The following is a 144179-nucleotide window of genomic DNA, read 5'->3' on the forward strand; positions in this document are numbered from 1 at the left end:
TACATTTGGTAGTGTATATATGTCCATGCCACTCTCTCACTTCGCCCCAGCTTACCCTTCCCCCTCCCTGTGTCCTCAAGCCCATTCTCTACATCTGTGTCTTTATTCCTGTCCTGCACCTTAGGTTCTTCAGAACCGTTTTTTTTTTTTTTTTTTTTAGATTCCATATATATGTGTTAGCATAACAAGAATGTTTGTTGCACTCTTTAGGTTAACTACGAAAAGACTAATATAAGAAGTATAGTTAACTATAAAATGAAATAATGCAGAAGATCTGATTAGCCCAAAGAAGTCAATAAAGAATAGAAAAAGGAAAATTGGTCAAAGAGAAAAGATTAATAAGATAGTAGATATCAACACAATTATACATTAAATACGAACAAGCTAAATATTGCAAGTAAAAGATCACAATTGCCAGACCAGATTTTTAAAATTCAACAATACACTTACTTAAAAGAAATAAACCTTAAATATAAGGACACGAAAAGGTTGGAATTTAAATGATGGGAAAAGATATACAAGGCAAATATTAACCAAAAGAAATTTGGTCTAGCTATACAAATGTCAGATACAGGAGAATTAGAGGCAAGAAGAATTAGTAAAGGTAAAAAGAGACATCATATAATGTCTTGGTCCATTCAGGTAGCTATAACAAAATATCATAGACTAGGTAGCTTGTAAACAGCAGAAATTTATTGCTTACAGTTCTGGAGGCAGGGAAGTCCTAGATCAAGGTACCAGTGTGGTCTCCTTCTGGTGACACCCCTCTTCCTGGTTCATAGTTGGTACCTTCTCACTATGTCCCCACATAGTGGAAGGGGCAAGGGATCCTTTTTTTTTTTTTTTTTAATTTATTTATTTATTTATTTTTGGCTGTGTTGGGTCTTCGTTTCTGTGCGAGGGCTTTCTCTAGTTGTGGCAAGCGGGGGCCACTCTTCATCACGGTGCATGGGCCTCTCACTATCGCGGCCTCTCTTTTTGCGGAGCACAGGCTCCAGACATGCAGGCTCAGTAGTTGTGGCTCACGGGCCTAGTTGCTCCACGGCATATGGGATCTTCCCAGACCAGGGCCCGAACCCGTGTCCCCTGCATTAGCAGGCAGATTCTCAACCACTGCACCACCACCAGGGAAGCCCAGCAAAGGATCCTTTTGGAGACTTTTTTTTTTTTTTTTTTTTTGGTAAGGCACTAATCCTACACATGAGGGCTCTACCCTCCTGACCTACATACCTCTCAAAGGCCCCACCTCTTAATACCATCATCTTTGGGTATTAGGATTTCAACATATGAATTTTGAGGGAATTGAGGGAATACAAACATTCAAGCCATAGCATATAATGATAAATAACTCAATTCAGCAGTAAGACAACACAATTCTAAATCTGTATGGACTCAACAACATAGCTTCAAATACATAAAACAAAATTTAAAAGAACTGAAAAGAGAAATCCAAAGTTGTAGAGGGAGACTTTAACATACCTCTCTCAACAGTTGACAAATACATATATAAACTTGCAAGAAAGTAAGAGAAGTCACACTTACCCAACCCTTAGATGAGTGCCTTCTTAGATTTTGCTCCTAAGGTATACCATCCCCTTATTACTTGGGCAAATAAAGAGTTCTTAGAAATAGAAAAGAATAAAACCAAACAACGTAATAGAAAGATAGGCAAAAAATGAACAAATAATTCATACACACACACACACACAAAGAAATGAGAGGTCCTTAAATATATGAAACAGTGCATGTTCTCACCAATAACAGAGAATTGCAAATTAAAATTACACCAGCTTATTTTTTTCACCCATAATATTGACAACACACTCTTGACAACTTGTCAAGTTTGTGGGAAAATGGGTCTGCTCAGGCTGCCATAACAAAATACCATAGACTGGGTGGGTTAAATAATAGAATTCATTTTCTCACAGTTCTGGAAGCTGAGAAGTCCAAGATCAAGGTGCCAGTTGATTTAGTTCCTGGTGGGAGCTCTGTTCTTGGCTTGTCGGCACATACCTGCCATCTGGCTATGTGCTCACATGACCTCTTCTTTGTGCACATGTGGAAAGACAGAGAGAAAGCAAGCTCTCTGGTGTCCCTTCTTAAAAGGGAGCTATGGGACTTCCCTTGTGGTGCAGTGGTTAGGAATCTGCCTGCCAAAGCAGGGGACACGGGTTCGAGCCCTGGTCCGGGAAGAGCCAACATGCCGTGGAGCAACTAAGCCCGTGTGCCACAACAACTGAGCTTGTGCTCTAGAGCCCACAAGCCACAACTACTGAGCCCGTGTGCCACAACTACTGAAGCCTGTGCTCCTAGAACCCATGTTCTGCAACAAGAGAAGCCACCGCAATGAGAAGCCCGTGCACCACAATGAAGAGTAGCTCCTGCTCGACACAACTAGAGAAAGCTCACACGCAGCAGTGAAGACCCAATGCAGCCAAAAATAAATTTATTTTTAATAAATAAATAAATAAATAAATAAATAAAAGGGCGCTAATCTCATCAGACCAGGGCCCCACCCTCAAGACCTTATCTAACCCTAATTACCACTCCAAAGCCCCATCTCCAAATACCATCACATTCAAGGGGACACAAACATTCGGTCCATTATAGCATCCCATGAAGGGCAATTTGGTAATGGCTATCAAAATTACATTACATTTATCCTTTGACCCAGCTATCCTGCTACCAACCAATATAGCAGTTGTTATGGATTGAATTGTATGTCCCTGCCCCCAGATTCACATGTTGAAATCCTAACCCCAAGTAACTCAGAATGTGACTATATTTGGAGATAGGACCTTTAAAGAAACAGTTAAGGTAAAATGAGGTCATATTGGTGGACTCTAATTCAATATGACTGGTGTCCATATAAGAAGATTAGATTAGGACACAGACACACATGGAGGGAAGACCACATGAAAATATATGAAGGCCATGTACAAGCCAAGGAGAGAGGCCTCAGAATTAAATCAACATTGCTGGCACCTTGATCTTGGATTTCTAGCCTCCAGAATTGTGAGAAGATAAATTCCTGTTGTTTAAGCCACCACATCTGTGGTATTTGTTATGGCAGCCCTAGCAAACTAATACAGTAGCACACAAGCAAAATTCCTTACTTTACTCATTATTTATGACAGGAAAGATTGGTAACACTCTAAGTGTTCATCTAGAGGGTGCCCACAGTTAACAGATGGTGCTGATTAAAATTACTGTGGGCCACCTAAGTGACAGAATGCTAGGGAGCTGTGTAAAAAATGGCAGAAACTGTGTACTAAAAAAGACATGATGTTAAGTTTATAAAAAAACAAATTGCAGAACAGTATAGTATATATATTTAATATTTAATATATTTAATGGGTAAATATATTCATTTTACCCATGTTGAGAGAGGGGATAAGATATACGAGCCTTTATTTGTATTTGCATAAAGAAATATGAAAAATGGAAGTTTACACAGAAACCAATAAAAGTGCTTATCTGTTTGGTGGGGAGGACTGCTTGATCTCTGAAACATTTGACTATATCCCAGTGATAGTATCCCATGTGAATGTATTACATGTGAATATATCCCACATGAATGTCCCATTCTGATAGTCATTAGTGCTGTTCACTGATCCTTCTGGTTTTCCTCCTCCTAGACCCATGATCAGACTGCACTTCTGCATCCCCTGGAAGTTAGATGCAGTCATGTGACTTGCTTTCGTCAATGGAGTGTGTGCAGAAGTGACAGGTGCTATGCATTTCCTCTCGCTCCAGAGATCAGTAGTGTCCAAGCAGTGAGATCTCTGCCAGCCAAAGTCCTTGAGTAAGAAGTCCATGCAGTGAAGCTGCCAACAACTCAGGATGAACATGGAGCCCAAACAAGGTTGGAAAGTCAATGGAACTTTCGCATTGTTTGTTACCACAGAACAATCTAGCCCATCCTGACTGACACACTTACCTGTTCAAGAATAAAATAAAATTGGAATTAAAAATAAAAACACATGTATCAGTCTGAATCCAGTCAGGAGAGAGAAGTCACTGAGTAATTTGAACAGAAAAATTTAATACAACAAATTATTAACCACAAGAGGGGGTTGGAATAACAAGGGGTTGGTTGGTAAGAAGCAAAGAGAACTATAAAGAATAAGAGAGCATTATAAAGAAGAACTTCATGCTAAAAATAAAAATGACAACGTGATAAATGTGGCAGTTTCCAAAAAAATAGAAAATTTTAAAACTGACAAGAAATTGAAAACTTTGCATAGGCCTGTAATCTTAAAGTAGTCAAGCAGCTCTGCATTCTGTTTTATTAAGGAAAAGGGCCTTTATTTCCTCACAGGCTACATCTGCCAGGACTCTTTTGGTGGTGAATAATAGGGATCCAACACAAACTGGTCCCAGCAAAATTCCAGAGTCCTTGGCTCAAGAAACTCGAAAGTCCAGCTCAGCTATGCCTTGAGGCCCACCTGCACCTGCGATACTATCAAAAGCGTGTTCTTTCCTCTTGTCCTGGTTCCCCTCTTGGGAAGACCCTCCCCAAGTGGGTGGGAAGCACAACCCCTCTCCCAACTGTAGCTCACAGCTGACCCTCCATGAGTTTCGCAACCCTCCTCCCCATAAATTCCAGCAAGGATCTTGGAACACCACCCCCTTGCAGACCAGGCAGAAGCACATGTCCACACTGGGCTCTTCGCTGGCCTGTCAGCAGGTCTGCATCGTGGCTTTCAGGCCCCTGGGACTTCTGCCCTCATGGGCCCCTTCCTCCATAAAACATATTTTATAATCTATTTCACAATTGCATTGGTATGAAGATGAATATAATCTTAGACCCCTAAAAGATCATGTTTTTTCTTCTGATTTTAAGAGAAATTGAAACACTGCTGTGAGCCCCTGGAGGTATTGTGGGCCCCGGACACTGTGCTTTCTGTGCCTAAAGGACAAATCAACCTTGCTTGGGGGTGACTTTCTTGGCCAAGCTGGGACAACCAACTCCTCTTGAACCTAAGGAGGCGGGGCTCACCCAGAAGCACGTGAGCCAAGAGTGGAGTGAGGGTTCCAGAAAGAAAACTCGAGGGTCTTTCATCAAAGAAGGTAGTTAATGTAAAGAGGTTCCATGCAAGCAAATCACAGATGACCCCAGGCCAGGCACAGCTGAGGAGCTTGCACCCCCTCTCAGATCCACACTTCCTGTGCCAGATCTGAACCTGAGCTGGGGTGGGAGTGAGGGAAATGGGAGTAGGCAGTGAAGGTATGGAGAAAAAGGTATATTGAGCTCTGACCTTGAGGGGTTCACAGGAAGGACCTGTTTCCCTGGAGATCGATCTGTTTGAGAGCTGTATGGCTGTTAGCCTGATGCCATCTTGGGCCCTTACAGTTCCTCCTGTCCTTTCTCTGACCCTAGCCAGGACTGTACTGTAAAGTAAGTCACCTCTTTGTCATCAAGGGCTTTTTAGTTAATAGATATTGCTTAATAATCATTGGGACCAAGTGGCCTCTATGTCCCCAAACAACAATGAAAAGCTTCACTGACATATTCCCAGTACCCATGAGGCTAGTTACACATTCACACATTTTGACTTAGGAATGTATGCCCTATTTCCAAGCACCTTGTGCCACTGGCCCCTTGATGGTGTGGCATGCAGCTATAAATACTCCTGGATCGTTGTCCCTCAATCCCACCCTGTGAGTAAGTTACCCTATAATCAAGTGCTCCATGGATTATATGGAGCTACCTGCCTTGTTTTTTGGTCTCCAGATGCCTTCTCAGTTCAGTGGGCACTTTCCATTCCTTCTGTCCTCCAACAAGAATAAAATCCAACATCCTACTAGAAATGCTGGCTGGTCAACAGACCTGGGGCTGAATTCATCCATTTGTTCTTCAGTCAACTTTCATTGAGTGTTGAAACCACTGGTCTAAATGGAAAGCACAAATAGGGCCTGCAGGGCACACAGCAATGACATGGATGGGAAAGGGAACACACCATATTTTAGTATGCTTAGTGCTTCCTTGAACTTTTAATTAGCGGTCTTAACTATAGTCACCAGGCTGTACATAGATCCCCAGAACTTACTCGTCTTATAACTGGAAGTTTGTACCCTTTGACTAACATGTCCCCATTTACTCCACCCTCACCCCCCAGCAACCGCCAATCTACTCTCTGTTTCTATGAGTTCAGCTTTTTTAGATTCCATATATACAGGCAAACCTCAGAGACATTGCAGGTTCAGTTCTAGACTATCACAATAAGGCAAATATCACAATAAAGCAAGTTACACGCATTTTTTTTGTTTCCCAGTGCATATAAAAGTTATGTTTATACTATACTGTAGTCTATTAATTGTGAAATAGCATTATGTCTATAAAAAAAGTACATACCTTAATTTAAAATGCTTTATTGCTAAAAATGCTAACCATCATCTAAGCCTTCAGCAAGCGGTAGTAGCAACATCACAGATCACTATAATAATGAAAAAGTAAAATATTGCAAGAATTACCAAATGTGACACAGAGATGGCACTGATAGACTTGCCTGATGCAGGGTTGCCACAAACCTTTAATTTGTAAAAAATGCAGTATCCACAAAGTACAATAAAGGGAAGCACAATAAAACAAGGTAAGCCTGTAGGTGAGATCACATGATTTTCCTCTTTGTCTGACATTTCATTTAGCATAATGCCTTCAAGTCCATCCATGTTGTTGAAGAAGGCAAGATTTCCTTCTTTTTATGGTTGAATAATATTCCATTTTTGCTCTTGAGTTGTATGAGTTCCTTATATATTTTGGATATTAACCCTTTATCAGATATATGATTTGCCAATATTTTCTTCCATTCTGTAGGCTGTCTGTTCATTTGTTGATTGTTTCTTTTGCTGTGCAGAGCTTTTTATTTTGATGTAGACCCACTTGTTTATTTGTGCTTTTGTTACTTGCATTTTCGGTGTCATATCCAAAAAATTATTGCCAAGACCAATGTCAAGAAGGCTTTTTCCCTATGTTTTCTTCTAGAAGTTTTACAGTTTCAGGTCTTATGTTTAGGTCTTGAATCATTTCGAGTTAATTTTTGTAAGTGGTGTAGGACAGAGGTCCAATTTCATTCTTTTGCCTATGAATATCCAGTTTGCTCAACACCATTTATTGAAGAGACTATCCTTTCCCCATTGAATATTCTCCTTTGTCATATATTAATTGACCATATATGAGACATTTTGTTTCTTGGTTCTCGATTCTGTTCCATTGGTCTATGTGTCTGTTTTTATGCAAGTATCATACTGCTTTGATTACTACAGTTTTGTAATATAGTTTGAAATCAAGAAAGGTGATGCCTCCAGCTTTGCTCTTCTTTCTCAGGATTGCTTTGGCTATTCAACCTCTTTTGTGATTCCATACAAATTTAAAGATTGCTTTTACTTTCGCTGTGAAAAATACCGTTGGAATTTTGGTAGAGATTGCTTTAATCTATAGATGGCTTTGGGTAGTATGGATATTTTAACAATACTAGTTCTTCCAATGCATGAAGACGGCACTCAAGGTTTATTCTTATCTTTAGTTTTCATTAGCTTGATTATAATGTGTTTTCCTTTGAGTGTGGTTTTCTTTGAGTTTAGCCTCGAGATTTGCTGAGCTTCTTGAATCTGGAAATGTTTGCCTTTCATCAAATTTGGGGATTTTTCAGCCATTATTTCTTCAATTTTTTTTCTGTACTAATCACTTTCTCCTCTCTTTCTGAGACTCCAATAACACGAGTCATAAATCTTTTGATCTTGTTCCATGATCTGTGAGCTCTTCATTTTTTTCACATTTTGTTTCTTTGTATTTTTCAAATTGAATAATTTCTAGTGCTCTACCATCAAGTCAACTATTTCCTCTGTCATCTCCATTATGCTATATATCCCACCCAGGGAATTTTTAATTCAAATATGGGGGAGGGGGAGTGTTCTTGTTCTAAAATTTCCATTTCATTGTTTCTATTTCTATGCTGAGAATATTTATCTTTCCTTTTTTTAAAGAGTGTTACTTTTACCTACCTCCTGAAGCATAGTTATAATATCTGCTTCAACATTTGGGTTATCTGGGGGTTGGCATATTTGTAGATTGTCTTTTCCCTTTAGAATTAGTCACATTTTCCTCATCGTTGGTACTTCAAGTAATTTTAGATTGTACCCTGGACATTTTGAGTATCATGTTGTGAGGTTCTAGGTACTGTTAAAATCCTCTGGAGAATGATTTTTTCGTTGTGGTGCTTTTAGCAATCAATCGGTCCTGGTTAGGTTCAGACTATAAGTTCTGTCTTATCTTCTGTGGGTAGTAGATCCAATGTCACCTTAGTTTTCAAAGGCTTTGTTTGGCAGGAATGTAAAGTGGCACAGCTACTCTGGAAAATATTTTGGCAGTTCCTTATAAACTAAACATGCACTTACCATATGACCCAGCAATTTCCCTCTTGGGCACTTATCTCAGAGAAATGAAAACTTATGTTCACAAAACACCTGTATACAAATGTTCATAGCGATAGTGGCTTTATTTATAATAGCCCCAAGCTGGAAACAACCCAAATGTCCTTCATCAGGTGAATGATCAAATGAACTCTGGTATAACCATACAAAGGAATATTGCTCAACGATAAAAAGAAACAGACTATTGATACATATCACAACTTGGCTGGATCTCATAGGAATTGTTAGTGGAAAAAGCCAGTCTTAGAAGGTTACATACTGTATGGTTTCATTTATATGACATTCTCAAAATGACAAAACTACATAAATGGATACCAGGTTAGTGGTTGCCAGAGGACAGGGATGGGGGTGGGTACAACTATAAAGGGGCAACAGGAGGGGGTCTATTTGTGGGCATGGAGCAATGTTGTGTCTTGATTGTGGTGGTGGTTACACAAATCCATACATGGGATAAAACTGCATAGAACTACACACACAAACACACACACACAAAGTGCATGTAAAAGCTGGTGAAATCTGAATAAGGTCTGTATCTATTAATAGTATTACACCAATGTCAACTTCCTGGTTTTGATATTACATGTGTAAGTTATATAAGATGTCTCCACTGGGGCAGGTGGGTGAAGGGTACACAGGATTTTTAACCTCCTATGAATCTATAATTATTTCAAAATAAAATGCTTTTTAAAAGACTTTGCCACTTTGCTTTGCGTCTGCTCTGTGCAGGTTGGAGGTGAGCCTGGGATTTATATCTGCTCATCCACAGAATTCGGGATCCCTCCCTCAGCTATCTCCTCTCTAGGAATTGCCCCACACTCTCTGGCTCATATGAGTTTCCTATTGGAACTTTAGGTATCCACACTGTTGGTACAGTATTGCAGGTTTGCAACTAAGGCTGTCCTCAGGGCAAGGACAGGGTAGAAAAAAGAAAGGAAAAATAAAATGAGCCGAAGGATTTTACCACACATACTTCATCTTGCAGAGGCCCCTTTCCTAGTCCTCTGGCTAGAGAGATGGTTTCTCTGCACAGTTCTATACTGGGACTGACCTCAATTCAAAACTGGGAGATGGGGGCTTCCCTGGTGGCGCAGTGGATGGGAATCCACCTGCCAATGCAGGGGACCACAGGTTCAAGCCCTGGTCCGGGAAGATCCCACATGCCATGGAGCAACTAAGCCTGTGAGCCACAACTACTGAGCCCGCGTGCCGCAACTACTGAAGCCCACGTGCCTAGAGCCCGTGCTCCGCAATGAGAAGCCACCGCAATGAGAAGCCCGCGCACTCCAATGAAGAGTAGCCCCCACTCGCCGCAAATAGAGAAAGACTTTGCACAGCAGCTAAGACCCAAGACAGACAAAAATAAATAAATTAAATAAATAAATTTATTTTTTAAAAAAACTGGGAGATGAGAGAAGAAAAGAATCTGGGAATCTTGTGTCCATTATGGGTTATTCTTCAAGTTTTGGCTCTTCTCTCCAATCTGCCTGTCATTGCTAACATGTTTACTTGTTTACTTTGTCCAGAGTTTTTAGTTGTAATCAATGAGATAGATAGAATTTAGTGGTCTTATTTCATCTTGGCTAGCATGAGAACCCTTAAATGTAATGTTTAATCTTTCCAGTTACCATGTGAGATCAATATTAATTCTCCTATTTTAAAGATAAATAACTTGAGGCTTAATGAGGTATAGTCTCCTGCCCAAACCCATATAGCCAATGCTAAGGTGAAAATATATATACAATTAAAATTAGCTCATGAAACAGGCTGTTGAGTGGAGTCAGAAAGCAGGAGGGGGCAAAAAAGAAACACTCTGTTAGAACAGAGTGGTGGGGAGATCAATGGTGAAAAGGGACAGGAAGAGGAGAGAGTAGGGAAGGCGAGGAGGTCTCTTCCTGATGGGTCAGGGCTGTATCAGGCAACAGCTGCTCTGCATTGAGGGTACTTACCCAGAACTCACCCCCTTTACATGCACCTCCATGGATTTCTTGTGAGCAAACAGGCCAGTCTAAGCAATGATGTAATCCTATTCACTTTTCCAGTCAGGGCCCAGGCTTAACCCAATCAGCCTTGGCATTTCCTTGTTGACCCCATTTGTCCAGGGGCACCTGGGCAGGTCACCACAATTGGCTGAAGATAAGGTTTTTATTCTACAGACGAGAGAAGGCTTTCTCTCTTCCCACCCAACAGGAACAAGGAAATATGTTGTTCTACTTACTGCTGGCATCCATCTGCAGCTGTGAGAAAAGACAGGCTTGGACAAAGCCCATGCAAGATAGCCTGCCTGGAACCTCCTTTTCCGCTAGATTTCCTTCTCAAGTGAGTCAATTTAGGTCAGTGTTTCTGTTGCAGCCTGAAACGTCCAAATGGACCCCTCCCAGCCTAAGCCACTCTTAGAAATGTTCTAGGACCCACCTGACCCCAAGTTGGTGCTGGAGAACCTTCTGACTCTGAGCCCAGGACAAGAGCAAGCCTGCCTCTGGTCACAGGTTGGGACTCCAAGTGCATCTGTTATTGTCCCTACCTAGATCTAAGTCCCATATGCTTGTGAGTGCATCCTTGGGAAACCACTGTTATTTTTTTCCACACCAATAACTAATTCCTCAACTCTCCAGACACCAGCCAATTCTGACAACAGCTGGGTGTCCTATAATCTAGTTCAATTCTGACACTAACTACTTGGAGTTAACATCAGACTCCACAGGTTAAGGGCTCAGTCCCACAAGACTGTCCCCACTTCAGATGCCAGTTGCAAGTATCAGATCCCCAGGTAATCCTCACTTCTGTCCAGCTTGGCTACCCCCCCACACACACACACATGTTCCATATTTGATAGAATGACTCATAGGATTCAGTAAAATACTAATTATTACCAGTTCATTATAAAGGACACAACCCATGGGCTTCCCTGGTGGCACAGTGGTTAAGAATCCACCTGCCAATGCAGGGGACACGGGTTTGAGCCCTGGTCCGGGAAGATCCCACATGCTGCAGAGCAACTAAGCCTGTGTGCCACAACTACTGAGCCTGTGCTCTAGAGCCCGTGAGCCATAACTACTGAGCCCACATGCTACAACTACTGAAGCCCACGCGCCTAGAGCCTATGCTCCGCCACAAGAGAAGCCACCACAATGAGAAGCCCACGCACCGCACCAAAGAGTAGTCCCACTCACCGCAACTAGAGAAAGCCCGCGTGCAGCAACGAAGACCCAATGCAGCCAAAAATAATAAATAAAGTAGATAAATGAAAGGATACAACACAGGAACAGCCAAATGGAAGAAATGGGGACAAGATATGGGGAGGGAGGGTGTGTGGAGTTTCCATGCCCTCTCTGGGCATGCCACCCTTCCAGCACCTCAATGTGTTCACCAACCTGAGAACTCTCCAAACTCTGTTGTTTAGTAGTTTTATGGAGCTTCCAATACATAGGCATGATTGATGAAATGGTTGGCCATTGGTGATTAACTCAATCTCCTCACTGGAGATTGGGGGGTGGGGCTAAGTGTTCCAACCCTCTAATCATGCCTTGGTCTTTCTGGTAACGAGCCCCTATGCCTGAAGCTATCTAGGGGCTCCCAGCCACCTCACCTCCTTAGCATACACGAGACACTCTATCACTCTGTAGATGCCATGGTTTTACGGGCTGCATGACAGGAACCAGGGGCAAATACCAAATACTTATTTTTTACTGTACCACAGGCTCCATTCTCAGTCTATGGGGTTGTGTCGAAGGGACTCCATGTCTGCCTCCAGGAGTGCCCATGTGGTAAGGTTTGGTATTTATCCACTTGGTCACAACAGCTGTCTCAGTGGTGAACTCATGGCATAAGACAAACCAATGAGACTCAGAATATAGAATGGAAAATCCGTTGAGAAAGAAAAGAATTTTCTGTCCTGTTATGCCCTCTGGGATTCTGAAAAAACACAATGTACCCCCTGGACCTGCTGGAGGTCATCTTGTACCCATATGGGGAGAGCCCACCTGAGAATGAACGAAGGCAACCAAAAAGAGAGCAAGGCTGAGAGTGGGTCAGAGGAAGCCCAGCTCTGATGATATTATTTGACCTCTTAGATTCACTTGTGCCTGAGCTTAGACCATGCCCAGACTTTTCATAAGTGACCAAATAAAATTTCCTCAATAATGAGCTGGATTTCTGGTATCTGCAACTAAAATGGCCCCAATTTACATACCACCCCATGCCTACAGGGCCACCAGGCTGTTGTGGGGTCCGCCCCAACTGCCCTCTTCACTCATATCCCCAAATCCTCACTCCTTCTTCATTCTTAGAGTTGGGTCCCCTCAGTCAGGAGGCCTAATTTAAGAGTCATCTAAAATGAGCGGGACAGGCAAGATTTGTCTTCAGGATGTCAAGACATCCAGAGGCCAGGCATAGAGTTTTTCTGCGCTCCCACTTTCTCTATATCAGGGAGGGCTGCTTTCAGATACAAATAATGGGAAATCTTCCACACAGTGATTTAAAAAAGCACAAAAGAATACAGAAGGACCCAGGCTCCATCACCCTCCCTTCTCCACCACCCTTAGTGTGTGGTTTCCATCCTCATGATTCCATGTGGGCAGCAGAAAGGGTAAGATGTGGCAGCAGCAGACCTTCCCTCCCAAGACACTAGCCAGAAATGCATCTTGGTTGGAATGTGCCCTGAGGGAGGGGATCTTTATTAGCTTATGTATTCCAAGTTCTTAGAACCGCTGCTCAGTCAAAATGAGCTTAATGAAGGAGAGAATAGATGAATGGATGGATGGATGCCCATACAGGAAAACTGAGTTTTTACCTCCTATAGCCTCTACAGTGGAGTCAGGCAAGAGAGGAGGGGCTGGAATGGCCACTGAGTGATACCTCACAGCACCTGCCATCCATTCCCCAAGTTGGCATGCGGTCTCCTGGCTCTCCCCATGGCCCTTCATCCTCCACAGGTAGGATCTCTTTTCATACATCTGAGCAGGTCTGGATACCCCCACCCCAAATTTTCTTAGGAGATTCTCACCCACCAGGGGGCATATGCTTCACTGGGAGATGTGTTCTCCACCTTTTGGTAACGTCTCCTAGGGCAAAAATGATTGGCAGGAACGAGATACAATTGTGACTCCAGCCTGGGTAACAAGCTGCTCCCCCCTGCCTTCAGTAACAACATTAAAACCAAACTGGCACAGTCTTTGAGTAAGGACTTATAGGAATATTGCCTGCATTCATACCCGATGTGCTGCAATAATGTGAGATTTATCTTCAGCAAAGATGCACACAGTCAATAGACCAAATTTATGTCTATTTTTGCTCCAAGGTCTGGGGATAGAATCGTTCAATGTATGGAGAGTATTAGGCCTGTGAAAGAGAATTTGACTGAGGGTCACTGGGAGCCACCGTCCCCCCCAATTCTGCCAGCCCAACACTGCACAATCTCCCTACCCTTGGCTCCACAATCCCACTACTTCTAATAGGTTCTAATAGGTTCCTCAGTGGTCTTTTTTTTTTTTTTTTAAAGAATTTCACTTTATTTATTTATTTTTTGGCTGTGTTGGGTCTTCGTTTCTGTGCGAGGGCTTTCTCTTGTTGCGGCAAGCGGGGGCCACTCTTCATCGCGGTGCGCAGGCCTCTCACTATCGCGGCCTCTCGTTGCGGAGCACAGGCTCCAGACACGCAAGATCAGTAGTTGTGGCACACGGGCTTAGTTGCTCCGCGGCATGTGGGATCTTCCCAGACCAGGGCTTGAACCCGTGTCCCCTGCATTGGCAGGCAGATTCTTAACCACTGCGCCACCAGGGAAGCCCCCTCAGTGGTCTCTTGATGGGTCAACAGAGAGAGCTTTTTTATAATTGCAAAAGGAACACAACATTTTGAAAATAGAAAAAAAAAAAGTAAAGTAAAAACGATTACCTTCTTGGCCTTGCTCACACATGTGGACTTATTTTACAGAGTGACAACCAGAGATTTAATTTGTATTCTGTGTCTGCACTCAACAGTACATCATAAGCATTCTTCACATTGCTACAACTTGTTCAATAGATTAATAGCTGCATAATCATCCTCAAATTTGTTGTACCATAATTTGCTTAACAAATAAATGAACTTATTTCCAACGTTTTGCCCATATAGCTAATGCTGCAATAAACATCTTTGTGCACATAGTTTTATTTTTTGTGTGTTGCACGTTGGTTTAAAAGCAGCATGAAGGCTGGTGTCAGCTCTAGACTGGCAGTTTGCTTTGCACTAATCCACCTGAATCCCCAGGTCAGAGAAAAGCTGCTGGGACTCGAATATTAGTCTTGGAGCTGATCACAAATAAATGGAAGCAGCACGGCCTCCCAGCTGGATGACAGGTCTGAAGAGAAAGATTCGAAACCCCACTTCTACTTCTGGAAGAAACCAGCGGCATTCACCTGGCAGGAAGTAGGATCAAGCAGCCTGTGTGGTTTTCCTGCAGCAGACAGAGCTGCCCTTGTCTCCTGTGCCATTGGGCTATGTCAGCTCTGGGAGCTATTTCTCCTCCATTGATGTTCCCTTGGCAGGCTGACAGTCTAGGTGCCCTGAGTTTCTAGGATCAAGGTGTAGGCACCTGACTCAAACTAGACCAGTCAGATGCTTTCTTCCTGAAGGGATGCAACGCTGACTTAGCCCAACAGCTGTGCCCTGATGAAGCCACCCCTCTGTTCCCACTGCCCAGACTCCCAGAGTCGGCTGGGTGTTGTCCTTTCTGAGACTGGCCCTGCTGCCTTGCCTTCACCAGACAGCTTTCCAAGAGTCTCCTTCTGTACACATCTCTCCAGCCTGTGAACAGAGGGCCCCTCCAGATACAGCCAGGCCCCCTGGCAAGGGGCCCTAGGGATCCGAGGGACCACCACCCCAGGTCAGCCTGAGGACCAGCAGTCAGACATGAGGGCTGGTCTGCCCAGGCTACCTCAGCCCAGCCGGCGTCTCCTCTCTCAGTCATTCGTCACTCTGACCAAATAAATCTTGACAAAGGACGAGGTGATGTCTTCGATCCTGCTAAAAGGTTCCCACCCCAGCAGCCTGTGCCCACTCAGCATCAGCCCCAGGCCCCACCCAAATTCCTGGAGCAGCCTCTGGCTTCCTGGCCTGGGCCAAGTACCAGGAGATCCAGGCATCTTCTGAATCCTGAGCCTGGCACCAACCTGCAGGAGTGAAATGAGTGAGGGTCCTGGAGCTGGCCAAGACTGGTCTCCACCCCAGGGACGACACCACATTAGCTGGGACAAGTTCACTGGGCAAAAATCTCACTTCTCTGAGCTTCAGTCTCCTCATCTGCAGAATGGGCATACAATCCCTATGTTTGAGAGTCCTCAGGAGAATTAAATTCTGGACCCAGGACCTTTGCAGGTCCCAGACCTGAGCCATTTTGTCTCTCATCACTCCTCTGTCTACAGGGATTTTCATAGCATCACCTGATCCGACGCCAGGCCCACTCTCATGGAGGTGGCCTATGAGCCCTGGGCTCAGAGGACCGCCAGTGTGGCAGGCCCTCACTCCCCACGTCCCGCCATTACTTCCCTGACGCCACCCCACCAGGAAAGGGAGGGAAGGCTGCCACTTCCTTCTTCTAGTGGCCCTTTTGGAGGTGAGAAGACCCTGGGTCACTTCCATCTTTTGAGGTTCTTGGTATATTAAAAATGAGGAAAGTTACAGTAACTGTGGTATAACTTAAGTGTCCACACAAAATGTGTGAAACAATAGTATTCATATTATTGACAAGACAATGGCAGAAAATGCAGTATATTTTTTGGTGAACTCCAAGTAGTGTATCTGGGGTAGGACACAAGCTCACATTTGCAGGACGGCCATCTACTTCTTATAATCTGCTGGAGCTGGGCCTGTGACCTCAAAGTCTGAATTTCTAGAAAAAGACATAACCAAACCCAATGCAGAAACTTCATTTGATCCCATTCAAAGAAAACATGGGGGCCAGGGGGGATTTTTAGACGTTTAGGAACCTTTGAATAGGGTAAGATATGGATTATTTTACATAATTACTATTCATTGTTTTGATCGTGGTAATATAGAAGAACACCCCAAAGGGTCATAAAATGGTTTAGGAAAACAATTTTAAAATAAAAGCGATAGGTAAAGCAACCAAATGTTAACACTGGTTGAACCCAAGTGATGAGGTACAGGGCTTCACTGTGCCATCCTCCAACTTTTTCTTATACTTGAAGTTTTTAGTTAAGAAAGATTAAGAGTTTTGGATTACCAGTACAAATGTATTTTACATTTTTCTAAATAAAATGCTGTTACCTTGTGCCCCTGCTTGCAGTGGGGCTCCCGGTGCCTGAGTGTACAGGACACTGACCAGCCTGAGGGTCTATCCGTTCGGGACGGTCTGTTCTGGGTAATGGCTGTGGGAGGGCAGCACTGCAATCCTCACCCAGGCAGCCACTCAAACCCTTCACAAGTCCCTGTGCCTCCAGTAGCAAGTCAGAGGGAAATGGGGTGACTGCATCAGCTATGGCTTCCAGGCACCCAACATCTGAGTTGTAGCTCTCAGGACTATAGAGGGAGAGGTCATTAGGATCACTTCAGGGAGGGAAACTGACCTCAGAGGGAACATGAGCTTGCAGAGGTCACACAGTTGACATGTAGCCAAGCAAGGATTTGAACCAGTGGCATTCTGGTAAACCACTCACAATAGTCGAAAGGTTGAAGCAATCCAAGTGTCCATTGACAGACTGATAAACAAAGTATGGTATATACATACAATGGAGTATTATTCATCCTTAAAAAGGAAAGATTCAGACACATGCTACAACATGACTGAGCCTGAAGGACATTATGCTAAGTGAAATAAGCTAGTGACAGAAGGACAAATACTGTTTGATTCCACTTATATGAGTGGAATAGTAAAATTGGTAGAAACAGAAAATAGAATGGTGGTCCCAGGGGCTGGGAGGAGGGAAAAGTTATTGTTTAATGGGTACAGAGTATCAGTTTTACAAGATGAGAAGAGACTGGAGGCGGATGGTGATGATGGTTGCATAATAATGTCAGTGTATTTGATATCACTGAACTGTGCACTTAAAATGGTTATGATGATAAATTTTATGTTAGGTGTATTTCACCACAATTTTTTTAAAAGGTAGCTTTGTATCACTACTTATAAGTGAAAAACCTCTTGCCCTAATGGAAAGGTCTCCATAAAATTAAAGACAATTACACTCCAAATGCAGGTTGTTGTTAACATTGCTCTAGATGCTGGTGACTGCTGAAGCTGTGCACGAAGACCTCATCCCACTTTGTTTGAAGGGGGATTGTGTTAAAAGCACTTTAGATCCAACTTTCTCCTTGACAAATTCAGAAGGGCCAAAAGAGAGCTTGAAAGGGACCTGCTTTCTCCCCAGCTGACTTAACAGGGTGGTGTCTGTGGGTCTCTATAATTGTTTTTCACGCCAGGGGGCAAGAGCACCCCACACTTTGAAAGACCCTTGTAAGGACAAGGTCGTAGGGGGCATGAGCTTTTCAAGCAGGGGCAGGCCACAGCACAGTAAGTAATAGGAGCAGAGTAAGAAGACCCCTACCACAAAGAGCCCTACCATGTAGGCCCGAAGAGGCCCAGGGCTGTTTGGAAAGGGAATTCCTAGGTCTCAGGTGCCTGAGCAGAGGTACCTTGGTTCCAAGGACTCCTTGCCCTGTGAGAGGGGTCCAGCTGTGAGAGGGCCAGAGCAGAGCCCTCTTTCAGTACAGGGCCTAGGATGGTGGCCTGGTTACTTCCTGTATGCAAGTAAATAAAACGCAGTCTCAGGGCAGGACATGGACTAGACAAACAAAGGTAGTGGGGATGGAAGGGAAGGAATTGGAGGGAGAATTTGTTAACAATGTCGATAAGAAGGCACCAGTGGGCTTCCCTGGTGGTGCAGTGGTTGAGAATCCGCCTGCCAATGCAGGGGACACAGGTTCGAGCCCTGGTCTGGGAAGATCCCACATGCCGCGGAGCAACTGGGCCAGTGAGCCACAACTACTGAGCCTGAGCGTCTGGAGCCTGTGCTCGGCAACCGGAGAGGCCGCGATAGTGAGAGGCCCGCGCACCGCGATGAAGAGTGGCCCCCACTCGCCGCAACTAGAGAAAGCCCTCGCACAGAAACGAAGACCCAACGCAGCCAAAAATAAATAAATTAATTAATTAATTAAAAAAAAAAAGAAGGCACCAGTGGACATCTGATGTGTTGGCCTGCACTACATCCATACCCTTTCCCTGGAAACTGCGCCTCAGCTTTCCTTCGGGAAGCAGCCTCTCTCTGGGATTCTCAGCACAGTTGGTTGAGCAAGGATGACTTCCACCCCCTTTCCACTAGAGGACGCAGGAGATCCAGGCCTGGCTAGTCAGAAGATGCCACCCTTCCTCCCCGCTTCATGGCAATGATGAGTATGCTGCCCAGTGTCATATAAGCTCCTGAATTCAGCTACACCCAAATCTAGACTCACTCTTCCCACTTATGCTTTGGAAGGGTGCACAGCTTAACTGACACGGGGTGTGTGTGTGTGTGTGTGTGTGTGTGTGTGTGTGTGTGTGTGTGTGCCTGTATAGGGTAGTGTGTGTGCTGGGGGGTTCGGGGTGGGGGGAAAGTCTCACCACAGTCTCCGCCTTGTCCAAGGGCCTCTGGAGGTTTCATCTAGTCTGTAGAGGTCCTTCCTAATAACTCAGATGTCCTTAAAGATCCGGGTCTAGTAAGACCCTGTACTCTTATTTGCACAGAACCATCCGCCCTCCCGTGATGCCAATTATATGACTTGGAGTTGACCAGTTGAAATGTGAAATCCCATAGACATTTAATCTTTAAATTAATTTTAAAGTTTTAGCTCTTTTTCTTTTGTAACCTCACCTCAAACTCTTCCAGGGGCCTTGGAAAGCCCCCAGGCTCCAGATCCTAGGCGCATCAAGCCTGACGTATAAACACGGCCGGACGCGGGTTAAGAGAGTGCCGGGGCCTCCTTGGGCCCTCGTGCAGGCGGGCGGGAGCGGACGGGCCCTCGCACGCATGCGCATGGAGGCGGGGCTGAGCCCCAAGCCTGCGCCGTGCCACCCGGCTGACAGGGGGCGGGGCGGTGGCGAGCGCGCGCCTGAGGCGGCAGCTCGGCGACCGGGACTTCGTGCTCCAGAGACCCTCCTTCGGGCACATCTCCCACCCCTGTTGTGTCCTTGCGAGGCGCCCCCACTCGGCGGGACCGGCCCCGGGGAATGGAGAGGGCCCGCCCCCACGGCCCTGGAGGGACCCGGAGGAGACGACCGCGCGTGGTCTGACCCGTCGTCCTCGCCGAAGGGGCCCATGGGCGCGTCCCCGCGGGCGGGCCGCGGCACCGAGGAGGGCCGTGCTCGTGCCCGGCCCTGCACCGGCCGCGCGCCTGCGCTCCCGCCGCCGCGCCGGCCGCGCCCGCACCGCCTCTCGGCGCCGGCCCGGGAGCCCGGTCCGAGAGCAGCGGCGGCGGCGGCGGCCGGAGGGACGATGAGCGGTGCGGCGCGGGCGGGCCCGGCCCGGCTCGCCGCGCTCGCGCTGCTGACCTGCAGCCTGTGGCCGGCGCGGGCAGACAACGCGAGCCAGGAGTACTACACGGCGCTCATCAACGTGACGGTGCAGGAGCCCGGCCGCGGCGCCCCGCTCACATTCCGCATCGACCGCGGGCGCTACGGGCTCGACTCGCCCAAGGCCGAGGTCCGCGGTCAGGTGCTGGCGCCGCTGCCCATCCACGGAGGTGAGTGCCTGGCAGCGGAGAGAGAAGCCGTGGCGAGGCGGCGGGCGATGGTGCCTGGTCCCTGGCCCCGCGGGAGCCGCCGCCTGGGCGCGGGGGCGGCGGGCGCGGCGCCCCCACCCCGGCCCGGATTGTCGCGCAGCTCGGCGGGCGGCCCCAGGGTCGAGGTTCCCGTCGTGTGCACCCCCGCCTGCTCACTGCTGGGATGAGGCTTCAGACGCGTTATTGGGTTCTTCTTTTGAGAAAGACTTAGAACGTTCCTTTTGGTTTAGTTAGCTTGTTTACAGGAAGGCATTGAACTGCGAGTTTGCAGGGACAGCTCAGACAAAGGAGGTGGTGGAAGAGCGCAAAACTAGTTCATGATGGATGAGGTCTTAACCTGTATTTCGGAATCCGCAGGTTCGTTCCCGAAATCACAGACTTAGCGCTGCATTGAATCTCGAAGGATGAGGCCCTTTTCTAACGTAGAAGCGTGCCGTTTTTCTTAAGTGGCAAGTGAAAGGAGGGTGGAGGAGAAAAATGGGCATCTTCCCTGTTGCTTTTGGCTGTTATTCTGCCCCACCAGCTTTACTGTAATTTGACGCCTGAAAATCACACGTTATGAAGAATCCAATACCAATTGGAACCTGTAGCCAATTCTTCAGGTCACGGGAGTCTACCAAAGGGGAAATAGGTAAAATTTTCGAGAGTTGTCTCTGAAGCGTTTGGCTTAACCTTACGTCTTCCTATAATCATAGGCTCTGTTTAATTATTTGGTATAAAGCGTATATTTGTATAAATTTCTGGTCATGTTTTAAAGGAAACTTTTCCCACACTGTGGAGTATGATTTTGTTTTTTGGCCCGCAGCAAACTTTTTGGAAAAATGCCTACTATTCTTCTCAACCCCCACCCACTCTCACCCTGAGAATGCTGAGAGGGGACTTTTTTTTAAGCTGCTATTCATGTTAAGATGACCTAAACTAGGCAACCTAAATAAGGTAATGGTGTTTGTTTTTATACTCTAAAATATTAAAACATCATGCACCTTCTGAGATCTGTATTTGAATGCTAACGTGCTAAGCTGTTTTCTTCTTTGAGGCAATCTAGCTGAGGAAGAAGAATCAGGTAAAGCTTTCACTGTAGCCTGTCCCCAGTTTACACCTGCCTTTTAAAAGTTCATTTTTACACCAATAATCAAGTGTTAGGGTACACTTCTCATCTCCACTTTGTTAAAAAAGGCAGCTAGGGTCCCACCTTGCCCACAGAAACAACTTTGGCCTTTGGTTCATTCAGTAAATATTTGCTTGCTTGTTCTGTGCCAGTCACTGTGGTTGGGACACATAATGTTGCCAAACTATGGCACTGACAATGGTAGTCTATTTTCTGGTGCTGAGATCTGTGAGGGTCACGTGGAAGGGGAGGAAGAGGAAGAGAGAGAGGCAAACTGTTCTAGAGCAAGAGCTGGCCCTGTGCAGTGTTTTGAAATCTGTGGTTTGCTTTGGGGCTTGATTCCCCCAGGCACCCCAAATCCATGATCCTCACTTTAGATACTTACCTCATAAGTGATCCATGTTCTGAAACTACTTGTTGCTTGCCTGTCACTCCAAACAAAAGCCCCATCTTTAAGAAAACTTGTTTTAGGTGTTTCTATAGAAAGGTATTAGGCACTGATGTGTGGGTAAAGGTTAGTCCTATTCCCCTGTCAACGAGGAGGTAGCATTAAAGGATTAAAGGTTCTGAGTCGTGCTGTACATAAACTGTGTGACACTGGGAAAGTACTTTGTGACTCTAAGAAAGTAATTTGGGCTTTCAGCCTCAGTTTCATCTGCGAAGTGGAATAGTGAAATATTTACACCATAAGACTATTGAGAAGTTTAAATGATTTCCTGCATTCTTACAAGAGGAGATTTGTTAACCTAAATGAATCTCTAAATTGGTGGAGTTTAAACATGGCATCAATGTGAATACATTGGAGCAGTGTGTGGAAACTGAGTCTGCAGTCAGTTCCCCTAAGTGTCTGTCTTCCCTTCCTGTCCTGTGTTCTCTAGAGGCTCAATTTGTATCTGCACAGCATGAGATTGCTCCATGTTTTCTCATGGTGTTGGTGGGATCCTGCAGGTTTGGGTCTGGCTTTGTACTAAGGGGTGTGCACACATAGGTTCTTTCAATCCAGCGAATACTAATTGAAAACCTACTGGTACCAGCCACCATCCAAGGCACTGGGGCAGAGGGAGGGGCCACAGCAGTGAACAAAACAAATCTGTCTCTTCCTGAAGCTCACAGTCTAGTGGCGGTTTTTATGTCAGTTTACCTGTAAATTGTTTCTAAACCGATGATGGATTAACATGAAATCTAAGACATTTTTGTGCTTTTGCAGCAGGAATTTAGGAATGTATTTTATTTTTGTTTTTTTTTTTTGTTTCTTGGTTTTTTTGGCTGCGCCATGCGCTTGCAGGATCTTTAGTTCCCCGACCAGGGATTGAACCCGTGCTCCCCACAGTGGAAATGCAGAGTCCCAACCACTGGACTGCCAGGGAAGTCCCAGGAATGTATTTTAAAAACAAGAATGGTGGTAGAAATCTGTTACAATTTTTCCTGTTTAAGAAAATGGCTTATGTCAATTATGCCTCAAATTAAAAAAGAAAGAAAACAGTTTAAAATTTGAGTAATATTTGGGTATTTCACATTATGATATTCTTGATTTAGTGAGTCTCAAATTTTTGTATTTTTAGAAAAAATTATGCATTCCTTCTGACTCTTACGCTCTTATAATTTGATTCTTAACATGTTTATTGAAGATTTACTGTGTGTTGACACTGAACAAAGTGATGTTCAAATTACAAAAAAACAGCTATGAGACAGAATTCCTGGCAAAAAAAACAGCTGTGGTCAATAGATGGGAAATTAATGAAAATTCATTTTGAGGACAAGTGTTTGGTAGAAATGAACATAAAGACAAAATAACTTTACAGTTTTCCTAGAGCTTAACATGATGACTCATTTTAAATCTATGACTTGATTTGTGAAAGTAAAAACCTTTCTTGTTATTTTGCATTGTTTCTATTGATTAGGCATGTATGAATTACTGAGGAAGACTTATTTGTCTTATATCTTTAAAGGGCAAATTGGCCATTTTTTCCTTAGATGCTTTAGTATTTTAAAAGTACATTTTGGAAAGTGTTAAACTTTATAAAATATTTCATAAACAAGTGTTGTACTTTGAAAATATATTCTTTATCATTAAATAGATGTAAATGGAGATTCATTTGTTTGGTGATAACAAATTTCATATTTTAACTGATAAAGAATTCATTTTTAGAAATGGACTTTTGAAAGAACACACCTTATATTTATGCACAGATCGTGGTTGTTCATGGTTGTTTTCTTACTACTTACTCAAAGGGTGAGCTTAGATCTAGAAACAAATGTAAACTAGCTAGCATTTACTGTGCGTGGACATTGTAAATGTGCTTTATGTGTGTGCACACTAACTTTTTGTTTGACCCTAGCGTGGGGGTTGGGAGAGGAGAAGGCCCTGTTGTTGATGATGTCATTTTGTATGCAGATGTGCTGGTGGGAAGAATTTGGTAATGGCCACTTAGCCTAGAAATGTTCAGGATTGGATGTTACAGCCTTGGAGAACAATTTTACCAAATAATAAACTTTTTTTGGCCATCCTGCTGACTGTAGGGATACAATAACATTTTAAAAAAAATCTTAGATTCTTATGTTTTATGTGATTCTATTGGATGAATCCATTAAGCCTGAACTTGGTTTTTAAAATTCTGAGAGTAAAGGCGATTGATGTGGAAACAAGATCTTGGATGAAAAGGGCCATGTGATGTTCAATTTCATAATGGCAAAGGCAGGGGCTACTGGATATAGTTAGAGATTTCAAAATATTCAGAGAAAAAGTAAGTGTGATCCTAGAAGCAGAGACCCTGACAGGAAAGAGAATTCAGGAGCTGGAGGCTCTAAAAACCAAATTTTGATATAAATTAGATGACCAAGCAATATATGATAAATTATATTTGTACTGAATTTTAATAATTTAGAATTTAACAATTTAGAAAATGTTTTTACATACTGTATTTTTCCTTTGCTTTTGGATGATTCATTAGCATATAAATATTTGAATATATATATTTAAACATTTGACCTCCCCACCAAGTATCCATCCTGCTGCCATCCCATTTCTCTGTTTCTCCTTATGGCAAAGTGTTGTCTATACTTGTTGCCTTCAATTTTTCCTCCTGTTATTCTTCACATTGTGAAGTTCTTTGATTGTTGTGCCAGTGATTTTGATAAAGACATGACATATTTAACTGAAATATTGGACTACAGGATCCTCAGGACCTCAGTGTATGGAATGGTGGGCTGAAACTAAGAAAAAAGTTAATAGGAATGAATATGTAGCCTTGATTTGGGTAAAAAAAAAATTAGCTGCAGGGAAGGGAGTGGAGGGGAGATAAGGCTTAGAGCTGCATGTCACAGGACAAAGCCTGTGAGTGCTCACTGACGAGCTCATTCTACTCTTGCATGCATTTGAGCATCTGGATCCTGGGTAGCACTGGTCGCACCTCGTTGTAGGCCAAGGACACCTTTAGTTCATGTTCAATTCTGACTATGAGTTTTAAGAGATGAACAAACTACAGAGCATTGTTTTGAATATTATAAAAGGGAAATCCTTCATTTGAAGGAACCTTCGATTAGATGGCTTCTAAGATTCCCTCCATCTTGAACAAAGTATGACTGTAAAGTAATAAGACAAATCTTGTTAAACAAACCTGCCAGAATAAACCCATTAAGGATACTGTTCTTTTCACACCAGTCACATGGGTGTGTATGTGTGCATATATATACATACATACTGTGCAACAATGAAAACAAATTTAAACATTCAGAATTTGTTTTGTGAGATTATCTTTTTGATTGAACAATTTGAAAAATACATGCAATGTACCAAATCTTTGTCTTTTCTGGATAGATTTTAATTTTGACAATTGAAAATTATTTTTGATGCAGTTTTTTAATGTGCTTGTGAACTCTTTCTTTAGATAATTCTCAAAGAGGTCTGGTAGTGTTTTGGACCATGTCCACATCACTGGGATGCATGGATAGTCCTCAGAGCTGGTTCTTTTAAGTATAGGAAACTTGACTTATTTACAAAATGAAATTAAGTTGTCAGGATCATCAACATTTGTTTGTTTTATCATCTTAGAGTATTTTATGCACTAGGCATTCATTTTTTTCCGTAAATCATAGTACGTGTAGATTTCTTTACTGTTGGAAGCAATTTTGAGTGAAATAAAGGGAACCCTTCAAATGTCAAATGAAGTAAATTAAAAAGTCCTTGATAAGCACCTACTCTGTGCTTGTGTTATACAGGTTCTGTGTTTGTGCAAAAGACATGGTATGTAATTCTGCCTGAGAGAACTTGGTTTTCTTGTTGAGATCAGTCTTGTCTGGATGGCACAAACAGGACATGCCATTGTAGAAGGTGGTGCAAGCTGTCTGCAAACTCCAGCCAGGGGGCCAGCCACCTGTTATTGTAAACAGAGCTTATTGGAACACAGCCATGCCCATTCACTCACATGTCTGTGGTTACTTTCAAGGTACACTGGCAGAGTTGAGCAGTTATTACAGGAGCCTGTATGGCTTCCAAGCCTAAACTACTTATTCTCTGGCCCTTTAAGAAAACTTTTGACAACCCACAATCTCTGTTCTAAAGGTTCATTTATACCTTAGTTTTTCCCATTAAAACTATGTTATGGATTTATGGGTGAGGATTTGATTCCTCAGTTGTCCCAAACTGTGAGCTCTTGGAAATTAGGGACAGTGTCTTCTTTGTTTCAGCCAAACACCTAGGACTGTGCCTGGCACTAGCAAGCCACTGTAATATGTGATTGCATTTAATCCTGTGGTGCTTGGTCTGGTAGTGAAACTGATAGCAGGCATTGCTGGAAGCTGTATGGTGGGATGGGGGATGGTGGGGTGTTGATGGACAGAATATACTGTAGGGCCTCTGTTATTATGCTAGATCATAAATGGTACAAAGACCAGAGAAATGAAAAATTATTTGGACTTGTAGTCTAGAGAAGTTTCATTGAAAATGTGGAAGTTGAAGTTAAACTTGATTAGTTCTGCTTCCAGCCATAATGGAGTAACAGACACCAGGTTTATCTTGCCACCTCAAGTGACTGGAAAACCTGACAAAGTTGTGAAACAGCAGTTTTAGAAATAGGTCAAAACACAGCACAAGATAGTGATCCCTGAGAGAAAGGAAATAAACAACAGAGCTCTGTGATGGCCTCAGTTTACCTCCTGGAGAGTTTCTAAGCTGCAGCACAGGGAGGGGGGACCCACAAAGAATCTGGTGGTCTCCCCGAGTTGATGAGACAGAGTTCAGAGCTCAAGTAGGCAAAGGCAGCTTGAATGTGTGAGGAGGTCAAGTATAGGAGAGGAGGGAGCTGCACAGAGAGCAAGCTCTGGAAAGCTGCAAGGGGTCCCCTCAAGCCTTTGGTTGAGTACTGATCTGCACGTTTTATGGAGAACTGTTAGAACTTAGCAGGTGGAAGAATTGTTGGAGTTCGCACAAGCCTGGGAATAGTTCATATTCTCACTAATTAGAGTAGAAAGACCTGATGCACAAGGCATGGAGTGAGGCCAGATTAGCCCTGGAGAAAAGCCTGTTCTGGACCCACCTACCAAAGCTTAGAAGCAAACCTTAAAAGGATCAAATTTATTCGAAGTAACTAATCCTGAACAAACCCCAATAATTAAAGGAATACAACAAAATCCAGCTCCCAAAAACACGAAATCCAAGACTAGCATCCAATCAAAAATTAGCAGACAAGCTAAGAAATAGAAAAACATGACCCATAACCAGGCAGGAAACAGGCAGTAGAAACAGTCCCAGAAATGGGGCAAATGATGGAATTGCAGATAAGGATGTTAAAACAGCTATTACAAATATACTCAGTTTGTCAGGGAGGTAAAAGAAAACTTGAACATGATAAGGAGAGAAATGGATCTAAAGAAGACCCACATCAAACTTCTAGCAGTAGACTCAAACCTGAAAAAGTGTAGGATTTATATTGACAGAGAAAAGAAGAGGAAAGAGTATATTGGAGAGGATGGTATTTCCTGCTTTGGTGTTCTCTCTTAATCCCAGGCAGTGATATAGTTAATATATATTGGGTACCTACTGTGTACCAAGAATGGTGCCAAATACTGTACGTGGATTATCATTTAATCCTTGTAACAGCTCTCGGTGGTACTGTATCCTCATTCTGTGGATGGGAATTCAAGGCACTCCAGTCTCGCACTTAGTGTTTTTTTTTTTTCTTTATAGCACTTAACATGGTTGGAAATTATATATCTATCTTGTTTGTTTCTGAAGGCGGAGATCCTGTCTCAGTGTCCACTCTTGCATACTCAGTGCTTAGTGTTGAGCCTGGAACATAGGAGGGTGGCACTGGTAATTAGTATTGGACGAATTAAAGCGAGTGAGGTAATCCACCAGCTGAATCCTGTTGGTGATTCAGTAGAGTTTGGACTTGATGTAGGTCTGTCTGACTGCAGAGCTTATACTTTAACCACATCTTGTATCGCTTCCCAAGTAGGTTTAATAAATTATGGTATATCTATTTAGTGGAATGTTACACAGCCATTAAAGGGGATCATTGTGAAAGCTGGCTATATCCTACAAAAGTAAATACATAGTGATTGAACTGTGACTGTGTTAAATATGCTTACAGTAGACAGGGACTCAAAGTAATATGCAAAAATAAAAATGGTTGTGTTATGTTGATTGGATTGTGGGTGACATTTCTCATTTTCTTTTCTCTCTCATTTTTTTGAAATTATTTTTACTATAAAACCTTCTCCATAGGGGGAAAGTCGTACTCTCTGACTAGAAACTAGAAAGGGAACAAGAAAGTGTCTAAGGTTGGTATTTTTTTTTAAGTTTATTCCCTAGCTTCAAGAAGAATTGAATGAATTCCAAGCAGTGGTTAGAATGAGTAGGAAACTGGAAGATACTAGAAATAACTGAAGAGGGCATGTTTTTCACCATTAAGAAAAGAGGAACTCTAAGACCAAGTATTCTTGTCTTAACAGGAATCAGGCTAAAATGTGTCATCGTTTTGAGCAGTTAGTGAATCCTAGAAAGGGACAGGACTTGGCTTTTGTATAATATTTTTATCATGATGATATTAATGCTTTTATTGGTTTTGTTGGCTTTCACTGTTTAAAATCAATCTGTAGTTCAAGCATGAAGACTTAACTATGGGTAATCTCCACTTTTTGAAAGTTCGCTTTACACTTTGCTTTTACGAAAGACCTACATTAGTACCTATTTTTGATTTCCTCTTCAGAAATCTGAAGAGGATTTTCGCTTTTAATGGAAAAAAGGCAAGAAGTGAAAATAGCATTCAGCGTTTGTTTTGTAGCGAGATGAGCCAGTGTAGAGGCAGCCGCACCCAGAGCAGTGAGAGCGGCCCCGCCAAGCTCCTGCCCCGGAACGTCACTCAGCATCTTAACATTGAGCTGCTGTAGCTGTGAACCGTGCCTGTGAGCATCTGTGCTCTATCTTGATTTATTTTGTGGGTCCGTTAGCAAGATATGTCCTGCGGTAATTGCTTCTTCCCTTTTTGCCATTTTGGCTTACAAAAGGTTTCACAGGAACGCTCGACTTTTGTATAGCAGAGAAACCTGTATAATTGCAGACCAGAAGGGAAATGTTATCAACCTTAAGAGTATACAATTATAAATAGGTGACAAAGCTGGAGAAATAGAAGAGAGAAAGGAGATATTAGGGACAGGTGAGGGCCAGTATCTTCATCTCATCTCACAGGTGAGGATTCAAGAGATAGTCTAATTGCAGAAACTAGAAAGGTTTAACTGTAGTGGAAAATAATGAAATAATAAAATCAGAAGAGAGGGAAGATGGAGAAGTGTTAAGTGAGCAGAATCCTAATTTGTGACATCGTAAATCCACAGACAGTGTCTAAAGTTGAAAAACCAGGAAATAATGGCTGTAAGCCTTTTTAGAACTAGTGGAAGGTGACCACCGGAAAAACTAAGAAAGAGCTAGTTAAAAGTGGTTGCCTCTGGCGACTGGGGGTGATGGGGTGAATGGGGCTGGTGCACTTTGCTGTATGCCATTGGGTGAATTTGTCTTTTCTTAATCCGTGTATACAGAATGATTCCCACTCTTTCCCCTGTGTGCACTGCAAATGAATTCTGCCCCCTATTTTTTTTTTTCTTTGAAGAAGCTCCCTGTTTTCCCAACATCTGAGCTCTTCACCATTCATCTTCTCCATGCTTTCTGTCGCCCAAGCAGCTGAATGTTGCTGGAGAAAAATCTTAGAACCCAACTGACTGAGGTTTGAGATCATAAAACTTAAGCAAAAATAAATGGGCACTTAACAATATCCAGTAATCCAAAAATATTTTCTTTTAAAGAAATAAGAGAACTCTTTGTGACAATTTTTCCCTCTCTCCACATGCCTCCTGCGACAGCTTCCTATATCTTTACTTTTAGCCTAGTCTTCTCCTCTGAGCTCTGGATTCATATATTCAACTGCCTGCTTGGTATCTTTAACTTAGATTTCTCAGAGACATCTCCAGATGGATAAGCTTCAAATGGAGCTTTTGATATATATCTATTTTTTGCCTTCCAGTCTGCTACCACTGTTCCCCAGTCTTCTCCATCTCAGTAAATGATATCGCTGTCCACTCTTGTTATTTAAACAAATTTCATCCTGGCTTCTTTTCCTCACATTCCGCATCTGATCTGTCCTCCACAGTTTACCTTCAGGGTGTATCATATCTATCTGTTACTTGCCATTTTCACTCCTGCCATCTTAGTACAGGCAGCTACCATCTCTTACCCTTTTTTGGTCTTTCTGCTTTTTCTCTTAACTTCCATCAGTCTTTTCTCCCAGGTAGCCACAGTGATCTCGAAGCTTCACCCAGTCATGTCACTCCTTGCTTAAACTACCCTTCAGTGGCTTCTTATTGTCCTTAGAATGGAAATCTGAACTCCTTACTGTGGTATACAAGGCACTTGCTGCTTGGTCTGGCTGCAGCCTTTCCTTCCCTCAGGCCATTCATCTCACCCTTGCTCACCATGCTGAAGCTACCTGTATTCTGATATTCTTTCGTTCCTAGGGCTTCTAAGTTTTCTTTACAATGTGTACCTTCTTGCTGGCATCCCACTCACCTCTACCTCTTACTCTCCCACACAGTGTTTGCTGTATTAGTAGAGCTTTATGGTTCTTTGATACTGTATAATGGCCAGTTAAAAGGGCCATGGAGATGGAGACATGGGAAAGGAATTGTAGAATCTAAGAACTTAACAGTCATCAGTGGCCATCAAGTCTAACCACCCATCTGAGGCCTCAGCATTACTATCCGATGGTTTTACAGCTCAAGCTTGAAAAAATGAGTGACCAAAATCTACCACATTCATCTCTGGAAAACAGAATGTTAGAAAGTCTTTTTTCATTTGGAGGAAAAAAAAGTCAGTTCAAAAATTTGTAGACAGTAGTTAATTTCCTTGTCTGACTCAAGTCCTCTAACCCTTAGACTTCATATTCCTATTTCTATTGACCATTCTTAAGAATATGGTATTGTAAACCATAGAATGCAATATTCCACTTAAAGGATGCAGTGAGTTGAATAGTGTCCTACAAAACTTCATGTCCACCTGGAACCTCAGAATGTGATCTTATTTGGTAATAGGATCTTTGCAGATGTAAGTAGTTAAGGATCAAGATAAGATCATACTAGTTTAGGGTGGACCCTAAATCCAGTGACTGGTGTACTTATAAGGAGAAGAGAGGATACAGAGAGACAATGGGAAGATAGAAGTAGACAGGGATAGGAGGTACGCTGCCAACGCCAGGGAGTGCCAAGGATTGCTGGCAGCCACCAGAGGCTTAGGAGAGAGACATGGGACTATTTCTCCCTTGGAGCCTCCAGAAGGAGCCAGCCCTGTCAGCACCTTCATTTCGACTTCTGGCCTGAACTGTGAGACAATAAATTTATGTTGTTTTAAGCCACCAGGTTTGTAGTCATTTGTTATGGCAGCCCAAAGAGAAAAGCAAAATTGAACAGTGTTGCAATTTGGTTTCACCAATGCAGAAAAGAGTAGAATGCTTTTTTTCCATCATTCTGAACACCTGCCTAGAGTCATATAGGTTATTTTGGTAGCCCTAATCACTGACTCATACTGAGATTACTGCTGATTAGACCTTCTAGGTCTTTTTCATAGAGGTTGCCCTAAGCCAAGTGATTTTACCTTTACGGGGTTCAGCCTGTTCATTCAGCCTTTCAGGATACTTTTTGAATCCTGATTTTTCATCCAGCCTTTACTCTTTCTAGCAGCTTTGTGTCACCCGTGAAGGTGATGAGCATACTTTCTGTATCTTCATGTAGGTCAGTGGTTCTTAACCTTCTGGGATTATGGATTCCTATTAAGACTTTAATGAAAGCTGTGGACCTTTCTGATGAAAAATACTTTTTTGTGTATATATACACAAAGTTTTCAATAAGGTTTAAGAGGTTCAGATGCCTCTTGAGGCCTCAAGTGGTCCACGGACCCAAAGTTAAGAACCCTGCTCTAAGTTATTGATAAAAGTATCGAAGAGTGTGAATGAACAGACCCTTGTAGTGTGTTTCTAAAAACCTTCTAAGATGGTTGGCATTATTCCACTAATCAGCACTTCTGGGGGAGTGGGGAGGGCATTTAACCATTTTCTAATTTACTTTATTGATTTTGCATTTAGTACATATTTCTTTGTCTTATGATATCATAAAAGACATAATCAAGTTCCTTGATGGAAAAAAACAAATATATTATATTTACTTTGTTTCTGATTTGCTAGGAAGGAGAAGAAGTGAGTTTTTATGGCTTAACCATAGTATGTTATTTTCCTGTTGCCACTGTAATCAATTACCTCAAACCAGGTGGCTTAAAAGAACAAAAATTTATTATCCTACAGTTCTGGAAGTGAGAAGTCCTAAATGGGTTTCACTGGGCTAAAATCAAGGTGTTGGGCAAGACTGCATTCCTTCTGGATGGTCTGAGGGAGAAGCCATTTCCTTGTTTTTTCCAGCTTCTAGAGATTGCCTGCATTCATTGGCTTGTGGCCCCTTCCTCTATCTTCAAAATCAGCAGTGAGGCATCTTCAGAGCTTTCTGTGACTCTGATCTCCTACCTCTCTTCCACATTTAAGACCCTGTGATTACATTGGGCCCACCCACATAGTCCAAGGTAATCTCTTTATTTTAAAGTCAACTGATTACCAACCTTAATTCCCTCTTGTCATGTTACATAACATATTCACAGGTCCCAGGGATTAGGATGGAGACATTGGGAGGATTGGGAGGAGGGCATTATTCTGTCTCCCACACATAGTGAACCTGTGCAAGCACCCCATGATTATAGCTTTCTCTTCTAAGTGTCTACAAATTATTCCTTGAATAATTATTTCTGAAATTTTGCTAATGATTGATAGTACCCTAACTAGCCCATAATCTACACAGTCCGTCTTTATCAGTTTATAAATATTGGAGTGCTATTTACACAGGTTAGTTTTCTAGTATCTCTCTTCTATGATTCCTCAAAGATCATTGTCAGTGATGCAGTTTCTCATTTGCATGTTGTCACCAGACTATAATTCATCTGGATCAGAAATCCTAAACTCATGTGGGACAGCTCTTCAAATACTCATTCAGCAAATAATTATTAAACACGTGTACAGCAGGCAGGACAAGAAGTTCCTTCATGCTGTCTGGTGGCTGTCTAGTGGAAGAAGCAAGGTGAGTCAGCCCCTGTGTATTGTCTAGTGGTGAAAACAGACATTAAACAGATAATAGCACAAGTAATTATTTAATAGTAATTCTTGGGGAGAGTATCAGGATGCTGAGAGGGCATAAATGAGAGAACTAACCCAGTCTAGGATGCTCAGGGCAGGCTTCTCTGAAGAAATGATGTTTAAGCTGAGGCTAAAGCAGGAGCAGATATTAAACTAAGAGGGGCACAGAAAGGAAGACCATTTCAGGCCAGGAAGATATATGAAGACCAAAAGGTACAAAGAAACCCTTGGTGTGCTTGAGGAACTGAAAGGAGTTAAGAGAGTAAGGGGGAGAGTGGTATACAGCAGAGGTGAAAAGGTGGGTCAGTACTTTCTAGGCTGTGTTAGGATTTTGGACTTTATCCTAAGAGGAATAGAAAATTATTGAAGGGTTGGTTGGTTGGTTTGTTCATTTAATTTTTAATTATGGTAAAATACATGTAACATGAAGTTTACCATCTTAACCATTTTAGGTGTACAGTTCAGTAGTGTTGACTAGATTCACGTTGTTGTGGAACCAATCTCCAGAAGTCTTTTCATCTTGCAAAACTGAAACCCTATACCCATTAAACTATGCCTTTCCTTCTCCCCCCAGCCCCTAGCAGCCACCCTTCTACTTTCTGTCTCTATGAATTTGACTACTCTAGAAACCTCATATAAATGGAGTCATACAGTATTTGTCTGCTATAACATACACAGAAAAATACACCATCATAAGTCCACAGCTTGATGAATTACTACAGCAACCACATTGACGTCACTCTGAACCTTTTCAAGAAATAGAGCATTATGAGCTCCACAGAGCTCCCTGGGAGTCCCCTTTCAATCACTACTTCTCCCTTGCTCCCTCCCCAAAAGTAAATACTGTCCTGACTTTGAACACTAGAGATATGCCTGCTTTTTAACTTACATACATAGAATCATGTTATGTATTCTTTTTCATCTTGTGATTAGTTTCTTTTGCTCACGTCATACTGGTGAAATAAATTCATGTCATTGCACATAGCAGTAGTTTTGTCAGTGATCCAGTGCATGAATATATCACATTTTACCTATTCTGCTGTTGAAGGACATGTGGGTTGCCTGTTTTTTGACTGTTACAAGTAATGCTGTCATAAACATTGTGTACATGTCTTTTGTTACATAAAATATATAACATTTTATTGGAGGTACGCTTAGGGAGTGGAATTATTCTCTCCCTCTCAATTTTCTTTCAAGCCTGGTATGTCCACAACAGTTCATCATCCTTCCTCCAAAAATCTGTTTCTCCTCCAATGTTTGCTGTTTCAGTCAACACCACCTTCTACCCAGTGTGTTATGCCAGAAACTAGGATGTCATCTTTAGACCCCCACCCCCCCATATCTAATTAATTACCAAGTCCTGTTGATCCAAATTCCTGAATATCTCTAAAATGTATCCATTTCTCTCCACATCCACTGCAGCCTTCTCTAATCTCTTACCTAGAATGTGGCCTCCTAACTGGCTTCCCTGTGTCTACTGGTGCCCTCTCTAACCCATTCCCTGTAGTACTGGGGCACAAACTTTTTTGGTTGTGCGTGTACATTTATCCCCAATATATGTATTATACTTACAAATGTTAAACCACACTATTGGTTTTCTTTGACATAGTACCTTAAAGCCTAACACTTAGGTTAATAGCTAATAACAGCTGTAATAAGTATTTCTAATAGTCTTTCATGATCATTTCTAATTTGGGGGCTTTCTTTTACAAATCTGATTAGTTGGGTTTTTTAAAACCTTTTATGGTAACTAAAAAGAGGTTGTACAGGAGTAGAAATGTCAGCTCTGCCAATTTATTTTTGCTTTATTTTGTAGGGATGTTTTTAAGGCATTGTCCATTTAGTGAGGGACTTTTAGTTAAAAGTAGATGGTATCATGTATAAATCCATGTAACTGAGTACATATGCTATTTTGCAATAAACTGAAAAAACACATGTGTGAGGGAGTCACTGACATCCACTTTACATTTGTGGGATCACTCTTCATTCAGGATACCTCAGATACCATATGAGATACACAACCATCTGACATGGATTGAGAAAGGCAGCCAGTGTTAATCCATAATTAAATGTCATTAAACCTTTGTTTCTCATTTATTATTACAGAGTGATTTTTTTAAAAGTTGAGTAAATTTAGAAAGGTCACTAGATACAAGATCAATACAAACACACACACAGTCAATTGTACTTCTGTATGCCAGAACAAACAATTAGAAAATATATTTTTAATATCATTTAAAATGTCATTGGCCCTGAAAACTACAAAATACTGTCACAGGAAATTCCAGAAGACCTAAATAAATGGAAAGACATCCCATGTTCATGGATCTAAAGACTTAATATTGTTATAGTGAAAGTACTCCCCCAAACTGACCTACAGATTCAATAAGCCTAAGAAAATACCAGCTGGCTTTTTGCAGAAATTGGCAAGCAAAATTAATGTGGACCTAGAATTGTCAAAACAATCTTGCAAAAGAAAAACAAAATTAGAGGGCTACATTTCCTGATTTCAAAACTTACAAGTCCCTGTGGACTGGCATAGACATATAGATCAATGGCATAGAACTGAGAACCAGAAATAAACCCTTAATTTATGATCAATTGATTTTTGACAAAGGTGCCAACACAATTGAGTGAGGAAAAGAACAGTCTTTTCAACAGAGGGTGCTGGGACAACTGGATAGCCAAGAAGACTGAGAAGGAGAGGGAAGAGACCAAAGAAATATATATTGTCTCAAAAGTTAAGTGGTTTGCTACCTCTGACACTGCTGAGGAGGATGGCATGCTGAGGACTGGGAAGTATTCTTTGCATTTGGTGATGTAAAGCAAAGTGACTAGAAATTTGGAAGAAAGCAACTATAACATTTTTAAGTTTGCAAACACCAGAGCAAAGAAAGCTGGGTAATTATAAATTATTTTAATGGGATGAGAGATTACTTGAAGAAACCAGCATGAATGCACAAGCTATGAACAGCAGTTTTACTGAGATGAACTGGGAGACCTATCCTAAGAATATATTTGCTTTCTTATGAACTCAGCCCATTTCCAGGGTGCTTTAGCCTTGCTCTGGTCGTCTTAGTTCTCAGGTGGTTCTCCTTTACAGGGAAACAAAAGCAAAAAAGTTTTTGAGAAATGTTTTCATCCATTGTTTTGTTGGCCCTGAGCAGTGGACCTATTTCTTTCCTATTCTTCTTGCTCTGAAAAAACTGAAATCTTTTGGGAAGGGATTGAGAGAAGCCCCTTTGCTTGTTCCTGTCATTACTGGCAACTTTCAACTCTTTCTGAGCTTTTTAGTTTTGGGGAGAATTTTTATAAGTCTATATTGTCATCCTGCATTGGCCTTTACTTTGTACGAGTCTTCCTTAAAGTTGAATTTATTTTGTGCATTCTTGCTGATTTCTTCATTTTCTTTCTCATCGAGATGATTTGTAATTACCCAGCTTTTTTGCCTTGAGTTTTGCATACTGTAAAATGATAGGTTGCTTTCTTCCAAGTAACTAGTCACCTCACAATCTGGGTATATGTTATGTTCTGGGTAGCATTTTCCTCTGGTTATCCCTAGCGATTATCCTGTGGGAGATGAAATGAACAGTAAAGCAGATCAGGAACTTGTTAGACATCCTGCTTTTAGCTAAATGAGATTTCTGCAGTTTTGTAGATGACTGGAACCCATATCAGTACTCTATCTTGTCGGCCAGTTTTGTGATCTGTAAAGAACCTTTGTATTTACTCCATTGGGCCAGTTGACCTTGGTATATTGCCCCCGTCAAAGTCTCATTTCTATCTCTCAGACATGTTCTGAGTTGTTTTCACTTAAATTTTCTTGAAGGATGTACATTATCTTGATGTAAAATAACTGCTTTTCCTTTTTTCCTCCGAATAGTAGGTTCTTAGGTAAAGTATTCTTTTCTATTATTATCAGCCAATCTTGAGACCCACTTCAACAAATCTCATTGGTTATTTTGTATATTTAGGGTAAACTTTAAATATTTTTCTCATTACTTATATTTATTGGTTTACAAACATCTCAGATTATGAAAACTTTAAACTTCCTGTTCTCATTTGTTTTCTTATATGAATAGTCTCTCACCGTGTTATTTTTTTTCTAATTGTCCTCCATAGGGACTGATTTCATGATTTTTTTTTCATGTTCTCTTACCTCCTTCCTCAGCAGTTTCACTTAAAGTCCTTCAGTCAGTGGTCAGTTAGCCTCTGGACAAATACTTCTCCTGTTAGTGTGAGTGACACTGTTCCTAGCCCATAATTTTTTTTTTTTTATGAGAATGAGTCATCTCTTTTAACTAACATCATTAATTCAAGGGATAACAGCAATATCACACACTTAGCTAGCACCTGTGAAATGTTAGGAATAGTGGGGAACTGTGTCAATAGAAATTTGCATGAAACAAGGACCCTTGTTTTTGTGTATGGTGTAAGATAGTGGTCCAGTTTCATTCTTTTGCATGTGGCTGTCCAGTTTTTCCATCACTGTTTATTGAAGAGACTGTCCTTTCCCTATTGCATATTCTTGGCTCCTTTGTAGTAAATTAATTGACCATATATGTGTGGGTTTGTTTCTGGAGACTATTCTGTTCCATTGATCTATGTGTCTGTTTTTATGCCAGTATCATACTATTTTGATTACTGTAGTCTTGTAATATAGTTTGAAATCTGGAAGCATGATGCCTCTACCTTTGTTCTTCTTTCTCAAGATTGCTTTGGCTATTTGGGGTATTTTGTGCTTCCATACAAATTGTAGGATTGTTTATTCAGTTTCTGTGAAAAATGTCATTGGACTTTTTATAGGGATTACACTGAATCTGTAGATTGCTTTGGGTAGAATGGACATTTTAACAACATTAATTCTTCCAGTCTATGAGCACAGATTATTTTTCCATTTACTTGTGTCTTTTTCAGTTTCTTTTGTCAGTGTCTTATAGTTTTCATTGTATGGGTCTTTCACCTCCTTGGTTAAGTTTATTCCTAGGTATTTCATTCTTTTTAGATTTGATGTATTTATTTATCTATTTATTTATTTATTGGCTGTGTTGGGTCTTCGTTGCTGCACGTGGGCTTTCTCTAGTTGAGGCAAGTGGGCTTTCTCTAGTTGCGGCAAGCGGGGGCTACTCTTCGTTTCAGTGCGAGGGCTTCTCATTGCCGTGGCTTCTCTTGTTGCAGAGCACAGGCTCTAGGCGCACAGGCTTCAGTAGTTGTGGCACGCGGGCTTCAGTAGTTGTGACTCGCAGGCTATAGACACAGGCTCAGTAGTTGTGGTGCACGGGCTTAGTTACTCCGCAGCATGTGGGATCTTCCTGGATCAGGGCTCGAACCCATGTCCCCTTCATTGGCAGGTGGACTCTTAACCACTGCACCACCAGGGAAGACCCTATTTCATTCTTTTTGATGTGATTGTAAATGGGATTGTTTTCTTAATTTATCTTTCTGATAGTCTGTTATCAGTATATAGAAGCACAGCTGATTTACATATATTGATCTTGCATCCTGCGACTTTATGGAATTTGTTTCTTAGTTCTAACAGTGTTTTGGTGGAGTCTTTGGAGTTTTCTATATACAATATCATGTCATTTACAAATAGAGACAGTCTTACTTCTTCCTTTCAGATTTGGATGCCTTTTATTTCTTTTTCTTGTCTAATTGCACTGGCTAGGACTTCCAGTACTATGCTGCATAAAAGTGGCAAGAGTGGGTATCCTTGTCTTTTTCCTGACCTTAGAGGAAAAGCTTTTAGGTTTTCACTGTTGAGTATGATGTTAGCTGTGGGCTTGTCATTATGTTGAGGTACATTCCCTCTCTACCCATTTTAACTTTGTTGAGAGTTTTTATCGTAAATGGATGCTGAATTTTATCATATGCTTTTTCAGCATCTATGGCGATGATCATATGATTTTTATCCTTCTTTTTGTTAATGTGGTGTGTCACATTGATTTGTGGATGTTGAACCATCCTTGTGGTGGGAGGAATACATGATGGATAGGAGCCAGCAGAAAAGAAGGCCTCAGAAATAGTTGTATTCAGTGTTATGATGCTTTTGTGGAATGGGGAGTGATGTGGATGAAATAATTAGCACTTGTGTATGTGTACTATGATACCATGATTGTACAAGGACCTAGCAGTGATTTTTAGTTATTTCGATTTATAGCATCTCTTATGCATGAAGTATTTGTTACATCAGTTGTAATAGAAATTATTTCTGAACATGACTTTTCAAGTTAAGTGATTTGAGTTAGCCATCATTTAAAATTACTTTTAAGATGCTTTTTATTATGTCATGGAGAACATCCAACAGATATATATAAGTTCTAAGGATATAAAAAATAATCAAAATCCATTTGAGATCTACAGTAACTAAGTATAGAAGACAAACGATAATGGATAGCTATTGGCAATTAAACTTGCTGACGGTTCAGCTACGTATGACCCTTCTTGCAATGTGGATTGATATATCCAGCACTCTAGGTGTACAGAAGATATTTTATTGTTTCCTTCTCCTTTAAAATTCTATATGAAAGGGTAGTGAAAAGTTTGTTTCTTCAGAATATAACCAAAAAGGTAAGAATTGGTGATTAATCATATTTATTTTACTTCTTAAAAATATTAGATTCAAAAGTAAAAAGTAGGTTACATTTGAGAGCCTACATAATTAAAATGTTTTGTTCAGCCTCTTCTCAACATAAGAAGCAGAAGACAATGGAATATTTAGTGTGCTGACAGAATAATAACAATCTAGACTTTTTACCCTAATTTATCATTCAAGAATGAGCGAAAGTGAAAGAAGTTTTCAGATGTGTAAAGACAAGTTTACCCGAAAAAGCAAGTTTACCCTTAACAGATCTTCATTGAAAGAACTTCTAAAAGATGTAGAATAAGTAAGAAGGAGGAAACACAGAAGGGAAAAGTGAGATGTGAGGAGTACTGTGATGATTAATTTTATGTGTCACCTTCACGGGGCCACAGGGTTCCCAGGTATTTGGTCAAACATCATTCTGGGTGTTTCTGTGAGGGTATTTTTCGATGACATTAACACATAAATTGATAGATTGAATAAAGCTGATTAAAGCAGATTGCCCTCCCTGTTGTGGGTGGACCTCATCCAGTCACTTGAAGGCCTGGATGAAACAGAAGGGCTGATTCTCCTCCAAATAAGAGAGAATTCCTCTTGCCTGACTGCCTACAAACTGGACATTGGCTTTTTCCTGCCTTCGGAGTTAAACTGAAACATCATCGCGCCCTGGGTCTCATGCCTGCCAGCCTTTGGACTGGAACTCCACCATCAATTCTCCAGCTTGCTGACTTACCCTGCAGATCTTGGGACTTGTCAGCCTCTGTAATTGCATGAGCCAGTTCCTTACAAAATAAATCTCTTTATACACACACAAATAACTTACTGGTCTGTTCCTCTGGAGAACCCTGACTAATGTAAGGACTGACAAGCATCTGTAGGTAAAGTGTAACAAACATTGACTGTATGAAACGTTGAATATTAGGGAGGGGATAATTAAAGCAAGGTGGAACTGCATAGTGGGCAATTACACATATGATGAAAGGTGGTGGTTGGAGTCTCATTCTGAAGGGGGGGTGAATGGTAGTCTCCCCGGAGTACATTCATGTCCTAATCCTTGGAACCTGTGAATGTGGAAACGTTATTTGGAAAAAAGGTCTTTGCAGATGTAATTAAATTAAAGATCTTTAGATGAGATCATCCTTGATTGCATAGGTGTGTCCTAAATCCAATGATGAGTGTCTTTATAAGAGACAGAAGTGAAGAGACAGACACAGAGGAGAAGGCCATGTGAAGACAGAGGCAGAGGTTGGAGTGATGCAGCCACAAGCCAAGGTCACCTGGAGCTACCAAGCCAAAAGAGGCAAGCAAGGATTCTCCACTAGGACCTTCAGAGGGAAGATGGCCCTGCCAACAACCTTGATTTAAGACTTCTGGCCTTCAGAACTGTGAGAGAATAAGTTTCTGTTGTTTAAACCACCAAGTTTATAGTATTTTGTTATGGTAGCCCTTTTAAGAGCCTTGTGTTATTTAGGAAGAAGATAGAGACCTTGATTAAATGTAAACTTTTTATCAGGTATGCATGTTAATTTTTTAAGGGTAACTTCTAAAAAATAGAACTTGAGTATATAGATGGAAGAAAAGAGGGGAATAAAGAAAATTTTTCTTTATTCATTCAGAAGTTGGGGGTGGGGGGAGTATAAAGAAGCTTAGGGATAATAAGAACAAAGTAAAGTAATAGAAACAGATACAAATATATCATATAAATTAAACAAACTAAACCTGGCAGTTGAGACTCCTTTTCCAGTCTAGTGAAAAAGAAAACTATGGACTTCTTAGGATAGTGATCAGTACAAAAGTAAATAGGATTAAAGGAAACCAGGTATACTGAAACACGGTATCAACGTATTTAAAATATTTGTGACATAGTAGTAGATGTGATTCTTTATTAACATATTAAGTAACAAGCTCTTGGTGTGGGTTTAATAACTTTAATTACCAGTATTTTGAGATAACAAAAATTAATGTAGTTGCTACTGGTTACAGAGTTATAGATGAAGAAAATGCTAAATGTCAGTTAGCGTTTAGTGAAAGTAAAGACGATCTCCCTGGCCTCCTGGATTCTACCCATGTATCCTTGTCAAGAACCCTTGCTTTAAATGTTAGTCTTCAAGTGAAGCTCTCCACTCCTGAATAGCTACCACTCCCCTCAAGGGAGGGAGGGAGGCAAAGAATTGGCTTCACAGCTGCCTCCCTGTGTCAAAGGACTTTTCCAAGAAGCTTTCTTCTTATGATTTGATCTTCTTGGTGGGCTTGAGTTGCCAAGGATCCCGATGGATTAAGAGAGCCCCTCAGCAGGGATAAAGCCCCAGTCTTGACCTTTGCCGCTTGACTCACATGAGGAGTGTGAGTGCTCCAAGTAACAAATTCCTGCTTAGATTGATTACAGATAAGGAGGACATTAATCCTGTATCAGAACTGGAAACTCCAAGGTAGGGCAGCTTTCAGGGTTCAGAGATTCAGCGCTCAGCAGTGTTACCAAGGATCTTGTCCCTTTCAGTGTCCCTTTGCCATCATAGCTTTAACTTTATCCTAAGATTGTTCCCCTCTTTATCACAAAATGACTGCCGGCAACAACTGGAGTCACATGTTTCCTTATTCACATCCTGTGGAAAACAGAGAAAAGGCCTCTCCTTCATATGTAATTTAACTTCTGTGTGCCTCATCTTAGGTCATCTGTCTGCCTCATCTTAGGTCATCTGTCTGCCTCCCTCCCCCCTAAAGCTTGCTCTCAAGTAGGTGTCAGTTAAAGCATATGACTGTGTAGAGGTGATGCCCAAATTAAATTAGGTTTCTGTTTCTGGTTTTGGTTTGGGGTGGGTTTTTTTTGGTAACTGATAGAATCCATTTGAAACCTCAAGGTGATCCCATGGCCTTGCCTGGAAGTGGGGCAAAGCTGCCAGGAAGCAAATAAATTAGAAAGTGACTGTCCATACACCTGCCTACAGGTGCTCTCCTATGCCTCCTTCTGTGTGAACCAGTAAAGACATTCAAGGATGTCTGTTAGCTCATCAAAGCAAGACCATCTCTTCCCTGCGTGTAATTATCTGTATTCTTCTCCTGATTCTTAGCATCCTGATTTAGTTGTATATATTGGAAACTATGGATTTATAGAAGTAAAATTTGAAAAATAGTGTCTCAGAAAAGGGCTGATTGGCATTAAATGTTAGTAAGCATCGTTATTCCAGTAAAAAAAAGTCTGCCATCAACATAGAGAGAATTCTAGCTCTGGAGAGTCTTAGACCTACGTCCAAGTGGTTTGAGTGCTCATGTGGAGGGAATGGAGTCAGTCAAGAAGACTAGGAAGGAGGGCTGTGAAGGAAGAGGAGGAAGAGGAAAGCTAGGAGGGTGAGAGTCCTGAGAGCCAAGAGAGAAGAGTGCTCAGCTGGGACAGATGTTGCTGCAAGGTCAGTTTGGAAGAGGATTAGGCATGTCCTGGGATTTAGCAACACCGAGGTTATTGGTGCCTTTTAATCAGAGCACTTTTAGTGGAGTGGCTGGATGCAGAGATTAAAATGTGATGAGGAATGGGTGGATACTGAGGAGATGAGAATCACAGGTACAAGCAGCTCTTGAGAACAGTGGCAGTAAAAGGGAATCTTTTGAGATATCTTTCTTTCTTCTTCTCCTTTATTTTTAAGATGGAAGAGACAGGCAGGTTTAAATGAGAGGAAAAAGAAAAAGAGGGAATGATCATTAATACAAGGTTCCTGAGAAATCAAGAAGGGCTAGGGTCCAGATCATTTTTGCAGACCATTATGATAACAGATCCTAACAGAAAAAAAATGTAACAGAAGTATGGGGTGGGGGGGGATTTTAAAAAGTATATACAAGGTTAAGAGAAAAATTAAAACTTACAAATAAGTTAACAGAAAATTAAAACAAAAGGAAGAGTAAACATTTTAAACTAGACTAAATAACCGATAAAGATAAGTTATAAAGAGAAATAAGTTGTTAGATTTAAGTGAAAGTGTAGAAATAGTAAGAAAGTAAATTTATCCATGGAAGTGTGAAGGGATAAAAGCTAGATACTTTTTTTTTTAAACTTTGGATTTATTTATTTATTTATTTATTTATTTATGGCTGTGTTGGGTCTTCGTTTCTGTGCGAGGGCTTTCCCTAGTTGCGGCAAGTGGGGGCCACTCTTCATCGCGGTGCGTGGGCCTCTCATTATCGCGGCCTCTCTTGTCGCGAAGCACAGGCTCCAGACGCGCAGGCTCAGTAATTGTGACTCACGGGCCTAGTTGCTCCGCGGCATGTGGGATCTTCCCAGACCAGGGCTCGAACCCATGTCCCCTGCATTGGCAGGCAGATTCTCAACCACTGCGCCACCAGGGAAGCCCCAAAAGCTAGATACTTAAGTCCAGTAGCTGAATGTATTAAATTAAGAAGTTGGGTGAAAAACAAACTTGTGGTTACCAAAGGGGAAAGGGCAGGAGGAAGAAATTTGGGATTAACAGATACACACTACTATATATAAAATAAACAACAAGGGCCTACTGTATAGCACAGGGAACTATATTCAGTATCTTTTAATAACCTATAATGGAAAACAATCTGAAAAAGGATATATATATGTATATATATACATATACACACATACATACACGTACACACACACACGCATATATATATATATATATAACTGAATCACTTTGCTGTACACCTGAAACTAGTACAACATTGTAAATCAATTATACTTCAATTAAAAAAAAAAGTTGGGAACAAAAATAAAGAATTGTATTTTTTCCTTTGAATCATAAAACTAAAATTTAACAAACAGAAAATAAAGACAAGGTAGAAGTAAGAAATCTAAAGATTAAAGAGATTATAATTAATGTGAAAACAGAAAAGCAAATAATCAGAACGTACCGATAATGGAAACATCTAAATTTAGGGTAACTAGTTAGGCTCATTTTTATTTTTACTTCTTTTGTAGGAAACAACTGATAGAACATTACCCCTGTCAGAACATTACCACATGAAACAGAGAGGTCTTTGGCACAAGCTTTTTCTTTATATCAGGTCTTGCTTAATCTCCCTCTGTCATTCTTCTCTTGCTCCCGTCATCAGGTAAGTTAAGCGTCTTCTGTATGCCAGAGATACTGGCGGAGATGCTAGATCTCATGCTTTAGGAGAGACTCAGAAGAAACAGCCAGTTACTAATAAAGTGTGATAAATGCTAAAATAAATGGAATCTCAGGGTACCATGGAAACATGAATAAAGCACCCAACTCAGCCTTAGGAGACTGGGAAGACGTTCCAGAGAAGATATTTTAGCACAATCCTGAGGCTTAGGAGGTGGTCAGCAAAGGAGTGGTGGGATTGGCGTTTAAGGTGGAGGAAACAAGACACGCAGCCTCTGAGAGCAAGAGTCACATTGGGGTACCCGTGCTGCATGCCTAAGGAATCCAGCAACCATCCATCAAGTGCCCTAGCCCCACAAGGCTCTTGCAAGTTCTCAGGGCGCAGGAGGAAACATCACCCACACAACAATGTGGACATCACTACTTAGCAGATGGGGTGTTTGCATTTTTAAGAAATGGGGTGAAATTATTAAGTGAAATTAATCAAAGTGGAGAACTTCAGGCTGCTCTGGGGTAGGGAAGAGAGATTTTATTTATTTATTTACTTATCCACTCAGAGAGCCCTTTAAATATTCAAATATTTAGTATCAGCCTTTCAATATATCATCTTATTTGATTTTCACAAGAGTTGGAGAGAGGCTCTTAATCTTTGTTCTGTGTTCTTGTGCTAGTCTTGTACACCCGCCTCCTTTCTGCTTGAGCAGTTTTCAAGTGTTTTAGCCTCCAACTTCCACTAAACCTTAACCATTATGTTGCTCTTTTCCTTTCCTAAATTTCTAAGCACTCTCTGTGTTGGCACTTTAAACTACCTTGCTGATATTTAATTTCTGTGCCAGGCATGCCTCCTCAATACATTTAGTGGTTCTTTAACATTTAAGACCAAGATGTTTGGTTCTATTGTATTTTTCTTTGGTATTTAGTACGTTGCTGAGCATTTAAGCTAATATTCGTTGAGATGAGGATTCCATAATTGTTCCTGTCCAGAATTGTTTGGTTCTTGTCAAGGAATAAATAAAAGTCTCGTAACTATTTCTGGACTCAACAGGAAAGGCCTTACAGAAAAAAACTGAAGTTTTCCAGTAATGTAAAATTTTTTTCCAGATTTACTGAGGTATAATTGACAAATAAAATTGTAAAATACTTTAATATTTTATATCACCTATAATTTCACATTTTCATTATGACTTTTAATGAAAAAAAATTTACTAGTTCATAGATCTTTTATGCCATTCTACCATGTCTTCACTTAATAAATTGCTTCAAGTATGAGCAACTGGTATTAAATTTTACAGTAGTGCCACTTAATCACAATCAGTCATCAGTCCTCTTGGGAATTTGTTTTAGAGCTGTTGACATTATTTTCATTGTTCAAGTTATTTTTTAATTACAGAAAAGAATAGATAGATAAAATAAGCATACCGTGGTACTAAGTGATTATGAAAACCCCTTATTTTCTTTTTCTGAATAACTACTTCCTTGAACAAGAACTGGAGTTTCTTATTATTGCATATTATATTCTTACTGATATAAATGTTTTCAAAGACCTTTTGTGAATGATGATTTGGATAAATTTGGGGGAGCAGGAACATTCTTTTGCTCATACAGTCTGTTGTTGGCATTTGTTTTGATGATGCAGTTGTTCATAGAATCTGTTCTTAGTGGGCGGGGCAATCCTTAAGAGAATTTTAAAGTTTTCCTTCAGTGTGTTTGATTTTGCTCTGTTGTTGCTCCCCTCGGTGTGTCTTTTCAGTGTTAGACGTTGTGACAATTAGTAAACTGCTGTTCTTCTAAGTGGACAATGATACTGTCAGAGCATCAGGGAGAAAGAATGAAACGGAGTGGTAGCTATTAGGAGCAAGGGATATGGGGTGGAGGCATGCTGCTGGGCTGTGGTAGCTATTAGGAGCAAAAGGTATGGAGTGGAGGTGTGCTGCCGGGCTGTGGGTAGACTTCACACACATTTGTGTAGAACATCCCCATGGCACCAAGCTGGATCACTAGGACAAGATAGGATGGCACCCAGAAAACTAAGGGAAGGGAAGTTAATTTTTTCAGCACTCAAGGGTAGAAGAATTATTATAGACTTTTTCACATACATAACTCTGGTAAGGTAAGAATTGTATTTCAATCTGTTTTTTTTTTAATTGGGGTATAATTGATTTACAGTGTTGTGTTAGTTTCAGGTGTACAGCAAAGTGAATCTGTAATAGAAATACATGTATCCACTCTTTTTTAGATTCTTTTCCCATATAGGCCATTACAGCGTATTGAGTAGAGTTCCTTGTGCTGTACAGTAGGTCCTTATTAGTTATCTATCTTATATACAGTAGTGTGTATGTGTCAATCCCAAATTGGAAGATTGGGATTGACACATACAGTCTTTATAAATTAGTAGAAATGGAAGATCAGAAAATTGAACCTGTGACAGTGCTCGACTAATAAATCATTGATCTAGAATTTGGACCCCAGGTCTTGCTGCTTCCATAACTGTGTTGTTTTCTCTTTACTACACTGTGAATGAGTAAGAAATCATAGGGAGGACAGGATAAGTCACAGGAAAAATAGTGAATGTTTCACAGAAGACAAGCATACAGATCTCTTCAGATATTCTTGAAAATTTTCCCAAGACAGGTTATCATAACACATTGGCTAAACGCTTATATTTTTAAACAGCGTAATTATCTGTGAAACAGATATTACTGAAAGTAAACAGTCTGTTTCAGGATTTCGAAGTTTCATGATGCCTTGACTGTGTCTTTCAATAGTTGACTCCTAAAATCATTACATAAGCTTTTTTCTCTCTGTTTAATTTGAGAAAGGACTAAAGTTTCAGAATGCAGAAACTGTTTAAGGAAAAGGATGAGTCATAGTCGTCGACAATATCAATCATGGAGAATTGTGAAATCATTTATCTCCCACTTACTGTGTATTAGGAGACCTCTGGTAGCAAATATGCTCTCATTGCCATCCATCACCATAATAATAAGAGAATTTCTTTTGCTAAGCAGTGTGCTTCTGGGGTGTAGAAAGCAAACATTTCCCCACTGGTGTTGTCTTTTTATACACTTTATTATTGATTAATATTTATTTAATATTTTCATTATTTATTTGCTTCTAGTGTTACCCTTTTGTGCTGTGTTCCTCTCCCTCCCTCCCTCTCAGCCCTCAAAGTACTGGCGACCGGCTCCAGGAGGACTTGGGCCCATTGTCCTCTGGAACTGCCTACCTGCAGTCTTCAAAATAACATTTGTGACTTTTTTCCTCCTTCTGAACTGCCCTTCCCTTTTCATTTTAACCTGTTATAAATGCGAGGATGAGGAGTGGAAAGAGCAACCGGGACAGCTTTTTAAGATTTGCAAAGAGTGCCTGATCTATGATTACCATATTTGCAGGATCAGAAGTTGATGAGCTTCAAGTACAAATTTAAATGTACTTGAAAAAACTGTCCCTCCAAATGTAGGACAATGACCATGTAATTTATTGTCCCAAGGGATAGTTTTGGTGTCTTTATGTATCTTGTTAGACAAGTGGATATAGTAAGTTAATATATGTATCCTAATGTGAAATTGTAGGGTAATATTTACCAGTAAATATAAATTAGAGGAATAACATCTTAATTCTAGTTTCATGTTATTTTAGCTAATTTAAACTTTCAAATACAGGCCTGAACTTTTCTAATTTCCTTTGACACTTACTGAGAAATTTGTTCAAGCATGCTTGAATTTCAACAAGACTGCTGGGTAACTGAACCAAAGATTAGTTTGGCTTCCTCATTTACCCCAAGCAAAATCAGTCTCCTTGTGGTGATGGTGGGAGATGGGGATCAAGAGATGAGTAACTACAGAAGTCAGGGTAGCTCAGTCACTTGGGTTTCTGGGGGGTTCTCTGTGTTTGCGTTTTTTCCCTCCTCTTCACCAGCCCACATTGGATATTATCAGTCTTTTATATTTTTGTCAATCTATAAAGTTAAACAGAATTTTTCATGGTTTTAATTTGCATTACAGGTAACATTTTAATGAAGCATCTCTCTCCCTGTGCAGATGTAGATTCAGATTCATTGCATTGTCCTTTGTGGATGTATTTATAGCTCTGCTGGCAGTGAGCTGCTTGCAGTGCTTTAGAGCTGTATGGTATCCAGAGAATAGTTGAGCACTTTGATGAAAACTTGATTGATTTTATTTACTTGAAAAAATTAATGTCTGTTTTCTTTTTCTTTTCTCATCTATTTAGTTGCTGATCATCTGGGCTGTGATCCTCAAACACGGTTCTTTGTCCCTCCTAACATCAAACAGTGGATTGCCTTGCTGCAGAGGGGAAATTGCACCTTTAAAGAGAAAATATCACGGGCTGCTTTCCACAATGCAGTTGCTGTAGTCATATACAATAATAAATCCAAAGAGGAGCCAGTCACCATGACTCATCCAGGTAAACAAAAAAAGGAAACTGTAGATTTTGTTTTTCTTCTGAGAAATGATTGCTTTATAGGTAGGAATTCTACCTCTTGCTCAAACCATATCATTTCCAACATAATTCAATGATTATATTTATTTTTGGTATTGCCATTTCTTTGTTGAGATGCATGTCTTTTTTTCCTTTAGTTGAACTTTTTTCTTTTTCTTAAATAGTGACCATAAAAGCCTGTAAAACTTGCACTTATTAAGTAACTGGCTGTGACTGAATCCTTAGTCATTTTACATTTTACTTGATAACTTTGAAAAATAATATATTAGATTTAGAATCATTCATCCAAGTTATGTCATGGATTCTTAAGGATTACCTGTTTGAGAAGGATGCTTTTTATCTTATCAGGATAAATGTTGAAACTGACTTAGTAATTATTATAATTACAGTAGTAATAATATTTCTTCATTTCTTGTGGAAGCATTTAGGATATTTCTAATGTACCTGTTTTAATAACAGTAGTTGCAATTTATTGAGCACTGCTGTATATATGGCAGGCACTATATGGCTATGAGCTTTTTTGGGTTTTAATAGAATTTATTTTTTAGAGCAATTTTATGTTCCCAGCAAAACCTGGGCTTTTTTCAGACTGGCTTTTTTCATTTAGTAATATGCATTTAGGTTTCCTCCATGTCTTTTCATGACTTGATAGCTCATTTCTTTTGAGTGCTGAATAATATTCCATTGTCTGGATGTACCACAGTTTATCAAGTCACCTACTGAAGGACATCTTGGTTGCTACCAGGTTTTGGCAATTATGAATAAAGCCACTATAAACATCTGTGTGCAGGTTTTTGTGTGGTCATAAGTTTCCAGCTCCCCTGGATAAATACCAAGGAGCATGATTGCTGAGTTGTATGGTAAGAGGATGTTTAGTTTTGTAGGAAACAGTCAAACTGTCTTCCAGAGTGGCTGTACCATTTTGTATTCCCACCAGCAGTGAATGAGAGTTCCTGTTGCTCCACATCCTCACCAGCATTTAGTGTTATCAGTTTTTGTATCTTGGCCGTTGTAATAGGTTGTTTTAATTTATGTTTCTCTGATGACATATGATGTAGAGGAGCCCCTTTTTTATATATTTTCATAGCCAATCCTCACCATAACCATGTATGGTACAGGTACTTTCCCACTTACAGACCAGGAGACTGAAGCAGGCAAAGGCCAGCAGAAGAGAGGCTTAGACAAAGGTTTTTTGGTGTTCTTTCAGTTCACCAGTTCACTCATTTAAAGTTGAAACCTAGATAAACTTTCATTCCGCATTCATAAAAATTTTAAAGGTTAATGACTTATTTAAAGAATTAACTTTTTTTTTTTTTGGCTACGTTGGGTCTTCGTTGCTACGTGCGGACTTTCTCTAGTTGCAGCGAACAGGGGCTACTCTTCATTGCAGTGCGCGGGCTTCTCATTGTGGTGGCTTCTCGTTGTGGAGCACGGGCTCCAGGCGCGCGGGCTTCAGTAGCTGTGGTTCGCAGGCTCTAGAGCACAGGCTCAGTTGTAGCACACAGGCTTAGTTGCTCCACGGCATGTGGGATCTTCCTGGACCAGGGCTCGAACCCCTGTCCCCTGCATTGGCAGGCGAATTCTTAACCACTGTGCCACCCAAGAAGCCCAAGAATTAACATTTTAATCATGTAGTTAATATTCACATAATCGATTTTAGACAGTTATCTTGCAAAGATCTCACCCTAATTGAGGGTCATTGATACTTTTGTGTGTATCTTGATAGGATAATGCAGACGGATTTAAATTTTATTGCTCTGACTTGTTTTCTTCCCTTCAAATTAAGCGTTTTAGAACCAAAATTTTTTTTTGTAATTGCAAAAGTAACACATGCTCATTGTAGAAAAACTGAAACTAAAGAAAAGTTATAAAGAATAAAATAGAAAGAACGTGTGATTTTCACTATCCAGAGATCACTTTTCATTTCTTCAGGGAAACCAAAAGGAAATTAAGGGTCAGTCTGATTTTGCAGGACATCTTGTGTGGGAACACTGGATTCAAGACTGGTTTTTTAAACTTTTGGTTACCAGGGGGTAAGGTGGGGGGATAAATTGGAAGATTGGGATTGACATATACACACTACTATATATAAAATAGATAACTAATAAAGACTTACTGTATGGCACAGGGAACTCTACTTAATACTCTGTAATGGCCTATATGGGAAAAGAATCTAAAAAACAGTGGATATATGTATATGTATAACTGATTCACTTTGCTGTACACCTGAAACTAACACAACATTGTAAATCAACTATACCCCAATAAAATTTTTTTTTAAAAAAGACTGGTTTTTCTGCTTAGGTCTCAGAGCAGGTGACAGTTTGCTCTCCTCAGCTGCCTTAGAGGTAAGAAAAACTATTTGAAATTTTGGACCTTACTGATTTCTTCTTACTGAAAACATGAAAAATGAATAGGGAGAAATTCAGCTGAGCAGAATGTATTTTTCTTTCTCTGTGATGTTATTTTACATACACAGAACCACAGAGAAGTAGCAAGAATGAGAGTCTTTTAAGTATGAGAAGATCTGGGGATTATTAGAGAGGGTATTGAATTTTTTAAATGATTTTTGTTTTAAAAAGGAGGAAATTCTCTATAAATTAACATAGATTTCCCATCTGTGTTCCTTGAGATGTTAGTGTATCCACAGAGGACCCATGGAGAAAAAAGGTAAATGATAAAATAAGTTTTGGAAAATGCTTGAAAAGTATTCCACTTTTATCCTAATAAACATAATGAGGTCTCTGAGAAGTCTTAAAGACTTGTTTTAATTGATTAACCTATGGTTTCCTAAATTTATTTGACCATGTAACTTTTATCACATTTTAGTTTATAACAACACAAATAAGGAAATTTAGGGATAGAGTTTGAGGATATATTCTTAGGAAATGGAACTTTCGTAAGGCAAATGGAATGTAAGATCAATAGGAAATGGCTTTATGTTGTAATTAGATACACAGAAAATTAGAAAGAATAATGTGAGACAGTGACTGATAACAATACTTTGGAGAGAAATTTAGCACCATCTGATACATTAAAGAACTCACACATTGTGATCCAGTAATTTCACATCTAGATACATGCTCTGGAATACTCTTCAGACTTTGATGTGCGTGTGGATCCCCTGGCAATTTTGTTAAAATGCAGATTCTGATTCAGTAGGTCTGGAGTATAGCCTGAGATTCTGTATTTTTAATAAGTTTCTAGGTGAGGCTAATGCCACTGGCTCACAGATCTTGCTTTGAGAAATAGGTAAAGACAAGAAAACTAGGTTTTAGTCTCAGATTTTTCACTGACCTCCTCTGTGATGTAGGCCACGTTGCCTCCTGTGTGGGAAGACCTTTTTCGTCTCTAAATCTAATTCTCTGGAAGGCCATGAATCCCTATTATGTAGGACGACAACATAGAAAATCTTCATGCTCTGAGAACCCCTTGTTTTCCTGGCTCATTAATGTGTCACTGCTTCTCTCTCCCTCCATAGAGCCCCTTCTTTTCCTGTTTCTACATGAGGTTCAAGGACCCTTCCATCAGAGTCACTAGATTCCCCCAGTGACCTATATAGCTCCACATCTCAAGGGGTAGACCCAAAGATCCATGCTTTAGCCCTCCCTTGCTCTCATGTCAATTCTATCCACCCTTCATTTAAGAAAAGAAACCTTTGTGCTATGCATTGTGACATGAACTAATACAAAATGGTAGGAGTTGAAAAAAAGACCCCTGGGTCACACCCTCAGTGAGTTTACTATCCAAGGCCCCTGCAGTCTTCACGGTGTCTTTTTGTACCTCTTGACAGTACTGTCCTTTTGCTTTTATGTTGTCATCATTTGCATACTAGACTGGCAGTAGAGAGAAGACTGCGGGTTTCTTTAAGTTAAAGTTTGTGTCTTACCTTTCTGTTCTCTGCAGTGGGCAGCAGAATACCTTGAACAAAATAAGTATGTGCTACATTGAAATGATTTCATGAAGACATTTAGCTTTGTTAAGGTTTCTTTCCATTTAAGGATATATTTTATAACTAATTTTTAAATTCCACATTGTTAAGTATAGGTATTTCATTTTCTTGCCTTGTTGATGATGTTTCAGGAGCTTGTTCATGTTTGTTCTAATGAATGCCCTTCATCTGGTGACTGAAGGACATCTTTTCTGGCCCAGTGTCCATGACATCACTGACAGGAAAGACCGCTCAATTTGTGGTTTTATTTGTTACCTCTAGTTGGCAGAATAAGTTCTTTGTAGTGAACAGATATGTGGCAGTATAAAGGGGAAGTTATGGGCTCTTGGATAGTTTAAAATAATGCACATTTGTCTGAAAGTTAAGGATTTTTTTTCCTGGTTTTTAAAAATTGATAGAGACTTTACTGTTTAACAGTCATAAATTGTGTCAGATCGTTGTCAAATTGGAGATCTCTTTTATAGTTTTATTTGTATGTCTGTAAGAATCTGTGGACATTTTTTTCATTGTTAATAGGAAGATGGGGTAATTTAGATAAACATGTAACCAAATAATAATGTTGCTTTTCTATCTTTATGTCAATTAGCAGTATCAAATGCTGCTTAGTGTTTCTTTGGCTGGTTGAATAGAATTAGTTAAATAGCTCTTCACCTTTTTTCCATCATATTCTCTTTAAAAATATATATATAGCTCTATATTTATTATCTAGCAGTGAATAGAAAAAAACATACTTTGTAAAATATAGAATAAATCACTTTGTGAATAGTAAAAATTCACACTTTATGAAAACAAATAAAGATGAATCACAAACATATTGCAAAATATCTTTAAATATCCATAATTTGGGGCCACTTAGTGTCAATCTGTTATTTTATTCTAAAGCCCATCAAGAAAATGGGCTTTTAATAATATATATTATTAATATATAATAATACATCATAATATCAATATAATAGTCATACTATTGTTTTAACTGTTTAAAGTTTTTAGGTTCTAATTGAATATGGATTTAATTACCTCAGAAAAGGTTGAGCTTGCATTTTAAATGTACTGCTATAGCAGGATATAGAGTCAATTGTATCTTTTTGCCTGAGTTTGCATATCTCTCTTCTGTATCTTCCATATGATCCATCCACTTTTTCAAAAATTCATAATTATCAAGAAAAATCTGACACTGAAACATATAAGCAGTAGCTTTTAAAAAATAACAGCTTTTTAAAAAAATGCTGATGATTCTGTTTAAAAACTTTTCTTATAAGCTCTAAATTTGTCCTTTATTTCTCTGGAAGTGGAGAGCCCCTCCCTCTGCCAGATACTTAAGACAACTTATCTTCTAGGCTTCCTGTCTAACACGGACATTGCAGGCTCAGCATCCTGAGTAAATTGTTTGGACTCATCACTTGATTTGCCTTTTTTAAATTTATTTATTTATTTATTGGCTGAGTTTGATCTTTGTTGCTGCGTGGGCTTTCTCTAGTTGCGGCGAGTGGGGGCTATTCTTCATTGTGGTGCGCGGGCTTCTCATTGTGGTGGCTTCTCTTGTTGCGGAGCACGGGCTCTAGGCTCGCGGGCTTCAGTAGTTGTGGCTCACGGGCTTAGTTGCTCCGCGGCATGTGGGATCTTCCCGGACCAGGGCTCGAACCTGTGGTCCCCTGCATTGGCAGGTGGATTCTTAACCACTGCGCCACCAGGGAAGCCCCTTGATTTGCCTTTTTATCTTGCGTGTGCTTATCCTTTCCTCTCCAGCAACAGAAGAGGAAGAAGCTAAAATAATATAAAGGATCTGCTAGGGGTTTAGAATACTGGCTTAGAAATCAGTTTCATAGGTTACAGGACAAAAGACATTTTTTACTTGGTAGCTGTTCATATGATGATGACCTGGATTTACAGTTGCAAGCTCAATTAAGGCACAGCTGCTAAGGAAGATGATGCAGCCTGGCTGCATGTGTCAGAGGTCTGGTGAGGCTACCTTACCCCTTAATTGATGCCTTACAGTGCTCCTCAATTCAGGTTTTTCAGGGGGTGGGATGTGAAGCATATCGGGGCAGGATAATTCTTTGTTCTGCAGAACTGTCCCTTTGTAGTTACAGAATGTTTAGCCTCCCAGGCCCATGCCTACTAAATGCCAGAAGCACCCCTCCATGTTTGTAACAGTGTAAAATCCCCCAGAGTTTCTAGACAGACTCTCCCTAGGAGGGCTTTTCTACCTACTGTCAAATTCTAAGTCTACAGAGCCTTTAGAGGAGGAATGAAAAGAGATCCTTTGTTGGTGAGGGTAATGGGAACAGAAAAACTGATGAAGGGAAAAGTGATAGGCTTTTATATTTACTCACATATAAGCATTTCTGGTGTTCTTTTTTTCTTTCTACAGTTACAAGTTCCATCTGGTGTCATTTCCCTTTCAATACAGATAATTTTTTTAATCATTTCTTGCAGTGCAGATCTGCTGTGATGAATTCTCTCATCATTCATTTACCTGAAAGTGTCTTTTTTTGCCATCACTTTTCAAGGACATAGGTACAGAATTCTGGGTTTCAGCACTTTAAAAGTGTTGTTTGTTTTCTAGCCTCCTTTTTTTCTGATGAGTTGTTCCCTTTTATAGAAAGACTCTTTTTAAAAATAAACCTTTTAGAACAGATTTACATTTACAGAAAAATTGCAAAGATAGTACAAATAATTCCCATAGACCCTGCACCCAGTTTCTCTTATTATTAACATCTTACTTCAGTATGGTACATTTGTTATAATTAATGAACCAATATTGGTACATTATTATTAACTGAAGTCCATACTTTATTGAGATTTCTTTAGTTTTTATCTAATGTCCTTTTTTAGTTCCAGGATCCCATCCAGGATATCACATTACATTTGGTCATTATGTCTCCTTAGGCTCCTCTTGGTTATGACAGTTTTTTGAGGACTACTGTTCAGGTATTTTGTAGAATGTCCTTCAGTGGGATTTGTTTGTTTTTCTTATGATTAGACTGAGGATATGGGTTTGGGGAGGAAGACCACAGAGGTAATGTGTCATTCTCATCATATCATATCATGTACTACCAGTATGAGTGATCACTGTTGATATTGACCTTGACCACCTGGCTGTTTGTCAGGCTTCTCCACTATAAAGTTTCTCTTTTAGGACTTCTTTAGTGGTCCACTGGTTAAGAATCCGCCTTCCAGTGCAGGGGATGCAGGTTCGATCCCTGGTCGGGAATCTAAGATCCCACATGCCGTGGGGCAACTAAGCCCACATGCCGCAACTACTGAGCCCACACGCCACAACTAGAGAGCCTGTGTGCTGCAACTACAGAGCCCACGCGCTCTGGAGGCCGCATGCCACAACTAGAGAGAAGCCCGCGTGCCACAACGAAAAGATCCTGTGTGCCACAACGAAGACCTGATGCAGCCCAAAAAAATTATAATAATAAAATAAAATAACTAAATAAATAAAGTTTCTCTTTTCTCTCTTCCATGCAACACTCTTCAGGAGGTCATTGTGCACAGCCCACACTTAAGGAGTGGGGAGTTAGGCTTCCCCTCCTTAGGGTAAAGTATTACATATTTACTTGGAATTATTTCATCTGGATGATTCATCTCTTCTCTATTTATTAATTTATTCAGTCATTTATATGTATCAGTATGGACTCATGGATATTTATTTTATACTTTGTATTGTAATACAGTGTTACTTTGCTTATTTTTTTGCTCAAATTATTTCAGCTTTGGCCATTGAGAGTTCTTTCAGTTGACTCCTGTGTCCTTTGACATGTTGCCATTACCATGGGTGTTGGTTTTTTGTTTGTTTTGCTTTTTTGAGCACTGCCTTCTTCTCTGGTGCTGTAAGAAGCTCCAGGATCATCTTGTATATGTTTCCTGTCCCAGTCCTAAAATCAGCCATTTCTCCGAGGAACCCTAGTTTCCATTTATTGGCGAATGATATTAGAAACCAGGCTCTGGGTATTAGGTATACTTGTTACTACTAAGGTTCTGTTGCTTCTGGGCCTTCCCAGTTGACAGAGCAAGGAAATATATGTGTGTATACTAATACCTGTATATGCACATATCTATAAGTATTTCTACATATAACCATTTGTATCTATATTAAGCTAAGAATAAGTTCATACTTAGGTCTCCAACTCTAATCCATTACATTCTAATCCATTACATTACGTAGATCATTCTAGTTTTCTCTCTTTGCTTATCTGTAAACTCCCACTCCAAAAGCGAGAAACCTGGCTGACACCAACCACCATCCATTTTCTTAATTGTTCAGTTCACTGAGCTCTCAGACTTAGAAGTTCTTAAACATAAGTAACATATTGTAAGGCCTTTGGAGTGCTGGTGCTTGGTGTGAAAGCTAATGTAAATTACTTTCTTCTCAACTTAAATCTTCCCTGGCTGGAATGCCTAACTGTGTACTTAACTTTTCTTTCTCCACTCATTAAAAATTTTTTATCAAGAACTTGTACCTAATCAAACTTATAAGCTTTTACACAGCTAAGGAAACCATAAACAAAACGGAAAGACAACCTATAGACTGGGAGAAAATATTTGCAAGTGGTTCAACTGACAATGGCTTAATTTCCAAAATATACAAACAGCTCATATAGCTCAATATCAAAAGACAAACAACCCAATCGAAAAATGAGCAGAAGACCTAAAGAGACATTTCTCCAGAAAAGACATACAGATGGCCACTAGGCACATGAAAAGATGCTCACCATCACTAATTTTTTTTTTTTTAAACATCTTTATTGAAGTATAATTGCCTTACAATGGTGTGTTAGCTTCTGCTTTATAACAAAGTGAATCAGTTATACACATACAATATGTTCCCATATCTCTTCCCTCTTGCATCTCCCTCCCTCCCACCCTCCCCATCCCACCCCTCTAGGTGGTCACACAGCACCGAGCTGATCTCCCTGTGCTATGTGGCTGCTTCCCACTAGCTATCTATTTTACATTTGGTAGTGTATATATGTCCATGACACTCTCTTACCCTGTCACATCTCACCCCACCCCCTCCCCATATCCTCAAGTCCATTCTCTAGTAGGTCTGTGTCTTTATTCCCGTCTTGCCACTAGGTTCTTCATGGCCTTTTTTTTTTTTCTTAGATTCCGTATATATGTGTTAGCATACTGTATTTGTTTTTCTCTTTCTGACTTACTTCACTCTGTATGACAGACTCTAACTCCATCCACCTCATTACAAATACCTCCATTTCATTTCTTTTTATGGCTGAGTAATATTCCATTGTATATATGTGCCACATCTTCTTTATCCATTCATCTGTCGATGGACATTTAGGTTGCTTCCATGTCCTGGCTATTGTAAATAGAGCTGCAATGAACATTTTGGTACATGACTCTTTTTGAACTATGGTTTTCTCAGGGTATATGCCCAGTAGTGGGATTGCTGGGTCGTATGGTAGTTCTATTTGTAGTTTTTTAAGGAACCTCCATACCGTTCTCCATAGTGGCTGTATCAATTTACATTCCCACCAACAGTGCAAGAGCATCACTAATTATTAAAGAAATGCAAATCAAAACTACAATGAGGTACCACTTCACACTGGTCAGATGGCCATCATTAAAAAGTTTACAAATAATAAATGCTGGAGAGGGTGTGGAGAAAAGGGGACCCTCTTACACTGCTGGTGGGAATGTAAATTGGTGCAGCCACTATGGAAAACAGTATGGAGGTTCCTCAAAAAACTAAAAACAGAGTTGCCATATGATCCAGCAGCCCCACTCCTGGGCATATATAAAGACAAAACTATAATTCAAAAAGATACCTGCACCCCTATGTTCATAGCAGCACTATTCACAATAGCCAAGACATGGAAACAACCTAAATTTCCATCAACAGGTGAATGGATAAAGAAGATGTGGTATATATATACAATGGAATATTACTTGGCCATAAAAAAGAATGAAATAACGCCATTTATAGAAACATTGACGGATCTAGAGATTAACATACTAAGGGAAGTAAGTCAGAAAGAGAAAGACAAATACCATATGATATCACTTACACGTGTAAACTAAAATATGTCACAAATGAACGTATCTACGAAACAGAGACAGAGAACAGACTTGTGGTTGCCAAGGGGGAGGGGGTATGGAGGAGGGAAGGATTGGGAGTTTGGGATTAGTAGATGCAAACTATTATATATAGGATGGATAAACAACAAGGTCCTACTACTGTATAGCACAGGGAACTATATTCAGTATCCTGTGATAAACCATAATGGAAAAGAATGAAAAAGAATATGTGTACATATAGCTGAATCACTTTGCTATACAGAAGAAATTAACACAACATTGTAAATCAACTATACTTCAATAAAATTTTTTTAAATTGAAAAAAAACTTGTAAGAAAACATAAATATAAGTATCTTAACTTGAAAATGACACAAAACTAGGTGGATCTTGGAACATATAACAACAAAAAGAAAGTATTCATTAGGTCAGCCTGCAAATGGGTTAAAAAAAAGTAACAAGGTTTTGTGGAGACGTGGCTTAAGTAACAGTTCAAATGGAGGACAGCTGGGAACCTTCAATCACGTAAGCTCAGCATATGCTAACATGTGCCATGGCTGCTAAAAAAATATATTGAAGGCTTGGCCTGTATCCCTGTGAACATAATATTCAGATGAAGGAAGACGTTAGTCTCATACTGCTCTTGATATTGGAAGTATTCATTCTTTGTTGAAAGAATTGAAAAAGACATTGAAAAATGATGTCCAAAAAAAGAACAGGATGGAAAAAGTCTATAAACGTGTTTTATCAAACACAGTTTGGAATTTGAGCATCAAAATGAATAATGATAGTATTTTAGACAATTAAGTAAAAAAAAAAATAGTAACTGTGACTTCATACTGATCTAAAAAGTAAAATAAGTTGAAAGTTTGATGAGGAATGGAATACTTAACCTGGTCTCGAAATACCTCCCTACAGAATATTTAATAATTACTAGGGGAAAAAGAGTAACTTCACAGTGGAAATGCCTGGAGGACATCTATTTTACGAAATGATCAAAGTGAACGTCACCAGTAATGGGATATATCAAAACTGTGCCACCTGAGAGTATTCACTGAAAAGAGCACAGCATCACTTCTGTGATGTTACTGCCAGAGGTATATGACCTGAGTTTAGCCACAAGGAAACACCAGATAAATCCAGAATGAGGGACATTCTACAAAATAACTGGGCTGTAGACTTCAAAAGTGTCAAGGTTGTGAACATCAAGCAAAGTCTGAGAGACTATTCCAGACTGATGGAGACTAATGAGACATGACAGTTAAATGCAATGCATGGCTCTCATCTGGGCCGCTATAAAGGACATTATTGGGAAATTGAGTAAATTGAATAGACTCTCAGATTAGTAATGTATCAGTGTTAATTTCCTGATTTTGATGGTTGTACTCTGTTTATAAATGGTTTTTTGTTTGTAGAATACACACTAAATATTTGGGGGTGATGTGGCATCATGCCAGTAACTTACTCTTGAATGGTTTGTTTCCCAAGGTGGTGGGAAAGGTTTTTATATGATATTTCTAACTTGTAAATGTTAGATTCCTTAAAAAATCTTTTTTAAAAAAGAATAATTTGGGACTTTGTGAATAATTAGTATGGAGAAAAGACTGAGCTGGAGCCCCAGGGAAGATGTCTTTAACTATCAGAAGGACTGTTGTGTAGAAGAGGAATTTTCATTGATTCTAGAAGGTGTTTCTTGTATTTGATGGCATCTTACAGTTTATTGACAGGATACAGTGACGATGTACCTTACAGTTGATGGTATTTCACACCATCAGTAAGTGAAATACAGTTTATTCAGTGGTGCTTCTCCAGAGAAGAGAACCAAGAGCCATGAATGGGCATTTAGGAATCAAGATTTTAGTTATAAAAAAGACCTTTCTAATACTTAAAACTACCCATGGATAGAACCAGTTACCTAAAAGAGTCAGTAATTTATAGGGTGTTCCTGCATTATGTTGAAGATGACCCCTAAGAACTCTTCTAACTAAAAGATTTGATGACTCTCTTAGTGTCTGGTGATGTCTTCCTAATTACTTTCCTACCTTTCTGCCTCTCTACATGAAGGAAGAAAGTGGCTTTCTTTTCCATGCTGGTCTTTGCTCCTGCCATCTTTTCTTTTTTATGATGCAGAGATTACCTGATGAGCGCATATAGGCAGGAGATAGTATAAGAAGAAAAGAAACTGACATTTGAGTGCTGGGCATTGAGCCTTTGCTCCGCTTGTGTGAGGTTGAAGAACTTCCTACTCAAGGAATAAAAGAACAAGGATTCAGTAGACCCTTGTTCTTTTTGAGGACAAACTACAGTTGAGGATCATCAGGAATTATCAAGCAACTCTGGAATCGTTCGGTGGCTCACACATGGAGCTCCTGTATATCAGCCTCGGGGCAGGAGGTTTAGATTCAAACTTCAGCACAATTTCAAGTTAGTCAGTGTTGTGAACCTTGTGGGCATCAGCTGTATACCCATGGTGCTGGCATTTTCTTGAATCAGTACAGCTGCTTTCAAACCAGTGCACTTCCACAATGACAAAACTTCACCTTTCATTCTCTTGCTCCACACCCTGTGTCCCTCCTTTATCACAGTCATTTACTTCGCTGCCTGTCACTTCTCAGAGGCCTTGACTCCTGCTGACTTACCCACACATGGTCCTGCCATCATCCTGGCCAACTTCAGAATCCTTGTGGAGAGTGAACACCCAAACCTAAAATTCTTAACTCTGATCCTTTGACCATTCCACCTCACCAGGAACCTAGGCCTCATTATCTCCTGGAATTTTTATATCTCTGGAGTCTCAACTCCAGTGTCCTGTTCTCCAACTGTTGCTTCTCTTTCTCTCCCTCTCCTGCCATTTGGGTTTGTTGAAGCTTCCTGTTCCTTGGGCTCTCTCTCTGTTTTCTCCCAGTTATCCCCTCCACACTTCACACTTGCATTCTACTTAGATCACGAGCCACTATTTCAGTCACTTTGACAGCTTCATTTGGTTAAGAAGTGTCTACCATCACATGACTGTCAGTTACCTTTAGGTCCATTTGCCTCCCAAAATGCCCTGAATGTCAAGGAGTTTGAATTTTATTTAGCTGATAGAAGGGACACATGAAAGTCTTTGAACAGAGGAATGACATGACAGATGTGTTTTAGAAAAACCACTGACAAATCTCAGCAGGAGATCTATAATTGATATAACCTGTCATCCACATTGATCAGAATTACTGCTGTATTCATTTCATAAAAGAATGTAACATCTTTTTTTCTCCCTTGAATTCTTTAAGGGGTCAGTTAAGAGACAAGTGAATACTACGTTTGAAGAAGTGGAAGTATTATAGAGTAACATCTGAGAAGGACTTAAGTCAGTGGAAGTGAGAGTTAAGAGAAGCCCTCAGATCATAAGTGAGCGGATTCATTGAGACACAAGCACACAGGGCTCAGCCAGTCTGTGCAATGTGACTGGTAGGTTAGTACAGAAAATCCCTGACCTACACCTGCCTGTTCCTTCAGCAGCAGCCATTCTAGACCTTTAAAGAAATTTTAATCTCTTTCACTTACAATATATGGTGTTCTGCTTTACAGATAAAGAGGTCATTGAATTCTATAGGAATAACTGATGCCACTATCAGAAGTTATAAAAGTATCATTGCAGACACTTAATGTGGGAATGCAGCATTCCCCTGAGCTATTTTTTATGGGAAATTTCCTAAAATTATTTAAGAGCTTTAAAATTCCTTAAAACATTGGCAGCTGATTTGAGCTTAACAAACAAGTTCATCTATTAAGGCATAAAACCTCTGCTAAATGGGATTTTGCAGGTAAGCTTATAGTACAAAAGTGAAAGGGCTTATAGTAAAAGCACTTTCTCCACTTGTGGCCTGGTGCCTCAAACAGTTCATTTGCTCTTTTCCTGTATCTGCCTTTCTAGAGTTAAAGTATCAGCTGCCTGGCTGAATTGGGCTTGCCCTGAGAGTCATTCTCAGGAGCGGGGTGACGAAGGCAGTTGAGGGGAGAGGCTGGTGATTTCTGATACTTCCCAACTGCGGGGACTCCCTGAGCTGAAGCTCAAATCCTCTCGGAAGCCAGGAGGATTGTGTTGGTCAGCAGATACCTGAGTGTTTCCCAAGGTGGTGGGAGAAATTAGAATAGGAGTTCCAAAATGTTGTGGTGGGGGCTTTGTGGTTTCCTCCAAAGAATGCCTTCCTCTGCTTTCCATGAGTAATAATAATACAAGTAGAATAAGCTCAGTAAACTGTAGCATTTACTGAGCATCGGCCATGAAGCCTGCAGGTAATATCATTTTTTGAAAGAAGAAACTGAAGTTCAGAGAGGTTAAGTATCATGCTGCAATTTGAACTTAGACATTCTGACTTCACAGCCCAAAGGAGGTTAATTCTGAGGTTCATTTTTTGGCCCCTGAAAATTGATTTTGTAGTCAGGATTATAGCAGTATTACCATATTTTTTCACTTACCCTTTTTTCCCATTAAAAAATAGAAGTGCTAGGTGTTGCAGCGAGGGGGACTCTTTTTTACAGAAAAAATGCCAACCCAGAAGTTCTGTTTATTGAGTAGGAGATAAAGATAAGTAGAAGAATATTGAGTACAGAACCACTTTACAAAATGTAGAAGAAATCATAGTGTTAGAAAAATCACCATTTTGCAAACACTATTGTAGTAACTGATTCAGGTGGGCATTAGTGGGTGCTCAGAGCGTTGAATGAAAGCTTATTAGCCAAGTGATAAAATTCGCCTTCATCAATAAAGGTAAAACCCGACATATGCTTCCTGATGTAGCACGCTAGAAGGACATAACGTCACCTGTGTAGCATTCCTACCAAAAATGTTTACTTTGGAGATCTAATCGTGAGGAAACAATCAGACAAATCCAGGTTGAGGGACATTTTTTAAACATATTGCCTGGACTCATCAAAAAGGTTAATGTCGTGAACGACCAAAAGGGACTGAGGAACCTGTTTTAGGTCAGAAGAGACTAACAAGAAGAGACAACTAAGCACAGTGCCCACAAGGCCTGATTAGGTACTGGGTACTCAACTAACCTAAACAGTTCTGAGAGTCATTATTAGAATCAGTCAGAAGTATTTTGAATGTGGACAGTATGTTGCAGAAAAATGTCATATCAGAGTTCAGTTTCTTGAGTATGATAAATGAACTGTGTCCTTGTTCTTAGGAGATAATGCTGAAGTATTTAAGAAGGAAATGTCATGATGTTTGCAACTTACTCTCAATTGGTTCAGCCAAAATAAATACACACAGAAAAAGTGAAGTGTTACCAGTTGACAAATCTAAATAAAAAAGTGCATGAGTGTTCATACAGTATTGAAACTATACTGTAGGCTTGAAAATTCTCAAAATAGAAGAAGAAAGAATAGAATTGTATATTAAAGTAGCCATACTCAAGCAGAGGAAACAGATTCACATTAAAGAATAGCAGTGGAGAAAGTTTTCAGTAAAGTAGGTGAAATCAGGTATCACAACTAGGTTTTTACTTAATCGACATCTCTGGCAAATTAATCCTGGCTGCTGGGCATGTTGAAATGCATGGGATTCTGAGGCCATATTCATGATTTATTAGCATTGTTTGCCAAGGGCTTCAGATGTGAGAGTGGGGATGAATGTTCCAAATATTTGTCATCTTTCCTTGAATGTTCACATCGTTACAGTCTAACTAGTTCTTAACTCTTTATCAGTCACTACTTGATCTAACCCTAATTTTATCCTGAGCTTACATATTCTCTGGCATTAATATCCTCCCCCCACCCCACCCCACCCCACCCCAGAAGCTGGGCCAAGGCTTCACAGTCTTTAAAAGTCAAGTGTCTGAGGCAATCCTTAAATTAAGGTCTTTGAGCCCAGATCACCTTTATGGGTGGGGAATGAGGAAGTCTGTGAACCTCTCCTGAAATTAGAAGGGGGTGCCCTACCATCAGATTCTCCAAGGGATTTACGACCTAAAAGGGTTGAGACTAATGCCGTTGCTGGTATTCTGATGATCTGCTGTAATTATTTTTCACTTTGTTTGACCAGCAGTGTTTTAGTCTCCTTTCCTGTCACTCTTCCCAGTCTCCTCCATTGTAGTAACATTATGAGACCACCGGTGTTTGGCTCCTCTCTCTAGTCCCTTTAGAATTGTCCTTTGCCCTTTGAGAGCAGATGCAGTTTTCATGTAATCAAGAGCAGGTGTAAAGGAAAAAGCACTCCTGTGTGTGTCTCTTTTACTACTCACACAGAAAACTTCACTTCCGACACTTTGGTCACCAAATGTTTGTGGGGTTTTCCCTATACCAAGCAATTTTCAGCAACACTAGCTGGGTGTCTGTAATTCAATTTGATTCTGACACTATCTGCCTGGGGTTAGCATCAGATCCCACAAGTTAAGGGCTCAGTCCCACAAGACATCCCACCCCCCACGCCACTGCTTCAGAAGCCAGTTGCAAGTCCCACGTTGTCACCAGTACTTCTGACCCACCAGCTGTAAGTTGAGGTTCCCACAACCCCCTCCTCCGGTCCAAAAATTTGTTAGAATGGCTCACAGAACTCAGGGGAAAACTTAATTTACTGATTCATTATAAAGGATATAATAAAGAATACAGGTGAAAACATAACATAGGGCAAGGTGTGTGAGAAGGGGCTCTCTGGCATGCCATCCTCTCACCACCTCCATGTGTTCACCAACGTGGACACCCTCTGACCTCCATACTTTGGCATTTGTATGCAGGCTTCAAGTCTCTAGTCCCTCTCCCTCCCCAGAGGATTGGGGGGTGGGGCTGAAAGGTCCAAGCTTCTCATCATGGCTTGGTCTCTCTGGTGACCTGCCCCCATCCTGCAGCTATCCAGGAGCCCACCAAGATTTACCTCATTAGAACAAAAGACACTCCCATCACCCAGGGAATTCCAAGGGTTTTAGGAGCTCTGTGTCAGGAACCAAGGTCAAAGACCTAATATTATATTAGAACAAAAGATGCTCCTAGTGCTGTCACTTAGGAAATTGCAGGGGTTTTAGGAGCTTTGTCCCAGGAGCCAGGGACAGAGACCAATATGTATCTTTTCTACTATTTCACAGCAGGTAATTTTCCACTCTCTTTGCAAAGTGAACATTAAGGAGCCTTGATGATAGGATATGCTCAGTAACTACTGTTGAAGGGATGGTTGAAATAATTAAATGCTTCTTCTCCCAAACAGCCTTCCAATTGAAATTAGGTGGTGCTCATTTAGTGTTGTTTGAATGAATGAAATTACATGGATTGGTTCCCTTGGCTACCTGTGCAGCTTTCCCAGCTCCTTTTCCAGCTTGAGTCTTCAAGAGGGAGCCTCAGAACTGATTTCTAAAACCATTTGTACCTGGTGTGATTATAAAGCAATGAGACTGATTGTCATGTGTTGTTTGTGGGATCCGTCTCAGTTACTTTATAGCCATACCTGGTATCTTATACTGCAGATCATTGCCTGTTGAACAACATTTTAAAAGCACTTAAGGTTTCTAAATGGAAATTTTAAATGGTTTAGCATCGTTTTATGATTTTTTTTCTGACTTACTGATCAGAACTCTTACTTCAGAAAGATAATTAGATGTTAACTTTGTTGCTTGCTTTAATTTTGCAGTTTTCTTTCTGTTTTTGGATTTTTAATCAGTATTCTGATAAACTGCTGATAAATTCTGATGAAATGACTGGCACAGTTTTGAATGAGGTTATACAAAGGTATATGTTCCATTGGGTTAAACTTTTCATAAAACTTTTTATTATTAAATTTCTTTTCAGTTGTATATGGTCTTTTGACTGCACATTGTACAAGGATAGTCCTTTTAGTTAAATATGATAAATGAGACATAAACTAAATATTTAGTAGTAGTAGTCATTGAAGCCTTCCAAAGGGCAAGTTTGGGGGGTTTTGATTTTGTTTTGGTGGTTTACATTTATATGCACAAACTTTATTCAAATTTAAGTAAGTGGTTATTATTTTCTCTTTCCCAGAATAAAATGTCTGTTCTCCTTCCTTTGACCCCCACAGTCTCGGGGCTCTTTGAAGAAGGAAGGCCTATTGTAAAAGTTGCATGTTGCCACAGGCAGCTTCACCTTATGAAAGGATGATCACTGACAGCTGGATTGGTGGTAGAAAGGCTTCTCTTTTTGCTTAAAAGAAGGTGGGAAATTTTTCCCTTTCTGGAGAAGGAAAGGGATAGAAATTTCATGCTGTGTATAGGAGAGAGAGTCACTTGCCTTTACCGTATTACTGCTTATGTAATTGAAAGAACTGGACGACTAGGAGAGCAACTTACAAACATCCTTATAAGTAACTTAAATAGTGGCTGTAGCGGAACCTCTGGATGGCTGTCAGAAGCTACAAGTATTTTGATGCCAGACTAGTCCAGAGCTTTGAAGTTTGGACATTTCTCAGGAAGGGTTTGATTTCTACAAGAGTTCTGGGATAAATGAAAAAAGGAACCTTCCTCCAGTCCGACCTACACATAGGATCAAAGTTAGTTTCAACTGTTATTGATTAAAGATACCACCATTTGGCATTTTGCTGTTGGAACTCTATTATCAGATTTGTGTCCTAAGTCAGTGAAATTATAAAACTGTATATCCTGTACTTCTGCTTCTTTCTATTCCTGTGCTAGTTCTACACACAATAGGTGCTCCATAAACATTTGTAAGAAAGATTAATGTAAAAAGTACCAATTTTTGTACTATAAATGTTTTTCACCTTTTTATAAGGAGTTGGGACTCTCGAAAGAACATTTTAAGATGGAAAAAGTTTTACAGTGAAAACCTGCCATGATTTTATCACATTTCTATTGGTGTATAATACAATGCTGTGTACCGTCTTTTGTTACATTTGGCTGATTTAATAATCTGTTTTTTAAATATAGTTGTAAGGTAAGATAATATGGTTCTTAACACTGCAATCATTTTATGCTTCAAGTGCGTTTAAGTCTTAAGTAGTACACAACAAGTTTCTGTTCCCACTTGGTGCCAGCATACCCAACTGCAACTTCATTTCATTTGAAAAGTTGAATCTGCAAACCCTTGCCATTAGCAAAAATTACAGTAGTTTTGCTAAGTAGCATTTTTATATATTTGATGTTCTATAAATTTTAAATGTCACTTGAGTATATATATTTATTTTACATTACAGGCACTGGAGATATTATTGCTGTCATGATTACAGAATTGAGGGGTAAAGATATTTTGAGTTACCTGGAGAAAAACATCTCTGTACAAATGACAATAGCGGTTGGAACTCGAATGCCGCCAAAGAACTTCAGCCGTGGCTCTCTAGTCTTCGTGTCAATATCCTTTATTGTTTTGATGATTATTTCTTCAGCATGGCTTATATTCTACTTCATTCAGAAGATCAGGTACACAAATGCCCGGGACAGGAACCAGGTGAGCTACCAGTACTCTATATTGATTGATGCTTACTGGCCATAATTCATAGGCATCTGTTGTAATCATACATAATATGAATATTTTTTCATTAAAAAAAGTGGTAACCCTCAGTCATTTTAATATGTTGAAAACATTTCTATACAAGTATCTTAAGGATATTTGAAATACCTAAATGGAGAAATTATTAAATTTACAGTGATCACTTGGAATATTCCAGGTAAATGGTTAGCTTAATATCATAGTGTGATCTAGCTAATTCTGGTAATTTGAAGAAATACTACAAAGTTGCATTTTTAAGCTGGTAACGTTTGTTGTCAGTGGCAGGGGAGTTGGAAGGGTGGGGGAGGGAGACTTTTCACTATATATATTTTTGTTCCATGTGAAGTTTTTTTTCCATGTGAATTTTGAACTATGTATTATCTATTCAGAAAAAATAAATTAAAAATAAATTACCTGTCCTATTTAAGCTTAGCCATGGGGCAGTGATGAGGTGGGGAAGGACCAATAGAAGAGATATATCTAGATAGTCATCCTAGAAATTCCATTGACCAGCGCAGTGGATTTCAGATGAATGAATAAAGACACAGAAAAGACAATATACTGCCCTGTAGTAAAGGGCTTGCAGATGGTTTTCTGTGAGTTTATTACTTAGTTTGTTTGATGTGCTATATATAGAATATCTACCCTGGAGCCAGGTTTGAGGTATTAGGTCCCATTACCAGTCCTATGCTTTTCTAGGACACTAAGAAGTAAATTGCTTGGAGAGTGGTTTGAAGACAATTTTTATATAACACCATCCTCTCCTCAGAGTACATCTAAGTCCCCGTGGTGGGGGGGGGGGGTGAAATTTTCATCCTTCCTCATACTAGTGAAAAGAGCACAGACTTTGGTGTGGAGTTCAAATCCTGACCTTACCACCAGTTTGCCCTTGTCCCTCTTGCACAGTTTTTTTAGCTTCTCAACTTGTTTCTGCATCTGAAAACATGTATAAAATATCTGAAAACTATAATTTATTGGAACATTTGTGTGCCAGGCTCTGTGCAGCATCCTATACGTCTTTAAATTTTTTATCATGATAATTTTTATTATTTATAATTTCAGACTTACAGAAAGTTGCAAGAGTAATATAAAGCATTTGCCCAAATTCTCCAACTGTTAACATTTTACCATATTTCCTTTTTAACCATTTGAGAGTAAGTTTGAGATAAGATGCCCCTTTACCCTTAAATACTGCATTGTGTACTTTCTAAAAGCAAGAACATTCTCTTATATAACCACAGTGTATGATTATCAAAATAATGAAATTAACATTAATATCATTATCTGATCTATAGACCTTTTCTAAGTTTTGTGAAATTATCTTAATAATGTCCTTTATAGCAAAGAAAACCCTGGATTGATCCAATCAAATTGTATGTTGTGTTCAGTTGTCACGTCTCTTTCAATCTGTTTCATGATATTGACATTATTGAAGAGTACAGGCCAGTTGTTTTGGATTTGAGCTTGTCTGATGTCTGATATTCCTTCATGATTAGATCCAGGTTATATGCATTTTTGTCAGGAATACCAGTCCTTTACATTTGTTAGTTTTTTATTTTGAGATAGGTGTAATTTCACATACATTTATGAGAAATAATACAGAGAGATCCCAAATACCCTTCACCCGTTTTCTCCCAGCGGTAAAATCTTGCATAACTATAGTAAATACCACAACCAGGATATCAGCATTGATACAATCCACTGATCTTATTCAGATTTCTCCAGTTAAACTTGTGCTGGTGTGTGTATAGTTCTGTGCAGTTTCAGGTGACCACCTCCACAGTCAAGATACAGACCCATTATCACGAGGATCCCTTGTGCAAATTCTCTTATAGCCACAGCCACCTCTCTCCTACACCCCTGCCTAACCCTGACTACACTAGTCTGTTCCCCACTCTGTAGTTTTGTCACTTCAAGAATGCTATATAAATGGAATCACATATTATTTAACTTCTAGAGTTTGGATTTCTTCATCTAACGTAATTCCCTTGAGATCCTTCCAAATTGTTACATGTATCAATAGTTTATTCCTTTTTATTGCTGAGTAGTATTCTATGGCTTGGATGTACTATAACTTGGTTAACCAAGTTGTTTCCAGTTTTGGCTATTATAAATAAAGTGACTATGAACATTCATGTGCAGGTTTTTGTGTGAACATGAGTTTTCATTTCCTTGGCATAAATGTTCAAGAGTGCAATTTTTGAGTTATTATGATAAGCACATATTGAATTTTATAAGAGACTGCCATACTCTTTTCCCAAGCAGCTGTACTATTTTACATTCCCAGTAGAAATACATCCCTGATACAGTTCCTCTGCATCCTTGACAGCATTTGGTGTTGTCACTATTTTTCATTTTAGCCATTCTGATAGGTGTATAGTAATATCTCTTTTGTGATTTTAATTTGCATTTCTCCAATGACTACTAATGTTGAACATCTTTCATGTGCTAAATGCCACCTGTATATCCTCTTCAGTGAAATGTTTATTCATGTCTTTTACCCATTTTCTACTGGGTTTGTTTTTTACTGTTGAGTTTTGAGAGTTCTTCATTCATTCTAAATACAAGTCTTTTGTCAGAACTGTGGTTTGCAAATATTTTCTCCCAGTTTCTCCCAGGGTCTTTTGAAGAGCAAAATCTTTAATTTCGATGAAGCTTAATTTATCAATTTTTCCTTTTATAAATTGTGCTTTTGCTGGCAAGTCTTAAAAAAAACTCTTTGACTAGCCCTAGATACCAAAGATTTTCTAATTTTTTTCAAAAAGTTTTACATTTAAGTCCATGATCCATTTTGAATTAATTTTTGTGTAAAGTGTGAGGTTTAGGTTGAGTTTCCTTTTTTTGCTTATGTCTGTCCAGTATTGCACCTTTGTCAAAACCACAAAGCTTGATTCCTTGCCCAATCTTTTCCTCCTCCTCCTTTTTTTTTTTTTGCACACAGCAGGGCCAAGTCTCTTTTTTTTTTTTTTTTTTTTGTTTATTTATTTATTTATGGCTGTGTTGGGTCTTCGTTTCTGTGCGAGGGCTTTCTCTAGTTGCGGCAAGCGGGGGCCACTCTTCATCTTCATCGCGGTGCACGGGCCTCTCACTATTGCGGCCTCTCTTGTTGCGGAGCACAGGCTCCAGACGCGCAGGCTCAGTAATTGTGGCTCACGGGCCTAGTTGCTCCGCGGCATATGGGATCTTCCTAGACCGGGGCTCGAACCCGTGTGCCCTGCATTGGCAGGCGGATTCTCAACCACTGCGCCACCAGGGAAGCCCCTCCTCCTTCTAATTCTTGTTTCCCAGCAACAAGTCACCTCTTTGAACTCTTATCTGTTCCTTCTGTTATTAACTTCATATAACTAAGTAGCATGCTATACTCCTTTTTTAAATAAGTTAAAGGTGTTTTTTTAAATATATTGCCATCATGAAAGACTGAAAGTAAAATGATCAAGAGTAGCTCTAAAAGGGTGTTCTTGACAAGAAAACCCTAAAATATTCGTTTGAATGTAGCGCATCTCAAGGACTTTTGAAAAAAGCAAATGGTTTGTCCCAGGAGCCTGCTCTTTGACGGTACTGCTTTAATTAGCACCCACCATGGGGCCTGTGTGTGATGAAGGACAGCATAGTCACCATCTGGCGCAGGCCACAAACGGGAACTGGTTTTGCGGCTGACTGCACGCAGACTTCCTAAGCATTCTTCTCCAGACGCTGCTGTAGCAGAGTGGTATTCTGACCTTTGTTCCTCCTTCCGTTTTTCCTAAGGTTGAGAAGCACTTGATGAAATTTTTATGTGGCTTAAAAAGCTTAGCTTATTAAAGTTTAATATGAAGGTGGCAGCAACTCAACTGGTTGAAACCTTTGGCTATTTTAAAAGAGAAACCAGAACTATTAGTGAAGAAAAATAAGTGAGTTTAAGGAGAGACTCATTTTCTCCCACAAACTGTCATCGTGAAGCAGTTCTTTCTACAGAATATGCTACCAAAGAGAGCCCTGTGTTGTGAATAACTTTCTAAGCACAGCGTAATGTACACAACTGACACCATTTTACACTGGAAATAAGAATCTAATGCTTTGGCTTTTTAGTGTACTGCCAGGTATCTGTGGTTGCTCTTCTTGAAAACTTGTTAGAATACATCTGAATACAAATAGGTCAGATGATGGCTGATGGTAAACTTAAATGTCACCTTCTAATAAGACAATGATAGTTATTCCACACAAGAGGATAGATGTTTGGTGTGTTTTATTGAAAGCGTACTTAAGGTTTTTCTGAGAAATGTAAACTTGTTCACAATTACATAGTTAATAATGTACCCTTAATCCCAAAGTGGTCAAGTTTGACAAACCAGAACAATAAACCTTTTATTTTACTGTTGAGGAATAAGGCAGGTATAAAAAAATTCCATAACCTAGGACTACTGAGTTTAGAAGGTCTTCTTATGAAAATCCTCTGTGAAAATGCATATGGTTTTAAGGTATTTAAAACTCGTTATAGCTTCTTGCCAAAATGTATATGCAGTATTCTTAGACTTTATACATATCTCAAGGTTACTGAAATAAAATATGCTTTTGCTGCCCATTTTTATCTCGGAAGATAGCTAACTGGAGAATGCACTTGCATGTGCAAGTATGGAAGAAGACTGAATGTTCTTCAGAGGAAGGCTAGTACTTTGCATGTATAATCTTCAAAAATGGTGGGTTCAAAAGTCTTTTCCTTCCAGATTGGAAGGGGAGAAGTTATTGTGCATACTGTCAAGGTTTTTCCCCTAGGAAAAGATTATTTAGTCAAAAAGGGACAGATTTCTTCATAGTTGGACGGTAGATTGAATTTTATTATGTTTTTTAGGGATTAACAATTCCAGAACTAGAAAAGGAAACTAGATCTTTGAACTGAGAATGTATTATTTTACCACTTTTTAAGTATATTGCAAGTGTTCTATCTTCTTTTTCATGTCTTGCTATTACGATCAATTTACATAAATAAATACCACTTTCTATATTCAGAGACTATATGCCTTCTAAACATTATATCAAAGCTTAAGACTTTGTTTTTCTAGTACAAAATATTTTCTTGAGATCAGAGTGTTTCTAAGATATTCAATTCTACATCCTTGGGGTTTAGCACAGGGCCTGGCATGTCACAGTATCTCAATAAATGCTTAAATGAATTAAAGAATGAGATTACATTCTATTGGGAAGGTAGACAGATGTAATCAAAATACCGTGTAGTATAAGAGTTATTCTTTTGGAGCAGAGTGATATTACTAGAGTGTTATCCAGAGGAGGTAGTGACATTTGAGCTGAATTTTAAAGGATGAATAAGACTTCATCAGACAGGAACTGGGTGGAAATTCAGGCAAAGGGATCATTTTCCACAGAGCTGTGGGGAGATAAAAGGAGAGGCAGAAGAGTTGGATGGCATCAGAAATAGTAGGGAGGAGACCTGAGACTGAACTGATACTGGATGAGCATATTGACACTAGAAGATGAAGGGCTTGACTCTCATGCTGAAAAATTTAGACTTTACTCTCTAAGCAGTAAGGAGTCATCAAAGGTTTTTTAGCAGTGGAGTGATAAAAGATTTTTTTCTATTAGGAGAGGCTTGGGGGAAAGAGTTCTTAAAGAGGAAAATATTGAAGAGCAAAGGAAAATAATATTAATAAAACAAGGTTATGTAGAGAGCTGGGGGAGGGATTGGGGCACAGACAAATGGTTACCTTGGAAAACTGTTGGGGGTACTTCGTTTCAGACAAAAGAGAAAAAGGTAGTAGTGATGAGAGAGTGAATGAAAGAAGGTGCTAACTACAAGACAGTTATTTCAGTCAGGGAAAAATTATATTTACAGCGCCTGAATTTCACCAGTGTCTAAAAGAAGAAAGCCCTATTGTCTGCTGATATAGACCTAATTCTGTGTCTATGGGAGAGTTCTGATGACTGAACAGAAACCAGAGATGAGTCTCATTAAAGTGACCTGCCATCAATATATTGTGAACCATCTGGCTTTGAACAGATCATTCCTGTTAAATTAAGCAGTGTGAGTTGTTTTAAATTGTTTTCTACCAATTTAAAACTTTTGGACACTCTGCATCCAAATATAGACTAGTGTTCACATTGGTATTCTTGATGGCTTTAACCAAGTGAAATAAATTAATCTAGCCCCTGATGGTCAATATCCCTTCATATTTTATAATATGGGAAGTCTTTTAGGCATTTACAATGGAAAAAGAACTGGACTAGAAAGTCAGGAGACCAAAGTTTCTGGTCCCAGCACTTTTACTAACTTTAGATAGATCACCTTAGTTCTCTCTGGATTTGGGTTTTCTCCTTTGTATAATAAAATGATGCATCCCTGTGGTTTTGTCCCATTCTATAATGTTCTGTGTGTGGTGAGGTGGAAACTTGAGTAGCTTTGTTAACTAAAGTCAGAAGTACGGAGAATATGAGTGGGTAGAGGGTTATGAGAAATGCTTTGGAAGCTAGGGTTGGTAGTTTATACTTAGTATAGTGAGTCTCAGATTTTAGTATGCAAAAGAATCATGTGGGGGCACTTTTTCCCCCTCCTTCCCCTCCTCTTTTTCTTCTCCTCCTCCTCCTCCTCCTCCTCCTTTACTTTCAAAAACTGAAGATTCCCAAGACACCTGCCCCCTCCAGTCTTTTCAGGAAGCCTGGATAGGACATACTTACCAGCTCTCAATCTGAGCAAATTACTTAATCTCTCTGTGCCTCAATCGCCTCTTCTGTAAAATGGGAATAATGTAATTCTTTCTCATAAAATGATTGTGAAGATGTCATGAGTCAGTGCATGTGAAGGACTTACCACAGTACCTAGCACATGGTATGTACTGAATAAATCTTAGTTACTGTAAATATCATCATTATTTCATATTATTATTAAGTACCTGGCATGGTAGTCAGGTGACGGTAAGGGATCTTAAAAAAAAAATGATCTTCACAAAAGAAATTTGTGCTTCATCTTAGATATTTGAGAGTCAGCATGGCGCAAATAGTATTAAAACCAAGAGGTGGGGGAAAAATGGCTTTTAGACAGATTCAAGTAAGAGAACAAAATCATAGCTGAGGTATACCTGTCACAAAGTGATGGGAAATGTTGAGGGAAGTATTTAAAACTCAAGGGATGGTCCAAAACAAGGTAGTAACACAGAAGCCAAGTTCCAAGAAAAATATTACAATGAAGATATTTGACATTATTATCAAAAACAAGGAAAAGATGTTTTTTACTTTTGCTGCAGGTTTTGAAAGTTCAGAAGTGGAAGTGATATATCTAAATATTTATGGGAGAGCTCTAATTAGGTGCCGTACATACGTTCAGATCAACTTTCTGAAGTTGAACTCCTCCCATCAGTGCCTGCTCTCCTCTCTCTGCCAGTCTCTCATCTACCGTGATGCCTCTCCCACATAGCCAGTCACTAACTAGAAAGCTGGGATGGCCATTCTTGACTTCCCTCTCTTCTCATTCCCCCGCATCAGTCAGTCATTAGGTTCTGTCAGTCTTACCTCCTAAATCTTTCTTACTTTGTCCTCTCCTCTTGCCCCACTACTACTTGCCTAATTCAAGCCCTACTTATCTCTCTGAAGTACTAGACTCTACCTGGTCTCTCTGTCTCCAGTCTTTTCTGTGTCACATACATTCTTCTCTGGAAGTCAGATCTGAATTCTGCAAAATTCAGATCTCATCATGGAACTCTTTTGTTTAAAATTCTTCAGTAGAATTCTGATCTGAGCAGGATGGAAGCAGTGGGTATTTTGTTTAATCTTCCCAAATCCCTTTTAAAAATACAAAGAACAACTAGGATAGCAAAAGGAAAAACCCACAGACAGCATCTTCAGTGATGCCAAGGAGCAGGGTACCTCCAAGAACTTCTGGAAAAGGAGTGGTCATGCCAGACAACTAGCAGCAGCAAGACCTGCACTGTAGCTCCAAGAAAAGGAGCCAAAAGAAGAAAAGGGTGGTCCTAAGAGCCAGAAATCAGAAGGAAAGGGCTTCACTCAGAGGGGAAACCTCAGCAAATAAATCTGAGAACAACTGGTAAAATAGATATAGCACCACAGACTCTAATTTGTAAACAATTGAAAAAAATACCTTGGCAACCCATTAAGGAACTTTAGGGAACACAGGGTGGTGGGGCAGCCTCAGCCCTTGAGGCAGTCAGTAACACACATGAGCATACACACTCAGCCTGGATGGATGGATGGATGGATGGATGGATGGATGGATGGATGGATAGATGGATGGATCAATCTAGGTATAAACTTTAAAACTGTATAAAATCTATACGAGAAAAACTACAAAACACTACTGAAAGACGTATATACTTAAATATATATACCATGTATATATGGTATATACTTAAACAAATGGAAAAGACACCTTCTTCCTATTGAATATAATCATTCAATACAATGAATGTATCAGTTCTTCCTAAATTCATTCATAAGTTTAACTTAAGCCCAATAAAATTATTTTCAGATATTTTTCTGGGGTTAGATAAGGTAATTATAAATTTTATTTAGAAGAATAAGTAATTAAGAAAAAAATCCTGAAAAAGAGGAGCAGTGAACAGGTGGCTAGCCACACCAAGTTTTATAATACCTAATAAAGCCTCTTATTTAAAAGAGTGTTAAGAGTTAATCCATGAATAAACAGAGCAATAGAGCAAAATGCAAAATCCAAAAATAGACAGAACTGAGTGTTGAAATTTAATACAAAGCATCATCTCAAATCAGTGGAGAAATATGAACTTTTTAATAAATGGTTGTGGGACAATTGGAAAAAGACAAAATTAGATCCATTCCTCAGTTGTACACCAGGATAAATTTCAAATGAAGCAGAGCTCTAATTATAAACAATAAAACTACACATATTAGGAGAAAAATGAAGGCTAAATTTTCCTTTTCAATGGAGAATTTGGAAAACTTTGAATTACGGCTCAAAATCCTGTAGAGTAATAAAGATGATTGATAAATTTGAATATTTTTTAAAGGAAAAATCCAAAAAATGAGTGACAAACTAAAAAAAGATATTTGCAATTTACATTACAGACAAAGGGTTAATGACACTGATATATAAAGAAGACCTCCCCCCCAAAAAAGACAGAAAACCTGATGGAAAAAAATGGGAAAAAAAATAAATAGTTCACCAGAAAGAAATGCAAATAGTTCTTAAAATGTTAAAAGACGTTCAACCACATTCATAAGTTAAATATGACTTAAAACCAAACTAAGATTTCTTATTAATCAGTGCAGGGGAAAAAATATTCTAAGGTTTGACAACATACTTTCTTGACGAGGTTGTAGGGAAAACAAACATACTCATACACTGATGATGAGAATGCAAAATGGTACAGTTCCTGTGGTGGGGAAGTGGGAATTTGTAATATCTTGCCAAATGCATATGCACTTATACTTTGTCTTAGTAACCTCACTAGTAGGAAATTAGCCTGATAATGAACTTGCAAAAGTAAAAAATGACATATTTGTTATACAACTCATTGTGATATTATTTATAACAAAAGACTTGAAACATTCAAATGTCCATCAGTAGGAGTTTTCTTGAATAAACTAGTACTCTACACATGAAATACTCTAAATGCAATGGAGTAGTGTATAGCTGTAAAAGAGAATGGTTTCTAAAGCTCTCTGGATGCTGCTATGGGGTGACCTCTTAGTGCAGAACAGTTTTAGCATACCAATTTATTGTAAGAAAGGGGGGGGGGAACCATGAAAACGTTGATATACACATAGATAGACATATATACATATATGCACACGTACATATATGTGCGTTTATTTTCAAAAGGAAACAATGTAAGGATAAAGCAAAAATTAACATAAAGAGTTATTATTTGGGGGGAAGGGAACAGGGTGGAGGAGATAGAGATTGATGAGACTTTCCCATACTGGTTTTATAGTTTTGACTTTGGAACCATCTAAATGTTTTAGATATTATTTTTAAAAAAGAAAAGAAATCATCAAAATTGAAAATAAATGGAACCTAAATATATTTCAAGATGATGACATAAGCACGTAGAGAAGGGAATTGTTTTAGGGGACTTTTCTTTGACAGTACATTTCTATTGCGATACATTCTAAGGATAAAAAAAAAGTCTAAGCTGGAGCTTTCAGCAGCAAGGAGGCACTTGAGAACAAGCTCTTGTAAATGTGAAATTCTGGGCCATTGATCGACAATGTTTTCAAACAATAATGATGAGGACAGGACTCATCAAGCATAACGAGTATATGGAATTTTTAAAAAGCAGCCCACAGGATAGAACCAAGATGGCGGAGTAGAAGGACGTGCTCTCACTCCCTCTTACGAGAACACCAGAATCACTACTAACTGCTGAACAGTCATCGACAGGAAAACACTGGAACTCACCAAAAAAGATAGCCCACATCTAAAGACAAAGGAGAAGCCACAATGAGATGGTAGGAGGAGTGCAATCACAATAAAATGAAATCCCATAACTGCTGACTGGGTGACTCACAAACTGGAGAACACTTATACCACAGAAGTCCACCCAATGGAGTGAAGGTTCTGAGCCCCATGTCAGGCTTCCCAACCTGGGGGTCCAGCAGCAGGAGGAGGAATTCCTAGAGAATCAGACTTTGAAGGCTAGCAGGATTTGATTGCAGGACTCTGACAGGACTGGGGGAAACAGACACTCCACTCTTGGAGGGCACACACAAAGTAGTGTGCTCATTGGGACTCAGGGGAAGGAGCAGTGACCCCAGGGGACACTGAACCAGACCTACCTGCTAGTGTTGGAGGGTCTCCTGCGGGGGGGGGTGGGGTGGCTGTGGCTCACCGTGAGGACAAGGACACTGGCAGCAGAAGTTCTGGGAAATACCCCTTGGCGTGAGCCCTCCCAGAGTCTGCCATTAACCCCACCAAAGAGCTGGGTAGGCTCCAGTGTTGGGTCGCCTCAGGCCAAACAACCAACAGGGAGGGAACCCAGCCCCACCCATCAGCAGACAAGCAGATTAAAGTTTTACTGAGCTCTGCCCACCAGAGCAACACCCAGCTCTACCCACCACCAGTCCCTCCCATCAGGAAGCTTGCTCAAGCCTCTTAGATAGCATCATCCACCAGGGGGCAGACAGCAGAAGCAAGAAGAACTACAGTCCTGCAGCCAGTGGAACAAAAACCACATTCACAGAAAGATAGACAAGATGAAAAGGTAGAGGGCTGTGTACCAGATGAAGGAAAAAGATAAAACCCCAGAAATACAACTAAATGAAGTGGAGATAGGCAACCTTCCAGAAAAAGAATTCAGAATAATGATAGTGAAGATGATCCAGGACCTAGGAAAAAGAATGGAGGCAAAGATCAAGAAGATGCAAGAAATGTTTAACAAAAACCTAGAAGAATTAAAAAACAAACAGAGATGACCAATACAATAACTGAAATGAAAACTACACTAGAAGGAATCAATAGCAGAATACCTGAGGCAGAAGAATGGATAAGTGACCTGGAAGACAGAATGGTGGAATTCACTGCTGCAGAACAGAATAAAGAAAAAAGAATGAAGAGAAATGAAGACAGCCTAAGAGACCTCTGGGACAACATTAAACACAACAACATTTGCATTATAGGGGTCCCAGAAGGAGAAGAGAGAGAGAAACGACCCGAGAAAATATTTGAAGAGATTATAGTCGAAAACTTCCCTAACATGGGAAAGGAAATAGCCACCCAAGTCCAGGAAGCGCAGAGAGTCCCATACAGGATAAACCCAAGGAGAAACACGCCGAGACACATAGTAATCAAATTGGCAAAAATTAAAGACAAAGAAAAGTTATTGAAAGCAGCAAGGGAAAAACGACAAATAACATACAAGGGAACTCCCATAAGGTTAACAGCTGATTTCTCAGCAGAAACTCTACAAGCCAGAAGGGAGTGGCATGACATATTTAAAGTGATAAAAGGGAAGAACCTACAACCAAGATTACTCTATCCAGCAAGGATCTCATTAAGATTCGATGGAGAAATCAAAAGCTTTACAGGCAAACAAAAGCTAAGAGAATTCAGCACCACCAAACGAGCTCTACAACAAATGCTAAAGGAACTTCTCTAAGTGGGAAACACAAGAGAAGAAAGGACCTACAAAAACAAACCCAAAGCAATTAAGAAAATGGTCATAGAAACATACATATCGATAATTACCTTAAACGTGAATGGATTAAATGCTCCAACCAAGAAACACAGGCTTGCTGAATGGATACAAAAACAAGACCCACATATATACTGTCTACAAGAGACCCACTTGAGACCTAGGGACACATACAGACTGAAACTGAGGGGATGGAAAAAGGTATTCCATGCAAATGGAAATCAAAAGAAGGCTGGAGTAGCAATACTCATATCAGATAAAATAGACTTTAAAATAAAGAATGCTACAAGAGACAAGGAAGGGACACTACATAATGATCAAGGGATCAATCCAAGAAGAAGGTATAACAATTATAAATATATATGCACCCAACATAGGAGCACCTCAATACATAAGGCAACTGCTAACAGCTATAAAAGAGGAAATCGACAGTAACACGATAATAGTGGGGGACTTTAACACCTCACTTACACCAATGGACAGATCATCCAAAGTGAAAATAAATAAGGAAACAGAAGCTTTAAATTGACACAATAGACCAGATAGATTTAATTGATATTTACAGGACATTCCATCCAAAAACAGCAGATTACACTTTCTTCTCAAGTGCGCACGGAACATTCTCCAGGATAGATCACATCTTGGGTCACAAATCAACCCTCAGTAAATTTAAGAAAATTGAAATCATATCAAGCATCTTTTCTGACCACAATGCTATGAGATTAGAAATGAATTACAGGGGAAGAAAACGTAAAAACACAAACACATGGAGGCTAAACAATACGTTACTAAATAACCAAGAGATCACTGAAGAAATCAAAGAGGAAATCAAAAACTACGTAGAGACAGATGACAATGAAAACATGATGATCCAAAACCTATGGGATGCAGCAAAAGCAGTTCTAAGAGGGAAATTTATAGCTATACAAGCCTACCTCAAGAAACAAGAAAAATCTCAAACAATCTAACGTTACACCTAAAGGAACTAGAGAAAGAAGAACAAACAAAACCCAAAGTTAGCAGAAGGAAGGAAATCATCAAGATCAGAGCAGAAATAAATGAAATAGAAACAAAGAAAACAATAGCAAAGATCATTAAAACTAAAAGCTGGTTCTTTGAGAAGATAAACGAAATTGATAAAGCATTAGCCAGACTCATCAAGAAAAAAGAGGGAGAGGGCTCAAATCAATAAAATTAGAAATGAAAAAGGAGAAGTTACGACAGACACCACAAAAATACAAAGCATCCTAAGAGACTACTACAAGCAACTCTATGCCAATAAAATGGACAACCTGGAAGAAATGGACAAATTCTTAGAAAGGTATAACCTTCCAAGACTGAACCAGGAAGAAATAGAAAATATGAAGAGACCAATCACAAGTAATGAAATTGAAACTGTGATTAAAAATCTTCCAACAAACAAAAGTCCAGGACCAGATGGCTTCACAAGTGAATTCTATCAAACATTTAGAGAAGAGCTAACACCCATCCATCTCAAACTCTTCCAAAAAATTGCAGAGGAAAGAACACTCCCAAACTCATTCTATAAGGCCACCATCACCCCGATACCAAAACCAGACAAAGATACTACAAAAAAAGAAAATTACAGACCAATATCACTGATGAATATAGATGCAAAACTCCTCAACAAAATACTAGCAAACAGAATCCAACAACACATTAGAAGGATCATACACCATGATCAAGTGGGATTAATCCCAGGGATGCAAGTATTCTTCAATATACACAAATCAATCAATGTGATACACCATATTAACAAATTGAAGAAGAAAAACAGTATGATCATCTCAATAGATGCAGAAAAAGCTTTTGACAAAATTCAACACCCATTTATGATAAAAACTCTCCAGAAAGTGGGCATAGAGGGAACCTACCTCAACATAATAAAGGCCATATACGACAAACCCACAGCAAACATCATTCTCAATGGTGAAAAGCTGAAAGCATTTCCTCTAAGATCAGGAACGAGACAAGGATGTCCACTCTCACCACTATTATTCAACATAGTTTTGGAAGTCCTAGCCACAGCAATCAGAGAAGCAAAAGAAATAAAAGGAATACAGATTGGAAAAGAAGGAGCAAAACTGTCACTGTTTGCAGATGACATGATACTATACATAGAGAATCCTAAAGATGCCACCAGAAAACTACTAGAGCTAATCAATGAATTTGGTAAAGTAGCAGGATACAAAATTAATGCACAGAAATCTCTTGCATTCCTATACAGTAATGATGAAAAATCTGAAAGAGAAATTAAGGAAACACTCCCATTTACCATTGCAGCAAAAAGAATAAAATACCTAGGAATCAACCTACCTAGGGAGACAAAAGACCTGTATGCAGAAAAGTATAAGACACTGATGAAAGAAATTAAAGATGATACCAGTAGATGGAGAGATATACCATGTTCTTGGATTGGAAGAATCAATAGTGTGAAAATGACTATACTACTCAAAGCAATCTACAGAGTCAGTGCAATCCCTATCAAATTACCAATGGCATTTTTTTACAGAACTAGAACAAAAAAAATCTTAAAATTTGTATGGAGACACAAAAGACCCTGAATAGCCAAAGCAGTCTTGAGGGAAAAAAACGGAGCTGGAGGAATCAGGCTCCCTGACTTCAGACTGTACTACAAAGCTACAGTAATCAAGACAATATGGTACTGGCACAAAAACAGAAACATAGATCAATGGAACAAGATAGAAAGCCCAGAGATAAACCCACGCACCTATGGTCAACTAATCTATGACAAAGGAGGCAAAGATATACAATGGAGAAAAGACAGTCTCTTCAATAAGTGGTGCTGGGAAAACTGGGCAGCTACATGTAAAAGAATGAAATTAGAACACTCCCTAACACCATACACAAAAATAAACTCAAAATGGATGAAAGACCTAAATGTAAGACCGGACACTATAAAACTCTTAGAGGAAAACACAGGAAGGACACTCTTTGACGTAAATCACAGCAAGATCTTTTTTGATCCACCTCCTAGAGTAATGGAAATAAAAACAAAAATTAACTAATGGGACCTAATGAAAACTTGAAAGCTTTTGCATGGCAAAGGAAACCATAAACAAGACAAAAAGACAACCCTCAGAATGGGAGAAAATATTTGCAAACGAATCAACGGACAAAGGATTAATCTCCAAAATATATAAACAGCTCATGCAGCTCAATATTAAAGAAACAAACAACCCAATCCAAAAATGGGCAGAAGACCTAAACAGACATTTCTCCAAAGAAGACATACAGATGGCCAAGAAGCACATGAAAATCTGCTCAACATCACTAATTATTAGAGAAATGCAAATCAAAACTACAATGAGGTATCACCTCACACCAGTTAGAATGGGCATCATCAGAAAATCTACAAACAACAAATGCTGGAGAGGGTGTGGAGAGAAAGGAACCCTCTTGCACTGTTGGTGGGAATGTAAATTGATACAGCCGCTACGGAGAACAGTATGGAGGTTCCTTAAAAAACTAAAAATAGAATTACCATATGACCCAGCAATCCCACTACTGGGCATATACCCTGAGAAAACCATAATTCAAAAAAGACACATGCACCTCAATGTTCACTGCAGCACTATTTACAATAGCCAGGTCATGGAAGCAACCTAAATGCCCATTGACAGACGAATGGATAAAGAAGATGTGGTACATATATACAGTGGAATATTAGCCATGAAAAGGAACAAAATTGGGTCATTTGTTGAGACGTGGATAGATCTAGAGAGTCATGCAGAGTGAAGTTAGTCAGAAAGAAAAACAAATATCGTATATTAACATATATGTGGAACCTAGAAAAATGGTACAGATGAACCAGTTTGCAGGGCAGAAATTGAGACACAGATGTAGAGGACAAACGTATGGACACCAAGGGGGGAAAGAGGCAGGGGGGTGGGGGTGGAGGTGTGATGAATTGGGCGATTGGGATTGACATGTATACACTGATGTGTATGAAATTGATGACTAATAAGAACCTGCTGTATAAAAATAAATTTTTTTTAAGAATTAAGAGAGATTAAAAAAACAAAGAATACAAAGAAGCTTTAGGAAAAGATTTACCAATTTGGTTGGTCCACATTTTCCTTTTTATGTTTGCAAAAGACTGATGCATGATAAAAACATATGATCAATTAAGTCTAAATTTCTTTCTCTGTGTAAAATACAAATTATAAAGAATAAGAAAGTATATAATCAAATATTAATTAGCAGTATCTTTATCTTTCTAAAATATATAAAAATAATAATATGTCTTAAAACAATGGTACGTTTCCTTGGATTAAAAAAAGTTTGGTATTTTGGCCAAAAATTAATAAATCAACCCACAGTATAAGACCGAATCATCTCTTGTGTGAGGATCTATGTTAAAGATCAGATGACTAAGATGAAAAGTTCCAAGAAGAAGTTTATTATCCTTTAATCCTGAATTTAATTTCCCAAATTAAATTCATTTTATGTTGCAGTTCTGAGGTATCAAAAGCTTTTCTTTTCTTGATATTATATATTATCATAATAACTCAGTATACCATAGGAATTGGAATAAAACGCCAGCTTTCGTTTCTTAGGAATATACTGATAGTCTCTGAAATTCATTTCTTTGTCTCTAAGCTTATTTTATTTTAAAGAGTATATATTTTATCATTAAAAAGAATATTGACAACTGACCTTTTTTGAAAAATAGTTATTTTGTATAATTTTTCTTTTGAAAACAGAACCATCACTAAATAGTGATGTACAGAGTATGTGAGCTAAATGGGAGTGCAACACCAATTAAGATTTCATTTTTGAGAGCTAGAATGTTAAACTGGCCTTTTTATTTTATATTTTTATTTTTGGTGAAGAAATGGTTTAAATGGAGTTTAAAAATCAAATTCATATTTTGTGTCAGTGATACAAAAATCTTAATGGATATCGAATTTTCTTAAATGCAATTTTACTGTTCCTTACTTGGGTATTTCTTTTGGTTAACTTATTGTTTCTGATTACATTTTTTACTTCCACATAATTTTTTCTTTATATTCCTGGTAAAAGGACAATAAAATTCAAATAAGATGTCAGGTGAGACTATATTAAAAAAATTACTCTATTGGCAAAAAAAAAAAAAAGTCTAAGCTGCATTTAATAGTCTTATTGTTGGTAGTATTGATTGTTATTTTGAAACTATTATATGTAGATTGTAGGATAAAGCAAATAACTTATGTTGATGATATTAGAAGCCAAGAATCAGAGTAAGAGAATAAATATTTAAAATACAGAAATTATATAATAATCCTTTAATCTTATTATTGAATTGAAAATGTCAGTATAGACTCCTGGTTTATTTTCCTTTTACTAAAAAATACAGAGCTCCTCTGTCCATGGCAATGACAACCCAGTAACAATGAATACCTCTCTTTATAGAAGAATTCCAACTAATAAATGCAGAAGGGAACTTCCCTGGTGGCACAGTGGTTAAAGATCTGCCTGCCAGTGCAGGGGACACATGTTCGATCCCTGGTCCAGGAAGATCCCATGTGGCGCGGAGCAGCTAAGCCTGTGCACCACAACTACTGAGCCTGTGCTCTAGAGCCCGCGAGCCACAACTACTGAGCCCGCATGCTTCAATTACTGAAGCCCGCGTTCCTGGAGCCCGTGCTCTGCCACAAGAGAGGCCACTGCAGTGAGAAGCCCACACACCGCAACAAAGAGTAGCCCCCGCTCGCCACATCTAGAGAAAGCCTGCACGCAGCAACGAAGACCCAGTGCAGCCAAATAAATGCAGAAGGAATGACAGAATTAGAAAATTATTTTACATTCTTAATAAAATAATGAATCTCCACTCCCACCCCATTCCACCCTCAGACTGCTCTAGGGTTATTTTCAAATACCATTTCCCACTCAAAAAAAAAAACCCAGGCATCCTTGGAGAAAAGGCTTTTTTTAGGTTTAGGGCAGCAAATATATAAGATGAATATTGTACTAGATAGCAAGGAAGCTATTGAAGACTACTATGGTGGTATCAAAAGGACCTGGGTGCCATCTTAAAGGAGCTCCCTATATCAGTCAAAAATGAGACTGAGCATTCAGGGAATAAATACTGCAATTGATTGAAACTGCAGGTTGTTAGAGAACCAATTTGTTATTCTGAAAATCAGTTTTTAAAAACTGACTCATCTATTTTTTCTGTACAAACTGTATTGCATAGTAACCAGCTAGTTGATGAGGGAAACTTCTTTATAGAAGAATTCCAACTAACAAATGAATCACAGAATTAGAAAATCACCATTTCATTACCCTCAATGAAATGATGGATTTATAGTGCTCATTTGTGGATGCTAAAATCAGGTGAAAGACCGATGGGAGCTTCATAATGGATGGATCAAGCACTTAGGACTGTCAGAACCCATTTTCTCTTCCTTCCACTACCTCAGCACAGCTGCTGATTGTGTATCTATAGAATAATGCTGTAGTTGGTGGTTTGACCCCACCTACTTGTAGTCTGGGGTTTGCGAGATACCCTTTCACCTGGTTTTGTTGAAGATGTTTGTGGGCTTTTACTTTTAAAGTTCCTCTTTGCATTTTTATGAGGAAATTTGGTAAGATTTTAAAAGGTACACTGACACCACCACCTTGTCCCAGTTGAAGGCCATTCCATCAGGCTTTTCTTCCTGTCCTTCCACTGAACGGTTATTGTCGAGGCCACCATGACCTCTACTTGCCATCTCCAGTAGTCACTTCTTAGTTCTCGTGATACTTCCTCAAACTTCATACACCCAAAACTGAACTTTTGATTTCTCCTTCCAAATCTGCTCTTCCTGAATCTTCCTTATGTCATTAAATGGTGATTGTATTCTCTAAGCTGCTCAGCATCATCTTTGACCCCTTTCTTTCTCCCATATTCCACAGTTAATCTATCAGTTCTCTCAGATCTACCTTCAGAATATATTCTGTATACTAGCACTGAACAAAAAGGAAATTAAGGAAACAATTGCATTTACAATAGCATCAAAAAGAGTAAAATATTTAAGAATAAACTTAACCAAGGAGGTAAAAGACTTATACACTGAAAACTACAAAATGTTGCTGAAAGAAATTAAAGATGCACATAAATGGACAGTCATACTATGTTCATGGATTAGAAGACTTAATATCGTTAAGATGACAGTAGTACCCAGATTCAGTGCAATCCCTATCAAAATCCCAATTACTTTTTTGCAAAGATAGAAAAATCTATCCTAAAATTCATATGGAATCTCAAGGGGTCCAAATAGTCAAAACAACCTTGAAAAACAAGAACAAAGTTGGAGGTCTCAAACTTCTGGATTTAAGAACTTAGTACAAAGCTACAGTAATCAAAACAGTGTGGTGCTGGCATACAGACAGACCAATGGAATAGAATTGAGAGCCCAGAAATAAACCCTCACATATATGTTCAAATGATTTTTGATAAGGTGCCAAGGCCATTCAGTGAGGAACAGACAGCCTTTTCAACAAATGATGCTGGGAAAACTGGATATCCACATGCAAAAAAATGAAGTTGGACCATTACCTTACACTATGTAGAAAAATTAACTCGAAATGGGTCAGAGACCTTAGCATAAGAGCTAAAACTATAAAACAGTATAAGGGAAATGCTTCATAACATTGGATTTAGCAGTGACTTCTTAGATATGACACTAAACATACAAGTAATAAAAATTATAGATAAATTGGACTGTATCAAAATTTTAAATGTCTGTGCATCAAAGGACACAGTAAATTAGAATGAAGAGGCAACCCACAGAATAGGAGAAAATATTGGCAAATCATGTATCTGGCAAGGGTTAATATCCAGAATATATAAAGAACTCCCACAATTCAACAAAACAAACAAACCTGATTTTTTAAATGGGCAAAGGACTTAAAAAGACATTTCTCAAAAAGAGATATATACAGGGACTTCCCTGGTGGTCCAGTGGTTAAGAATCACCTTCCAATGCAGGGGATGTGCGTTCGATCCCTGGTCGGGGAACTAAGATCCCACATGCCACGGGGCACCTAAGCCCACACACCACAACTAGAGAGAAGTCTGCGTGCCTCAACAAAAGATCCCACATGCCGCATCGAGGATCCCACGTGCCACAACTAAGGCCCAAAGCAACCAAAAAAGAGAGCGATATACAAATGGCCAATAACCACATGAAAAGATGTTCAGCATACTAATCATTAGGGAAATGCAAATCAAAACCACAATGAAATATCACTTCACAATCATTAGAGCTAATGTTTTAAAACAAAATAAATATTTCTTGGATGAGGAGAAATTAGAACCCTTAGGCACTGCAAAATGGTGAGGCCACTGTGGAAGACAGTATAGCAGTTCTTCAAAATATTAAACATAGAAATACCATATGACCTGGCAATTTCACTTCTGGGTATATACCAAAAGAATTGAAAGCAGGATCTCAATGAGATTATTTTATACCCATGTTCCAATAGCAGCATTATTCACAATAGCCAAAAGTGGAAGCAACTTGGGTGTACATCAGTAGATGAATGTATAAAGGAAATGTAGTGTATACATACAATATTACTCAGCCTTAAATATTATTAAGCCTTATTATTATTCAGCCTTAAAAAGGAAGAAAATTCTGACACATGCTACATTGTGGAGGAACCTTGAGGACACTATGGCAAGTGAAACAAACCAGTCATAAAAAGACAAATACTGTATGATTCCTCTTACATGAGGTACCTAGAGTAATCAAAGACAAAGTAAAATGGTGGTTGCCAGAGACTCGGGGTGGGGGTGGAAGGAGGGAATGTTTAATGGATATAGAGTTTCAGTTTTGCAAGATGAAAGAGTTTGGGAGATTTGATGCATAAAAATGTGAATGTATATAACACTACTGAAGTGTACACCTAGAGATGGGTAAGATAGTAAATTTTATGTTACATGTTTTTACCACAATTAAAAAAAATTTTAATTTGTAAGATATTTGTCTGTATAAAGAAATATGAGGGCTTCCCTGGTGGCGCAGTGGTTGAGAATCTGCCTGCTAATGCAGGGGACACCGGTTCGAGCCCTGGTCTGGGAAGATCCCACGTGCCACGGAGCGGCTGGGCCCGTGAGCCACAACTACTGAGCCTGCGCGTCTGGAGCCTGTGCCCCGCAACGGGAGGGGCCGCGATAGTGAAAGGCCCGCGCACCGCGATGAAGAGCGGACCCCGCACCGCGATGAAGAGTGGCCCCCACTTGCCGCAACTAGAGAAAGCCCTCGCACGAACCGAAGACCCAACACAGCCAAAAATAAAAAATAAATAAATAAATAAAGTAGCTATTAAAAAAAAAAAAAATACAAATAGGTTAAAAGGGTGAGAAGGCTACACAAAACCAACACAAATCAAAGTTGAAGAGGCTAATTAATATCAGGAGATTTCAGAGCAAACCTATTGCCAGGGATACATTTTAACATTTATGCACCTAATAACAAAGCTAAAAAAAATATGAAGTGAAAACTGATAGACCTGCAGTGAGAAATAGACAAACCTGCAATTATAGTCAGAGATTTCATTACCCCTCTCTCAATAATTGAAAGAATAAGGAGACAGAAAATCATTGAGTATGTAAAAGACTTGAACAGCATAGTCAACTAACTTTACCTGATTGATGTTTACAGAACACTCCCTCTAACAAAAGCAGAACATACATTCTTTGGAAATGCTCTCTGGGCCATAAAACAAGTCTCAAATTTTAAGAGGATTCAAGTTACACAAAATATGTTCTCTGACCTCCTGGAGTTAAATTAGAAATCAGTAACAGAAAAATCTCTGGAAAACCCCCAAATATGTGGAAACTAACTTCTAAATAACCCATGAGATAAAGAAGAAATCAAAAGGGAAATTAGAAGATCATTGGAACTGAATGAAAATGAAAACACAATATATCAAAATTTTGAAGGTGCTACTAAAGCAATTTCTATATTAGAGAAGAATGTCTGGAATTAATACTCTCATCTTACACCTTAAGAAATTGGAGAAAGAAGAGCAAATTAAACCAAAAATAGACAGAAGAAAGGTAATAAGAAAGATCAGAGCAGCAGTTGTTGAACTAGAAAACAGAAAAACAGTAGAGAAAATTACTCAAGGAATTAGTTCCTTGAGAAAATCAATAAAATTGATAAGCCTCTGGCCAAACTGATCAGGAGAAAAAGAGAAGGCACAAATTAGCAATATCAAAAATGAGAGGGCTTCCCTGGTGGCGCAGTGGTTGAGACTCTGCCTGCTAATGCAGGGGACACGGGTTCGAGCCCTGGTCTGGGAAGATCCCACGTGCCACGGAGCAACTAGGCCCGTGAGCCACAACTACTGAGCCTGCACGTCTGGAGCCTGTGCTCCGCAACAAGAGAGGCCACGATAGCGAGAGGCCTGCGCACCGCGATGAAGAGTGGCCCCGCTAGAGAAAGCCCTAGCACAGAAATGAAGACCCAACATAACAATCAATCAATCAATCAATCAATAATAAAATAAATCTTTTAAAAAAAAATGAGAGTGATGACATCGCTACAGATTATAGAGATAGTAAGGAAATCTTATGAACAAGTTTAAGCCAATAAATTTGACAACTTCTATGAAATGGATGAATTCCATTAGTGTGGTCATTCTATACTAATGACCAAAGCTCATTCCAGATGAACAGATAAATTAAATAGCCCTATATCTATTAAGGAAATTGCATTTAAAACTATCCGAAAAAAGAAAACTCCAGGTACAGATGGTTTCTGGTGAGTTCTACAAAAACTTAAGGAAGAAATAATAACAATTCTATGCCAACTCCAGAAAACTGAAAAGATAAGAATACTTCCCATTTCATTCTATGAAGCCAGCATCATCCTGATACCAAAACCAGACAAAAACATTACAAAACAGAAAACTACAGACCAGAATCCCTCTTGAACATAGATTTTAAAATTCTAAACAAATTTTATCAAATCATATCTAACAATATATAAAAATAATTCATCATGACCAGGTGGCATTTATCCCAAGAATGCAGGTTGATTTAACATTCAAAAAATTAATCAATATAATTTTCTATATTAACAGACCAAAAAAAGGAAAACCACATAATCTCAATAGATGCAGGAAAAAAACATTTACCAAAATCCAGCATATATTCCTGATTAAAAACTTTTAGCAAGGTGTCTGGGATGATGTAGGGTCCAGGGATGGCAGTGTGCAGGGCCTGGGGGTCAGCTGGCCAAGGGTTGGCCAACCTGCAGTATCCCTGGTCTCTCCAGCCCTCACCCAAGACTATCCAAGAGGACAAAGCCTCCCCGATGGCAGGCTCAGCATGTGGGAACCACCTCTCTGAGGCCTTCCTTGGGCCCTGAGCCAGACAGAGGGCCTGGTTCCTGGAATAACAGGCTGACAGTGACAAGAGTCCCTTCCCCTGGGCTGGGCCCCTCTATAGCCAGGAGCCAATGGCCCGGGACAGAGCCAAACCCTGTGAGCTGAACCAAGAGAAATACGATGCTGATGACAACATGAAGATCATCTGCCAGTGGGACAGCACCATGGGCAGGTCCAAATTTATGGAGAGATTTTTCATAGATGGATTTCAGCCACAGCAGCTGTCCACATACACCCTGACCCTGTATAAGCACATGGCCATGGTGGGCAGTATCTTACTGGTCTCATCCTTGTGGACTTTTTGGACACAGCAAGCCAGGAGCAGTTCCAGAGCACACATGCCTCCTACTGCAAGGCCCACGCCTACATCGTGGTGTTTGATGTCAGAGGAAAGTCACCTACAAGAACCTGAGCACCTTGGGAAATGGGGCTTTGGGAGTTCAGGCCAGAGATCCTGTGCATCTGGTGGCCAAAAATAATGATGCAGACATAAAGGTGACCCCCAAAATCTTCAGTTTTGCCCAGAAGTTCTCCCTGCTCCCATACTTTGTCTCAACTGCTGATGGTACCAATGGTGAAAAGCTTTCCAATGATGCAGTTCAGTTGGCTGTGTCTTAGAACACCCTGTACACTTCATGGATGAGGTTCTGCAGGAGCTTGAGGACTTTGACTTGGATAGAAGGAGCAGAAGGAGGAGGATATGCCCAACTAAGAAGCAATGGGGCAGAATTGTGAGCCCATCTCAAAACTGAGAAGCTCTTCCAAGCCATCTCCCACTCTACCTCCTGAAAACCCACCAATCCAATTTGCCTCCCCTACTTCATGGCCCATGATACCTGACCCTCTCACAGTTGTCCCCTCACCTGTACTCAGGGACAGGGATGGGGATAGCACCAGCTAGTTCCCTCAACAGGTGTAAGAGGTCCACATTAGACCGTAAAGCAGAATTAGAGATCAGTATTATAACCTTCCTTCCATGGCCAGACATTAAAGAGAATCAGGGAACATGCTTTGTGTGTCTCTTAGAAATTTAGGTGAGTTTTTTTTTTTCTCCCAGAACTGACCTCAGGGTCCGTTCATTGCATCTCCACCAAGGGAATGATTTCTAATCCTTGACTACCCCCATTTCCATCCCCGTGGAATTTGGGAAGCCTCCATCCTTTTTACACATGACCTACCATCCTTTTTCCTCTTTAGTCTCCCAACAAACTTTTTAAAAAATGGTTTTGAGCAGACAGCTGTTCACTCCACAGATTTTTGAGCACCTATGGTATTTCACGAGCTCTTGTAGGTACAGCCAAGACCACAGGCACAGATTTGCCATTAAAATCAAGTGAAAGCAGGTGTCAGATCTGGCCGTACACAAACTTTGTTGGTAAACGTCAAAGGTCAGTAGGCCATTGGGTCCAAACCCATTTGGATTACAAGAACTTGACTTCTTAAAGAGGTACCTTTAAAACCCCTCTTTCATCATATGAGGCTTTCCCTCATTTTTTGAAGACTAGTATGGACATTGTGTCTCCTTGGGTGACAGAGGCTGCAAAAGAACCATCCTGCTGCCTTTTCCGCTTCTTTCTAGTACTTGCGGTTCACTCATGTGTTTTTATGATCATCTTGTGCATTATTTCCATTGTTTTTATTTTTTTTTCTGTTTTTTTTTTTTAACAGTAAGGGTTGAATTACATTTTAGAAATCTCTTAGCAAAGTAGGCATAAAATGTAACTTCCTTAAACTGAAGAGGGGCATCTATGAAAAACTGACAGCTACCATCATACTGAAAGGGGAAAGACTAAATGGTTTTTCTTAAGATTAGGAACAAGAGACTGATGTGTGCTCTTACGACTTTTGTTTCCACATTATACTGGAGGTTCTAGCCAGCACAATAAGGAAAAAGAAAAATAAAAGGTACCCATATTAGAGATGAAGAAGTAAAACTGTCATTTGCAGATGACATTATTGTCTATGAAGAAAATGTGATGGCGTTTATAAAAAAACTACTAGAAGTAACATGGGTTTAACAAGGTTGCAAGATGTAAGATCATTATACAGTTTTATAACTAATTTTTTAATATTTATTTTATTTATTTATTTGGTTGCACCAGGTCTTAGTTGCGGCTGGTGGGCTCCTTAGTTGTGGCTCACAGGCTCCTTAGTTGCAGCTTGCCAGCTCCTTAGTTGTGGCACGTGGGCTCCTTAGTTGTGGCATGTGAACTCTTAGTTGCAGCATGCATGTGGGGTCTAGTTCCCTGACCAAGGATCAAACCCAGGCCCCCTGCATTGGGAGCTCAGAGTCTTAACCACTGTGCCACCAGGGAAGTCCCAAGATCATTATACATTAATGAATTTTATTTCTATACAAGCAATGAATGGGAATTGAATTTTTTAAATACCATTTTCATTAGCATCAAACAGGAAATAACATAAACAGGAAATTCTTAGAGATCTCACAAAAGATGTACAAGACCTATACAGTGAAATCTATAAAATATTGTTGAGAAAAATAAATAAAAACTAAATAAATGGAGAGATATCCAGTGTTCGGGGGACCACTCAATATTGTTAAGATGTCAGTTCTCTCCCAGTTGTTCTATACATTCAGTGCAATCCCAGTGTAGATCCCAGAAGGCTTTTGTTTTTAATGGAAATTGACAAGATGAACCTAAAATTAATATGGGAATGCAGAGGATCAAGAACAACCAAAAAGACATTGGAAAAGGAGAAAAAAATTGGAGTTGATTTCAGATTTGTTACAAAGCTACAGAAATCATGACAGTGTGGTATTTGCTTAATGATAGACAAATAGATACATGGTACAAAATAGTGTTCGGCCATAGACCAACACGTATATGGGCAACAGGTTTTTGCCAAACGTACAAAGGCAATTCAGTTGAGGAAGGACAGCCTTTTCAACAAATGGTGCTGGGACAATTATGTGTCATATGAAAAAAAGAACTTTGATCCATACCCTGAACCATATGCAAAAGTAACTCAAATGGATGAGAGACCTACATATAAAGGCCTACATATAAACTTCTAGAAAAGAAAATAGGGAGAACTCTTGTAACCTTGAGTTAAGGCAAAGATTACTTAGATACGACACCAGAGCACAATCAACAAATGAAACATTGATAAACTGACTTCATCAAAATTAAAAACTTCTGCCAGAGAGAAAGTATATGCAAAACGAATTGTATCTTGAGTATGTAAAATACTCTCTCAGTGGCTCTGTAGCACAATGGATAGCACACTGGACTTCTAGAATATGTAAAATACTCTCAAGTCAATAATAACAACTCTAGAAACATGGGCCAAAGATTCTAGCAGACACGTCCCCAGAGAAAATATGCAGATGTCAAATGAGTACATGAAAAGATGCTCAACATCATTAGTCATTATAGAAATACAAATTAAAACCCCAATGAGATACCACTGCACACCTATTAGAATGGTTAAAATCAAATGAAAAAGACTGGCCATACCAAGTGTCGGTGAGGATGTGGAGGAACTGGGATTTTCATACACTGCTGGTGGAAATGTAAAATGGTACACTCACTTTGGCGAACGCTTCGGCAGTCTCTTAAAAAAAGTCACACACGCCTACCATATTAGCCAATCTTCCCTACTTCATAGCTGTTTACCCCAGCACAAGGAAGGTATAAGTCCTTACAAAGACCTGTATGCTGTTTGAAAAGTAAAGAATGCTGTTTTTAGCTTTATTCATTGCAGCCAAAACTGGAAAACAATACAAATGTCCCATCAACAGGGAAAAGGATAAATAAGTTGTGGTATGTCTATACAATGAGATACTACATAGCATAAGAAAGAAGTGAACTATTGATGCATGCAGCAACGTGAATTAATCTCAAGATAATTATGCTGAGTGAAAGAGAGCATGCACAAAATAGTACATACTGTCATTCCATTTATATAAGACTCTCAAAAATACAAACTATAGTAGCAGAAAGTAGTTCATGGGGGATGAAGTGAAAAGGTGGCAGGAAGAAGGGATTAAGAAGAGGCACAAGGAAACTTGGGGAGGATGATAGACTATGTTGATTGTTGTGATGGTTTCATAGTCAAGTTAAAACATCAAATTGTACACTTTATGCAGTTTAAGTCAGTTATATCTCCATAAGGCTATTTAAAAAATATATATGTATGTATGCATGTATATGTATATATGCATGTATGTGATAGAGGGGACTCAGATTAAAAGAGACTTGAGACACATAGCAACCAAATGCAATGTTTGGACATTGTATACTGATTCAAGCGTTCTGGAGGCAACTGGGGAAATTGTCTGAGTGTTAGATTATGTTGATTAATTATTGTTAATTTTGTTAGATAAGACAGTGGCACCAAACAAAAGCCCGTATCTGTTAGACATAGTTCACTTGGGGTGACTTTATGGGTGAAAGCATACAGTGCTTGTGATGTGCTTTGAAATCCTCTAGCACAATAAGGAGAGGGGAATAGATGAAGAATATAGGTAAATATTGATAATTGAAAGTCAATGATAAGTACATTAAAGGTTCATTAAATTCCGGTTTCTTTTGTGTACTTTAAAATTCCTCCTAAAATTTTATGTTGTTTTTGTCTTATCCTCAGGGTAGAATCCAAGGTCTCCTTTGTTTTAACCCCCACCATACCCCTTCAGCCTCATCATCTGCCTCCCACCACAGTTTAGGATCTGGTTATATGCAGGGTGACTGTCTGTCCCAGTGTGCCTGGAACAGTCTTGGTTTGCACCTGTTGTCCCCGTGTAATTATTAACAGGGCCCTCTGACTCTCAAAATATTCTAATTTGAGTAATATACGCTTACCCTAGTTATAGTTATATCGAACTTCCTTCACATACCTGTGCTTCACACCTGTTTGTCTTTACTAGACTATTCCTTTGTCCAGAATCCCCCTTCCTATCCCAATGCTTTCCTTATCTAACTCCTTCCTACTCACTTTTCCAAGTCTTAGCTCAGGCATCATTTTCTCAAAGCCTTCCCTGGCAGTCCTCTGCTGCCCTGTCCCACCCCACCTGCATTATTTTGCCTTCTTTGTGCTGCCACACCACCTGGGCATGCTCCATCGTACGGCACTTGATGAAAATGTGTTTACTGGTCTGCTTTCCAATTCAGTTAGCTTTTCAAGGTTAGGGGCACACTGTCTTTTCATCTTTGGGTCCTTGGTGTCTAACAGTGTTGGCAGTGTCTGCAAAATGCTGGATAAATTCAGCCTTAGAGATTTTCTGACTTAACCTTAGATAAATGAGAAAAACTCAAGCTTGGAAAGGTAAATGCACCTTTCTAAGATCACGGAGCATAGCAGTGGCAGAGTCAGAAGCAGAGCTCATGACTGCATCCCTTCTCCCACACAGTGATATGATAAGCAATTTTAAGGAGCTTTAGAGGTGTCCTTTCACAAAGACAGAGCTTATATATCTAATAATGGTCATCCTTGGAGCAGAATAGGAAAGCTATTAGAACAGTGGCAGTAGCTCTGACATGTACAAGAACTAGATGTTGATAATGCTGTAATATTTCAAATGTTTGTTAGATACAAAATGCAACGGTGATTATGACACCTGGCTTTTTTACTATATACATTTATTTACCAGAATGCTAAATCTATGGGAAAACTGCCAGTTTTTCTCTTTTTTTAATTACTTTTTTAGAATCCTCTCATATGATATGACATGGAAAGTAATGTAGGATAATAGGGACTTTATACATTTAATTATTTTAAAATAAAGAACATCATCTAGAGTACATCTTAAAAGTTCTCATCACAAGAAGAAAAACATTCTGTATGGTGATAGATGTTAACTAGACTTATTGTGATCATTTCAAAACATACAACTATCAAATCATTATGTTGTACACCTGAAACTAATATAATGTGTATATCAATTATACCTCAATTAAAAATTTTAATAAAATAAAGTTAGCTGAAATATCAGAAAAAAAAAAAGAACATCCAGAGATCCTACACTTAATGTCTGTTTTTCTTTGCAATTTTCATAGCGTCGTCTTGGAGATGCAGCCAAGAAAGCCATCAGCAAATTAACAACCAGAACAGTGAAAAAAGGTGATAAGGTACAGTAATGAAATCACTTTAACACTATAAAAACAGTAAAGTATTTTGCTTTTGATTTGGTGGGCGGGAGTATACCCTAACCATTTGTGTCTCCTTTGTTAGATTATTCTTTTTCTCCAAGCATACTATCTAAACTAGCTTCTCTTTGAAATCTTATTCTTAGTGTGCCTGTCATTCAGAGACCCTCCATACAGTTCTCTAATTTTCCTGGATTTTAAATGCTCCTGTCATCATTAGCATCACCGGACTACTTACGGTTTCCCTAGCTGTGGTGTTCAACAGTTTTCTTCTGCTAAAACCTAGCATACTTTGGGGAAGAACTCTAAGTAGCCAGGAATGTGCGTTCTCTTCCTGTGCTTCATGCGACTTTGCCTCTCTCTTCTGTATTCTAGTTCTTCACCAGTTAGCTGGAGAACTAGAGACCCACATTCAAGGGAGTGTTGGTTAACAAGGTGCTTTCTGTACAGTGGGCTAAGCAGTTTGAAAGAAGGGCGCAGTTTGAAAGAAGGGCACAGTTTGTTAGGGTTGGGTCTAGTGGCTTAGGGGGAATGAATCAGAGAGGCAGTGATAGAGGCCATCTATGGCTGAGATTCCTGACCCGAATTCTCCAGTCAGATCTCAAAATTAGGTAGAGCCCTGCTTCTGCTCTCTATGGACAAAACAGCAACTTAATGTGAGACCCTGTGTTCAATATATTCAATATATTCTAGAATGAAGAAATTGCATCTCTGAAGTTATAAAACCAAACCTGTCTTCTGCCCCAAAACCAACTCTAATTTTTTAGCAAAGAGCTCTGGAAGGATAATTACAGGTGATTCTCCATCGTCTTAAGTTTTACCGCTTTCTTGACTTTACTCATTTTTATTCCCACTGCCTTGACACCCCACATCTAGTTTTCCTTGACACAGCTCCAGAAGGTAGAAACATTTTCAGTGAACTTCATGGTATACTATAAAGAAAGAAAAAAGTAAAAACACTTGCAGAAAATATAAGCAGCATCACAACAGCTGTACTTTAACCCCAGAGGAGTGGTCACTGATATAAATGCTTTTTTGACCTGGTAGCCTTCAGCTGCCACATTAATTTGAACTTCCCTGGAGCTCATCCAACCTACCCATCCTACTTTGTCCCCCATGCTAATACAAAACCATCTTTCCTTATTAAAGCCAACACTTTTTAGTTTGTACCTCCTAGACCTGTCAAGAGTTACCCTACTGAGTTTCAGTCCAAGGGGCAGTGACACAGCAAATAGTGTAGCCTTTCCTGGTAGTGCTCTGTTTAATAACAAGGCAGGGGAACCCTTCCCCAATCCAGAGGAGGAAGGAGATCAGTTACCCTGGGTGACCAAACACCTGGCTGACTCTTCCTGACCCTTGATAAAGACCTAATATAGAGTTGAGTTCATGACTGTTCTCTACCCCGAATCTATGACCAGATGCACAGCTCCCATCCTTGGGGTGAGTCTTTTGCGGGCTCGACCATCTTTTCTGCCTGTACTTAACTGTGTGGTCAGATGAGCGTCCTGATGAGGAAAACCTACTCAGACCAGAAGAGTGATGCAGCACTAGATGGTCCAAGGTGATAGCTGATTTGAATCTTGAAAAAAATTAGTATTCTGATTTCTAAGATGTTTCACAAACAGAATTAGTATTAATTGTTACACCATAGTTTAAAAACAAAATAGCCTGGCTTAATTACAGTTTGGGTCAATACAGTTAAGCAAATGGAAACGTTACATTTTTTTTGTAACCTTTCACTTTATAATCACCTGTTTACCACAGTTGCCACAGGAAAAATCTTAGCTGGATCGTATCTCCTCCATTTAGGTACTTATAGCTTTAGCGTATAACTTTTGTTGCTGTGCTTTTCATTTCAGGAAACAGACCCAGACTTTGATCATTGTGCAGTCTGCATAGAAAGCTATAAACAGAATGATGTTGTCCGGATTCTCCCCTGCAAGTATGTCAACTTTCTTCGTTTAAAATAGAATGATACTAATGTGATTTGTACATCTCCCTTTCAGAGTGGGTATCCACTTGCTTTTGAGAGCCACCTTACCCACGGCTTTTCTGGTAGGCAGAGGCCCAGCTGCATACCGCACATAGTGGTGAGCCGTGTGCCTCAGCAAGAACTGATTGCAAAGCCTTTTCTAGTTATGAGAAACACAGGGGCATAACCTCCAGGCACATCAGTAGCCTAAAAACATTAAGGTCAAGAATTTTTATTTCTGTGACTTCTGTGGGTTTCAGAACTAGCCACTGTTCCTCTCCTTCTTAAATCAGAGTACATCACTAGGCTGTCTGATAAAGCCTCAGCAGTGTTCACTTGGTGCTGGGTACCAGAACTCTAGGACTTAGATCAAATCTTTTTTTGAGCCTTGGCTGTGTAAAGTGGGGAGGACTGGTGTGTGCTGTGTGCCTGCCCCACGTCAGGTACTCTGCTCTGTGCAGTTTACATCTACTCTCTCCCCATTGTCCAGTAAAGGATGGCGAAGTCAATAGTAGAGCTGCCAGGGTCACACAAGTCAGAAATGGCAGAGCCAATATAAAGGTGTGCCTCTGTATTATTCCTGCTCTTTATGTAGGGCCACATGCCTCCCTCCAAAAGGAGGATGTTCGCCTGTACTCTGGTGCCCTAAAAAGAGCATGTGGATTTCTACCATGGTGCTATGCCAAGCTAGGGAGTATGAGACACTAAGATACACAGTTCTGAGCATTGACTGGAAAAATATGAGGTCACCTACTGAGAAGCCTAAAATCAGAAGACTTTTCCTCTTCCTTCTCCCTTCTCTTTTAAAAGACATCCACATAACTCCTGCCTTCTAATAATACGGAACATGTGAATGAATAGAATAATTTGTAGTAGTTGTCTGCATGAGGCTACTGGTGTTAGTTTACTTATTCACATAGTTATATATTTTGAGCCTAGAAAGAGCTGGGGTTTTTTAATCAAAACTTAAGAATAATTCCATATACTGAAACAGAAAACAAAGATTCAGGAAGTCAAATCATTTAGTTTACATAAAAAGGGAAATCTGTAAAACTAAACGTAAGCTGTGCTATAGAAAATTAAACTATGTAATTACAGTTTTTCCAGTCTAAAAACATGAGGCTAAAGGAAGTACACATACAAATACAGTTGACCCTGTACAACTCGGGTTTGAACTGCACCGGTCCACTTATTTCAGCAGTAAATACCGCAGTACTACATGATCAGCAATTGGTTGAATGTGCAGAACTGCGGATACGGAGGGCTGACTGCAAAGTTATATGTGGATTATCAACTGCATGGGACATCAGCACCCCTAACCCCACCCCACCCCTAGGTTGTTCAAAGGTCAACTATGCAGATCAGGGGAAAGATTAGCAGGTTACATTATAAAGCATAATCAGCTCTTACTTGCTTTTAAAAATTGTTTTCACCTGCACAGATTTCTTTTGACACTGGAATAGCCGGGAAGAAGCCGAGTCTTTCAAAATTCTCTGTCTTCTTATCTCAGTCCAGGGGCCCTTGGAACCATCTGGGACCTAAGAACGAAGGCTTCCAAAACCACTAATGGTTATTAATAAGGTGGCACTGTTTTCCTCAGGGGAGCCTCAGCTGAAAATAGATTATGCTGGGAAGTTTGCTCCGTATTCTCCCTGTCCCTCAAGCATTGGCTTCTCAAGAGTTTCATTCTGAGTTCTCTTTTTTTCTTCCGGAAATCAGAATCAGTGGGGAGCTTTCAGAAACGCATCCTGAGGGGATCCCCGGGCATGTGTGTTTTTATTAAGTGCCCGGGTGACTCTGATGCTGCAAGGCCATACCATCTGTTGAAGTCTAGAGCTTTGCTTGACCTCAGCCATTTCTGTGGCTGCACCTTCCACCAGAGGAGGGGTCTCAACCTTTGTGTTTGTGGTCTGCTTTCCAGTATTAGAATTTGGCAAACTTAACGGCATCTCTATGCACCTGTAATTAGGGCACTGCTCACTTGGTTGTCTTTTATTCCTAGATCCTTGTCTAGACTATACATTCCCACTGCCCTGACTTCCCCTTTTGCTTTGAAGCAGGTTGTAGCTTTCTCTGTGTTGCACAGCCTGCTCAGCAAAAACATTTCACCTAACTGAAATGGTGACAACAGCATGATTCTCAGGTGTAGTAAAGACTAACTTTGCACATCAAGCAACATTTTGTATGACCCAAGTTGACAACTTTTGACCTAGAGCAGGGTCTCTCCACCTGGGCACTGTGGACATTTGGGACCAGATAATTCTTTGTTGGGCAGGTTGGGGTGCTGCCTGTGCATTGTGGGTTATTTAGCAGTATCTTTGGCTCCACTCACTAGGTGCCAGTAGCACCCCACACACACAGTTGTGACAACCACAGATGTCTCCGGTTGAGAACCACTGACCTAGAGGATGGCTCCACACAAATACTCATCTTTACTCCAAATCTTCTCCAAGCCTCTGTTTTCCAGTGGATTCCTCTCAAGTACCTTTGAATTAACTCTTGCACCGCTACTTGCTTTATTCCCTCTGCCTGAGAAACTCTGCCCTTCCTCTTTTGTCTATAGGTCTTTAAAACTGTGCCGAGGTGTGACTCTGCTATGTCTTCCTTTAGCTCTGGTTGCCAGACAGCTCTGCTACCTCCCTGCCTCCCGTGGGGCTCCAACCAGCCCTCCTCCAGCTGGGCCAGGAGCGCTGCCCGGAGCCTCTCTCTTTCCCTGGTCATTTCTCCCTACTCCTCAAGCAGCACATCCAGGTGTATTCATTCTCCTTAAACACCCTAACTCATCCCTTTATTCCTCACTCTCATCAGGTAACTTCACCATAAACCTCACAGAAAATAATGGCTGTTAGACAGCTGAAATTCTCCCAGCCTGCTGTCCCCAAGCCTTCATGCGTACCTGCCTCCACACCCACCCTTGCAGCCTTCCCTCCCATTAGGATGGAGAGGACAGCCTCCTTGGTTCTAATGTGCTCTTTCAACCTAGGCCTCTGTGTGCCAACACCTTCCCTTCCTTGGGGACCTTGCTGTATTGACTGTCTGCTCCCTCCAGTTTTTGTTCTTTCTGTCTCTACCCACCAGCATTTCATCATGCTCAAGCATTTTCTATCCAGTTTTTATAATTCTCTTTCAAACCCAACTCCAAAGCTGTACCACTCTACAGCTTCTCCCCTTTACAGCCAGACTCTGGAAAGCATCTGCACTCACTGTCCCTTCTACCCCTGAGTAAGGGGAGAAGAAAAGCCCAGATGCCTTTGTCTGTCCTTCCTTTTAACAAGCCTATCCCAAGACTGAACTAAGACTTTCTGTAGATAGCAAACCTCTCATGGATTGCTGGCTTTTTGTTGCATGACCTTTACTTTTTACCTTCTGTCATGTTAATTTACTGTGGACAGATGGCAGTTGGCATTGCTTTGGGACCTCCTACTTGTGGCAGTTGATTACAGTTGATCATCCTTTGGATGTTAGCCAACACATCTTAGAAACTGGAAAACTGGCACTTTATTTAGACCTCTTTTACTTAAAGGTCAGCCACAAAATTTTTAGTGGTTAAAAATACTTTTCAGAAGTAGAGTTCTGCAGCTTGGATGACCGTATGTCTAAGATGCCACTTCGGGAGCTAAGATGGGTCAGTCATCTGGCTGCTGGCAGAGGCATTACCGTGATGCCCCCTCCTCAGAGGGAGGGCCTGTTTCAACAGTGTCTGCTGCCGGTCCCAGTTCAGGAAGAAGAGTTCTTTCCTCTGACCTTTAATAATCCTGAATCCTTTATATCTGCCAGGTTCTTGCACAGCACCAAGAGGCTGCAGAGCTGTGAAAACAACTCACCTTCAACGTAGACTCCTCACCCCACCCCCAGCCGTTGTTCTGATCACTCTAGCTTATGGTGTACGTGGGAAGTAGGAGAGTGGGAAAGCATCGTATTTCAGTATTATTGGTTTGGTTCCTTTTATGTTCTATACGTTTCACATTCTGTATCCCAAAGTATTTCTAATAGGAATAAAGGACTTTTGCTGAAGCTCTGATACGCTTATCCTTTTCACGTTTCACTGTTCCTCAGCACATCACCTGCTTTCCATTCCCGTACACCACTCAGCCCTAAATATGTTGGGCCCTCTTCTGCTTTTATGTGCATTTTTATTATTCAAGTCTTCTATAAAAGTGAGAAGGGAGCTTCTTTTCAAGGTCTGGCTGGCCCCAGGTGCCGCCCTCTGAGGTGTCCGCGCATGCTTGTGGTATGTCTGCAAGCTTGTACGAGGTCACTCTGGTGCTGGGCATGCTGGGACCTGAGGCACACTCAAGTGTTCTGACCACGTATCAGGATATCGTGTGAAATGTTGACGTTACTTTGCCTGAATGTATGTTTAATGACACCTTTCATCTGCATGTCCTTGGTGCCTTTTCTAAGTTTTTCACTTACTGCTCCAAACAGCTTCACAAGGTAGATGGCAGGCAACCTTCCCCACTACGCCCCAACCCCGCAGTGTTCAGATGAGACAGCTGGGAGTCAGAAAGGGCAGTTTGTCAAGGCTCAGAGTGTTGTAGTAGCAGAACTTTACCTAGGAGGAAGGGAAGGCCATGTGGAGTTTGGTAAAACAGTAGACCTGAGGAGATAGAAGCAAGAGGTAAAAACAATGGGTGACGAAGAGAAGAAGCAACAAGTACAGGGCAGCTCTTCACCACAGTTCTGTCAGTGACCTGAGGCACTCTGAAGCAGAGTGATAGGCTTGTGTCAGAAGGGCCAGTAGGTGAAGACAAACGTTGTCGGGTTTTGTTTTCAGAAGAGGGAGATGTGCTGTGGGAATCGGACTGATGGTCTCTGGGCCAGGTGCAGGAGCTGGACTGTAGGGAACCTGGAAAGACAGCACAGATGGAGGAGGGAGTGTGGGAGGGAGGGAGGGACGGATCACTGGCTGGGGTGGGGACTGGGGGTAGGAAAGCCATGGGGTAAACAGATAGTCAAAAGGAAAAGTTATTTTTTTATGAAAGAAAATACTTCTTTGTGATTTTGAGTTAGCTAAGGAGGGGAGGCTTTCTTTCTCAGCTTGTCCCTAGAAAACCAGTTAGTCTTTGTTTTCCTTCATTACAGTGCCCCACAGCAAGGGACCAGATACTTTCTTTTAGATCAGCAAACCTCCAAGGAAACAATTAAGAACCCCAACATAAGAGAAATCCATTTATAACTAAGGTTAAAGAACAGATAAATAGAGAACACTCAACTTACGCAGCTTTAAAAATTAAATATAGGATTGTACCATTTTGTTCCTTTCTGAATAACCAGTAATAGAAAAGACCAGACAATAAGAAAAGGGGAAAGCAAAAACGCTGGTAAGAGTGGGAAGGTGAAAGCCAGGCCACCGCTGCTGGCTTAAACCAAGGTCTCCACAAACAGCCGGCTCAAGTCAGCTGCCCCACACCAAAGCAGCTGCATCAGAGATCACAAAACCTTATCTCTTCTGTCACCTGCCAACTGGCCAAAGTCCATGGTCCACACTACATAGAACTGGCTTAGAGCACCTTCCCAGCCACCCAACACTGACCAAACCCTCAGTGGTCCATAGGCCTTCCAAAAAGTACGCCAGATATTAGGCAGATGCACCCTTGCAAGGGGGAGGATCTGTCATTTATGTCAGACCTAAAGGGTATATGTCTTCAAAAAGGACTAGAGGCCTTGTTCTAGTCTTTGTTAGGCCACAGCCAGCACTGGCACAGTTCACAGCTGCTGGGGACTAAACCCCATCTCTGAGAACACGCCCTTGGTGCAGCCCTGTGGTAAGGAGCCTTCATCTCCCTTTTGGAGTACACTCTCATACTTGGATGCAAGGAACAGGAAACAGACGTGACAGTGCATTGTGTATACTGAATGAATTTAGGTCTTGCCTATGGTTTGATGACTTTCACCTCTTAAGTAAAAACCTTCAGTTTTAAATAAAAGCTTTCAAGGATGATGAGGTTCTGGTTCATTGCATTATCTGTAAGTTTCAGACTAGATTAATATATTTAGTTGTCAAGATTTTTATTCTTACCCCAAAGAAATGGGTACAAGGCTACCAAGTGATGTTAGGTTGTTTGGGTTGAAGCTGTAAGCATGAATGTTTCTTCCAAATCCCAATTAAAAGAGTGAGTTTTCTAGATCTCCTACTTTTTAAAATCAAAACTGCATTTTAAAACAGGTGTATATAACTGCTTATAAGCTATATATAAATTATAAATTAACAAGGTTTAAAAGGCATACCATGGTTCAATTTGATATCTTTCTCAAAATTTATTCTATCTTATCCAGAGACTCTGATTATAGTGCTTCCAAAGGTGCCTGGAACATCTGTCTTGGCACCTGCCCCTGCCCCTGCTTGGCCAGGACTCTGGGGCTTCCGTGTGGCCTCATTTCAGGTTCTCAGAGCTACCACGGAGAGGTACTTGAGCTTGAGAAATGATGTCAACAGCTCCCTCACAATCTTTTCTCCTTTCCAAAGGACACAGGCATCTTTTTCAAGAATGCAAAACCGTCCATGATTTATTTCCAGTCACAAGGATGTGACTTTCTACTCTCTGGAATAAGAGAGAAAATCGCCCATCCTCTCTCTCCCTTCAACATTTCAGCTGGAAACTGCTACTAAATGTTATCTGGTCCTCAAGCACAGTGCACCCCTAAACATAGTTCGAACCACCCAATGTTTGTAACTTTACAGACATTTAACCTGGGTTGCTTAGAAGTCTTTTTAAATAATATTTTAAATGATATTTAAACAGAGGTCCATGAAACTAATTATATAGAGAACTCTTCATTTAACTTCTGGTTAATATTTTCTTGAAATTCTATTTCTACTTTAGATACTATTGAAAACAACTGATTTATAACGTATAATTCATTATCTTCATTGTTAATAAATTTCCTACTTTTCCTCAAATCTTTTTTGGAATTTGGTGGAGTAAAAACACCAAACAGCCAAATACTACGTATCAGTTCTCATTATACGGTGCTATCAACATACAAGATTGGATTCAGGATATTTTCTGCCAGCTCAATTTTAATACATCCCCAATATTTGTCTCTTGGTACCAAACAGACTAACTAAAACTTCCATTTCTTTACATTTTGGCCTAGGAGTTTTTCAGTATATAATTTGTGATATAATTCTCCATTTTTTTATAGGCATGTTTTCCACAAATCCTGCGTGGATCCCTGGCTTAGTGAACATTGTACCTGTCCTATGTGCAAACTTAATATTTTGAAGGCCCTGGGAATTGTGGTATGTTTCCTATTTTGTTAATACTTTTGTGTAGTATTATCTCTAAGCATAACATAACATAGCACAAGCGGATGGTTAAAAGTCTCACAAGAAAACACTGGCTTTCTCTGCCAGATAACCCTGTTAGTCCAACACTGCCTTTTTTCCTACGTTACTTAAAGTTCAGCCCACCTCAGGAAACTTCTGGAAGAGCAGATGAAGAACTGTGCTAGTCCACTTTACAGCCTGCTTCTTCTGTTGGGTGGTGGGTGTGTGATGAAGAACTGAGGAAGAGAGAAGAACATGATTTTCCTCTATTCCAATATTTTTTTTTTTTTAAGGAATAGAATGTAGACTTTTAACTCTGGTCCAATAGTAATTTTTTCTGCATTCAGCATGATATAAAACTATGTCATCACTTATGTTCCTTCCTCTTGAATTTGGCTTTGCTCTCCTGGGCGTTGGTAATTGCAGTCAGTGAAGGTGGGCAGTGCCAGCCCTGGGCAGACCTTTGACAGCTGGGCAGGGGTTTTGGTTGGGTGCCGGCCACATAGGGCACTTCAGCCCTGGCCAGGAGAGTCAGGACTGACTGACTGAGGACCTTGGAGACTTCCTGCAGTTCCTTCCTTAAGAGAAGTATATGTCCAGGATTATTGCTTTTTAGAGGAAAGTGAAATACTTTCTGGTCTCAAAAAAGAGTGAATGAATAATCTCCGTATAGAGAAGAAAGTTTATTTTGACCCAACAGATGAATTCCTTGTTTTAGCTTTACAGATCTAAGTAGTCCTGTTTGAAATATGTTATCTAGTTAGGTAGTGATGCCCCATTTATCCTCCATCTCCAGAGATCACATCAGTGATGTTGTAGTTTCTTCACCACTGACACTGGCCTAGGTAATTCCTTCTGGTGAGGGCCGTCCTTGAGACTGTCTAGCAGCATGCCTGGCCTTTCATACCCACTTTTTAGTTGGTAGGCTTTGACCCCACAGCAGCTCTGTACCTCTCCTTCAGCATTAGATGCTTAGGTTTTTTTTGTTTTTGTTTTTGTTTTTCGGTGGCACTGGGTCTTAGTTGTGGCAGGCGGGCTCCTTAGTTGTGGCATGCGAACTCTTAGTTGCGACACGCATGTGGGATCTAGTTCCCTGACCAGGGATCGAACCCAGGCCCCCTGCATGGGGAGCGCAGAGTCTTAACCACGGCGCCCCCAGGGAAGTCCCAATGCTTAGGTTTTGAAACATAGTTTTCTTAGAGTTCAAAAGTCTTTTCAATGTTGATCTGCTCTTGGTTGTGTGCTTTACTTATGTTTAAAGATAGAAGATATTTAAAAACTGACTAGCAGATAGGTGGGGGTATTACAGAGAAGTTAATAGGGTGAAAGGATATTTTATGTTACCTGTATTAACATACGAGCCAAAGTGATAACTGCGCTGTCAGCTTTATAGTAATGAATCCCTCTGCCTGTGAGCCATGTCCACAAAAGGTTGTCACTTTGTAAAGATGAAGTATTCAATTTTCTCGGTTCTGCAATGGATTTTGGCTTTCCTTAGTACCATTTTGGGGAAGAAATCGTCTGTTCCTTTTAAATAAAAATTCTTGGATGAGAGTGGAAGGTGTAGATGGGGAGAGAAATGAGAGGAAATCACCTGGAAAAAACTTGGTAAAGTCTTTGCAACAGGATGTCAAACATTTAGAATTGTATAAAAGGATTTGTTAATCTTACAAGTACTTTTAATCTGGAAATATTTTGCAGCCAAATTTGCCATGTACTGATAACGTAGCATTTGATATGGAAAGGCTCACCAGAACCCAAGCAGTTAACCGAAGATCAGCCCTAGGTGACCTCGCCAGTGACAACTCCCTTGGCCTCGAGCCACTTCGAACTTCGGGGATCTCGCCTCTTCCTCAGGATGGGGATCTCACTCCTAGAACAGGAGAGATCAACATCGCAGTAACAAGTAAGTGGGCCCTGTGCCCAGGGCACAGGACAGATTTGCTGCTGGTATTTGACGTGTGGTGGAGAGTTGAGGCAATCACCAGGGCCAGTGACTTAGTCTGTAACTGAGAAAGTAATGGTTACTTTTGTTAAAACAGATATTTGGAATAACGAAACTTCCTTTATAATAAGAAGCTTGTGTACTTGTGTGTAGTTAATAGGAATAGTTGCCATTTGATGAGTAGTTGATCAGAGGTTTGTCTTAATAGCTGTTTGTTTATAAGCCTGTTTTGAAACGATTGCATTGCAGGCAGGGATGTGAGGTAGGACGTCAGCAGCATCTCAGGTGTGTCGTGTAACTGTGAGCACCAGTGGTCTCTAGTACCTAGGCTGCAGGCAACCTAGTAAAAAACTAATCCAGAATTTGAACCTAAAAATTCACAACTTTAGGAACAGTTGAGATGGCCAGCTGCTGCTCACTTTATTTTATACTTTTATGAAATTTGGTGTCTTAGCACTTAACCTCTTTGGTATAATTGTACAAGAAGTGTGAGAAAAGCCAAAAGGTAATCTACTTTTAAAAAATGCTCTGGGCTAATTATGAACGTCATGATTGTTGAACTGTTGACGAGAAGAAAAAAAAAAATGCTCTGAGTGTTTTGATGGCCTTGCCAAAGTATGAGTGGGCTGGCAGGCGTGCGAGTGGGCCTTGTGGACGTTCACCCCGTAACAAGCCAGCTGTTTTCAATCCATTCTTTATGTGTTATTTTCATCTAACAACATTTCACCTCATCTTCCTCGTCACCACTCTGGTGCTGCCTTTTTCAGTATATGCTGTTGCTTACCTATAGCTTCGAGCCCTAACCCTAATGGGACTCCTCTCAACTCTGGGAGTCAGTAAAATGGATAGAGCTGTTAAAAAGAGTTTTCCCTTAAATAGTAAGACTTGTGTGGTCTATTCAATTGAAGTATATGTGATCTTAACTAACCAAAAATTATTGTTAGAAAATGATTTCCCAAGTTTTATTTTCTCATCTGTCTAAACTCAAGGAGACTTCACTCAGTTATAAAATAAGTAAAACTATTCTTTGATACAATTTGACTGATTTCTTACCATTTACCAATGGTTTGTTTTAACAGCATTTCATGTTGTCCTGCTTTGACATTTAGGTTTTATGGGCTAGATTTTTAAAAATTGATCTAGTAATAATAAAGGAGACAAAAGTTGTCTGTTTACTAATGAGTTTTTGGTTGGTCCTTCATTGATCGACATTTATTGAGCACCTACTACTACATTAAGTACTGATCCCATTATATTTTATATAGAAATATCCTTTCAAAATCTTATGTTTTGATGATAAAAATATTACTTCATGTATCAAATTAATCATCTTTAGCAGAATTTGTACATGTTAATAAATGAAACTCATGTGGTTAAATTAGACCAAAGCTACCTCTGCTTTAACCTCAAAGCTCTGTAGTGCCATAGTAACTACAGTGCATTCAACCAGCATCCACTGTTTGCAAGGCACTGTGCTAACTACACACTGGGGAGAACAGAGGTGACCGAGACCCCAGCTGCAGTAGGTCGGTGGTAAAATACCTCTGGGCCCATCGGGTATTATTACAACGGTGTTTACTTCTTTTTGGTTACTAATTTTTGTAACTGAAATGCCATGCGTGTATGGATGCTATATTCAAAATTGGAAACATAGACGTAATTGAAGTTCTAAAAGTTAGTCTGCTTATCATGTATAAAAGTCTAAGAAGAAAAAAATAAAGAATGCTATGTTAAGCTTCTTGAAATTGATTATCAGCCATCTCTTAATTTTTTTTAAATGCCAGTATATATTTTTTCTAACTTAAAATATATGTGGGTAAAAATGGTGGATTTTGCATGGGTTCTTAAATGTTTATTTTGACTTAAATAAAAACCTTATAAATTCACTCTATTGATGAGGAATTTGTATTCCAAGAAGCAGTGGCTGCACTGTTATCTAAAATGAAAAAGTTTGCTGTGCATTTTAATAATGTAAAACCAAGGTGGGCAGAGAAATGCTCATAGAACAACTCAGCATCCTGGAATCCTGAAGAACAGTTCTTCTTAACCTTTTGAAGATCACAACCTTTAAAATTCAGTGAAAGTATAATAACGTTTTTCTAGAAAAATTCCTAGGCACACACAGTTTTGCATAGATGTAGGATTCATGGAAACCAGATTAAGAAACTCCCATGTTATACACAGCTTTCGCATATAAACATTTGGCATTCCAAGTATAAATTTCTTCTCTGCATTATTGCAGATGTATAGGGAACTTTACTGTGTAACACGTTGTTAAACCAGCCCTAGTTTGTGTATATTTTAGGAAACATTTTATAGTTAAGACTTTTTAGGAAGTCAGATTGGTTCTCAGGTTATTTTTGTGGTTCTCAGTAAGTACTGTTTTTGGAATGTTACCTTGATGATACAGAGTTTGAAAAGTTAAGGGAAAATATTAACCTATTTCCTGGATCTAGAGAGAAACTAGATAAAAACCTTTAGGGTTCTGTGTACCAGAGGTTTTCAACTCTTTGATGAGCCAAGAGTTGAAATAACCTACCTTGTGAATAACCTACCCTTTTTACTTCTGTTTAATAAAGCCAGAACAGCCAGTGCCGCTTCCCAGCGGTGGGGTTGTGAGGGGTAGTTCTCTTCTTTGCAGGAGACACCAATAAGATGTCCTTTTTAAATAAAGACTGTAAGTAAACCCACTCATAAGCAAAAAGAATATAGATGTGAATGCCATGGAAGGCCAGCCTGCAGACTGCTTGGAGTACCCACGAGATCTTTGGGAACCACTGCTCCGTATTTCTAAGCCTTTCTTTAAGAATGAGGGAAAAAAAAAAAAAAAAAAAAAAGAATGAGGGACACAGCCATGCAGAAGTGACATACTTTTTGGTGGCCACACTTCTCACAAACCTCAGGACTTTAACTGGAAGAAACGTTTGGGCCATGCTTTCCTTTCTCCCTTGCAGCTTTCACCACTACTTCCACTAACCTTCTCCACTTAGTAGCTCTCTGGCAAACCTCCTCCTGCTTCACTTCCTTGGGCCAGTCTTGGCTTACACCTCCGTTGACGTCTGCTTCGTTGCATTTGAGGGAAATGTTGACATCGATTTGACATAAGCCTTCTCCCCAGAGTGATTTCCTCCCTTTCCTTTGTCAACAGAAGAATGGTTTATTATTGCCAGTTTTGGCCTCCTCAGTGCTCTCACACTCTGCTACATGATCATCAGAGCCACAGCTAGCTTGAATGCTAATGAGTAAGTAACCAATTGTTTCTTGGATTGCATGTGCCAGATGATCCCAAGAAAATATGTAATTTTCATAAAGATCATGAGAATTGCCTTCTACCATACTGATCCTGATGGGATCATACCTAGCAAAGTAGTTTATTTCATGAACAGTAACACTGATTGGGAGTTCACCGTGCTCAGCAACAACTGCTCACTTTAGAAAAGATCTCAGGGCTTTCATTAGCCACAAGCTTAGAATAAATCAACAATGGAACAAATACCAAGGGAACCAATACAGTCGTAGTATGTGGAGAATGCCCATGTCCTAATCATAGACAGGATTAGCCCCACTTTGCTGTGTGCTCATCAGACTTTACCTGGAGTCTTATCTCCTTAGCTTTTGGTGGAGTACTGGCACCCTGGCCTATGGTCAAAGGAACATGGATGTTTAACCTGCAAGAAAGAAGCAGTCAGAAAGACCTGTGACTTCCAAATATTAGAAAGACTGTCAGGAGAAAAAGAAAATAAACATAAACTATATTTCCATAGGACAAAATAAGGACCAAAGGGTAGGTTACAGGAAGGCAAAATTTCACCTTGGTAAAAAGAAGAACATCTGTCAGCAAGGCTACTTACCAGTGAGATGGTTTGCCATGGGGGTAGGGAGTGCGCAGGACTAGGAATGCAGGCGGAAGGAAGCTGGGTGTTACTTGTCAGGGCTGTTGTCGGTAAAAGGTTTTTCAGAGGATGGAAAATTGGGCTGGGTAACAGTTGAGGTCCATTTTGATCCAATGGTTTTCCAAGAGGAGCTTTCCATGGGGGTAAGATAGAGAAAAGGTTTTATTGGCTTTATTTGTTTTGCTTTAAATTTTTGGCATTTACTGTAGGATATTATTCAGTCCTTTCTTTTAAGAAGTATTTATGAAAACTAATTCAAGATGAAAGCATCCCTGGGACACTGCCCAAATTTGAACCTGAATTGGTAGAATTCCTGTGCTCTCTATATTCAGTTATGTCCTGGCATTTTAATGGATTAATAACAACCAACCAAGCTCATTTAATTGATTTAATTAAATACTCGTAGTCCAACTGTGGAAACAATGGGCAAGTAACCTCCACTTCCAATGACATGATTTTATTACCTCTAACCTGATCTTTTGGCTAGATACTTATAAGAAGTACCCTTTGGCATCCTTGACATATTATATATTGGGAGGATGTCATGTCAGTTGGCATCCTTCAACCTTCAGATAAGTAGTCTCGGCCTCATCCAACAGGTCAACAGCTAGCTGCTTCTGTTGGGCCCACCTGATGCAGTTTTACTTCAACATAGCACAGTGTTAATTGCCCAGATTCTGGAGTCAGGCATACCTGGACTTGACTCCCTGCTCCTCCATATTTTTCTTGTGAGACCTAGGCAGTTATATTTATCTGAAGCTCATTTTGGTCATCCATAAAACAAGAATAATGGTAGGAGTACATCATAGGGTTGTTGTGAGAACTAGCATATAAAGTGCTTAGCACAGTGCCTCGCACATAATAAGTGCTCAATAAATGTTAGCCAAAACAATTCCTCTGCAATTCTTTCAAAGTTCTGTGAATAAGATGGCCATCTGCCTTTATCCTTTGGCAAATTAATTTAACTTTCTTCCATGAAGTAGAATACCGAATCATAAGAGCTCGTGAGTACCTGTGATACAAACCTCAATTTGGAGGGACATATTTATTTCACCTGCAGTCACCTCTTGCTTACTCCCATACCAACCCATCAAACTAGATGATAATGTAAGCCCACTTCTTTAAAATTTCACAAAAGAGTAGAAACCAATCACAGCAAGTAGTTGCACACTGGGCACTTTTAGAGAATTATTAAGTAATTTAGTAGTCACCTTACTGCCACTCAGAATCAGCCAGGTGCTCAGTTCATGTATCAGATATTTTAGAGAATGCTCAATAGACATGTTACCTATTGTAAGTTAGAGTTCTGCTCATAAATGCCTTCATGACTCAGAATCTAAGTCATAGATCTTAGATCCATGTCTTAGTCCATCCCTTCTCCCATTAGCCTTTGTAGAGGGTTGATGCTGCAATTGTTCATTTGACTATTATTTCTGTGCCTTCAGTCAAAACCACTCTGAAGGACAATTTCCATGATTCCATTTAGAGAGAGAAATTGGGAGAGAGAGAGAGAGAGAGAGAGAGTGTGTGTGTGTGTGTGTGTATACACACATACGGATGCAAGAAAGGATGGTCACCAAAATATTAATGGTGATTATCTTAATTTAGTACAATTTTGGGTGATGTTTTGCTCTCCTGTTGTGCTTTTATGTGTTGATTTTTTTTGTAACTGTAATTACTTAATCTTTTTAAAGACCCTTTTAATTATAGGGGATAAAAAAAGATAATAGCCAGGAATTCCCTGGTGGTCCAATGGTTAGCACTCTGCACTTCCACTGCCAGGGTCTTGGGTTCGATCCTTGGTCTGGGAACTAAGATCCCACAAGCCGTGCAGTGCAGCCAAAAAAAAAAAAAGATAGCCACTCTTACTCAATGTCTCTTTCCCAGAAATGTTGATGAAAAATTCCTGTGTGATTTTAATTCCGGAGAAAAGTTTATTTTAGCAAATAAATTTATAATTATTCTTCATTAATGAAGTCTTTGAAATCTATCTTACCTTTTCACTTTTACTAAAAAATTACAATCAAAGTGAGATTGCCTTTTCAATTTAATTGCTCTGTTTCAATTTTCTGGGTAACCTCATCCATTTGTAAGATAGTCTTCTGTATAAATAGATTCTGTCTTTTCACATTTTAATGATTTGTCTGGAAATTAGTAGGAAATTCCACCTTATGCTTTCTACCTACTGTTATAGTTTACTTTTCTGACAGTGTTACACTGATTGTACTGTGATGTCAATAAGACCTTGACCCAGTCTAGTCATTGGTGAAACCCTGTGGGCAAGATGAAGCAGTACTGGCCATATATAAAGGCAGGGCTGCGGAACCCAGGCAGGTCCAGGCCTCCATGGGTTGCTGTTCCACTAGGGGTGAAAGCACTCCACCTCCCTCACTACGCTCTGTGTGTTCACTCAGGGCCTAACTCAGAGATCAATGAAAAGTCCAAGTATCTGGGGTCACCCCCTTCTATCGTGATGAAATACCATTTATGTAAGTACTCAACCATGACTACAAACAAATCTAGTGAATTTTGAGACTTTGCAAATTTAAACAGGATAGTAGTCAAAGAGACAAATAAATGTAAGTTAAATATATTTTTACATATTAGCTTCCCTAACATTTGTTGTACTTAAGTAAGCAACATTATTGAACTTCTGGCCCAAAGGAGGTTTTCTGCTCTACTTCATTATTCAAGTAAACCTTGTTAAATCCCAACATTTACCAGCTTACATTTATATAAATCCATTTTTCCCTCAATATAAAAAAAGTAAATATTTATTTGAAAAATAATATTTGTTTTTATTGGAGGAACAAGTTATAAGATATGTGGATGATATAGGAGAGATTTTGAGTCAAATGGGAGGTTCAGCTAGGTATTCTCTACAGCCCTTTCTTAAGTTCCTGGATTCTGTTGCATAGAAATCATGTTCTGAGATTTGCAGAGGATTGTAGCCCAGGCATTCAAGATTCAAAACAGTCTCAGGAGGAGGAAATGAATCTGATGTAGTTAACTTGATGAAATAACTGGAACAAATATGAAATCCTGTAGCATAACTGAAGACCAAGAAGCCCTAGCTCTGCGGCAGGTCGTTGGGCTTCAGTTGTCCACACCAGTGTTCCTCTTGAGCTGTCCTCCTCTGAGGTGTAGTGGTAGAAATTTATAAGCCAGGTCAAAGGAATTGATGTTTCTATTTTACTCTCTACTCAATATTTCTGAATTGTTTTGCTTGGACTCTTTAAGAGGAACGTTGACATATTTCAGTATGAAAGAGTCTGAAAACTTAATCATTTCTATCTTAGGGATGCTTACCTTAGAGGAGACTGGGGTGATGTAAGAGGTGTCCCCAGGTATTTGGAGGACTGCCAAAGATGAGAACAGCTACTGTTTATTGCATGCCTACCAAGAACTTACTCCTGTTTTGGGCTCTGTTACTACCCACAATTGCCCCATTTAATACTCATAATGGTCCCGTGGTGACTAACCAGTGCATACAGAGGGTGATACTTACTGTGTAACTCTGGAGATATCTACAGGGAGGTAGATTTCCATTTCATGTAAGAAAGAACTTCCTGCCAGTCAGAATTGTCCATCCATGCCATGGGCTGTGTTGAAAGCTAATGAGCTTGCTGGGACCTGCTTATTCAGACAGAAGTTACAAGGCTGAAGCTGTTTGGAGGCAGATCCTGAGTCAGGTAGAAGAAGTTCTAAGACTCCTTCTAGTTCTCAGAGTTCCTCTTGAATTGTCTGTCCTAAATGGTCCCTTCCTAGGAGAGATCAGAGCCCAAGGAGAGGGGTTGGGGTCTCTGCTGGCTGCCTCTTTTAGAACCTTCAGGGTCAAAAGCAATGTTTTTTTTTTGTTTGTTTGTTTTTAACTTATTTATTTATTTTTGGCTAAGTTGGGTCTTTGTTGCTGCACGCCAGCTTTCTCTAGTTGTGGTGAGTGGGGGCTACTCTTCGTTGCGGTGTGCGGGCTTCTCACTGCGGTGGCTTCTCTTGTTGAGGAGCACGGGCTCTAGGCTTGCGGGCTTCAGTAGTTGTGGCTCGCGGGCTCTAGAGCGCATGCTCAGCAGTTGTAGCGCTCGGGCGTAGTTGCTCCGCTGCATGTGGGATCTTCCCGGACCAGGGCTTGAACCCATGTCCCCTGCATTGGCAGGTGGATTCTTAACCACTGCGCCACCAGGGAAGCCCAAAAGCAATGTTTTTAAAACACTTTTTTTAACCATCTCCTACTGTAAGAAATACATTTTATATTTTGACCCAGTGCTCCCACATGTATTACTGAAACAGAAGTTCCACATTTTCCTTACTACATACAGTATTCTCTGATCTGTTCTTCTCTGTGCTTTTTTGTTGTGTTGTTGTTAATGTTGGTCATGAACTCCTGCATTGATTTTATGATCCATTAGTAGGTTACAGCCTCCAGTTTGAGAAACACTGATCTGAAGAATTTTGAATTTTTAGTTTTCAACCTAAAAACTTTTGCTCACGCTAGCACACATCTCTGATTGTTTATTTTCCTGAGACAGCCTTTTTTGTAGCAATACCAGCAAAGATTTGCCCCCAGTTTGATCATGAATACTCTTCTTTGTCTTAGTATTTAGTTCTCCTTTAGCCACTCTGAGCCTGAGATATATACACACAGGAGTAACCTGAGGCCCAGAGGGGCTGAGTGACCCCCAAGAAATGCCATAGGAAGAAGGGCATGGGATTCAAGCCCAGTATTTCTGGTTCCAACTCTTTCCTTTACACTGCTTGTCTTTGACTACTCTGGAGAGCCATTTAAGGGCTCCAAATAATGCGGTTGAAAAAGATAAATTTGGTTTTCTAAAAACATGGTGACAAAAAGAAGATTACAGCAGCAGAAGCTTTGACTGGACTTCTGTCCTGTCTTTGACAGTGGTCAGTCTTTCATTTTTCAGAAGCGCCTTTAATGTTTGGCTGCATAGTTGTTTATAATTTCTTAGGCAGCAAAAAAAAGTAAGCTTAAAAATCTTTATTTGCCCATTAAAAGTCCTATATCCAGTTTTTCAGAGGAAATGTTATAAAAACAATGTGTTGTCTTAAATATGAACTACAATAAACAAGTGTAGAGCCCTGTTTGCAGTTTCTGTGAATGGCCTTCATACCCAGCCTTTCATTCATTAGGCACCATCTCCCCAGTGTTTGAGGCACCAGGCCTTACCCTGCAGGAACCCTGGGGAAAGGGAAGGGGGCTGCACTGCTCAGTGCTCTGCACTGCGGTGCTGGTTGAAGTGACGGAGGAGCCAGGGAGTGCCTGCGGACCCAGCACAAGATGACAGGAGTATCACACAGACACAGGGGAACTGCCGCTTTTGCCCTGAGGGGGTTGAAAAAGGCTTCCTGGAGGGGGTGACTTAGAAACCAAGCCAGGCATAATTAAAGCACAAGGTGAGAAAAAGCAGAGCAGGTTCAGCGAGTTGTGTGGTTTGACGTGTCTGCTGTAGGTGGTGGCGACAGTAGGCAGACTACAGAATTTGGACTGGTTTTTTGTAACCAGCAGGTGATATCTAAGGCTTTTCAGCAAAAAGAAAATTGCTGATGGCTGAGAAGTTGCTTTCATGGTAGAGACTGGAAGCAAGAAGGTAGGTTAGGTGAAAATACAGAGCTGAAGGAGAAAGTCAGGATGATGGGGAGGAGATAAAACAGGAGATGCTGGAGAGTTGTATGTTGACCAAAGATTAAGAGGTTTGAAGTATGGGTCTGGGATTCTGCCGGGAAAAAAGAGAGCAGAATTGAAGATATGATGTGGGAACCTTAGAAATGAACCAGACTCTATAAGGGTTCAGGAACTAGGGCAGTCCCACAGTGCCAGGCTGCAGAGGGGGCAGCATTAGCCTGAGGGTAATGCAGGAAACTTCCAAAGATGCCAGGTACCTTCAGGCACCTGATTTAGGGACACACACACACACACACACATACACACATGCACGCACGTAAAATCTGGGGAATTCCTGTAAGAAAGCCTTACATCTCTGGGAGTCTGTACTCCTCAAATCTTACTTCAAAATAAATAATGACATGTTTGTTTGAGGTATAAAGCAGGAGCATATTGTAAAGACAGCAGCTACAGATTTCAGGGCACTCAGCATTTAGAACATGTGTTCAAACCAGGAAAAGTTGTAAATTGTACGACAGTTGTCCCTGCATTTTTAAACAAAATGCTGTTAGCCTGTACTTTTCCCTGCCTTCCTTTTGGAAGTACTAACACACTTTTAAGTGACTGAGCCACTTGACCTCAGATCTACAGCTGCTGAGTTTACGAAAATGCTAGTGACTTACTGGCTTTACCAAATTGGTCTGGGAAATACTTGGGGACAACCCCAGGCCACCATTCAGTTAGGATTACTTTCTCTGTTATTTTAAAACATTGACAACTACCCGTTAACTAATTCTTGACCTCTCTTTTTTCCTTTTATTCCATAGGGTAGAATGGTTTTGAAGAAGGAAAAGAATGCTTTCTGACTGATTGCCTTGAAGGAAAAAAGAACCTATTTTTGTGCATCATTTACCAATCATGCCACACAAGCATTTATTTTTAGTACATTTTATTTTTTCATAAAATTGCTAATGCCAAAGCTTTGTATTAAAATAAATAAATAATAAAATTAAAAGACTGTGTTGTTGAGTGTTATTCACCCACTTGTGTTTGGAAGGCTGATTTGGAGATCACATGCCCAAATTTCATTTGTGTGTGTTTCAGATACAGAACGTGCTCATACTCTCCAGGGGAGGAACAGTGATGCTGTTTCTTTTGGTCTTTTCACATTGGCTCCTGTTGCGCCCAGATAGGACCCAAGTGTGGGGACATCCTGTGTGGTGATGCCCCCTCGGGCCCTGAACTGAGTTGCTCCATTTTATTTTCTTCAAGGTCGCCATTCACTCTCTGATAATTTCTTGTTCCTTTGTTGGTGGTTGATCTGACTCCTCTAGAACGTCAGCTCCACAGCCACAGGGACATTTAACTGTGTCACTTGCCACTGTATCTCTGGTACCTAGTAGAGTGCTTTGCACATAGTAAGTGCTCAATAAATATTTGGTGGGATGAAAGCGTGAGTGTATGAAAAATTTTCCAAAATACATAACTGATTAGTAATAAATTATATCTGTCCGAGATTTGTTTTTACGTAGTTTGTACTGTATTCTTTTAAAAACAGTGAATTCTGAAGTTGGATGAGAGCAATTTTACATGTAGAAATGAAATTTTTTTGCATTACTTGTGAGGAAGATGTTGAAATATTTTATGTTATATGAATCTTATGCTTGAAGGGATTATCAGTATGTGTAAATGCGCCCAACCTTCCACCTCAGCATACCTGAGAGTTGAGAATATTCCCACCAGTAGTAATAGGTCCACTACAGCAGTCATACTCAAATCAGTAGGGGGTTGAAGATTCTTTTTTTTATTGAGATATAATTCACATACCATGAAATTTACCCTTTTAAAGGGTAAAGCCACTGCAGTGATTTTTAGTATGTTCACAAGGTCGTACAACCATCACAACTGTCTAATTCCAGAACGTTTTTGTCATCCCAGAAAGAAGGCTCATACCCATTAACAGTAACCTCTCACCCCTGCCAGCCCAGAAACCACTAATCTACTCTATGTCTCTATGGATTTGCCTGTTCAGGACATTTTGTATAACTAGAATCATACAGTATGTGGCCTTTTGTGTTTGGCTTCTTTCACCTAGTATAGTGTTTTCAAAATTCATCCAGTTGTAGCATGTATCAGTACTTTGTTCTTTTTTGTAGCTGAATAATATTCCATTGTATGGATATATGCTGCATTTTTTTCATCCATCCATTGATGGACATTTGGGTCGTTTCCACATTTTGGCTTTTATGAATAATGCTTCTATGAACATTTGTATACAAATTTTTGTGTGAACATATCTTTTTAATTCTCTTGGGTATATCCCTAGGAGTAGAATTGCTGGGGTATATGTTAACTCTAAGTTTAACTTGTTGAAAAACTACCAAACTGTTCGCCAAGCATCTGTACAATTTCACATTCCTACCAGCAATGTACAAGGGTTCCAGTTTCTCTACATCCTCACCAGTGCGTATTATTTTCCTTTTTCTAAAAAATTATAGCCATGTCTAGTGGGTGTGAAGTGGCACCTCACTGTAGTTTTGATTTGCATTTTCCTAGTGACTAATGACGTTTAACGTCTTTTCATGTGCTTGTTGGCTACTTGAATGTCTTCTTTGGAGAAATGTCTATTTAAGTCCTTCGCCCATTTTTAATTGGATTATTTGTCTTTTTGTTACTGAGTTGTAAGAGTTCTTTATACATTCCAGATACTAGGCCCTTATCAAATATATGATTTGCAAATATTTTCTCCTATAAGTTCTCTATTCACTTTCTTGATAGACTCTTTTGCAGGACAAGTTTTTTTGTTTTGGGGTTTTTTGGGAGGGAGTCCAGTTTGTCTATTTTTTCTTTGGGTTGTGTTTTAGGAGTCATATCTAAGAAACCATTGCCTAATTCAAGGTCACAAAAACTTTCAAGAGTTTTATAGTTTTAGCTCTTATATTTAGTTCTCTCATCCATTTTGAGTTAATATATGTATATGATGTGAGGTAGAGGTCCAACTTCATTTTTTTTTTTGCATGTTGGATATTTATTTGTCTCAGTACCATTTGTTAAAGAGATTATTCTTTCTTCCCCAGATGAATGGTCTTGGCACTCTTGTCAAAAGGCAGTTAGGCATAATATATGAGTTTATTTCTAGACTCTCAGTTCTATTTTATTGGTCCCTATTCTGTCCTTGTGCCAGTATCACATGGTATTGATTACTATTACTTTGTAGTAAGTTTGAAATTGGGAAGTGGGAGTCCTCCAGCTTTTTCACGATTGTTTTGGCTATTCGGGGTCCCTTGCATTTCCATATGAATTTTAGGATCAGTTTTTAATCTCTGCAAAAAAAGCCCCCTGGGATTTTGGTAGGGATTACCTTGAATTTGCAAGTCATTTTAGGTAGTAGAGTCATCTTAACAATATTAAGTCTTCCAATCCATGAACAGGAGATGCCTTCCTATTTATTTATTTAATTTCTACAGAAATGTGATTGATTTTTGTACATTGATCTTTTATCCTCACAACCTTGCTGCACTCATTTACTAGCGCTAATAGTTTTTTAGTGGATGCCTTAGAATTTTCTATATACGGGATCATGTCATCTGCAAATAGAGATAGTTTTACTTCTTCCTTTCCAGTCAGGCTGCCTTTTATTTCATTTTCTTAATTGCCCCTGGCTAGAGCCTTCATTCATAGAATGTTGAATAGAAGTGGTACAAGCAGACATCCATGTCTTGTTCCTGATCTTGAGGGAAAAGCTTTTAGTCTATCACTGTTGAGTATGATGTTAGCTGTGGGATTTTCACTGATGTCCTTTTATCAGGTTGAAAAGTTCCCTTTTGCTTCTAGCTTGTTGAGTGTTTTTATCATAAACGAGTTTGGGTTCTGTCAGATGCTTTTTCTGTGCCTGTTGAGATGATCGTGTGGGTTTTGTCTTTTATTAATATGGTATATTATATTAATTGATTTTCATATGTTGAACCAACCTTACATTCCTGAGATAAATCCCAATTGGTCATAATAGGATTATGTTTTTCTATGTTTCAGGATTCAGTTTGCTAGTATTTTGCTGAGGATTTTTATATCTATATTCAATGAGGAATATTGGTCTGTAATTTTCTTGTGATGTCTTTCTCTGACTTGGTATCAGTGTAATGCTAGCCTCATATAATGAATTATGAAGTGTTTCCTTCTCTTCTGATTTTTGAAAGCGTTTGAGAGGGATTGGCGTTAATTCTTAATTGGTAGAATTCACCAATAAAGCCATCTGGTCGTGGTCTTTTCTTTGTGGGAAGTTTTTTGATTACTGATTTACTCTCTTACTTCTTATAGGCCTATTCAGGTTTTCTATTTCTAGTTAAGTCAATTTCAGTAATTTGTCTCTCTCTAGGAATTTGTCCATTTCATCTAGGTTATCACATTTGTTGGCATACAATTGTCCATAAGATTCCCTTATAATCCTTTTTGTTTCTTCAGTGTCAGTAGTTATGTGCCCTCTTTCATTCCTGATTTTAGTAATTTGAGTTCTTTTTTGCCTGGTCAAAGATATATGCACCTAACGCTTATCCATGGTTTAGCTAGTTATGCCTTGCTAAAGGTTTGTAAATTTTGATCTTTTCAAGGAACCAACTTTTGGTTTTATTGCTTTGTCTATTTTTCTATTCTCTACTTTATTAATTTTCACTCACATCTTTATAATTTTCTCCCTTCTTCTTGCTTTGGGTCTCATTTTTTTCTTCTTCTCTTAAGGTGGAAGATTATGTTATAGATTTCAGATCTTTCTTTTTTAATATAAGCATTTACAGCTATAAATTTCTCTGTAGGCACAATTTCACCCATCCGAGATTTTGGTATGTTTTGGTTTTTATATCATTCATCTTAAGAGTATTTTCTAGTTTCTGCTGTGATTTTCCTTTCGATCCATTGGTTGTTTAAATCCCACATATTTGTGAATTTCCTTCTGTTATAGAGTTCTAACTTCTTTCCATTGTGGTTGGAGAACATACTTTGTATGATTTCAGTCATTTTACGTATACTGAGGCTTGTTTTATAACCTAACATGTGGTCTATCCTGGAGAATGTTCCATGTGCAGTTGAGAAGAATATATAGATTGCTGTTTCTGGGTGGAGTGCTCTATAGGTCTAGTTGGTTAATAGCTCTTTCCTTCTTTATCTTCTATCTAGTGTTCTATCCATTATTGAAAGTAAAGTATTGAAGCCTCCAATGACTGTTGTTGAATTGTCTATTTCTCCCTTTGATTATGTCTGTTTTTGCTTCATGTGTTTGGAGGCTCTCTTGTTAAGTGCATATGGGGTTAAAGGATTTTTAAAAGCTGCACAGGTTATTCATTACATCATTATTCATTGAGATTCACTGGTTCAGTGGTCCTCCTGATATTTCCAGCCAACTCTAAATGCTAGAGAGTTAAGCTCAGTGTGTTTGATCTTACCCTCTAGAATGGGTTCTGTTGCCTTGACATTCTCCTTAATACCTACAAAATGTTTTTCACTTAGTAGTATTTTCATCAATTAATAGTATAGTTCCTCCCCACCTACCTTTATCCAGTGGAAATCAAATCAGTTGTTCCCTCTCCTCTATTTCCCATTTATGGTGAATTGTTATTTTCCTTCATCAACAGTCAGGAGATGTAGGACTATTTAAAGGCAATGTTACTGTTTCTATTACTGTACTTTCACCCTTTTCACATTATTTCAAGTCCTAGCAGAGAGTAAGACTAAAAAAAGTAGGTGCTGTTCAGGCCAAATACAGACTTTTTACAAAAGCTAAGAAATAAAATGAGTGAATTACTAGGATAGGGCTTTCCATTAATCTTAGGGAAGATTTGCATCATCCACTGAAATTTGAACCTGCTGTTTTGTGGCTTTGAGATTGAACTGACATCATCAAGTTTTTACATCGCAATTATTTCATGGTCTCAGTGCTCTTTAAAGTGTGGGATTTGTTCCTTAGAACCAAAGTTAGCATCAAAATACAGTTGCTTATTTCTTCATGGGCATGGTGCTATCAACTAAGAAATCAGCTTTATGAATTGAAGCAATGTATGAAATTGAATAACTTCTTGTTCACTATTTTAAAAATTATTGAGTGATCAGAAATTAGTCTGGAACAGATGTGATATTTCAGAGTTTTTAAAACCCTTCTTGGACAAACTTTTGTAATGCATGAGGCATAGGTTGTTTTGTTTTGTTTTTTACACACACACACATAGTATTCAAGAGTATTTTATTTCAAGGAAGCCTCAGTGTTTACAATAGACCAAAAGTTGGTAAGAATTTAGTCCAGAGAGCCTCCAACAGGAATGCAGCTTACCTGATCCTGCCTGGCAACTTCAGACCTGAAGAAATTAAATCTGATTTCTCTTTGGCCAGCTGGGTTGTAACTTTAGGCTTTTTAATAGTTGAGAAAAGATCCTGAAGGTTCCTTGGCTTTTTATCTACCAAATTATTTGGTTATGCTAAATTCCTTATCCAGGCAGTTTAAGAATAGAACTTAATGGCAACAGATAATACAAAGAATCCAGTTGAAATGGAAACTGCCATTCTAGATCTCTGCTGTGAGGCTGGGCAGGAGAAAACTTAACTATAGCTAGCAGTTCAGATCACAGGATGTGCCAGACACCATGCTGAGTGTTTTATATACATTATAATTTTCATCCTGGCAGCATCCCAATGAGAGAAGTTACAGCTCTTCTCTTACAAATTAAGAAATTGAGGCTTAGAGAAGGTCAAGTAACTTGGCCAAGATGACTCACCTATTAAGTGGCAAAGTCAGAAATGAGACCCTGGCAGCCCAGGGTCATTGTTCCTAACTGCTGGCCACCCTTCATCCATGAGACAGTTGGGCCAGTATTTGTTAGGTTGTGCACAGTTCTTGTACTTGAGGAATTCAGAGTCTCGGGAGAAAAACAGGAAAATAAACAGAGGGAATTATTTGAGGGGAAAGCTTTATATATGCACATATATTTTATATATATATATATACACACACAAATATATAGTGTATGTGTTTATTTGTTTTATATGTAGTGTGTGTGTATCACAGAAAAATGGACAGTATATACACACACACACTATGTTTTTAAAGTTAACCACAATAATAATAGCTAACCTATAGTGCTTACTATGTGATAGGCACTCTTCTAAACATTTTGCATATATTAACTCATTTAATCCTTGCAACAACCCTATTATTAACCCCGTTTTACAGGTGAGGAAACAAGTTGAGAGAAATCCAATAACTTGCCACGGTTAAAGTGCTAGTAAGTAGCTGCAGCTAGACTCCAGTGCAGATAGCCTGGCTCCGGCGTCTGTGTTCTAACCCCCTTTCTGTTTTGTCTCTTAGAGAAGCTCGCCAAGTGGAAGGTAGGTTACAGGGCATGCTGACCACTGGACCCATGTGTGCAAAGCATAACAGTAGGAAAGTCTGAGAAGTGTGATGGGCTTGGATTTAGGACACAAGCAGGGCTGGTGAGAAGAGTTTTTCTAGAGCTAGAGATGGTTAAGCTCCAGTGGGGAGCCGTGAAGAGGCTCGTGCATTTTGGCAGGTGTGAATTAGACGCAGTCTGGCTCCTGAAATTAAAATACTGGGATCGCTAAAGAAAGCAGGTAGAGGTGCTGGTTTAGAACATTACAGCTTAGAAGCTACCTGAAACAAGCCAGCAGGTAAGAAATGGGATGAAAACAGTTGGGTCAGTGACAAGGGGAAGATTCTAGAAATCCTAACTCCGTAAGTAAGGAGACCTCTAGGAAGAATTCACTCAGTGCAGCAGAGCTTTATGAGTGCATTTATGCCCACTCAAGAGTACAGCTCAGAGAGCAGTTTTGAAATTGTCTTGGGGAAATACTTTCTTTACTGAGGAGTCAAAAAGCAGGTATAAATAACAGGAGCTAGGGCAGCAGCTAAACCTGAGTTTGACCTGAGCATAAGAAAGGGTAATGGCAAACCCAGGTGATGAAAAGATGCCCAAGATGGGTGTGCTATGTTGGTGGCAACAGCCTGGCCATTCTTTGATGAGGCTTCAAAATACTGAGAAGAAATCTAGTAAATCTTAAAATTATCCCGTTCCTTTTTCATGAAAGTTCCTTTTGAGGAAAGCGTCAGTCGGTCTTTCCTGATCACGGGGAAAGGGGTTTTCTCACCCTGGGTGAGGAAGCTGAGACACCATTGCCCTCTGCCTTAAGGGGGTGCCTCTTCCTGCTCAGGCTGCCCCAAAGCTCAGGGCGAAGTTGGGCACTTGGCCAGAGGTGGACCTGACCTGACCCTTCCTCTAGGAGGCTTCTTGCCTCATGACCTCCATACACACACGCTACCACACGTGACTAAAACAAGAACAGCCTACACACGTGGACAACGAAGAATCGTTCAGAATTCAAGGCACAAATGACTTCATTTCTCTTCTGTCCCAGAAAAGGGAGTTCTCCAGGATTTTGCTTTTGGTCACAGACATATCATAACTATAGTGTAGGGAAGTTGTGTCTTAGCAGGTAGGGGTAGTTTATAAAGGCAAAAGACAAAGTGTAGCCCAAATTCCATTTGAAAAATCCCTCAAATCCCAGTGAAATGCTGACAGGGGGTATACAGGAGACTGCAACTTACTGAAGAAACGTCAGAGTCATATACTCCTGTCACTCCTGGTATGGGGTGACAGGCAGACTCACCCCCACTATTTAAATGTTCTCTCTCTCACCCTCCTCTTCCGCCTTTCTCTCCTGGCATTTATTGTTGAGTGGATATAAATGTACATTGAAACTCGGGCTCCCACTCTCTAAACCGTGCTGGAATCCTCTTCCACAGAAGTATTAATGTGCAGCCTAAGACAGACATAAGAGTTCACAGCAGCAGAGCATAGTATTTAGGTTCCTGTCAAGGCCAGCACTGCTAAGCTTTGGGAGAAGCAAATTGAATTTTTATTGACCCTCTCTGAGTACTTCATCTACACAGCCAGCTAAGTTAACTGAAACACACAAAGCAGCATCTCTTTGGTGCTGTAGACCGATGTGATCCACACATTCGAACGTGTAGTCAGGCGACAGAGGTATGAGTCCCAGACCAGGCCCTTCCTGACTGGGTCAGTCACTTACCCTCTCGCAGCCTCAGTTTCTCAGCAGTGGAATGAAAGTTACAATAATAGCCACACAGGGCTGTGAGAAATAGATGATTTGTGAAGGTGCCTGGCACGTAGTGTTACCCAATAATGTTTGTTTCTTCCTTCCTTGTATGGAAAGATGGACTGACCTATAAAAGTCCTTCCTAGTGTTGATAATAGGAAAGCCTTGCTCAGGCATCCTTCGGACCAGGAAAGGCTCCACACTGCTGAGGTTTTACGACTGGTCTTCTATTCCATGCTTGGGTCCATTGGGCACCACTGCCTCTCCCTCTTGTCTACCCATGCTTATCTTCATCAAGGAACAGGGGTCCTGGGTCCAGGTGAGAATTCATGAAGCCCTTTGAAAGGTCTCTTGGAAAAGCTGTCTCACCTCCAACCACGATTCCTGTTTTACATGAGATAAGCTTTATGTGAAAATTCTGGTCATTTATCACTTTTCAACAGGTGCAGCCACCGTTAAACCTAAAGCTTTGCTGCTTGTGAGCAAATATTTGCATCTGATCTAGAAATGGGGCCCACAGGCTAGAAATGATGCAAAGAAAATAGGAGGAAAGGGGACTAGGAAGGGGGGTGTAGTAGCCCCGATTCACAGAGCCAAGCACCGTCACCCCTGGAGCCTTACTCCAAGTGAACTCTTGATTCCTCAGGATAAAGAAGACTTGAGCATTGTCTAATTTCTTTAAGAAGACACAAGATAAAGATTTGTAGATTACATTGTTACATTAATTATAGGAATGCGAGGTTTCCATAGTGAAAGTAATTCTTAAAATTTGCCAGGTCCTTTAGTTATTTAGCTGGCTCTATTACAGCACTGAGTGCTGAAAACTTGTGTCTTCACTTATGTTCTATTTTTTTAATTTCTTGAAAAGAAAGAGTAGTAGCAACATTGTATTTTTTATTTTTTTTTTATTTTTTTTAAAATTTATTTATTTTATATTTTTGGCTGCATTGGGTTTTCATTGCTGCACGCGGGCTTTCTCTAGTTGCAGCGAGCAGGGGCTACTCTTCGTTGTGGTGTGTAGGCTTCTCACTGCAGTGGCTTCTCTTGTTGTGGAGCACGGGCTCTAGGCACGTGGGCTTCAGTAGTTGTGGCACGCAGGCTCAGTAGTTGTGGCGTTCAGGCTCAGTAGTTGTGGTGCACGGGCTTAGTCGCTCCGCGACATGTGGGTTCTTCCCAGACCAGGGCTCAAACCCGTGTCCACTGCATTGGCAGGCGGATTCTTAACCACTGCTCCACCAGGGAAGCCCAACACTGTATTTTTTAAATCCAAGTTGTTACCAGGACCTTTGTAAAGTCCTTGGGAAGTTTTTGAAGTTTAATTAAATTTTGATTGCCTCAGAAAAAGTATACCTTCTTATTTACTATTGCCATTTCTTATGCAGCATAAGAAACAAATCAGTTAATGGTGTTGCAACTAGGGAGTTTTAAATTATCGTTAAATGTTTTTTGCAGTTTGATCATAACTGTAATCCAAGTTACTTATGTTTTAAGAGTACAAAACTGAAAGATAACTTAGTTTTGGATTCAGATTTACCAGGATTCAACTTCTAGCTTTATGATTTTGAGCAAGTTTTTTAATCTCTCTGAGCCTCAGTTTCCTCTCTGTGCCTTAGTGTCCTCTCTGTGAAATAAGAATAACTTTTCTATCTTATGGGATTGTTGTGAAATTGTATATAAATGTTAAGTTTTTCTGGGACTTCCCTGGTAGTCCAGTGGCCAAGACTCTGCGCTCCCAATGCAGGGGGCCCAGGTTCAATCCCTGGTCAGGGAACTAGATCCCACGTGCTGCAACTAAGAGTTTGCATGCCACAGCTAAAAACCCGCATGCCACAACAAAGATCCTGCACTCGGCGACGAAGATCCCGCATGCTGCAACTAAGACCCGATGCAGCCAAATAAATAAATAAATAAATAGAACACCCTTATCAGATATATGATTTGCAAAGTTTCTTTCATTCTCTAAGTTGTCTATTCACTTTCTTGATAGTGTCTTTCAAGCACAAATTTTTAATTTTGATGGCGTCTTTTTTTTCTTTCATTGTGTTTTTAGGTGTCATATCTGAGAGACCATTGCCTAATTCAAAGTCACAAAAACTTCAAGAGTTTTTTAGTTTTAGCTCTTATGTTTAGATCTTCATCCATTTTGAGTCAGCATATGTATGTGATGTGAGGTAGAGATCCAAATTCTTTTGCATGTCAATATCCATTTGTCCCAGTACCATTTGTTGAAGAGATTATTCTTTTTTCCCTGTTGAATAGTCTTGGTACCCTTGTCAAAATTCAGTTGAGCATAATATATGAGTTTATTCACGGACTCTCAATCCTATTTTATTGACTCTATGTCTGTCCGTGTGCCAGGATCACATGGTATTGATTACTGTTGCTTGGTAGTAAGTTTGAAATTGGGAAGTGTGAGTCCTCCAACTCTGTTTTTCCTTCTTCAATATGAAATATATTACTTTCTTAATTTTAATTTTATTGGAGTATAGTTGATTTACAATGTTGTGTTAGTTTCAGGTGTACAGCAAAGTGATTCAGTTATACATACAATATATTCATTCTTCTTTAGATTCTTTTCTCTTATAGGTTATCCCAGAACATTGAATAGAGTTCCCTGTGCTATACAGTTGGGCCTTGCTGGTTATCTATCTTATATGAAATATATTACTTTTAAAGCAGCAACAGAGGACTGACAGTTGGTGTCTTGACAGAAACAGTGGAAACCAGAAAACAGTGGAATGAAGTGTTAGGGGGAAAAATATGCCAACCTAAAAACCTAGGGAAAAAAATTCATCAGAAATAAAGATGAGGGGACTTCCCTGATGGTCCAGTGGTTAAGAATCCATAGTGCAATGCAGGGGACGCCGGTTCAATCCCTGGTCAGGGAACTAAGATCCCACATGCCGCAGGGCAACTAAACTCACATGCCATAAGTACAGAGCCCACTCTGGAGCCTGCACACCACAACTAGAGAGGAGCCCACACACCACAACAAAGAGCCCACAGGCTGCAACTAAGACCCGACACAGCCAATGAATAAATAAATAAATATTTTTTAAAAATCATGATACTCTTAAAAGTTTTTTAAAAAATAAAAATAAATTTTAAAAGATAAAGATGAAACAAGACATTTTCCAACAAACAGAAACACTGAAAGGGAGTTCTTCAGGCAGAAGAAAATTATTCCAGATAAAAACATGGAGATGCAGGAAAATTCAAGAGCAACATCAAGGGTAAATATTCAGGTAAAATGACAATCGATGTAATATAAAACACTAATAATAATGTCTTGTGGAAATCAGTTGACATTAATTGCACAAAAAGATGGGAGAGGATAAATGGAATAAAAGTACTCAAGACACTTGTATTTACAGGAATAATTAAAAACACCAATTTATATTAGATGTTAATAAATCAAAGATACATGTTGTGATCCAGGGTAACAACTAAAACAATAATGGTCTCTAGGTTAGCAAAATCACCAAAAGAATAATAAATAATATATAATAAACTTATGAGGGAGAATGGAAAAATAAAGTCATCTTTAAGAAGAGTTAAAAATAAAAAGGAGGAAAATAATATGGAACGGGTCAGATAAATACAAAACCATATAATGATAAATTTAAATCCCAATATGTCAGTAATGAATGTAAATTGATGCTTAAATACTCAAAGATAAGTATAGACTAGATTTAAAATTTATATACATATACATCAATGAATGTGTAATAGTTCTTTAATATGAGACAGAAATGTTGAAAGTAAAATGATAGAAAAATAAATCCCATGTAAATATTAACCAAAAGAAAATTGTTATATAAATATAACAAAATATGCTTTAAGATAAAGAGGGACACTTCATAATGATGAAGGAGTTAATCCATCATGAAGAAAACAGTTCTAAATTTTTGTACCTAATATATCTTCAAAATATATGAAGGAAAAATTGACAGATCTAAAAGAAGACAGTTCCACTATCACAATGGGAATTTTATTTTTTTTAATTAATTTATTTTATTTATTTATTTTTGGCTGTGTTGGGTCTTTGCTGCTGCACTCAGGCTTTCTCTAGTTGGCGGTGAGCAGGGGCTACTCTTCATTACGGTGCACGGGATTCTCATTGCAGTGGCATCTCTTGTTCTCTTGTTGAGCACAGTCTCTAGGCACGTGGGCTTCAGTAGTTGTGGCACACGGGCTCAGTAGTTGTGGCATACAGGCTTAGTTGCTCCGCGGCATGTGGGATCTTCCCAGGCCAGGGATTAAACCGTGTCCCCTGCGTTGGCAGGCAGATTCTTAACCACTGCGCCACCACCAGGGAAGTCCCACTGGGAATTTTAAACACACCTCTTGGTAACAAGCAGAGAAATACTCATTAAGGATCTAGATTTGAACAACATAATTAATAGACAAGATGTAATTGACATATATATGGCACTCATCAACTACAGGATATATATTATTTTCAAGTGCACATAGATCATTTACTAGAATAGACCATATTCTGGGTGATAAAGCAAATGTCAACAAATATATAAGGATTGAAGTCATACAGAGTATGTTTTCTGACCACTGGAATTAAGTTAGAAATCAATAACAAAAAGATATTGGAATGATAGGAATCAAGTAATAAACTTCTAAAAACAACCTCATGAGTCAAGAAATTGCAGTTGTAATTATAAAAAATTTTTTAATTGAATGCCAATAAAATCACAACATATCAAAACTTGTGTGATGCAGCTAAAGCCATGTTAGAGGGAAATCTGTGGCTTCAAATGCATATATTAGAACAGAAGAAAGGCTAAAAATCGGTGTTGTAAGCATTCCTCTCGGTTAAAGAACAGCAAACTGAATCAAAGGAAATAATAAAGATCATAAATTAATTTAACAGAAAACAAATATACAATAGAAAAAAAATCAACCAAGTAAAAGTTGTTTCTTTGAAAAGACTAATAAAATTGATAACCTCTGCTGATCAAGAAAAAAGACCCAAATGACCCATAAGAAGAACAAAAAAGAGGACATCAGTACAGAGCTTACATACATTAAAAATAAGAATAATAAAGTTCATAAAAGCAGAAAGTAAAATGGTAGTCACCAGGGATCAGAAGGAGGGGGGAAAAGGGAAATTGTTGTTTAATGGGTATAGATTTCAGATTTGCAAGATAAAAACGTTCTGCAGATGTTTCACAACAATGTGAATATACTTAACACTACTCAACTATACACTTAAAAATGGTTAAGATGGCAAATTTTATGTTATGTTTTTTACTATAATAAAAAAATTAATAATAAAAGTATTATGACAACTTTGTGTTAAGAATCTCTGAAATTTAAATGAAAATGGACAAATTCCTTGAAAAATACTAATTACCAAAATTGACACAGAAGAAACAGGAAATCTGAATTCTCCTACATCTAAGTAATAAATTAAAGTCATAGTTTAAAATCTTCCCTCAAAGAAAAACTCTAGGGGTAGGAGATTAACAGGTACAAACTACTATTATAAAATAAGCAAGATACAAGCATATAGTATACAGCACAGGGAATATAGCCAAATTTTATAATAACTTTAAATGGAGTATAATCTATAAAAATATTGAATTACTATGTTGTATACCTGAAACTAATGTAACATTATAGATATTATATTATTAATGTTATAACATCAACTATACTTTAATTTTTTTAATAATTAATTAATTTTTTAAAAATTTTAAAACTCTAGGTCTAGGTGGTTTCACTGATTAATTGTTTACAATATCTAAGGAAGAAATAAAACAGTCTTACACAAATTTGTCCAGAGAATAGAGTAAGAGGAATACTTCCAAGTCCTTCACTGAGACCAGCATAACACTAACACCAAATCATGACAAAGACATTACAAAAAAGAAAATTACAAGTTAATTTACTATATGAATATAGATACAAATATTCTAAATAAAATATTAGCTAAATGAATCTGACAATATATAAGTAGGAAAAATTACAGCCAAGTTAGACTTGTTAAAAAATGCAAGGTTGAAAATCAGTGCGATTCAACACGTTAACAGAATGAAAGTGAAAAGTCATATTTTTATCTTAATAGATACAGAAAAGACATTTGCTGTAATTCAGCACCCATTCTTCCTTATCTAATGGTATTTTCAAAACTACAGCAAACATCATACTTAATAACGAAATATTTAAAACTTTTCCCTAAGATTGGAAATCAAGATACCTCCTGTGATTTCTCCAACATTTTATTGGCAGTCTTAGCCAATATGATAAGACAAGAAAAAGAGATAGATGTAAGGATTGGAAAGGAAGAAATAAAACTCACTATTTACAAACAACATAGTAGTGTATGTAAAAACTCCAAAAGACTCCACAAATCAGCTCTTAAAATGAATAAGTAAATTTAGCAACATCAATTTTCTTTCTATATGCCAACAATAAAAAATTAAAAATGAAATTTTTAAAAAGATACCATTTACAAAAGCATCAAATACTGAGGAATAAATCTAAAAGAATATGTGCAAGATTTCTACACAGAGAACTATAAAGCATTATTGAGAGAAATTAAAGATGACCGAAATAAATGAATATACCAGGTTGATAGGTTATGACTCAATATTATAAAGATGTTAATTCTCTCCAAATTGACCTATGGATTCACTGCAGTTTCAATCAGATCCCAGTAGGGGTGTGTGTGTGTGTAAAACTTGACAAGCTGATTGTAAAATTTACATGGAAATTTAAAAGACCAAAAATAACAAGACAATCTTGAAGAATGATAAAGTGGAGGAATTACCGGACTCGATATTAAGACTTTTTACAAAGGTACAGTAATTAAGATTGTGAGGTATTGATACAAGGATGGACAAATAACTTAATAGAACAGAATATGGTCCTAAAACGACCATGCATTTATGAACACTTGATTCATACAAAGGTAGCACTGTATAGTAGTGGGTATAAGGATGGTCTTTTCCATAAGTGGTGCTGCATCAACTGAATATCTGTAAAGAAAGAATGAATCTTGATTCCTACTTCACACCATACTCAAAAATGAATTTGAAGTGGAGCATAGACCTAAATATGAATGGTAGAACAGTGAAGCTTCTGAAAGATAAAATAGAATATCTTCAAAACCTTGGGATAGGCAGTTTCTTAAACAGGACTCAAAAGAGAACTAACCATAAAATAAAAGATAGATAAATTGGTCCACACTAAAATTAAGAAATTCTGTTCATCACAATACACTATTTTAGAAGAAAACCTATAATACTTACAGCAAAGTAATAAGTAATACTTATATATTACTTACATAATGTTATAAGTATTACTTATGACAAAGGACTCATACTCAGAATAAAGAAGGAAAAGACTGACAACCTGATAGAAAAATGAGCAAAAGAAATACACGTTTCAGGATGAGCAAGATGCACAAATAGCCTAAAAACATATTAAAAAGTGCTCATCCTTTTTAGTCATCAGGGGATGTAAGTTAAAACCACAGTGAAATACCATTATATACCCACCAGAAGTACAAAAATTTAAAAGTCAGAAAATATCAAGAATTAGTGTAGATATAGAACAACTGGAATTCTTATCCACTGGTGGGGGTAAAAATTGGTACAGCCACTTTGGAAAACTGCCAGTATCTGCCAAAACTGCCAGTATATGCATACCCTAAGACCCAGCAATTTCACCCCTAGTTTACCTAAGAGAATTGCATACACATGTACAAAAAAGAAACACAAGAATATTCCTAACAGCAATATTCATAATAGCTCCAAAATGGAAACAAAGCAAACGTCCATCAATAGAAGATTGGATAAATAAATTGTGGGGTAGTCGTACAATGGAATATCATGCAGCAGTGAAAATGAACAAACTACTGCTATATTCAATGACATGGATGAATGTCACAACATAATATTGTCTGAAAGAATCCAGACACAAAAGAAGATATACTCTGTTTCTATTTATGTAAACTTGAAAATAGACAAAACTAAACCATGGCCTGAAAAGTCTGGACTGTGGTTTCCTTTGGAGGAGAAGAGAGGGCCTAGTGACTGGGATCAATAGAGGTCCTTGTGGGGTGCTTGTAGGGTTCTAGTTCTTGATCCAGTGATTTCATGGGTGTGTTCTCTTTGTAAAAATTCACTGAGCTGTATACTTATACTTTCTGCACATCTGTATATAGGTTATACCTCAAGAGTTTGCTTTAATAACATTATGTAGCCAATAACAAAAATAATAATAATCAGTTAATCAGTAAATAGGATGTTTCCAGGTGTTGAAAAATATGCTGTGCTTTCTTGGCAAAGCCAGCATCATGCCTTTCTCTGAAATTCAGCTGCTTGTGTGTTCCTCTCTTGATATTATATTTTTCTCAGGTAAACTGGTTAATAGCTGGGTAGATTACTGAGTAAATTCTGACCCATTATTTATTACCAAAGATTTGGTGTCAGCTGAGCAGTGCACTAACACAAAAAGTTAGGTCATTTCCACTTCTGGCAGCTTTAGTTCTTCCTGCAGAGCAGGAAGCCTCTTCTTTTGCTGGGTTTCTTTTGTTTGTTTGGTTTGGTTTTTAAATCTTTAACCCTGGGACTTCCCTGATGGCACAGTAGATAAGACTCTGAGCTCCCAATTCAGGGGGCCAGGGTTCGATCCCTGGTCAGGGAACTAGATCCCATGTGCATGCTGCAACTAAGTTCACATGCCACAACTAAGGAGCTTGAGAGCCACAACTAAGGAGCCTTGGGGCCACAACTAAGGAGCCTGCCTGCTGCAACTAATACCCTGTGCAACCAAATTAAAAAAAAAAATCTTTAACCCTTTAGCCCTGTTGGACTATGCAGATTCCTCTGAGGGTTGAGACTCAGCTGTCAGAGATCAAAGATCCCGTCTTTTACTTGGGACTCCTCTAAGAGGTCTGCTTATACGGATGGTAAGCATCTTTGAATTCATCCCAGTTTTTTAAATGCAGAAGTTTTTAATATAGGAAAGTTAAACAAGAAAATAGAAATGGTCCTACTACTCATACTAGTGCATGAAATGCTTTCATTTAATAATTGTCTATACTCCTTATAACAGCCTTCCTCTCCTCCCTGCCCATCATATCATTTGAACAATAAGAACAAAGTAAAATAAAAAGTTAAAAAAAAAAAAAGAACAAAGTTACAGAACTTATAATACCTGATTTCAAGATTTAAAAAGCTGTAGTAATCAAGACAGTGTTATATTAGTGTAAAGATAGACAAACGAATTGCTGGAATAATGCCTAGAAAAAGACCATACACATCGATCAATGGATTTTCAACCAAAGTGCCAAGGCAATTCTATTGGGAAAGGATAATCTTTTAAACAAATGATGCTGGAACAATTGAATATCCATAGGCAAAAGCTGAACTTCAACCTTTATTTCCCACCATATACAAAAATGTATTCGAAGTGGATCATCTAAATGTAAGAGCTAAAAATATAAAACATGAACACATAGGAGAAAATCTTAATGACCTTGGATTTGGCAAAGATTTTTTTTATTCAGACACAAAAAGCACAGACTATAAAAGGAAAAATCAATAAATTGGATTTTATCAAAATTCAAAACTTTTTGCTTTTCAAAGGGCATTGTTATAAAAATAAAAAGGCAAGCCACAGACCAGGAGAAAATATTTGCAAAACATATATCTGACAAAGGACTTGTTTCTAGAATTTTTTTTTTAAACTCTTACAAGTCAATAATAGGAAGACAACTAAATTTTTTTAGTGGGCAAAAGATTTGAACAAAAGGCTTCACAGAAGAAGATATACAGTTGGCTAATAAGCACAGGAAAAGAAGCCAAATATCAGAGAAATGCAAACTAAAACCACAATGAGATACTACTACACTCCTACTAGAATGACTGAAATGTAAATAATTGACCATCTAAATGCCGACGAGGATGCCAAAGAACTGGAGGTGGGGTACATTCACTGCTGGTGGGGTACAACCATTTTCGAAAAGTAAACATACACCTATCCAGTGATTCCACTCCTAAGTACCTACCGGAGAGAAAGGAAGGCACATGTCCACACTCAGACTTGTACGCAGATGTTCATAGCAGCTTTATTTGTAAAAGCCAATAAATTACCATATGATTCCACTTAAATCAAATTCTAGAAAGATGCAAACTAATCTGTGGTCTACCTGGAGATAGAAGCAGAGTTGGAGAAGTGCAAGAATTATCAGAGACACCAGGAAACTTTTGAAGGTGATGGAGGTGTTCACTATCTTGATTCAGGTGATGGCTTCAGGGGTGCATACATATGTCCAAACTTGTCAAACTGTACACCTTAAATATGTGCATTTTGTTGTATGTCACATATACTTCAATAAGGCTGTAAAAACAAACAGTTGTTCAGAAAAGGAAGGACCAGAGTAAGCATGGCTCAGCTCTGAATAGCACAAATAGTCAAATAATGTAGACACAATCTTTTAAATCTTTTTTTTAAAATAATTAATTAATTTATTTATTTATTTGGCTGTGTCGGGTCTTCGTTGCTGCCTGCGGGCTTCCTCTAGTTGCGGCGAGCAGGGGCTACTCTTCGTTGCAATGCAAGGGCTTCTCATTGCGGTGGCTTTTCTTGTTGTGGAGCACGGGCTCTAGGCGCGCGGGCTTCAGTGGCTGTGGCACGTAGGCTCAGTAGTTGTGGCTTGCTGGCTCTAGAGCACAGGCTCAGTAGTTGTGGTGCACGGGCTTAGTTGCTCTGCAGCATGTGGGATCTTCCTGGACCAGGGCTCAAACCCATGTCCCCTGCATTGGCAGGCAGATTCTTAATCACTGTGCCACCAGGGAAGCCCTAAATCTGTTTTTAAATTGAAGTATAGTTGATTTACAATGTTGTGTTAGTTTCTGGTATGATTCAGATATATATAGATATATAGGTATGTATCTATATATATACTTTTTTATATTCTTTTCCATTATAGTTTATTATAAGATATTAAATATAGTTCCCTGTGCTATACAATAGGACCTTGTTGTTAACACTGAATTTTTTAATCAAAATATAGTTATATTGGGGCAATGGAAAATACGTGTGGATGTGGTAGAGGGGAGGGGGAAAATCCTCATTTTCCATAGTAGGAGTGCGGTAGATAAAGTCTAAGACTGAAACAATTAGGAAGGATCAACAAAGGCATATTATTTAGGGACATGGATCAGCTCAAAGTGGCTGTCTGAGAAAGGAGGACTGGAGATTACTGGTCTTAACATGTGTAGAATTAACCATGTAAATGAACTTGGATATAAATAAAAACTTTTTAATGCATTATCAGAGCTTCAAAGTCACATCTGTCAGTCTGCTCAGCTGATGAAGGGGCTCTGTGCCCACCCTACCCCCACCATCGGGCTCAGCCCAGAACAGGTGCTCAAACAGGAGGTTTGAGAGTTCTCCACGTGACCGTGTGTCCCCAGACAGAAGCCTTCAAATGTATAAGTGGAGTCTTTTTCTCTTAAGAAAAAGACAGGCAGCTTTTCCTTGAAGAGCTCCAGTGGTTATCTCTTGGGGATCCAAGCACCGGAATTTACATGTTTAAAGTGTGCTTACACTGAGGGATGCCTGTATTCTTTTCATGATAAGAGCTCAAAATGGAGATATTTGAGAAAATGTGATGCTTTGAAGTAGTCCGTGTTCTTTTCTTCAAGCCGTGTGGGGAGTATAGGCCTGACAACCTATTAAGTCTGTTTTTCTTGTTCCTTTTCTAGGCGGTCACTTCTTTCATCGGAACTCTCTGTCCCCTCGGAGCCTGGTGTATGAAAGTGAATTCTCCACAATCGAACCTTCTTTGGACATGTATGATGAGAACAAAACCTGATTTTTAAAAATGGGCTGTCACCTCTTTTGTGATTTGATTTATGATCACCTTTCTTATTTTGTATTCTTCTGTCAGTTTCCATTTTGGAAGAATGGCAGTGCTTTTCAAGCACAGGTTGGGGCTCAGGGTTAAATTGCCAAGTTCCCCCAGGGTGAGGCTTTGAGGACAACGTTATTGCCCAGGTAGCCTCATGGCACTGAAAACCTACCCAAAGCTGGCCCCAGCAAGCCTGGCTGTTTCCAGAGAAGAGGCGGGGCCCAGGGGTTAATGTTGCATTGCCAACGTGTCTCTGAATAATCACATGCTATTCTGTGTCGGGGTGCCGCTGGGGGTTTTTAAATACCTTTTGTGCTCCCCACTTATAATGCGTACTAAAGCCTGCAGGCACTGCTTCTTACTGATGCAGGGCACAAGTTGCTGCTCCTTGGCCCACTCTGTATTTTCCTGTCTCTTACTTTACTTCCTGTCAAAGGACTTCTTTCTAAGGGTCCTTAAGAGAAAGCCTTGCCTTTTGTCCCTCCTCTGAGACTGACCCAGCGCACTGCAGTGGAGCTGCAGGCTGTGCAGTGTGGGCAGTTGTCTGTGTTGTTGCCAGTGTCCCTCATAGAGCATGACATAAGGTGACGAGTGCTTATGTGACCACTGAAACACTGAAGGCCCTGTCCCTGAGGCCAGTGGACTTGTCTTCTTGGCAACTGCTGATGTGTATGGGGAGATAGTGCCCAGGAGGCCAGCTGGGCATGGTGATCCCCAGGTGACGGCCAGTGGTTGTCAAAATCAGAAGGTTCTGAGTGCTTTCTTGAGAAAACCAAACCACCTCCTTGCTGTTAGATACCATATAAGCACCCGTCTTCAGTCTTCACCCATCCAGCCCAGTCCCCTCCCACCAGCCTCAGCTTCGGCATGAAGCAGGCACAGGAGCTTACAGGAAAGCCTTGGTAGCCAGCGTGGCAGACATGAGGGACACACATGCTCTTCCCACATGCCTGGGATGACATCAGGTTAACATCGCAAGAAACATGTATCTTAAGAGTAATGCCAACACAGAACCACAGTGAGCAAATTTATAAAACAAATTACGCATCCTTTTTGCTTAAGGACACACCGTAGTTCAGCCTGTTTCTCCCATCGATATAAGCTACGGAGAGATGTAAATGTAAATCCTCAGATCCTTGTATGAGAGTGGAAACTTCAGTTCCATATGCCTAGAGTTAGATCCAGCAGCAAGCCATGCAGAGTTGCCCTGTGATTTGTATTGACTCTGTAGGACAGAATTTGAAGTGAACACTTGCCATTTTTCGTGTGCAGCTGGCTTCTTCTCTTGTGATGTGTCGCTAAGATGCCTCAGACACAGTTGTACCTGCAACAAAACCCCTCAGAGAACCAGGGAGTGACGTCACCTCCGAGTGACCAGCAGCATGTTATTATCATTTGAGGCTGGAACAGTGCAGAGTTTTGAGGTTGTAGCAGCTTTTTCTTTTTACCTTTAACCAAGGGCTTTTGTTTGGTTTTCCTTTGTACTATAGTCTTTGTACTGTAAAAATATTTTTGATAAACAGTTCCAAGAGAGCACTATTCAGAAAGACAGGTTTGCCCCATTGGCTTTACAGTGAGACAATATGTCTCAAGGAGATTAGAACTCGGTCTGCCAGAGGTTCCAGACACTCACCTGCGTTTATATTTGGTTTGGCTCACCTGACAGAGAAAATGGCTCAGTTCTGACTATGTCGTCCCCACCATGACCTTGTTTTCCTGAACCAGAACTCAGATCCGAATGGAGTGTTTTCTTCTGATTAGTACAATCTTACAAAAGTATATACAGGGGCTTCCCTGGTGGCGCAGTGGTTAAGAATGCACCCGCATATGCAGGGGACACGGGTTCGAGCCCTGGGCTGAGAAGATCCCACATGCCACAGAGCAACTAAGCCCGTGCACCACAACTACTGAGCCCACGCACCTAGAGCCCGCGAGCCACAACTACTGAGCCTGCATGCCACAACTACTGAGCCTGCATGCCACAACTACTGAAGCCCGCGTGCTTAGAGCCCGTGCTCCACAACAAGAGAAGCCACTGCAATGAGAAGCCTGCGCACTGCAATGAAGAGTAGCCCCCACTCGCCGCAACTAGAGAAAGCCCGTGCGCAGCAACGAAGACCCAAGGCAGCCATAAATAAATAAATAAATAAATAAATAAATAAATAAATAAATAAATAAATAAATAAATAAAACAAATACTACATTTCATATATATTAAAAAAAAAAAAAAGCATATACATTAAATTTCACTCCAGACATTACTGAAAAGAAATGAAATTACTTGAGATGAAATTAAATATTCAGGTGCCTAAAAGTCCACCTATTAATATAATATTTGAATTTCTGGTAAACCTAGGCACACATTCACTGTCAAATAACCAAGGAGGCATTTCCAACAGGCGAATTCTCTCAGCATAGTGCTTCAGATCCCAGCTCAACACCCTTTTCCTAAAAATTGGGGCCACTTTCCTGCTCAGCTAGAGAATGTCCTGCCTTTGTCAGGAGAGGCAGTAACTTACCCAGGGAGGTCATATACTCCAGGAATAGCGAGGGTAGCATTTTTCATCCCAAACAACAGAGCTTCACTGGCTGCTGTGCCGAGGGGAAAGCCTCGGCCCAGCCACCCTCGGGACCCTGGCAGGGGGTGGGACACCAGGGCTGCTTGCCCTGTGAGCTTTGTGAGAATGCACTTCTCACCATGGGCAGTCCTGCCCGTGAGAAGCTTGCGGTGCGGGGGGCCGAGTGCCTTGGCCATGTGGCAAAGTTGGGGTGTGGAGAGGCGCTTCTGCCCTGTATGAGTATCTCAGTTGTTGTAAGTCTTCCGGCTGCAGTGATCATTAGCCAGGAATAATATGATAACCTCTGATTGTTTTTTGTGGGCTTTGGGGGGAAGGGGGCGGGGAGTACTATTTGAAGAGTGGAAGGGGCAGAGGAGTGAGCTTCTTACACCATAAACCCTCTGTCCCTCCAGTGGACTGCTCTGAGCTGGGCCTGGCTCCAGCCTCTTCCTCCTGGCAAGGCCTCCACCCTGTCTCCAGGCCGAGCTGGGTACAGAACCAGCAGGCACCACAGGACGAGGGTGGAGCAATGTCCGGAGCAGCCAGAACCGTCAGCTGATCTGCGAGGAATTCGGTTGTGACAGTTAAAATGCAAACGCTTACAATTTGGTGATTTTTAACTTCCTAAGGGAAGAGCTGCCCATAGCCCTCCTTTCCTGTTATTTTCGGGAGAGCAGAGAGGCGCCTGGCCAGATAACAGCCAAGCTGCCTGCAGTACAAGGGTCGGGCTTGGTGGTGTGAGCGGGCAGCATGTCTGTCGAGGGCTGCCTGCCTCTACCCCCTCAGGGGAAGACAAGTTCCATCACCAGGTGGTTAATACCACCTGGCAAAGTCTGGTGAGTCCCACTTTTGAAGAAAGGCTCCATCTCCTGGTCCCTCCTCAGGCCTGGCTCAGAAGAACATCATGAAGCACTTCCCTGAACACCGGTTTGAACTGATGCATGCAACAGCCTAGCTTCCAAAAGATGCGGCCGCAAAGGGTTTAAGCAAAATAGGATTACTAAATTTGACTAACTTGATATTTCCTGTGGATTTCATAAGCTCTTCTATTTTTATTACCCCTCACATCCAGTTCTTTCCTTGATCTACATGTTAAATGAAACTGGTTTTAATTGAAGAAAAATCAAAATGTTATCTTGCTTGCTGTTCACCTTTATTATCTAGGCAGTGGTTCTGCTGTAGGAAAACAAGGAGATAGTGTTAATGTCAGGTCACCTTGACAATGGTTGCTGCTCATAAATGTCGTGAAACAAAAGCACTATTTCCAGGAAGCAGCATTTAGAAGGAAAAAGGTAGTAAGTTCTCACTATGTACCAAACAGACATACAGGGAGTTAAGGTGGATCCAGTGATCATTAAAATTTTGGCTGTTATGGGAACTGGCACATTAACAACCAACTAGGATATGAGCCCAAATGAAATGATGGTGAATGGTGAAGAGGGGGTTTCAGGGCCTAGATGGAAGGGGGCGGTGCAGCACAGGGACCCCACCAACAGGACCTGTGGTTACCGAGGATGATACACCCCAGTGAAGACAGGCCAAGAAAAGCTGAGACCAGCAAGGCCGTGGGTTTCACCTCCTGGGCAGGGATGGCTTTGCTGTGGGGAGGGCCCAAACCTCTGTTTTGGAAAGAGAGGGAGATGGGGTCAGAGTGAGCCGGGTAGGCCCTGCAATGCCTGAGTGCTGGGGTCTGACAGTGGGAAAGGAGGGAGCCATGAGATTGAAGAGGA

The 144179-nt window shown here is 39.7% G+C and overlaps 1 protein-coding gene and 1 pseudogene across 2 annotated transcripts; both read left to right on the plus strand.

The window, feature by feature from the left end:
• Positions 1 to 19869: 19869 nt before the first annotated feature.
• Positions 19870 to 119908, plus strand: RNF130 (ring finger protein 130). 2 transcript variants are annotated; one of them, XM_068536518.1, is made up of 9 exons: positions 19871 to 20145; positions 48907 to 49101; positions 68278 to 68528; positions 98104 to 98175; positions 100053 to 100135; positions 107315 to 107411; positions 109140 to 109344; positions 112532 to 112625; positions 119721 to 119908. In XM_068536518.1, exons 1-9 carry the CDS (start codon positions 19899 to 19901, stop codon positions 119734 to 119736), a joined length of 1260 nt encoding a protein of 419 aa, XP_068392619.1. In that variant the 5' UTR covers positions 19871 to 19898; the 3' UTR covers positions 119737 to 119908. The 2 variants fall into 2 exon arrangements, with proteins under 2 accessions (XP_068392620.1, XP_068392619.1); XM_068536519.1 differs by lacking the exon at positions 112532 to 112625 and having other exon boundaries at positions 19870 to 20145.
• Positions 92158 to 92838, plus strand: LOC137755444 (rab-like protein 2B pseudogene; annotated as a pseudogene).
• Positions 119909 to 144179: the final 24271 nt, after the last annotated feature.

Source organism: Eschrichtius robustus, chromosome 2 (genome assembly GCF_028021215.1).
Source record: "Eschrichtius robustus isolate mEscRob2 chromosome 2, mEscRob2.pri, whole genome shotgun sequence".
NCBI classification, from domain to species: Eukaryota; Metazoa; Chordata; class Mammalia; order Artiodactyla; family Eschrichtiidae; genus Eschrichtius; species Eschrichtius robustus.

Excerpts from the sequence above, each read along its gene's own strand:
- RNF130 (XM_068536518.1), top strand. The coding sequence starts at position 19,899 with ATGAGCGGTGCGGCGCGGGCGGGCCCGGCCCGGCTCGCCGCGCTCGCG. Across the intron at positions 49,102-68,277 it reads AGTCACCATGACTCATCCAG|GCACTGGAGATATTATTGCT; the intron begins GTAAACAAAAAA and ends TTTACATTACAG. Across the intron at positions 68,529-98,103 it reads ATGCCCGGGACAGGAACCAG|CGTCGTCTTGGAGATGCAGC; the intron begins GTGAGCTACCAG and ends CAATTTTCATAG.